At 37.9% G+C, this 111,906-nt stretch overlaps 4 protein-coding genes across 4 annotated transcripts in view; 2 read left to right on the top strand and 2 right to left on the bottom strand.

The window, feature by feature from the left end:
* Positions 1 to 14,828: 14,828 nt before the first annotated feature.
* comp (cartilage oligomeric matrix protein) lies at positions 14,829 to 38,270 on the top strand. The gene is made up of 19 exons (XM_073826261.1): positions 14,829 to 14,922; positions 17,170 to 17,243; positions 18,899 to 18,950; positions 19,048 to 19,196; positions 21,758 to 21,895; positions 21,985 to 22,059; positions 24,755 to 24,907; positions 28,017 to 28,121; positions 28,212 to 28,319; positions 28,576 to 28,735; positions 28,814 to 28,932; positions 29,038 to 29,090; positions 31,260 to 31,453; positions 31,666 to 31,844; positions 31,922 to 31,970; positions 32,056 to 32,252; positions 32,340 to 32,512; positions 32,620 to 32,759; positions 38,153 to 38,270. The coding sequence occupies exons 1-19, from the start codon at positions 14,847 to 14,849 to the stop codon at positions 38,206 to 38,208; spliced, it is 2,250 nt and encodes a 749-aa protein (XP_073682362.1). The 5' UTR covers positions 14,829 to 14,846; the 3' UTR covers positions 38,209 to 38,270.
* An 838-nt stretch (positions 38,271 to 39,108) lies between these two features.
* Positions 39,109 to 62,246, bottom strand: crtc1b (CREB regulated transcription coactivator 1b). The gene is made up of 12 exons (XM_073825753.1): positions 61,957 to 62,246; positions 59,550 to 59,666; positions 57,254 to 57,379; positions 57,102 to 57,163; positions 56,900 to 57,003; positions 53,344 to 53,449; positions 51,816 to 52,152; positions 47,441 to 47,653; positions 47,266 to 47,352; positions 45,574 to 45,660; positions 45,190 to 45,364; positions 39,109 to 42,206 (listed from the first exon to the last, which is right to left on the bottom strand). Exons 1-12 carry the CDS (start codon positions 62,080 to 62,082, stop codon positions 41,995 to 41,997), a joined length of 1,752 nt encoding a protein of 583 aa, XP_073681854.1. The 5' UTR covers positions 62,083 to 62,246; the 3' UTR covers positions 39,109 to 41,994.
* A 24,707-nt stretch (positions 62,247 to 86,953) lies between these two features.
* klhl26 (kelch-like family member 26) lies at positions 86,954 to 102,863 on the bottom strand. Its single transcript, XM_073825921.1, has 4 exons — positions 102,626 to 102,863; positions 102,376 to 102,495; positions 97,755 to 97,940; positions 86,954 to 91,004 (listed from the first exon to the last, which is right to left on the bottom strand). Exons 2-4 carry the CDS (start codon positions 102,423 to 102,425, stop codon positions 89,423 to 89,425), a joined length of 1,818 nt encoding a protein of 605 aa, XP_073682022.1. The 5' UTR covers positions 102,426 to 102,495; positions 102,626 to 102,863; the 3' UTR covers positions 86,954 to 89,422.
* Positions 102,864 to 102,973: 110 nt separating this feature from the next.
* ddx49 (DEAD (Asp-Glu-Ala-Asp) box polypeptide 49) overlaps positions 102,974 to 111,906 on the top strand; it is a 10,682-nt gene continuing 1,749 nt past the window's right edge. The window contains exons 1-12 of the mRNA XM_073826094.1: positions 102,974 to 103,213; positions 104,277 to 104,400; positions 104,499 to 104,584; positions 104,689 to 104,810; positions 104,889 to 105,076; positions 106,340 to 106,480; positions 109,038 to 109,113; positions 109,200 to 109,276; positions 109,360 to 109,457; positions 110,694 to 110,768; positions 110,934 to 111,022; positions 111,109 to 111,180. Of these exons, the coding sequence (XP_073682195.1) occupies positions 103,099 to 103,213; positions 104,277 to 104,400; positions 104,499 to 104,584; positions 104,689 to 104,810; positions 104,889 to 105,076; positions 106,340 to 106,480; positions 109,038 to 109,113; positions 109,200 to 109,276; positions 109,360 to 109,457; positions 110,694 to 110,768; positions 110,934 to 111,022; positions 111,109 to 111,180 (1,263 nt within the window). The 5' untranslated portion in view covers positions 102,974 to 103,098. The remainder of the gene's footprint in view (positions 103,214 to 104,276; positions 104,401 to 104,498; positions 104,585 to 104,688; positions 104,811 to 104,888; positions 105,077 to 106,339; positions 106,481 to 109,037; positions 109,114 to 109,199; positions 109,277 to 109,359; positions 109,458 to 110,693; positions 110,769 to 110,933; positions 111,023 to 111,108; positions 111,181 to 111,906) is intronic.

Genomic DNA, 111,906 nt, shown 5'->3' with positions numbered 1-111,906 from the left:
TCCTTATAATACATCACGTGCTCCGAGACGCAGAAGCGGTGTCTGATTCACGAACAAACTGATTCTTTTCAATGAACCTGTTAAATCGGTTCGCAAATCGCACCAAACGATTCATTCACGAATTGGACTGATCCGATTGCAGCTGTTCTCGAGTCGACAACTGACTGATTCAAATGAGTCGTTTAGAGCGAGTCTCCAGTCCCGTCAACTGAATTCACAATAAGAACCGGGAGATCTTGTGAGCGCGCGCGCGCGACTGATGCTGAGAAAAGTAAGTTATAATGTCTAATTTTAGGATTAATTATTGTAACTGTCAGTTGTTTGCGAACTAAATCTGCTGTAAAGGGTGATATATTTAAGCCCACTGAAATGATTGAATGCAGACACATAAACATCTATGCTTTAGGTCAAAAAACGAAACATTAAAATAACACAGATTAAATAAAATAACTCCTGCACGTTCATATTCCCCGCTGCTGAAACGTTAACAGTTTTATTAAAATAATACGCATTTAGCCCTATGTGACGTCTGTTTTATATTGTTTATTAACGGTATCAATTTTTATTGTTTGGATCAACCAGCCTAGCAGACAGATATGAATGTTTATTCATAACCATACTGAAAATAAGTAAATATTGTTAGCTGATGCTAACTGTCTAGCTAACAAGCTTGCTGGTACTAAATTGAGGTAATTTTCAGATATGAAGTCCAAATATTTATAATCAACCACCAAACAGATTACATCTGAGGGAAAAAGAAATTTCAGAACATGGTAACTACAGTAATTATCAAAGTCGGATGTGATGCCCTCTGGGGGCATTTGGCCAGGGGTGTTTTTACACCACAGACAATGTTTAAAGAAAGAAAAAAAAAAAAAAAAAAAAATAATAATATATATATATATATATATATATATATATATATATATATATATATATATATATATATATATATATATATATAATTCCTAACTTCAGGCTTTATTCTCATATCATGAGAATGAGAACTGTGACATTCTGCAAAACAACAAGCTTTTAAAAAAAAATTTCTTACTAGTGAAAATGAGATGGTCAAATCTGTTTTCTCTCAGGTACATGGCAATGTAACTTTCACAGTGAACATTACTACATCACTCTTGTCAACATACTTCATATCAACAACAAAAATATATCTTGACTCCATATAGGCTAGTGGTTATTTTGGGAAAATCCAAGGTATTTTGAACAGTAGGACTATAAAAAAATATATGCTAATATAATATTAAATTAAGTAGCCTATATAAAATTGCAAAATAAACCTATCAGTACTTTTTTACTTAAGTACATAAATGACCACTGCTGTTGAGAAGTCAACTTATGGTGTACAGGTATGTGCCAAAGAATTTGAATATCGAGGGAAAGTCCATTTATTTCAATAATTTGTTTCAAAAAGTGAAACTTGTATGTTATATTAGTTTACTACACACAAAGTGAAATAATTCAAGCCTTTGTTTCAATTTTAATGATTATGGATTAAAGATAAAACCAACTCGAGTATTTTACAAAATTAGAATATCATGACAAAGTTCAACATTGATTGTACTCTCTCTGTGTCCCAATCTAGTCAGCTAATTAACACAAAACACCTGCAAAGGTTTCCTCAGCCTTTAAATTGTCTCAGTCTGGCTTAGTAGGCTTCAGAATCAAGAGGAAGACTGCGGACTTGACGGTTGTGCAGAAGACCATCATTGACACCCTCCATAAGGAGGAAAAGTCTCAAAAGGCAATTGCAAAAGAAGCTGGATGATCACAGAGCGCAGTATGGAAGTATATTAACAGAGTGTTAAGAGGAAGGGAAAAATGTGGCCGGAAAAGGTGCACAAGTGACAGGGATGACCGTAGTCTCGAGAGCATTGTCAAGCAAGGGCGGTTCAGAAATCTGGGCGAGCTTCATAAGGAGTGGACTGTGTAGGGCTGCACGATTAAGCGCACGATGTTGTGAGGCGCGTTTAGTCAATGAAGCCGGTACTTTGATTAGTAGTAAATCTCCATCATATGCGTTTAGCACATGCGTTCAGTGTTTGGCAATTAGTACACAGAGGCGTAAATCACTGACAAGATTTGGCGTAGCTTGTCAGTGATTTACGTCTCTGTGTATTAATTGCCGCTCCAGCTGAACGCACGTGATGGAGATTTACTACTAATCAAAGTACCGGCTTCATTGACTAAGCGCGCCTCACAACATCGTGCGATTAATTGTGCAGCCTAGGACTGAGGCTGGTGTCATTCCATCAAGAACCACCACACACAGACGTCTGCGTGACAGCGGCTACAGCTGGAGAATTCCATGCGTCAAGCCACTCCTGAACCAAACACAACGTCAGAAGCGTCTGTACTGGGCTAAGGAGAAAAAGTACTGGTCTGTTGCCCAGTGGTCCCAAGTCCTGTTTTCAGATGAAACCAAATTTTGCATTTGATTTGGAAACCAAGGTCCCAGAGTCTGGAGGAAGACCGGAGAGGCACAAAAGTCAAGCTGCTTAAAGTCCAGTGTGAAGTTTCCACAGTCAGTGATGGTTTGGGGAGCATGTCATCTGCTGGTGTGGCTCCATTGTCTTTTATCATGTCCACTGTCAATGCAGCTGTCTACCAGGAAATAGAGAACTTCATGTTTCTGCAAAGCTTTTTGGAGATTATGATTTTATTTTCCAGCAGGATTTGGCACCTGCCCACAAAGCCAAAGCTACCAGTACCTGGTTTAATAGCCATGGAATAACTGTACTTGATTGGCCGGCAAACTCGCCTGACTTAAACCCCATTGACAATCTATGGGGTATTGTAAAAAAGAAGATGACTTGGGCTACCATAACACCTCAACTGTGTCAAAGGCTGATCGCCGCCTTGATGCTGGAATTAGTGCAAAAGGAGGCCCAACAAAGTACTGAGGACATAGTACAGTACATTAACACACTTTTTAGAAGGCTAACATGTGTTTAAGATCCTTTTTTTATTGGTCACATGAAATATTAAAATTTTGTGAAATACTGGATTTGTTTTTCATAATTTTTAATCCATAATCATCAAAATTTAAACAAATAAAGGCTTGAAATATTTCACTTTGTGTGTAGTGAACTAATATAACATACAAGTTTCACTATTTGAAAAAAAAAAAAAATATTGAAATAAATCTTTCCCTCGATATTCAAATTTTTTGGCACATACCTGTATTTCTGCTGTCAACTGGACTGGAGTGTGATCGTAGGGGAAGAAGAAAAAAATTCTACATTCCAGTCCTGTTGTTTTTAGATAGTTGAGTATTTCTCTCTGCACTCTTGACTGTTCTGAGGCATAACAGACATAAGCCCCGTTCACACTACAAGCGACATGCAGTGACAAAGCGACGTGATCCCATTAATTTCAATGGAGAGCTGGCGATTTCCGGTGACATGAGCGACAGAGGCCGTTGGCGACACAACAAAGTTCAGAATCCTCCTCTCAGCCGTAGATAAACATACGCGTGTCACGTCCACACACAAAAGGAGAGGGTGAAATATCATCTTTCATGATATTTATTGACAATGGTGCACAGTTCAAACATGTGAAGACAGGTGAGTATGGGTCTCGGTAGCCGAGTCTTCAAACACAACACAACAGGTGAGTTCAAGTTCATCAGTATCGTAGCAAAAGTCACTTCCCTTAAGGCGGTTAATGTGTTTCACAGGATAACACAGAAGCAGTCCACGAGGAGCACAGGAGAGACAACAGGAAGAGGTGAAGATCCACGGAGAGGTGTCCATGTAACTTTGATTCCAGCCGGTGAGTGAATGGCAGAGGTGAGTATATAAAGGGAGTGGTGATTGCTGGTGCAGGTGACGGTGATTAGACCTCTGGTGATGGTTCACGGGTGTGGTGCAGTGGGGATTGGCTGATTGATGATGGATCGTGGTGATTGGGACTGAGGGAACGTGCTGAGGGTGTGACAACGCGATGGAAAAAAGTTGGCTTTTTCTTATTCATTTTTGTATGAACGGATTTCATTTATATTTATATTTATTAGAGGTGGGCATAGATTAATTTTTTTAATCTAGATTAATCTAGATTAATTTTGGAATTAATCTAGATTAATCTAGATTAAAATGGCTAATTTGAATTCTGCTGAAGGCATTCAGAATATGTGTGCTAACCAAATAATGACTAAAAGTAATTCTTTGAGAACGGGTTTCTCAAGCCAGGTGGCGCATTAGACCAGGGGCCCATCTCCTGTTTCCAAAATGCATCACAAACTGCTTGACAATTGCATTTACAACACAATTAACTATACAAACTTGTGTAACCAACTATTCCCACACTGCATGTAGCCTACTTCTGAGTAAAAGGCTGCGCGACGTGCACATTGCAGATTAATACACAGATGCACAAGGGCATGGATATTAGTGGTGCAACGGATCACAAAACTCACGATTCGGATCACTTCATGGATTTGGATTCACAGATCGGATCATTTTTCGGATCAGCAAAAAACAAACAAAACAAAACAAAACAAAAAAGTTTTTTTTTTTTACTAATTACTGAATGCTTACTTTAAGTAGGCTACTTCTAGTCCACAGCAAACACTACTAGCTGAACTAATAAAGTCAGTAACAAAACAAGAACAATTACACAAATATCAAGTGTAAATGAATACAACATAAAGTTACTAATAAAATCAATAACCCTAGAATTCAGGTGCGGAAATTTAATAATTAATTGTAAAATAACTAGTGCTTCTCACTGCAGGTATTTATAGGATGCTATCTCTTTAAGGCATAATGCACCTACCGACTACTGGCACGCATCTCTTTCTCAGCTGTTTCGGTTCACTGAAGACATAAACGACTGTGTTTACCAGAACACCAAAACGGGTATTAAGACATGACTTTGTATGTGTGTTTCCATTTAAAAAGAAGTTAAAGAGGAATCAGTATGAATCGCGCCTCTCTCTCTCTCTCTCTCTCTCTCTGTGCGCGTGCTCTCTTCAGGTGTGTGCGTCGGCGTGCGTGTTCCCTTTTTAAATTGTTTGAATTGGTAAATTGGCAAGACAAAACATGTGCCAATTATAAACTTTTACTCTATGATGGTTAAATTTAACAATTAATCCGCGAATCACATGCGTGCCGAACCAGTTTGGTCCGTACGGATCACGGATCATCATACACTCAATTCGGCTAGGTAGACATCCGCGCTAAACTATCAAGGTGAAGGTCATCACACCTTACGTAGTTTAGACCCAGCTCCCAACCCAACTTTGAGAATAGATTAACGGCGATATTTTTTTTATCGCACGATAAGAGTCTCACGTTAACGCAGCACGTTAACGCCGATAACGGCCCACCTCTAATATTTATATTTAGTCTACCGCCTCCAAAATGATTAAATTTAACGGCAGGAAACACTAGTTACGTATGTAACTGTGGTTCTGTGAATTCCGGATGACCGCCAGAGGCGGTGCTTAGCACTAGTGGATAATCGCTGCGCCAGCTAGATAGGTCGAGAAGAAATACCAGCAAAGTCATGTAATGACGTAGACCGAGATGCAAGGAAATAAACCACCGCAGCTCGGCACCCAGCCTCGGAATGCTTTCTCGCGCATTCCGAATGACGAAAGACTCTGGCGGTCATCCGGAATTCACAGAACCACAGTTACATACGTAACTAGCGTTCTGTTTCATTCCTCCTGACCGCCAGAGGCGGTGCTTAGCACTAGTGGATGACACGTACCAACACAGTCATGAGGAATGCCACCCACCTGCATCAAAGATGCTCCAGAAGGACTGCAGAACTCACATCATGGGAAGCAGCCACGTTGACCTTGTAGAATCGTGCAAACGTACATGGAGAGGACCAGGTAGCAGCTGCACAGACCTCCGCCAAGGAAATTCCACGTAAAGTGGCCCAAGATGAAGAGACAGCCCTAGTAGAGTGACAAGTAACACCCGCTGGTAAAGGTTGGTTAGAATGGCTATACGCTAACTTTATCACCTCGACAATCCAGCGTGCTAGCCTTTGCTTAGACAAAGGAGCGCCTTTGCGTACCTCACCATAACAAACGAATAACTGATCTGTTCGTCTGAAAGAAGCAGAAGACTTCACATAGGCCCTCAAAGCCCGTACAGGACACAGCAGATGAGACCTCCCACCACCTGCATCGGAGGGAGAATGAGCAGATTGAAATGCAGCCAGATGAAAAGACTGGTTTACAAATTGAGGTGACAAGACCTTAGGAAGGAAGGCTGGATTAGGCCTAAGAATGACCCCAGAATCCTCTGGTAACCAGCGTAAGCATGACTGACTCACTGAAAGGGCATGAAGCTCACCAACACGTTTAGCAGAAGCAATGGCTAACAGAAAAGACACTTTCAAGGACAGAAACTTAATATCCACAACCTCCAATGGTTCAAACTGTGGTGTACAAAGAAACTCTAGAACAAGCGGCAAGTCCCAAACAGGGAAGGGAGTAGAACGAACAGGCTTTAAACGCCTTGCTCCCTTCAGAAAACTACATACAAGGTTGTGAGACCCCAAGGACGCACCATCGACCGGGGTATGATAAGTAGAGATGGCAGCAACATAAACTTTTATGGTAGAAGCCGCCTTGTTGTCATCCAAGAGATGCTGTAAAAAACTCAATACTTTTGGCACAGAACAATGAACTGGGTCAAGTCCTTGATCCCCACACCAAGATGAAAAAATCCTCCAACGAGCCGCATAAAGCTGTCGTGTTGAAGGAGCCCTAGCGTTACCAATAGTGTTCAAAACTGCTGGCTCACAATCAGTTAAGTGAGAAGCGGACCCACTGGCCAAACCCAAAGCTGAAGACGAGCAGGATCTGGGTGCCAAACACGGCCGTTCAGCTGAGAAAGGAGGTCGTGTCTGATGGGAAGCTGCCACGGTTCGCCCTGTAGCAGACTCAGAAGAAGAGGAAACCACGGCCTTGCTGGCCAACGAGGTGCCACTAAAAGCACCCTGTGATTGGACAGGAGTACTCTGTGTAGGGTCTCCCATAAAAGTGGAAAAGGAGGGAATGCGTACAATAGGCAGTTCGGCCATTCGTGAGCCAACGCATCCTGTCCCAACGGGCTGGATGCCTCCGTCCTCGCAAACCACCAACGGCAATGCGTGGTTAGCTCCGAGGCAAACAGATCGACCTCTGCCTTGCCGAACCGTTGCCAAATCAGCTGCACCACATCCGAGTGAAGCCTCCATTCGCCCGGAAGTAGCAGATCCCTGGACGGAGCATCCGCCACTTGATTGTCCGAGCCTGGAAGATAAACTGCTTTTAATGAAGCCAGTCGGCCTTGAGACCATTTGAGAATCTTGCGAGTTAGTTGTAAGGACGCAAGAGACCGGGTGCCGCCCTGGTGATTCAAATGAAAGACTGTGGACGTGTTGTCGGACCGGACAAGTACATGGCGGCCTAACAGATTGAGCAAAAAGTGTTGTAGCGCTAGATACACTGCCTTCAGCTCCAGAACATTGATATGTTCGAAAGCCTCCTTTGTTGACCAGTGGCCACCGATCCCCCTTTGGTTCCATGTTGCCCCCCATCCTGTTAGTGAAGCATCGGTTGTGATCACTTCCCGACGAGAAGGTACCACTCCTAGTGACACTCCAGCCCTCAGAAATGTCACCCGTCTCCAGGGTTTCAGTGCTCTGACACAAGCGGAAGAAACAACAATCATGCGACGGCGATGCCTTGTTGAGTCTAGCCTCAAGCTGTTGCTCCACCTCTGAAGAGGCCTGAGGTGAAGTAACCCTAAGGGAATCACGGATGTGGCGGCCGCTAACATCCCCATCAGTTGTAAAAGAACCCCATAAGGTATCCTTGCCCTCAGACGGAAACGAGTCAACAACTGAAGAATACTGACGGTCCGAGCGTGAGACAGTGTGGCAGACATTGTGACAGAATTGAGTGTTATTCCTATAAAGGTTATGGTCTGCTCTGGGACCAAATGACTTTTTTTCACGTTCACAGTAAGGCCTAGCTTCTGCATATGCTCCAGAACAATCCTGGTATCGCGTAGAGCATGCAATCTCGTTGGGGCGCAGAGTAGCCAATCGTCCAAGTAAGGCAGAATCCTCATGCCCTTGGACCAAAGAGGAGATAGAGCTGCACTCACACACCTCGTAAAAACACGAGGAGCAAGAGACAGACCGAATGGCAGGACTCGGAACTGATAGACTTGACCCAGAAAACTGAATCTTAGGAACTTCCTGTGGTGGGGAGCAATAGGAACATGGAAGTAAGCATCCCTCAAGTCCACACTTACAAACCAGTCTCCTTTCATCACAGACCGAAGAACGTCGACTGTGTGTAACATCCGAAAATGAAGACCCTTTAGGAACACATTGAGGCGTCGAAGATCCAGAATTGGTCGGAACCCGCCATCCTTTTTTGGAACAAGGAAGTACGTTGAGTAAAAACCGTCCCTCTGTCTGAGAGGGGGAACTTTCTCTATGGCTTCTTTCAACAACAGCGAACGAATTTCCATGGAAAGGGCCATTGAACTGGTTACATCTTTGACGACTGTCGGAAGAATTCCTGAAAACTTTGGAGGCCGGCGTCGGAACTGCAATGTGTATCCCCTGTTCAGAGTCGTCAGAACCCAGGGGTCGGATGTTGATGTTTCCCAGTAATGTAGATGTTGTGCAGTGAAACGACCGTCTGCCAGCCCCGAAACTTCAGGGTTTCTGGTTTCTGCCCTTTGAACCTGTGGGGGGACGATGACGTGGCCCCCCTTGATTGTGACGGGGAAAAGGACGACGTGACTGAGCCTCTTCGGTCAATCTGTGTCGCTGTGACGTCTGAAGTTGAGGACCACCATGATGACGCATCCGCTGCTCTAAGTTTGAGTAGCGTGGGTGAGCTGGCATCAATGGCGTCCTAAAAGAAGGAGCCCGTGGGACCTGGGTTAACTGACGGGTGGCCTCTGACAACTTCATTCTCTTTTCTAATAGTTCAGAAACATTGGAGCCAAAAAGATGTCCCGGCACAATTGGAAGTTCCCTCAGCGTCTTCTTACAATCTTCAGACAACCTTGCCTGAGCGAGCCATACCTGGCGTCGGGCCGTTAGAAGGGTCACATGACCTATAGTCAATAGGGCAGTCTGTAAGAACTGAGACACAGAGGGGTCAACATTCACTGACTCTAATGTGGTGTTACAGGCAAGCAGCAGCTGGCAAACAGTATTTTCTGCCCGAGTTATGTAAGCTACAGACTCGTATGCTCTTTTCAATAACGTGTCAGTACGATTACATTGGGCGCTTGGGCAGCGGACATTGCCTCGAAGCGCTTCATCTGGTGATACCACCAAAGCTGCCACCGGCTGTTCAATTTCAGGTGCCCGACCAACTCCAATAGAGTCAGCCTCAGCCATTGATGCAAGAGTGCGGGCTGTCTTTGACCTCCTCTTAGGCACATTGGAGCCTGTTAACGCATTGGAGAATTCAGTCACAAAGTCCTTGCATGGGGGCATAGCAAATGTATTATCAGCATTTTGCTTGAAGAACACATTAGTTTGAGCAGGCTGAACACAGTTATCAAGACCCAAACGAGCCACTGCCATCTGCAGAATCGAAAGAATGTCATCAGGAGAAGACTGGTCTGCACTAGATGAATGTACAGACCCACCGCTTGAACCACCAGCAGCAGAAAGGCCGGAAAGAACATCATGTGGGGGGGCAGACTGTATGGCAGGTTCCACCAATGCTTCATCAAGGAAATGTGAATTAGATGCGCTCATGGATAGAACGTCTAAATCGACAGTATCTGGTGGTTGGAAATCAAACTCGTTCATTGAAGCGTCCTCGATAGGCGCGGCTGACACCGGGGGTTGTAATGACTGAAGAAGACGTTTCAACTCTGTCATCTCTGAAGAGAGAGTAGCAACAGTCTTTGACAGCGAAGTTTCCGTCTGCGGTGAAGATTTCTTTTTAGTCGGCGGTGCACCAGCAGCCGCTGATGCGCAACGTTTTTGAGCACGCCGAGGCGCTGAATGCGACTGTGCAAGGCTAGCAGACGAGTTAGGATCTAGCTCTGCAAGACGAAGCTGTCTTTCTGATAGCGGCAGCATAGCACAATTCAAACACGGGTCAGTCAATGCTTCTTTCAGATGCTGAATCCCCAAGCACGATGCGCAACGATCGTGTCCGTCATCGGGAAGTAGTATGTTTGGGTACAGTTTGCAGCTCGGTGGAGAGCTGGCGATATGAGAGCTGTGAGCCATGACTCAGTCAAAAACAGGTCCTCGGTAGCACCGTAGGAACTCAAAACTGATCAAATACACGCACAGGAGATCAGGCCTTGATAATATCTTCGGATAGAACCGAAAGATTAAGTGAGAGGAATCAAACTTGAATATCAGAGCTGCCTTCGGATAGAACCGCGGGGGAAATGAAGCTTGTACGACAAATATGCGACAATTCAAATATATATAGGTCAGCGGGAAATCGCTACCTAAGTGCGGTCGAAACCAGCCACCGGATAGTACCGTGAAGCACAGGGTATCGCCGACACCACAATCAAATGTAAATGTATACTCACGTAAATGAAGAAGAAAGGATCCGAAATATCCAATAATATCCGATGATAGTGCAGAACGCGCTGTCAAGCTAAGGAGGGCGAGTCCTCGCAACTCAGGTAAGCTGCACAGAACAGTGCTAATCAACAACCTATCATAAGCGAGAAAGCGAAAGAGGCTGGGTGCCGAGCTGCGGTGGTTTATATCCTTGCATCTCGGTCTACGTCATTACATGACTTTGTTGGTATTTCTTCTCGACCTATCTAGCTGGCGCAGCGATTATCCACTAGTGCTAAGCACCGCCTCTGGCGGTCAGGAGGAATGAAACAGAACCACTGTAAATAATGGGTTCATTGATTATAAAGAAACTTTTGCGATTAACTTAAGTGACACGTTTTTAGTGATTATCAAGGAAGGGCTATTGTGCACTCCTAGGCTACATATAATATACCCCTGTACAAGAAGCAAAATTTCGGGAGTGATAAATCCCTCATAAATGAAGGGCTCGTTTTCGAATGGGAGAAAAATATAATTTCTCAGACATGCAGACTAATAGATTAACAGAAAAATATTAGAATTTTCGTGTCTTAATATTTTTTAAAAATGCAATTATTTATAAAAGTATAATGACTAAATCTTGCAATTCTTTTACTGTACATTGCTATTCTTGTTGTGGTAAAAAGTTAGTATTTTTGCAGCATTGCAACAGTTATTTTACATCGTTTTATAATAAAAACACATTATGACATTATTTATATATATATAATTTCACAATGCTGGTCAGACCATTCTGTTTTTGTTCCAAATGTTTAAATGATAAAATCCAATTTAAATAAGAAAAACTTTAGCATCTTTGTATCGTGATTAAAATGCAGTGTTTAGTTCTAATTTTCAATTTATTATTATTTTTTTATTAAAAATGTTTAGCTGGAAAAAATATTTATGACTGGTACATTTTCTCAAATCCCCCCAAATTTTTGTTTGTATCACGATTAATGTGGCAGATATGGCAAAAAGTTTTAGGCCCTGCTTGCATGTGTAGAAATCACGACAAAAGTATTGTAATTTCCCTACTGTAGAATAAGGTAAAATATCATACCTGTGAAATACTCATTTTCATTTATTTTACAGAATTGTTTTCCAATATTATTGTTGTAAGAATAATAATATATAATTATTATTATCATCATTATATTCTAATTTGTTTGGTTTCTAAATATACCAGTGTGAGATTAATTTAGACTGAGACTTTGTTTAGTTTGCACACTGAAACTGTTTTGGAGTTTTAATTGTGAACTCTCAAAGTGCACCACATAGATGAATTTAACAGTAAAATGCACAAAATTTTCTTCCCGGGGTACAGGACTTGTGTGAACTGTGTAAATGTTATTGTTATAAAGTGCCATTTAACAAAATGAATATAACGTAGTTTCTATTTTTCATTTTTTTAATGGTTTAGTTTAAATACTTTGAATATATTTGTGCACTGGAGTTTTTATTGAGGACATAACCTGATTTATGCTATGCTAGATTTGAGCTAGATGTGTTTAATATGTTCTTGGAGTATCTTCCTGTTAAAGCTAAGTTTTAAGGCAATAAGATTTCACGTGAAACATCTTTTAAAGTAATTAGTGATCTCTGTAAATGACGACGATGATTTGCGAGCACACATTTTTTTACTTGCCTTGGAACCTCCATCCTTTGGGCCGTTGCTGACCTTTCACTTCGACCCCAGAACAGAGGAGCTTATTCTGTACAAGAGGTTTTTAAATGCAAATATACATTTTAAATAGACACCCCTGCATGAAATAAAGCCATCGAATTCTCAGAACATCAAATGCATTTTCCTGTATAATGGAAAGATTCAAAAACAACATTTTCCCTTCTGAGGAAAATGTTTAGCTGTTTAGTTTTCTTTGTCGTGTCATTCCCGAGAAATGCTGAAAAGCACCAGACTGAAATTTCTGTGTTTGTTTTTCCAGAAGAGCCCAAGGTGCACCACATGTAGCTCTGGGCTCTGCACGCTGGAATTCAACCCGCGTCTGTGGATGCAATTATCTGCAAACAGGACTTACTACATGAAACACACCAACCCAAATCTATGATGTAAGAGTTCTGGACTGAACACTAATAGAATAGAATTAAGAATCTTTTTAAAATTGTTATTTCTTTGTAATTGGCCATAGTTATCTGTAACATTATCTTAATTAAATGTGATTTATTTAACAAAGCAAAATCTGTTTTGGCAACACTAAGGCTTTTTTTTAATAATAATAATAAAAAACTTGAATCATTTGATTACTAATACACTAGCAGTCAAAAGTGTGAGATGAATTCATGTTCTTGTGACTTTGCTTTAAATCTGTTTTGCAGACAAATATACATTATGCTCACATATGAATTTCTTTTTAATCTTTTTTTTTAATGAATGGGCCGAATAGTGAAGGACAAGCAGCCAAAACGTGTTCCGCATACATGGAAACTCTTCCAGTGTTGTTGAAAAAGCATCCCAAGATGCACCTTGTGGAGAGAATGACTGGACTGTGCAGAGCTGGAACCTACACAAAAAATTGGTACTTTGAAAAAGCTAAAATATAATATGCATTTCGATACATAATTACATTATTATTTTTTATGACTCTGGATTATTGTTGTTCTTGTCATTTTTATGTTCATTTTAGGATTTTAGCTGTATGTATTAATTAAGCAATTTTCACAGTAAGATCATGTTAACAAACGCCTTCTATCTGTACTTTTGAAACAGTGAGTATTTACTTACAGGGCTGGTACTTAGTAAATTTAGGAGGGCAGTCGAAATATTTGGAGCACTTTCTAATCAATAATCAAAAACTCTGATTAAAAAATTTGCCTTACCATTACAAGGTGATATTTGACTCCTAAAATTATTTACAGGGGAATTAGTTTTTACTTTTGTACTGGCATTTTTGGCAACTTTATTAAAAGTATGCCATCTATGTCAATTTAAAAGAAAAAGCTTTTTAATTTAATTAATTTAATTTATTTCAAGCTTTTTAAAAATTCTAATTAAAACAAGTTTTTGGAGCAAAATAGAGCAAAATCAGGCAATAGTGTTATAGTCAGACAATGAAAGTCACTTCTTGTTTATTTAGCTGTTGTATTAAATCAATATTTCATTTACAAACTCCCTTAAAAACCATTAAAACTCACTCATTTTAGTTCATTGTAATCTCACAAAGTTCCATTATAATCTCTCTGCACTGCACAATGAATCTCTTATTTACAGTCTCTCTACATTTTGTTTTATGAAAGGATTCGTGAGATATGCCCGTGATACATCACTATAAAATAATAGTAGTTCACTTTCATTTCAGGATTTCTCTCCATATAATGGACTTCTTTGGTGCCCCCGAGTTTGAAGCTTCAAGGGCTCTAAACTATCACAGCCGAGGAAAGAAGGGTCTTATCTAACAAAATGATCGGGTATTTTCAAAAAAGAAAAAAAAAATTACAATTTATATACCTTTTAACCTCAAATGCTCATTCTCTAGCTCTGTCTGTACAGATTAAAAAGTATATAAATTGTAAATGTTTTTTAGAAAATAACTGATCGTTCCGCTAGATAAGACCTTCTTCCTCGGCTGGGATCATTTAGAGCCTGTTGAAGCTTCATTTAAACTGCATTTTGGAAGTTCAAACTCGGGGGCACCATACAAGTCCATTATATGGAAAGAAATCCTGAAATGTTTTCCTCGAGAAACAAAATTTCTTTACGACTGAAGAAAGAAGGACATGAACATCTTGGATGACAAGGGGCTGAGTAGATTATCTGTAAAGTTTTGTTCTGAAAGTGAACAACTCCTTTAACTTTGCAAAAACATGTGGAAACCTTTAAAGCTCCCCTCAGCGCAAACACAAATATGCTGATCGGGTCAGCTCCTAAATATTTTTTCATAGTCGCACTGTAGCCCTAACTTGTTCGTGTCTCACTGTTGTTTTTTTGTTGTTGCTAATGCTGTTGATTGAGATTCATTCATAGTAGTGGGAACCCTGCTGTAAAACATTAAGCTGAACAGCTGAACTATGAGGTGTAAAAAGCATTAGTATTTTTCCTAAGACTCTCTTGATCATTAGTTTGTGTTATTTATTTATTTGTGTATGTGTGACTCAGATTCAATCCGTTTTTCCTGACTTTTACATGTGAACCTTGGAATGGAATGAAAGGTGTGATCTGTGAAGAAGCAGACTGTAGATGACGTCAGTGAAGTGGTATAAAAGCAGAAGAGACACAGGCACTCAGTCGTCGTCGTCCTCCCTCACTGCAGACACTCAGCATGCTGTGGACTTTCCTGTTCTGCTGCAGCTTTTATCTGCATGCCGCTCTGGTTTCTGCTCAAGGAATATCCAGAGGTGAGTTGATTTATGCAAATTTGTAACACATATATATTTAGGGTTTGCACACTTTTTGACCAATGAACTTCTATTACTTCTCCTGAGGTGACCACAAAATGCATATTGTCATGTCTTACACATATTTAGGACTTTAATATACATCTATAATATAAGACTTCTGTTGAAGTTTATTAACATGTTCAAACGAATAAAGTCTTTGTAGGGAAAGATCTAAAGTGCACTGCAAGATTGTTCCAGAGAGAATATTCATATTTATGTTTTTTTTACACTACCAGTCAAATGTTTTTGAACAGTATGTTTTTTTTAATGAAGTCTCTTCTGCTCACCAAGCCTGCATTTATTTGATCCATAGTACGGCAAAAACAATACAATTTTGAAATATGTTTACTATTTGAAATAACTGTTTTCTATTTTAATATATTTAAATGTATTAATCAAAGCTGAGTTTTCAACATTCTTCAGTCTTCAGTTTCACATGATCCTTCAGAAATCATTCTAATATGCTGATTTGCTTTTCAAGAAGCATTTTCTGTTTGTTTTATGATCAATCTTTAAAACAGTTGAGTGCATTTTTTTTTTCAGGATTCTTTGATGAATAGAAAGATTCAACGATCAGCATTTATCTAAAATGAAAGCTTTTGTAACATTATACACTATACCATTCAAAAGCGTGAAGTCAGTAAAAAAAAAATTGGGGGGGGGGGGATTATAGCAATTAATACTTTTATTTAGCAAAGATGCGTTAAATTGATCAAAAGTGATGATGAAGACGTATAATGTTACAAAAGATTTCTATATTAGATAAATGCTGTTCTTCTGAACTTTCTATTCATCAAAGAAACCTGAAAAAAGTCTACTCAGCTGTTTTCAACATAATAATAATAATAATAAAAAGATTTCTGAAGGATCATGTGACACTAAAGACTGGAGTAATGATGCTGATAATATATCACAGGAATAAATTACTGTTTAAAATAGAAAACAGTTATTTTAAATTGTAAAAATATTTCAAAATTGTACTAGTTTTGCATTACTTTGGATCAAAAAACGGCAGGCTTGGTGAGCAGAAGAGACTTCTTTAAAAACATGGTAGTGTATATATAATGTCCTGTTTGCCCCCCTCATAAATGAACAATGTTATTTTTATTCTAATCAGTTTTACAAAGCTCTTAGAAAGGTTTAAGCTTGATGAGAACCTGTCAAGTGGGCAGATTTAGGTATGTTTAAAAAACATTTAGTACTGCTGAAGAGAACATGTACATTCTATGCAGTTGCAGGATACAGACCAACATTTTAAGTGGCCCACCAGGCAAGATGAGTAACTGATAAGTTGAGCTTATGGAAACCTGGAATGCGTATGGAAACGCTGATGCCGCTAATGGAAAGAGCACACTTCCCTTCTGTTTGTCTGGACTGCCCTCTGGGGAGGGGAGCCTCTGACAGAAGCCCCTCCTAATAAGTTTGTAGCTTATAGGTCTTTTTTTTTAAATTTCAGTTTACCACAATCATCAGTGGAGACAAGCTAAACCCGACCCGTACTCTGAGCCTAACCCCAGCTCTAGAGCTGAGAAAGAAATACTCTCAGGTTGATTTGGTCATTCTAATGTTGCAGCTCCTGTGGCTCATAAAACCAGCTTCATAAATCACAACTGCAACAGTTTATCTGCTGTCATAACAACTTGTTCACCCAGGGGATTAATCAAAGTGAAATATGATATTTGGATTACATGTTATGGTCATGCCTTGACACAGAAAACAGGATCCAACATTAGCCCCTGCCAAAGCTATTTGCTATTCACAAACACACAGCATAAATAGTCGAAGGGAGTGAGCTCTTGGCGAATTACTTTAATACATTTCCTGACTGATATAATGTCAGATGCTGAAAAATCATCCACAGGCCCTGCAGGAAAAGTCATTATATTTTGAGCAGAGCTTTACAAGCATTAATCATGAAACTGTCCTGTTGTTCATATGTAGTTTGCAGTTCTTACAGTCTTAAAGGGAAAGTTCACTCAAGACTTAATATTCACTCTACAGTTACTCCGTCTGCAATGGAAAGATATTTAGCAGATTCTCTGAGGAGTTCCAATAATAACACGAATAATAAAAAGTAACTGTAAAAGCATCATAAAAGTACTCCGTGCTGAACTCCAAGCCATCAGATAGCTGTATTACGAGTTGAGTAAAGTGAACTCAGTATGTTGCTAAATCATCTTTCTAATTGTACATTGTTTACTACAGATGGAGAGATTATTAAACAGATTAAAGGCACAAACCAGGAGCTTGCTGAAATCAAAGAACTACTGAAACAACAGGTAAATCAGTCATTTCCAAACATTCAGTATTTTCTAAAATACTGACAAGGATGTCATTGCATATCCTTAGGTTAAATGACTTTGTATAAAACCTCTGCTATCCAATTATTATTATTATTATTATGAATAACATTCCTGCCCATTAAAGGATTATTTCATTTCCAGAGCAAATATTTACAGATAACTTACACCCCCTTGTCATCCAAGACGTTCATGCCTTTCTTTCTTCAGTCGTAAAGAAATAGTTTTTTGAGGAAAACATTTCATAAATTTTCTCTATTTAGCGCGTATTTCAACGGTGCCTGTGAGTTTGAACTTCCAAAATGCAGCTGCAAAGGACTCTGAACAATCCCAGATGAGAAATAGGGTCTTATCTAGCGAGAAAATCTGTCATTTTCTTAATTAATATTTGTATACTTTTTAATCAAAAATGCTCATTTTGTAGGGGTGTGACGAGACACTTATCTCACGAGACGAGACAAGACAAGACACAAGACTGGGTTCAGAGAACGAGACACGATTTTCAAACTTTTTTAAAGAAATCCTCAATGATGAAATATATAGGGAAAATTTTTATTTTATGTAACTAAAAAACACAAAATGCAAAAAAATGTAGGTGCATTTTGATATGAACTTGTACTTTATGAAATTAAACTTCTATTTTAATGAATTATATGCAGTAATAAACATGTAAATTAAAGCTGAAAAAACATTTCTTTTATAAATTGAGATCACAATTCTGAAAAAAAGGGATTAAAAATCTAAACAAAATTACCATTTACTAGTGCTAAGTCTATATTTGAACAAAATTTTAAAAAACGTTGGCGTCAGTGTCTCGATTAATAAAGACTTGTTTCACTATTGGAATCTCTTGAATATATAATTCAATGACAAATACTTTTTTTAAACGTGCAGTTGTCGCCACCTCCTGGCGGAAGAGGATAAGCATTACAATACATATGTGTTAAGATACTTCCGCTTTGATCGCTACTGTAGACAATAAGTGTTTATACCCAAACTATAAGCTTTTATCTCAACGTATGTTATTTAAATGTCTGTAACAAAGAAATAATGATGATTATGTGGTTAAAAAACTGTTTGTGTTGCTCTTTCTGAATCAGCACTTTGTCTAGCTCTAGTTTTACCTTGACCTTCTTTGCACACTCACTTTGTAAACACTGGGTTGTTACTTTTGTAGCAATGTTGAAGGAGAAAATGAGATGGAAGTTTTTCGACATACCTTAACTGTATTGAACCGGAGTGCACAGAGTACGCATATGCATCGCAGAGCTAGACAAGATAAGCATGTGGTTAAAAAGTGTATAAATACTAATTTATTTAAGAAAATGACTGATTGTTCTGCTAGATAAGACCCTTATTCCTCAGCTTAGAGCCCTTTGAAGCTGCATTTTGGAAGTTCAAACTCGCAGGGACCATTGAAGTCCACTATATGGGGAAAATTAAAATAATGAAATGTTTTTCTCAAAAAGCATAATTTCTTTACGACCGAAGAAAGAAAGACTTGAACATCTTAGATGACAAGGGAGTGAGTAAATTATTTGCACATTTTTGCTCTGGAAGTGAACCTTTAAGGACCTAAACCGCATTTTAGTTCTTATACATTCTTGCATAATAGTAAACTCTTTGTTTTACAGATACAGGAGATTGTTTTCCTGAAGAACACGGTTATGGAGTGTGAAGCCTGTGGTGAGGGATTCTAAGCTTATGATTGCATTAGATTCATAGCTGACAGTGTATCTGCTAAAAGTTCCATATTCTTTCTCTCATGTCTCTGTCTCTGTAGGCATGAGACCAGTGGATCCACAGCCTTCATGTGTTCCCAACCCCTGCCACCCTGGTGTGGAATGCATAATGACACCCAGCGGTGTGAAGTGTGGTCCGTGTCCAGACGGCATGACAGGAAATGGAACTGACTGCATAGATGTTGATGAGGTGAGTAGACTGACTGTCTGAGCTGAATCAGGGTGAATTCCAATGGGAACAAGGCAATAGTGTCTTTTTTAGAAGATGTTTGGAATGCACTTGGCAAAGTGGAAAAGCTGAAAGCTGGGGACACACTACACGACTAGCAGAAACATTCTAAGACTGACCTGAACACACTTAACAACTGTTTCCATCGACTGGAACCGATTTTAGTCTTAAAACCTAATGACTGAGTCACTCCACTACACAACGCACTTAAACTGCAGCGTCTACCTGCGCTCCCTCAACCGCACCAAAACACAACACTGCAGACAACAACAGTACTATTATTTGAAATCTGTTTTACCAATTGAAACATTAATGTTTTTTTTTAATCAGGCCCGGTTCTGTGTGGGTGCTAATCACCCTCAAACGAAATTGATAGCACCCTCAATAATGGTGTTCCTAATAAATGTCACGAATATGTTTTGATTATGCTTCTTTTTCTTTTTGGAATTATTAGACGCATTTCATAATATCTTTTCAAATGCCTAGGTCTGTTTAATTTCCTTAATTCTAACATTTCTAGCACTATTTTAAATGTTTATTCAAGCAATAATATATAAATTATCTCATGTATGCGAATTGGTTCCAAGTAAAGTGGTATTTTTTCTTCTTTCTGAATTTATATGAAAACTTTGTTTTGAAGTGTAAGCTATATTTGTTATGTTTGTATATTTATTATTGAGAAAATTAATTAACCTAGCCTATTAAGTTGATTTAATATTCTTGATAATACATTTTTAGAAGTTAAATGGTAAGGAAAAAAGGAATTAACCTGTCGTTTATATATATTTAGGGCTGTAGGCTAATCTTTTTCTTAACTTTTATTACACTGCAGATCGAAATAAAATAATTCTTGATCATCTTTAAAATGGGAGAATCACTGACATAATTTAGAGTACTTTGAAAACGAAACTATCTAAATCTGTATAGCAGTTATGAATTTGGTTATGAATTAAAAGAAAGACGAAATAAATCACAACAAGAACAATCTGTATTTTTCTTGTAATCAAGAACATTTATTTTGACAAAATGACCAAATTAATGCGAAATGATGTGTGACAGTGAACGCATCTCCACTGCATTGCTGCATATAATCGCTGGTGTCAGTCGCAAATATTAAACATGTTTAAAAAAATCTTTGTGAAAACGACTGGCAACGACTGTTTTTTGAATTCTAAGATTTAAATCTTTAGACACCACACACAATGCAATTTTTTGAACGGCTGCAAACAGCGACTAAGCCCGTCTGGAACAGACTGTGTCCAACTTGGCACGATCCTTGATCAAGACCAAATTCCATTTATAATTGGCATGAAAATCATGTAGTGTGTTCTCAGCTTAACATAATCAAAGACTTAGATATACTGTACCAAGACTGCACTCATATTACTACTAATGGGAGAAAGTGCAATGCGCAACTAGTGGAATAAGTCCTTCTTTTAAAGGAGATCTATCATGCCCCTTTTTACAAGATGCAATATAAGTCACAGGTGTCCACAGAATGTGTCTTAAGTTACAGCTCAAAATACCTCACAGATCATTTATTGTATCATTTTGAAAATGCCTATTTTGAGTAGAAGCAGAAACACCCTGTTTTAGTGCATGTCTCTTTAAATGCAAAAGAGCTGCGGCTCCCTGCCCCCTTTTTCAGAGCAGGGCTGTGCCTTTACAGCTCATACCTCAGATACTCTGCCAAAAACATCTGTTTGGTTTTGATTATTATGTCTATCGCATTGAAATCATGTCCTTTTAACCATATTAGTTTAAACTTCTGATACAATTTAGGCTGTCACTAAACTGAGTACTAAGTTCTCTTTCATGGCCTATTGCGCTTAAACTGTCAAATACACACAAGTTTATATTACAAACACAAGAGTTGCAAAAACAGTCGGTTTTGTCTGTGAAGGTAAACAGCCGGGAAAGAAATTGCATGTTTATAATAGATCTGTGTGTCAGCAGCATAATATACAGTAAATAAATCAATAAATCCACTGCTTTCTTGTCTCTTCTGCGGCTGGGACTCTGGGACACTAAACAGAGTTCTGTCCTCGTCTGTGCAACCAACGACAGAACAGTTAGCATGCTCAACTTTGCTGCCGTAATATGGCCGCTGCTTCCATTTTACAGCAGCAAACTTCCTTGACTATTACGCTGGAATGGGAGTGCAGTTCCTAATCTTATCGGCCTAGAAAATCACATCTTTACATTTTCCGCCGGTCTTAGTACACAGTATAACTACAGAAGAGTCAAGTTTTAAATAGGACAAATATCGAAACTCGTTGGTCATTTTTGAGCGCGATGCTATCGGTCTAATAGGATTCAATGATCTATGCTAAGCTATGCTAAAAGTGATATCGCCAGAACAGGAGAACGGCTGAATGGATTTCAAAACGGTAAAACTCAACTTATTAACTCGGGGGGAGTTGGAGAATGAGCCTATTTCTAAAAAAGTGGAGTGTTCCTTTAATTCATACTTCACCACTGACTAAGATTTTTGTTCTCTACTGTTTCTTTGTTGTGTACAGTGTGCTGCAATGCCATGTCACATGGGGGTGAGATGCATTAACACATCACCTGGTTTTCGCTGTGGCCCCTGTCCTGCTGGATACATGGGCCCCCAGGTGCAGGGTGTGGGACTCGCCTATGCATCTGCAAATAAACAGGTAGAATTTTTCTATGAGAATCTTTTAATTCAAATGCAGGCAATCAGTGGATAAAATGTTTGAAATGAAATGTACATTCCTACATGCAGGTGTGCACAGACATTAATGAATGTGAGAACTCAAATGGAGGCTGCGTGGAGAATTCCAACTGCATCAACACACCAGTGAGTGACGCATGATGTTCTGTTTGACCGGTCTTTTATGCTTCACAAAAATATTCTGTCCTGATACACGGTAAAAAAGGACTTCTGCCAGTAATTACCTCAAGGAGCTATTTCTCTACCTGATCTGACCCTAAAAATCACTTTCATAACTGAATGAGGTGAGATTGGTTTAGTCATATCAAAGAATATTTGACTTGAATAGAACTGTTTAGTTTAGATGTAAATCGGCACCCAATAGTTGATTGGCAGAACTATCGGTTATCGGCAAAAATCGATGACGATTGTTTTTTCTGGGTTGGGTCCATTGCTAGAGCGGCTGAGAAGGTCATCATCAGTGTTGGGGAAAGTTACTTTTAAAAGTAATGCATTACAATATTGAGTTGTAAAAAAAGTTAAAAAAGTAATGCAGTGTGAACTAACATGAATAAACAATGAACAACTGTATTTCCGTTAACTAATGTTAATAAAGATTAGTAAATACAGTAACAAATGCATTGCTCATGGTTAGGTCATGTTAGTTAATATATTAACTAATGTTTAACTAATGAACCTTATTTTAAAGTGTTACCCAAAAATCTACAAATTTCATGGAATTCAGTGCTATAGAGTAAATTCCGTTTTTATGAGTGGACTCCTGTTCATGTTTTCACCATAGATTGTAAAAAATAGCTTTTCACGGAGGAGAAATTGTAGATGCATGACCATGTAGAGACAGAAATTACATGCCGTTTTTAGTTTGTTTAACCCTTGTGTGACCTAATGGATGTTTTTGTCCATTTCAGTTTTGTGTACCTGTGTTAATGCCAACTGCATAAATTTTGGCTCAGGTGTTTATTTTTATTAAAATTATATTATTTCACCATCATTTCCTTCAAAAAAATCAATTTTACCCTCCGTACAAAAAATACTCACACTCAGGACCTTAAGGACACAAATATCAACATTAAAACCCATTGAAACCTGGGGCTATTTGACTATAAAATGATGCAATATTTGCTAATAGGCATTCATTCTATTTACACGGCTTCAAATTTGAAATTTTTTACTAAATTATGCCATTTTTTCAATTAATGTTGTTCTTCACTGACACGCCCAAAAATCTAATAAGCAAAGAAAAAAAATCTGCTCAGCATTTAGAATATGGAAATCACTATTTAAAAAAAAAAAACAAAACAAAACAAAAACACCTGTGGCATTATGCAAACAAACCAGCATTTAAAGGGTTACAATTCTGAAAATTAATGAATGTTTGATGATATCTATAAATAGATCAGGTGCTGGTTAACAAAATCGCCATCAATGAAAGTGAAAAAAAATATGAATAAATCATATTTTTATGACCGTTTTTGGACATGGACATTTTTGTCCATTTTGCACCTATGTGTTACTTTTTTTTGAACGCACAAGGGTTAATAAAAGAACAAGGTTCTATAGGAAAAGGAAACCTTAAATGGATTATATTGTGATCTGGTGCTATTTAGAAAATACAATTAAAATTAAATGAAATAAAATTAACTTTTAACCCCTAATATAATGGCAGGGAAAACACTGAATTACTAATTGATTATTTGTTGACTAGACTACAAATGTTCTAGAATAGAAGCAGTTAAACTGTGAAAGCAAACAATATTAGGCTACTATATGTATGTAATTTCAATATTGTGGCCTTTGTGTAGATATTTAAAGATGGCCATCTTTAGCTTTACAATATGAGTCCATTTGTAACATTAAGATTGATAAAAGCTGTAGAATAGAAGTATTATTCCTTGTTGGAGTGTGTTCATTTGTTTTAAAAAAGTTGCTTTTGTTAACAATAATGAACTCCGAAGCAAGTGTTATGATCAATGTAATTAATATTAATATTTTATTTATTCACAAAATATGGTTTAATAGGCTACTTTTTATTTAAATAGTAGAGCAGTGTTTATTTTCCATTCAGTAGCCATTTAAAAAAATACCGGTCGATTTAATCGGTATCGGCCAGTGTGGTCCAGCCAAGTTATTAGTATTAGTAAAATTCAATATTGGTCGACCTCTAACCACATGCATAAGAAGAATAAGTTTAGGTGATGTAATCGTTTTTACAGTGATGGGTCACAGACAAAAAACATCAATGATAAATGCAAAATAATCAAATTATCAAAATAATCATGCATTTATGATAGCAAAATCAAAAGGCTAACACAGCGCCAAACATAACATGCAGAAAAAACAATGCTCAGGTTGTACTAGTTGGTAAAGTGTTCCGAGAAAATACTCCCCACACACCATTACACCACCATCAGCAACCTGAACCATTGATACAAAGCAGGATAGATCCAGACTTTCATGTTGCCAAATTCTGACCCTACCATAAAAACAGAAATCGAGACTTATCAGACCTGGGAACTTTTTTCCAATCTTCTATTGTTCAATTTTGGCGAGCCCGTGCAAATTGTAGACTTCTTTTCCCATTCTGCTCGGTTTGAACTTCACATTTTACAATTTCACACTTCACAATTTACATCAAAATTAGGCAGATGCTACATGGAAAGGTTGCATTGCATGCTCTTATACTTAAAACTGTGAACATAGCTGTGCAAAAAATGACCCAGATTGCATGAAACACTGGTTACAGAATTGCAATTGTGCTGGGTTAAGACAACACAAAGGAAAAAGTTGGTTGAATCATGATTCTTTCCGTTCTCTATGGCAGGGCTCTTTTCGCTGTGGCCACTGCAAGTCTGGTTTTGTTGGGGATCAGGTGAAAGGTTGCAAACCTGAGCGGGCCTGTGGTAATGGTCAGCCCAATCCTTGCCATGCCAGCGCAGAATGCATTGTTCACCGTGATGGACAGATTGAATGTGCAGTAAGTCAATGATCATATTTCACACATAAAACACCTGGTCTACAGTGCCTTGCAAAAGTATTCATACCCCTTCATTTTTTTCATGTTTTGTTATATTGCAGCCTTGTGTTAAACTACTTTAAATTACTTTTTTTTCCACATCAATCTACATCTCATGCACCATAATGACAAAGCACAACACAGGTTTGTAACAACTTTGCACATTTATTAGAAATAAAAAATTGAAAAGATCACGTTGCATAAGTATTCATAACCTTTTCTGGGACACTCGAAATTTAGCTCAGGAGCATTCATATTGCTTCTAAATGTTACTACACTTCGAGTGGAGTTAAACTGTGGCAAATTCATTTGAATGAGTCTGATTTAGAAAGGCACACACCTCTCAGAAAAGGTCGAACAGCTGAAAATGCATATCAGAGCAAAAACCAAGTCCTGAGGTCAAGATAACTGCCTGTAGAGCTCAGTCACAGACTTGTGTTGAGGCAATGATCAAAGTTCAGAAAAAAATCTGCTACATTGAAGGTTGACAGAAGCATGTAGCCTACATTATCCATAATAGAAGACGATTGGAACAGCTAGGACTCTAGAAAATGTCTGCCAGGCCACATCCAAGCTGACAGAGCTTGAGAGGTGAAAAGGTGAGGCAAAGAATCAGGGCTCTAGACTAACTTTTTGCACTGGTTGCACTGGTGCGCCTAACTTTTTTTCTTAGGTGCACCAGCACAAAAGTTAGGTGCACCCAAATTTTCAACCGCATCACATTCAACACCGCAGTTTTACAAGTTCACTTTTTTTTTACTTTTATTTTTTTATTTTTTTTTAATCCCTGTCCATATAGGCAATATTGACTTGTAAATGATTAACTAACAATCTGGTCAATATAAAGTTCTTTATTTGAAGCATATTTTTTCCCCCAGTACTTTACCCTACTTTGTGTAATAACGAAAACATTTCAGTGAAAAAATAAGGACAAAACTCTCTATTTTAACATTTTGAACAATAGGGCTCTACAATTGTTTTTTTATTTTTTTTTATTTTTTTTTTATTCTTGTTTTAATTTTTCTCATAATCAAATGAAAGCATAAACATGTATTTATTTTTAATCAAATGAAAAATAAACCTTTTTAATTTTTGGCAAACATATATATGATTTATAAATAGGAATATATAAGCACCTACATTATACTGTACAAAAGTAATACAGGACTAATATTGTTCTGTCTCATGTTAAACTGTACTCTTATTTTGACAGGTTGCCTTGAAGTTTCTGTGTGTACAGTATGATATGATGCTTTCTCAAATGAAACGGTAAAAGTGACACAGTAGGTTTGGAGATTGAGTTTATCTGTTCATGTGAGATGCAAATGCCAAAAATTAGCGGGAGCGTCACGCCTGCTTCAGTAGCCTATACACGTGTAGTTAAAAAAAACATACACGTCTCCACCATTAATACATAGAGGCAAACGGAACATGCAGGATTCATTTTAAACGGTCTTTTTGCCTTTCAGTTTTCATAGACACTAGTCCATATTGCGATTTGAATTAAGTGACAGACCAACTTTTGATTTATCATTCCAGAAATCAACGTATTACGTGGCATTCCGCGCCATAGTAAATTCGGTTTTTATGAATGGAGTCCGCGATCCAGTCCGTGTTTTTGCGGAGGAGGCGTTGTAAACGCTTGACAATATCTGGACCATGGACAATCAGAGGGGGGGCGGGACCCGTCCTTTATCTCTGATTGGTTTAGACCACGCTATGGGTCTAATGTGTGTCTGTTGTTGAGCAACAGGGAGACTTTAAAGGAGAACTCCGGTGTGATATTGACCTAAAGTGTATTGAATCATGATACCGAGTGTAAACGTACCTTGCATATCTCATCTCGTCTTGTCCACTGCTGTCCGAAATCTGGGGTCAGTTATCCGATGCTCACAACAGCTTGTCAATGAGATCAATGGGGCATCGAAGCAGTCATGTAAATAAATCACTGTTTTACGCCATTTACGAGACACAAAGTAGCGCCACACTTCATCGGTAGACTTCCAAGGGCCCTGACATTTAAAACGCGACATTGAAAACTCATAAAAAGCACCGGTAGTTTATTTACGAGAAGATTTATACAGACAGTAACGGCAAGAAGTTTAGCGGCCGTCGCCATCTTGAATGTAGTCACGTTAAGTCGAGTGACGAGCACGAAGGAACGTATCAGGTTTTCAACCTATCAGGTTGTAGTTTCCTTCGTGCTCGACATTCGACTTAACGTGACTACATTCAAGATGGCGGCGATCGCTAAACTCCTTGAAGTTACTGTCTGTATAAATCTTCTCGTAAATAAACTACCGGTGCTTTTTATGAGTTTTCAATGTCGCGTTTTAAATGTCAGGGCCCTTGGAAGTCTACCAATGAAGTGTGGCGCTACTTTGTGCCTCGTAAATGGCGTAAAACAGTGATTTATTTACATGACTGCTTCGATGCCCCATTGATCTCATTGACAAGCTGTTGTGAGCATCGGCTAACTGACCCCAGATTTCGGACAGCAGTGGACAAGACGAGATGAGATATGCAAGGTACGTTTACACTCGGTATCATGATTCAATACACTTTAGGTCAATATCACACCGGAGTTCTCCTTTAAGAGTGACGGAGTTTCGTTTTTTTCCACCTCGAATGGCTGGTCGCACCGGTGCAACCTTTGATTTTTTTTAGTCGCACCATTGAGAAATTAGGTCGCACATGAGACCAAATTGGTCGCACTCTAGAGCCCTGAGAATGGCAGATAATTGCCAAATGCAGATGTGCAAAGCTTGTCACATCATACCCAAAAAGACTTGAGGCTGTAAAGGTGCTTCAACTATGTACTGAGTTAAGGGTATGAATACTTATGCAATGAACTTATTTCAGTGTTTTATTTTCAATACATTTGTAAAATTTGCAAATCTGGTTTTTGCTTTGTCATTATTATTGTGTATGGAGTGTAAATTGATGTGGGGAAAAACTAATTTAAAGCAGTTTAACATAATGCTGCAACAAAACAAAATGTGAAAAAAAATGAAGGGGTATGAATACTTTCGCAAGGCACTGTACAACTAACTGCTATAATCTAATTTAGTGTGGAGTTGGATGGGCTGGGAATGGATACTTATGTGGAACGGACACTGATATTGATGGCTTCCCTGATGAAAAGTTGGAATGCGTGGAAAGAAACTGTGCAAAGGTAAAAAAAGAAAAACGTATTGCACTAAGCATTAAGTAAAAACTTAATAAAGATAAAGAAGTGGTGAGATCTCAATAAAATGTTTTTTAGGACAATTGCCTCACCGTTCCAAACTCTGGCCAAGAGGATGCAGACAGGGATAACATCGGCGATGCATGTGATGATGATGCAGATGGAGACGGGATCCTAAACACAGAGGTCGGAGGTCAACACACCACCTTAATTAAGATATATGTAATCACAATGCTGTTGTAAAGTGCACATGAAACACTGCTCCTCTCTTGATGCTGCCTTAGAATTTGGCCAAAAGCTATTGTAGAAGGTTTCTGCCTATATTATGTTGGGATTATGGCCAATGCTGTCTGTAGGCAGTGAACGAAGATATGAGGTAATTGAGACTGTAATCTCCAGCTACCACTTCTCATGACTTCCTTACTGTTTACTTCTCGGACAGGATAACTGTGTGCTCGTCCCTAACGTCAATCAGAAGAACATCGATCAGGATGATTATGGAGATGCATGTGATAATTGCCGTCTGGTAAAAAACAATGACCAGAAGGACACAGATAGTGACGGTCAGGGTGATGAATGTGATGATGATATTGATGGAGATGGTAAGGTTTCATATTTTTTCCTTCATTAGGATAATATGAACATTTGCATTGGTTAAACTGAGAAGTGTTGCTTTCCAGGAATCAAAAATGCTAAAGATAATTGCAAAAAGGTGCCAAACCGTGACCAGAAAGATAGAGACGGTGATAATGTTGGTGATGCTTGTGACAGCTGTCCCTACATTCGCAACCCTGATCAGGTCTGATTAACACCCTACACTCTCTAAATCTGAAGGTGATGGAGGTGGAAATTGAGGTATTACAAGTCTCTTCATAACCCATTATTCTCCTCCTTTCTACCACAGATGGATGTGGATAATGACTTGATTGGTGATCCTTGTGATACCAACAAAGATAGGTATTAGATCATTCCAGTTGTTGATTCTCATGAATGTTGTTGATTCAGTTGTTGAATGTTTGATTTAAAGGGATAGTTCACCCAAAAATGAAAATTTGATGTTTATCTGCTTACCACCAGGGCATCCAAGGTGTAGGTGACTTTGTTTCCTCAGTAGAACAAAAAACGAAGATTTTTAACTCAAACCGCTGCAGTCTATTAGTGATTTAATGGCAGTGGATGGGCACCAAACCTTTGAAAGTAAAAAAAAAAACATGCACAGGCAAATCCAAATTACACCCTGCGGCTCGTGACGATACATTAATGTCCTAAGACACGAAACAATCGTTTTTTTGCGAGAAATTGAAAAGTATTTATATCATTTTTTTACCTTTGATATACAGCAATGTCCAACTCAGCTCAGCATCCGGCGCGTTACCCGTGTACACACTCTGGCATAGTAGGGGAAATTGGTGAAAAGTCAACAGACCCGGATGAGTTTGCACAAGTAAACGTAATCTTTTGCAACAATCAGAATAAGCGCAAGTGATAACCGTTTTGAATAGCCGCTATACCCACAATCTCTGTGCACTGTGTAAACAATGAGTGTCGTATACTAGAGATGCGCGGATGGGCTCAATCGTCACCCGAATCCGCAGCTTCAAATAAATGATCCGCCCGCCACCCACCCGCACCTATATTTTTCTCTGATTTAGATAACCGCACCCGACCCGCACCCGATCGTCATATTACACTTATTGTAATTCTTAGTTTTGCATGATGATATGATAAATTGATGGTTCATGTTAACAGCAGATTGATTCAGCTGATCTGCAAATCGCTGCACACTTATACGTTTATCACTCATGATTTTAAGCCAAATCCATGCAGAAAAGAATAACGTTAACTGACATCTGGATGCGACTCTCTGCAATCTCTGACGAAATCGGTCGGGTTTTCTCTCTATTAGAGCCGCTCTGAACTTAGTATTTGAACGCATGCTTGGACTGAAGTTTACAGGGGTTCACCAGTTTAAGAAAGGTCTGAGCATAAAAATCTGCTTCTTTTCATTTTGAAGGTATTGTTTTCATTATAATCTACTGATTCAAATAAGTAATCGATAATAATTATAGCCTACCACTGCGCGCCTAGCCTGACATGCTTTCGCGTAAGAATGAACAGGCAGCATGGACGCATCAGGCAAAATCGTCAAATATATTTCAAAAGAAGCCGGCGCCACGGTCCTGACCACATCACTGTCTTTACTGGGTGTTTTTAGGGAATATTTCAATTTATTAACATGCGATTGAATTAGCTATTCATGTGTTGGACTGTCATGATTTTGGCTAATGCAGGACACTTCTGAATGATGCGCATCAGAGACGTGGGTAAACGCAAAGCGACCAATGCACTACACCGCTGCATTACCGTGCTCAATAGCATTAGCACAGGCATAACTCCCTTCAAACTTTATATGGAATGTCAACGTTTCTGTCACCAAAAACTTAGAACAGGCAAAACACACACACGCACACAAATGAAATCGTCTCTGCCTGATGAAAAACATATTTAAAACACGTTCAAGTTTTAGAAAATGTAGTTAATATTTGCATCATTATTGATTTATCTCATCCACCCGCGACCCACCCGCAAATAATCAGAATGCATTTTTTTATTACCCGACCCACCCGACCCGCGGATTATCCGCAGCGCCCGCGGATATAACCGCCATCCGCGCATCACTATCGTATACACTCGACAGATTGTTTTCGGCGTTTGCATATACTACGCCAGAGCGTGCACACATGCAATGATCCGGATGCTGACACACGCTCGAAACAGTTGTTGGACATGGCTGTATATCAAAGGTAAAAAATTACAAATACCGTTTAGTTTCTCACGAAAACCGACCGTTTCGTGTCTTAGGACATTAATGTATCGTCACGAGCCGCAGGGTGCAATTTGGATTTGTCTGTGCATGTTTTTTTATTTACTTTCAAAGGTTTGGTGCCCATCCACTGCCATTAAATTACTAACATACTGCAGCGGTTTGAGTTAAAAATCTTCGTTTTTGTTCTACTGAGGAAACAAAGTCACCTACACCTTGGATGCCCTGGGGGTAAGCAGATAAACATCAAATTTTCATTTTTGGGTTAACTATCCCTTTAATGCCTTGGTCTCTATCATCAGTGATGGAGATGGGCATCAGGACTCTCGAGACAACTGTCCTGCAGTTATCAACAGCTCCCAGCTAGACACGGACAAGGATGGCATTGGAGATGAATGTGATGATGATGATGACAACGATGGCATTCCCGATCTGCTTCCACCTGGTCCGGACAATTGCCGTCTGGTTCCAAACCCACTGCAGGAGGACTCAGATGGTCAGGCTTTAATGTTTGGAAATCTCACTTTACATCTAACTGTTGATAGGAATGTCATAATTCTGAATAAAATAACATTGATCGACCAGCTTGACCAACAAGCTGGTCTTTTGGTCTGGAAATATATCTTCAGTCACCGTCTGATCTTGTTGACTTGTGATAAATGTCAAATCACAGTCATCTGCATCATATTCTTTACTTTTGATTTGCAGGTGATGGGATTGGCAACGTTTGTGAGAATGACTTTGACAATGACACATATAGTGACATCATTGATGTTTGTCCTGAGAACGCTGAGGTCACACTCACCGACTTCAGAACCTATCAGACTGTGGTTCTGGATCCAGAAGGAGATGCACAGATTGATCCAAACTGGGTGGTGCTCAATCAGGTCTGTCTGCCTCTGAGTGCAATCATCCATGAGGAACAAAATGTTCTTTACCAAGGAATGCTTATCTTTATCAACAGGGAAGAGAGATTGTTCAGACCATGAACAGTGATCCTGGACTGGCTGTAGGTAAAAGACTATGACAAGAAAAACAAAAAGTAGATGTGATCTTGAAAGCTTGTTCCAAGCTTGTTCTCTTCTGTTACTTTAACAGGCTACACGGCATTCAATGGTGTGGACTTTGAAGGGACGTTTCATGTGAATACCGAGACGGATGATGACTACGCAGGCTTTATCTTCGGCTATCAGGACAGCTCGAGCTTCTATGTGGTGATGTGGAAGCAAGTGGAGCAGATTTACTGGCAAGCCAATCCTTTCCGAGCTGTAGCTGAGCCTGGTATCCAACTGAAGGTGTGATCTGGTTTCTTCACTTATAGAATAACAACTTATTTAATTTCTAATATATAATATAGTATTTGTTCTGTATTTTGTTGGTAGGCAGTGAAATCAGACACGGGGCCTGGAGAAAACCTGCGGAATTCACTCTGGCACACAGGTGACTCGACAAACCAGGTGAAACTCTTGTGGAAAGATTCCAGAAATGTTGGCTGGAAAGACAAGACCTCCTACCGCTGGTTCCTGCAGCATAGACCTCAAGAAGGCTACATCAGGTATAATCAGATTTGACAATTATTTATCTGCAAATCATCCTGATATTTGTGTTTGTAATGTTGTCTTATGCATGTTTAGATAAATACTGTGCATACCTTGCATACAGGGTTCGCTTCTATGAAGGTCAGCAGATGGTAGCAGACACAGGAATTATCATCGACACAACCATGAGAGGAGGAAGACTGGGAGTTTTCTGCTTCTCCCAGGAGAACATCATCTGGGCCAATCTGCGCTACAGATGCAACGGTCAGTTCCTTTGATGAAATACTTTTTGCATGCATTAGAAATTGAAACAAGTGTATACCTATTCAAAGAGCTTAGTGTCAGGCCTACAAATTTCCACATAGTTTGAATTCCCAACACTGACAAAGTTCTACACATCAGCTGCTTGCATGTTCATTTATTTATTTTGGCTCCTTTGAAAAGACACTATGTGGACAAAGTATTGGGAGACATAGCCTACCTTTTACAGTGCCTTGCAAAAGTATTCATACTATTATTTTTTTCACATTTTGTTTTGTTGCAGCCTTATGTTAAACTGCTTTAAATTACTTTTTTCCCACATCAATCTACATCTCATACACCGTAATGACAATGCACAAAACAGGTTTGTAACAACTTGATGTGACTTGGCAATGATCTAGGGAAGAGTTCAGAAGAAAATCTGCTGCATTGAAGGTTCACAGAAGCATTATCCATAATGGAAGACGATTGGAACAACTAGGACTCTAGAAAATGTCTGCCAGCCCCCATCCAAGCTGACAGAGCTTGAGAGGTGAAAAGGTGAGGCAAAGAATGGCAGATAATTGCCAAATGCAGATGTGCAAAGCTTGTCACATCAGACCCAAAAAGACTTGAGGCTGTAAAGGTGCTTCAACTATGCACTGAGTTAAGGGTATGAATACTTATGCAATGTACTCATTTCAGTGTTTTATTTTTAATACATTTGTATAATTTGCAAATCTGGTTTTTGCTTTGTCATTATTATGGTGTATGGAGTGTAAATTGATGTGGGGAAAAACTAATTTAAAGCAGTTTAACATAATGCTGCAACAAAACAAAATGTGAAAAAATGAAGGGGTATGAATACTTTTGCAAGGCACTGTAATTATTGAATTCAGGAATTTCAATCAGACTCATTGCCAGAGATGTATAAAATCCAGCACCTAGCTATGCAAACTACGTTTATAAACATTTGTGAAAAATGGGTCATTCTGAAGAGCTCAGTGTATGCCACCTTTGTGATAAGTCAGTTTGTGAAATTTCACCCTTGCTAGATATTCCACGGTCAACTGTAAGTGGTATTATTGGAAAGTAGTGTAGTAGTTTAGGAACAGCAGCAACTCAGCCATGAAGCAAAGACCATGTAAAGTCACAGAGCAGGGTCAACAACTGCAGAGGCACATGTTGCATAAAACTCTGGAACTGTCGAAGTCTGTTCTGTGGAGTGACAAACTATGATTCTCCGTTCAGCAGTCTGATAGGCAAATCTGAGTTCAGGAGAACGTTACGTGCCTGACTGCACTGTGCCAGCTATAAAGTTTGGTGGAGAGGGATAACTTGGTGGCTGCTTTTCAGAAGTTGGGCTAGGCTCCTTGCATCCAGTAAAGGGAAATCTTAATTCTTTAGCATGCCAAGACATTTTGGACAATGCTATAACTTCTATTCCAGCATTACTATTCCCCAGTGCAACCCTATCGAACACCTTCGGGATGAAGTCGAACAGAACCAGGACATCTTGTCCAGCATCCGTGCCTGACTTCACAAATGCTCCACTGGATCAATGTGCAAAAAATCCCACAAAAACACTCCAAAATCTTGTGGAAAGCTGTCCCAGAAGAGTAAAAGTTGTCGTCACTGCAAAGGGGGGGGGGGGGGGGAGACCAGCTATTAATGTATTTATGTCTATGTGTTTAGTATGGAAAACCCTGTTGGTGTAATTGTCAGGTGTCCCAATAGTTCACACTCAGCGCTGTGTAGGGATGACACTATGAAAAACGCCTAATGGGGCAACTAAGCACACTGCATTTGCAGTTGGGGACTTGATGGCAGGCCTGATACCTGTGAGCTCTTTGGTTAAATCTCACTGAGAATTGCAAAAAGGAGAACGTTTTCCTACTGGACACCTCTATATGCCAGTTAGGTTTGTTTGGGGAAGTGGTCAGCTCAGTAGTTGCTAAATCCCGGACTTCTAAGATGCAAATTTGTCACCCTTGAGCATGCCTACGGCTTACGAAGCTTCCACTCCTGTCTTTAGAAGGAGTGAAGAGCCGAGACAGCCCCAACTCGCATGGTTTGGGGAACTCGTGGCCTAAAGCCCTATGTTTCTCCTTGAGATGCAAATGTATTATACCTGCCGCCATGTGCGTTTTGGGATACAAAGTTAGGTTACCAGCAACATCTTCCACTATTGAAGATCGGAGACACTTCAGGCTATCTTCCCCTCTCTTCTCCCTCAAGCTGCTATGCCCCTATGCCAGACCCTCAGGGGCCAGTCTTCATTGCCAGAGGACACCTCTGGCCTTCCTCCGAAACTTTGGACATCTTACCACCTGGCATCGTGGAAGGCTTTCATCAGGTGTGTCTCACTGAGGTGTGTCTCACCCTAGAGGTATCTGTCCAACCGCATGAAGTGACATCGCTCCTCCTAAAGGGAGCAATAGAGGAGGTTCCCCTTTCAGACTTAAATTGTGGCTTTTCAGCAGCTACTTCCTCATTCTAAAGAAGTACGGGGGTCATGCTCCATTTTGCACATGCATCAGCTGAATTTTTCCCTAGACAAAGGGAAATTTAAGTTGCTGTTGTTAAAACTGTCCTTGTGCAGATCTGATCAGGGGACTGGTTTGTTGCCGTGGACCTGAAGGATGCCTATTTCCACATCCAGGTCATTCCACAGCAGAAGGGGTTTTTTAGGTTCGCCTTTGGGGGAAATGGCGTACCAATATTGGGTTCTTCCGCTTGGTCTAGCTTTGGCTTCAAGGACTTTCTTCAAGTGCATGGATGCAGCTCTGGTCCCCTTGAGGCTCCGGTGCATCCCAACAACGTTCCTAGAGGCACCCCAACACCCACATTTTGCATCTCTCCTTTGTCTGACACACCCATTTCAGGTTTTGGAGCAGAGGTCTCAAACTCAATTCCTGGAGGTCCGCAGCTCTGCAGAGTTTAGTTCCAACCAGCTCCAACTCACACCTGCTTGGAGTTTCTAGTAATCCTAAAGACCTTGATTATGTGGATCAGGTGTGTTTGATTAGGGTTGGAGCGAAAATGTGCAGAGCTGTGGCCCTCCAGGAATTGAGTTTGAGACCACTGTCTTGGAGTCTCTACTAATGAGCTGATTATCTAATTCAGGTGTGTTTGATTAAGGAGACATGAAAAACATGCAGTGTTGGGGGGCCTTCAGGAACGTGGTTGGGAATCACTGACTTAGATGACTGGCTCATTTTGGCTCATTCCAGAGAGTAGGTGTGTTGTCACAAGGGTGTCCTTCTCCACCTCTGGTCTTTTGGCATCAAGCTGAACAACACCATCTCAGCAAACCATTTTCTTGGGTGTTCAGCTCGATTCTCTCTCAACAATTCTCTCCTGCTAGAGTTTCCTGTTTCCGTGCATGCTTGGCCTGCTTCAAACTCAGCCATCATGTTGCATACTTCTGGGTCTCATGGCAGCTGCCTCATCCTGTGCTGCCTTTGCTTTACATGAGGCTGTTTCTGTGGTGAATGAAACTCAGGAGTGATCTTTCTTGGCTAGCTTTCCATCGGCTGGGAGTATCTTTGTGTTCTCTGGAGGTGGAAAAAGCCTTTCTTTTTGTTACAAGGGGTCAGGATGGACTAAAGTCATCACAACGGGGACATTTGTGTTTTTATCAAGTTTTATAACCTGGATTTGTATACAGCCCCTGGTTCCCAGGTTCTTTTCACCTTGGTTGTGATTGGGTCTGGTCTGGTTTTTTTTGAAAAAATTAAAATGATAAACAATGAACAGTTCTTTGGCCAAATTTCAATCTATTTATTTTTTAACTATACTAGTACAGTGGCATGCAAAAGTTTTGGACCCCTTGCAGAATCTGTGAAAATGTGAATAATTTTAACAAAATAAGAGATAATTCAAAATGCATGTTGTTATTTTTTTATTTAATACTGTCCTTAGTAAGATATTTTACATAAACGATTGCTGAAATTATTAAAACAAGCCCCTTCAAAAGTTTGGGAACCCTTGTTCTTAATGCTGTTTGTGTATAATCTATGATCAGTTTTTTGTTTGTGAGTCTCTTGTTTGTTCTGAACAGTTAAACTGAGCACTGTTCTTCAGAAAAATCCTGCAGGTCCTGCAGATTTTTCAGTTTTCCAGCTTCTGTTGCATATTTAAACCTATTCCAGCAGTGACTGTATGATTTTGAAATCCATCTTTTCACACTGAGGATGATTGAGGGACTCAAACTCAACTATTAAAAAGGTTCAAACATTCACTGATGCTCCAGAACAGGGGTTTTCAAACCTGTCCTGGAGCCTCCCCTGCCCTGCACATTTTGCTTGTCTCTCTCATCTAATACACCTGATTCAAATCATCAGCTCATTAGTAGAGACTGCAAGACCTGAATTGGGTGTGCCTAATAAGGGAGACATACAAAATGTGCAGGGCAGGGGAGGCTCCAGGACAGGTTTGAAAACCCCTGCTCCAGAAGGAAACATGATGCATTAAGAGTTGGGGGGTGAAAACTTTTAAAAAGGGTCCAAATTTTTCTTATTTTGTTGAAATACTAACAGTTGTCTGAATAATTTTTGGTTGATTGTAATCCATTACATTCCGTTCTATCAAAGTTATCTGACATTAACAAGCTGAATTTGTTTCAGACACAGTTTAAGTTCTTATCATATTTTAATACCATTTTCTAAACTATAGCGAATAAGCTGTGATAATGTGAGAAGAGGTGTCTGGTTTTACTGTGTCTATTTGATCTATGAAGTTAACCAACTAACATTATATATATATTCTTTTAGTTTCTGTACTCAATATTTTACAAATATCAGTATCGAAATCGGCAAGTACCAAAAATAAAAGTATCGGTATCAGGCAAATACTAAAAACAGTAGCATCGGTGGAAAGGGTTCAAATATGCAAAAGGTTCTTGAAAACTTAAGAATCTGGTTATTTTAATAATGTCATCTATTTTTTTTTTATTCTGTGGACTACATGTAAGCATCGTTTATGTAAAATATCTTACTCAGGACAGTACTAAATATAAAATAACATGCATTTTGTATGATCTCTCTTACTTTGTTTAAATTATTCACATTTTCACAGAATCTGCAAGGGGATCCCAAACTTTTGCATGCCACTGTACATATTCCAAGGCATTGTAGCATGCTTCATTATTAATTTCTGTCATAAATTTGGAATAATTTCACAATCCTTCTTCTTTGGGTGGCCTTTCGTTTCATTCCAGATTTATTTTCTTGGAATTTCATAAAGATTTGAAATACAGATTTTAGATCATAGTTTAGCGCAGAATCACCTCATCTGGGCCTGCTCATCCAAGTTATCCAAGTTAAATATGTTACGAGCTTAGAAAATTCACAGTCACGTCTGAGGAGAGAATTAATAAACCAGCTGTATTGTATTTCTTCTTTTTTTGTTTTCAGATACAATCCCTGAGGACTTTGAGACATTCAGAACCCAGCAAATCCAGCTTTTTTAAACCCAAACTCAACATCGTCACTCAAGTTCTTTTTTACAAGATCAATGAATGTGAGTTTTATATTTCTGTCTTGTGTGTCATATTTTTCTACGTTGTGAACATTATTCAACAAGCTCGACTTGGAAATTGATGACACCGCATTAGCACTGAGGTCACAAACGCCAAAATTTAAATATATATATATATATGTATTTTAAAAACACGTACAGAAATACAGGTTACAAAATATAAATGATATAACAAGAAGGCTCTGATATATGCAGCTGAGACATCATGCACATCCATATTTAGCATATTTTTCTGAGAAAGGAAGAGGACCAGCAAAACGACAAAGACGAAAATCAGTTCCTTCTACAATCAGTTACCACAAATAGGAGACAAAGATGACCACACCAGCACAGCGACTATAGAACTGGGCGTCTGGATAGATCCAACCCAATAAAAGCTCTAGACAACCACAAATTATATGTCCTAATATACCGTTAACGCCAATAAAGAGCGTTACAAAATGAGAGATCACAAAGATTTAATGCGCATTCTGTAACCTAACACGCTGACGAGCGCTTTGTCTTTTAATACTTATTAAGCCTGCCTTAAGTGAGATGACAGGAAAGAACTCAAAGGAGATGGCACTTAGTTTATGCTAATGCTATGAAAGGGGAAGGGTTGTTACACTGCTCAGCTCTATCCTATGGGTCTCTAGGGAAATACATCCCATCTAGTCAGCTACGTCCTTATTAGTCTTAATGGTACGGACATGGTAATCATGGTATCTAACTGCTCAGCAGTTCTATTAAGGCTTAAAGGGGAATTTACTCTAAAGGGGGTTTGCTCTCACACAAATAATCAGGACACAAATAAACGATTCCAACGTAGACGTAAGTGCTAAAACCGCCCCAGTTTGGCTGCATGCTGCATGTGCATCAGCAACAGATTATTTGACCAATAAACACATGCAGTCTGCCCACATCTCCTAATGTTTCACGTGTTAAAGCAACAAACAGACTGAGCCCTTTTTTTTCGGTTTGCATTGGGAAGTCCCATATATACACTTCCAGAATTGTTCTCCCTCTGAATTATCAGTGCAGTACAGAAAACGGTTCACAAAGAACACCTTCACGACAAACTGGGGGCGGGGGAATGCATGTACAGGGTCGAACAGTCGGCATTCTCAGAAGTTAAAACAGTCCAAGTTTGGCGAGCAAAGCCGCAGCTGAAGTTTTCCAGGAGCGACAGCCAGAAGATTTCGAAGAAATGCACATACATCAGTATGAAAGCTGCCGTATCTCAGAGATTTCTGACAGGATTTCAAACGGAAACTCAAGATGCAATTGCCCAAAGACCCAACTCAAGAGATCAAACATGCTACAATCGTGATGAACGGGAAAATGCTACCGTGACCAAAAACAGAACAAAAAAAAAAAACAGCAACAGAACAGAACAAAAAAACTCAATAGTGCTTTGGTCAAGCATCGTCAAGCAGGTCATTTGGTCGTAACACAGCCCCATAAATACATTCTGTTTCTAAACATGATCACAGACGTGGTAAAATGACACCACTAGCATTAACTAATACATGCACTGTGTCTCGGGGGTCTATATTGTTTTATGTGCAGTGAATCAATCGTTTTACTGGAATCAGCCAAGCTAATGAAGACCTCATACCAAAAAGCTAACGTTTTTTTTTTCTTCTCTCATTTTGACATGCAGTCGTCATATTCCAGTGATAAGCTTTATGTACACTATTTTCAGCAGAGAAACACGCTCATGGTAAATGTATGAAAACAACAGGAGAAATATTCTGAATGGCACAGTTTGAAGAAGAAAAACTGAAGCGAGTATTGCAGTTTTTGTTACGGCTGTTAAACTACAGCGAGTCGGAGGCAAATCTCTAGTTCATATTCCACCAGAATTCTTCCAGATTGTTGGTTGATTAATGCTTGTAGTTTGCATAGGAATCTCAGATTGAATTATTGGATTTGCACAGTTTTAAGAGTTGTCAAGGTTACTAAAACTTTAGCAGGAAACATCTCGTTTAATTACCAAAAACTTTACCTTGCTATTCATCCCCAGTATTATAAATATGTTGTTTATTCGACTGACTAATAAGATACAGTGGGGTCCAAAAGTCTGAAAATTACAATGCAGAACTTTAAATTAAAACTATACAGACATCTATGGAAGCTTGTTTTGGCCACGACCTAAAAATAACAATTTTGATCACAATTGTATTCCTTGTATGAAATTGCATCTTTTTTTTAAATAAAAATAAAGACTTGTGAGATGTAATCAAAAGTCAAATTTACCTTTATTTTGTATCCCATGGCAAGCTTCCATAATTAATTGTTTTTTTTAAATCTCAGAATTTTTTGGTATTTCTCATCTCATTTGTTTCAATGACCTTATGTACACAAACGTTACATCAAATTCCTTTTTCATTTCAGAATTTTCATATCAAAGTAGTGTTTTTTGGACCCCACTGTGTATAGAGATAATAACTGACTGAATTGTAATTGAGTGATTCCTTAATTCCTTCCTGTAGCACTCAGGAAAAAAAAAAAAAAAAATCACCTCACTTAGTCAAGGTGCGACAGGGCTTGAACGTATGCATGGCAATGACAAACAAACTTTCGTAAACAGCACAGAATAAGGAGCATTACTCTCCCCAAGCCAAATGACTGACATCAGCTTCACAACAGAACCTTGAGTTACGTTTGGCAGTACAAGTACAAACTATACAGCATTCAATACTAAACAAGATGGCATCGTTAAAACAAGAATATCGCGAGGAAAACACTTCGGAGACGATTAGAAAAACACATCAACAGTTAAAAACAGCATTTTGTTCATATAAGGCAAAATCAGGTCCTCTCACAGTGAAGTGTTCAGCAGGTTTCTGCAGCAGCTCGAGGGTCACGTGTTTACTGACCACCGTTGAAGCGTACATTACAGCCATGACAGATCTTCAGTTTGAATAAATAACATATGCGAAACGTACAGGAAGTCACACGACAGTCCACAAAAACACCAAAATATGGGTTACATTTCTATCGAGAGACTGCTGTCCTTCTTCTGCAAGAAAAATCACTGGCAAATATTAAAAAACTAGATGATACCAAAACACCAATCTTGAGATGTTTGGATGATACAAAATGCTAGCAAAACCAAATGGAAGCCATTTTGTAAAAGCAAACGTTATGCCTTCCCGTGTACAATGAGCAACGCTCCCTTAAACCCTTGATACGCAATCTGGGGGAGTAGTGCTCCTTACATAAATATGATTAAATAATATCTTTTTATATCAGTAATTAAAAAAATAATTATAATAAATACATTCTAAATAAATATGTCGATTTCACACAGAATTACACAGATGGATATTTCTTCGTAGACATATGGCGTAATTATGTAAACATTACAAAATAGATGAAATTTGGCAACTCTGTTAATGCGGCAAAAATAATCTATGGTGTGAAAAGCAAGGAATGAACACAAAAAACAGACATTGGCGACTAACCAAGACAACAAATCATGAATCCATGAAGAGAGTGGATGGTGGATGGTATTGCGCATTGGAAACTATCCAGTGTGGATACAGCACTTCCACTTCCACCTCCACCACCCCCCCACACCCTCGCCGCCACCACCACCACCATCCCCTGGCCGTGAGCGGTTTGGCAGCCTGCTGTTACGTGGGTGGTTGGGGGGACGTGGACGGCCGCTGACCAGATGGTGAACAGAGAGGCCATGCAGCGGAATGTCTCGCTTCGAATTGCATTCACGGGTTCACAGTCGATCCATGCGGAACGTGTCCTCGGTGGCCGGGTCGGCGAGAACCATGTCCGGGTCGTTGAGCATGTGCAGTCCGTCCAGTGTCAAGGGGTCGATCTTCAACTCGTCCAATGGGAATTGAGAGTCTGCGTCAAAGCTGACGTCACCAACGCTGGCCAACGAGCTGGTGAGTTCTTTGGAGAGGCTGGGCGGAGATTCTCCCGTCACTAATGTGAGACAAATCAAATTGTCAGCTGAAAATGGCTAGTCCTGCTGTTTCTAATTTGTCATGTCTGAAAAGATGGACAGCATAAACCTGTTAAAGAAGTCACCACTCATCACTCTGTTGCCCTCAAAACTTGCCCAAACTTGGTTCTGAAGGGCCGGTGTCCTGAAGAGTTTAGCTCTGACTTGCCTCAACACACCTTCTGAGAAGTTTCTAGTATGCCTAGTAAGAGCTTGATTAGCTGGATCAGGTTTAGGGTTGCCAGGTTTTCACAACAAAACCCACCCAAACTGCTACTCAAAACTCACTTGGTAACACTGATCAGGTTTGTCTAATTTGGGGTGGAGCTAAACTCAGCAGGACACTGGGCCTCTAGGACAGAGTTGGAAACCCCTGGTATAGACCTTATGTAGCTCCGCCCCTTTTCAGCATCTTGCTCATTGTCTTGTCTTCTGGATTCTAATTCCACAGCGTGAAGGTAAGGTCATAAGTATTTATAAATGCACCTCTCACTTTAAAATCTTCCTGGTCTACTGGAATGTTTGACATCTGCTTTGAACATTACAGTCCCAATAATAATTTTCGATAATTTTTTAACTCTACAATAAGTAAATACGCTTCACCAGCTAATCACTTTTCAGCAGCAATGCGGTTGGATTGGTTAGTCTTCATAGAAGTTGATTTTACTATTTTAGATATGTACTCAGTTTCGTATCGAAACAATCTGTCCTTTGCTTCCAAGAAGGTTATGGGGAAACTCCTGTTTACTCTGAATACTGATTTGTTCATGTTCATGTAGCTGCACAAACAAACAGCGCTTTGGCCCACCAAAACAGGTGGAGCTGACTTCTATATACAGTAAGGGAAAAATTATTTGATCCCCTGCTGATTTTGTGCAACCCACTGACAAAGAAATGATCAGTCTATCAATTTAATGGTAGGTTTATTTTAACAATGCGAGATGGAATAACAACAAAAAAAAATCTGAAAAATGCATTTCAAAAAAGTTATAAATAGATTTGCATTTTAATGAGTGAAATAAGTATTTGTATCCCCTTTAATCAGCAAGACTTCTGGCTCCCAGGTGTCTTTTATACACGTCACATCCTTTAAGAGAGTGCTCCTAATCTCAGCTTGTTTTCTGTATAAAAGACACATGTCTACAGAAGAAAATCAATCAATCAGATTACAAACTCTCCACCATGGCCAAGACAAAAGATCTGTCCAGGAATGTCAGGGACAAGACTGTAGAACTACACAAGGCTGGAATGGGCTACAAAACCGTTGCCAAGCAGCTTGGTGAGAAGGTGACAACAGTTAGTGCGATTATTCGCAAATAGAAGAAACACAAAATAACTGCCAGTCTCCCTCAGTCTGGGGCTCGATGCAAGATCTCACCTTGTGGAGTTTCAATGTTTATGAGAACGGTGAGAAATCAGCCCAGATCTACATAGGAATTTCTTGTCAATGAACAATTGAAATACTAAAATCCTGCAGCACCTGCAAGGTCCCCCTGCTCAAGAAAGCACATGTACAGGCCTGTCTGAAGTTTGCCAATAAACATTTAAACGATTCAGAGGAGAACTGGGTGAAAGTGCTGTGGTCAGATGAGACCAAAATCTAGCTCTTTGGCATCAACTTGACTCGCTGTATTTGGAGGAGGAGGATTGCTGCCTATGACCCCAAGAACACCATCCCCACCGTCAAACATGGAGGTGGAAACATTATGCTCTGGGGGTGTTTTTCTGCTAAGGGGACAGAACAACACCAACGCATCAAAGGGACGATGGATGGGGCCATGTACCGTCAAATCTTGGGTGAGAACCTCCTTCCCTCAACCAGGGCATTGAAAATAGTTATTCCAGCATGACAATGATCCAAAATACACGGCTCAAGAAGAAGCACATTAAGGTCCTGGAGTGGCCTAGCCAGTTTCCAGACCTTAATCCCATAGAAAATCTGTGGAGGAGCTCAAGGTTTGAGTTGCCAAACGTCAGCCTCAAAACCTTAACGACTTGGAGATGAGTGTGCCACTTTACGAGGCCCTCCCTTTGAGACTCTCCGGTCATTCAAATTATGGCCACTGTCACTTAAGCCAGTGTTTCATGCCTTGAATTTGGGCCTAATGACTATAGAGTCGTCCTCAAACCAAGATACTTCTATGTGTCTAAAGTGCTCTCCACTCCATTCAGAGCACAAATCATCCCCTTTCTAGCTCTTCCTTACCCAGATGATGAGCAGTGTCCCAATTTACTCTGCCCTGTCTCTTAGAGCATATGTAAAGTGTGCTATTCACTTCTGACATTCAGAGCAGCACTTTGTATGCTTTGGAGGCTTCTCTAAAGGTCTGCCAGTTATGAAGCAGAGACTATCCCGCTGGATCGTTGACGGTATAGCCCTGGCTTACACCTCTGTGCACTTACAGTGTCCTATTGGAGTGAAGGCTCACTCCACCAGAGGAATGATCTCTTCATGGGCTTGGTCCAGTGGAGTGTCTATTAGTGATATCTTGCATACGGATGCACGTGAGTTCTTGATTCTGATGAAATGATGCTTGAACCGACTTATATAGCAGTCGGCTCCGCCCGTTTTGGCGGGCTGAAATTCTCGTCCAAAATTTTTGTATGTAAAAAAATAAATATGACCACACTGCCTCAAAAAATTTCATCCGTCATAAATTCAAATCAGTTTTGATTTTCTGTGTGTTCGCAGAAAATGTATTCCCATATTCTCAGATATAACACTTGTTCCTTTATCTCAGGGAACCAAGGTTACGTTAGTAACTGGATTGTTTTCTTTTGATTGGAATAATTCATAAGAATGATTTTTGTGTGGGGGCGCTATGGGACCTGGATAATGGATAGACCCCAAAAAAGGGAACCACAGCTATAAAAACCCTCAATGCATTTATAACGTACCTCTGTGACATCTCTTGGAAAGACATTTGCATAAAGAAGTTAATGTTCAGTTGAAAGACACAATACCTGTGAGAATGATGTTGGGGATGTTGCCATGGCTACTGTAACTGAGCTGCTGCGAGTCCTGCTGACTGCTGTGGCTCCCGGTTAAACCCATCATGGCTGCCTGTGTGTAGTTCAGCGTTGAACAGTGACTAGAACCGCCTGGATTCTCCATCATATTCATGTTGAACTGCTCCAGCTACACAAGCATTAGGAAGTTATAAACTCATTTCAAAAATTCAATTCATAACTCTGCATATTATACATACATACACTGCATTGCTGAACATGATTATTTGTATGATTAGTGAGAACTTAAGTCAGCCTTGATTTTCTAACGGTAACTTGTAAAATATTTTTTTAATAAAACTGTATTTTTATCTTATAAAACATTTTTGGTAAATGTACCTGGCTGGATAGGGCATTGGTCTGTCTAGATGGAAGTTGCTGATCATAGAATGAATCTCCAAAGATGCTTCCAACCACCTGAATATGCTGTGAAGACACACATTATGAGCACAATTAAAAAATATATCTGGAAATTAGCCAAGTGTAACACATGATTTTTTCAATGCTTTTGAAATCCCTTATGTAGGACAGCATTTTAGTGACATGTAAAAAGATTCCGAGAATAATGTTGAAATGCTACGAGAACAAAGTCTAAATGTTTCGAGAATTTAAATCGTAGAAATTAAAGTTACAATATTTTGAGAGTATAGCCTATATTGCGTATGCAAAGGCCCCGATTGAGAGCACTGGGAGAAGTTGCCAGGCCACCGGAATTTATTTGAATATTGTTGCGTTCGAGTGGATCTAACTGGGATGAGGAAGAGTCCACTTTAAGGGCTTGCGGAAACAACTTAATATCAAGAATATGATATTTATTAACAGACTGTTACAAACATTTTGACTTTATTTTTAAAATATTTCAACTTTATTCTTGAAATATTTTGACTTCATTCCTGTACTATTTTGACTTTATTCTCATAATATTTAGACTTTATTCACAAAATATTTCAACTTTATTCTTGAAATATTTCACTTTATTCTCATACTATTTCGACTTTATTCTCACAATATTTTGATTATTCTCAAAACATTTAGACTTTATTTACAAATCACATTTTTTTTACTTTATTCCCGTAATCTCGATTTTATTCTTAGAATATTTTGACTTTATTCTCGAAACATTTAGGCTTTATTCTCAAAATATTTCGACTTTATTCTCATAATATTTAGACTTTATTTTCAAAACATTTAGACTCTATTCTCAAAATATTTAAACCTTTTTCTCGTAATTTCTGCTTTAATCATGAAATTTTTCGACTTTATTCTCATACAATTTCAACTTTATTATAAAAATCTTTTGACTTTATTCTCAAAATATTTTGACTTTATTTTCAAAACAATTCAGACTTTATTCTCATACTATTTAAATTTTATTCTCATAATATTTTGACTTGATTTTCAAAACATTTAAATGTTATTCTCAAAATATTTAAACTTTATTCTCGTAATTTCTGCTTTGTTTTCCAAACATTTAGACTTTATTCTCAAAATATTTTGAATTTATTCTCGTAATTTTGCCTTTATTCACTGAATATTTCGACTTTATTCTCACAATATTTTGACATTCTCAAAACATTTAGACATTATTCATAAAATATTTTGACTTTATTCCTGTAGTTTCGACTTTCTTCTCAAAATAATTTGACTTTATTCTCATACTATTTCAAATTTATTTTCATAACATTTCAACTTTATTCTCAAATTATTTAGAATTAATCCTCTTTTATATTCATGCTCTCCAAGACTGCATTTATTTAATAAAAAATACAGTAAACACAGTAATATTGTGAAATATTATTACAATTTAAAATAACCGTTTTCTATTTGAATTTTTTTTTTAATTTTAGTTATTCCTAAAACGCAAATCTGAATTTTCAGCATCATTACTCCAGTCTTCACTGTCACATGATCCTTCAGAAATCATTCTAATATGCGGATTTGTCGCTCAAGAAACATTTCTCATTTTAAACATCGAAAACAGCTGCACTGCTTAATATTTAAACATTTAGGCTAAGTAAATGTTATGCTTACTTGTGGTGAACCGCCAGGTGAGAAGCCCTGATTGGACACTGGAGATGTTGGTGACTGATTGGCTGAGGAGCCGGTCTGACTGCGGTACTGCTGGGAGGAAAATCATATTCAACATCATATTCAATTTCTTGCAAATCTGAAATGCCCATCTCAACTAAAAATAAGAAAAACATACAGAGTTGGCAGTTCCACTCGTGGCTGTCTGTGATTGGCTGGCAAGAGAGGGCTGGGTGGTGTTGGGGGTGGAGCTTACGGTGAGAGGCGGGAGGCGTATGAGGCGAATGTTCTGAGGGAGGGTGTGCGGCTGTTTCTGCAGGTCGTTCAGTAAACTCAGCAGTGAGTATTGAGACAACTGCTGCTCCAGTGAGAGGCTGTCCATTGTGATCTGCTATGACACAACAAACATAACACAGCATTAGAATGAGACAATGATTTAAGATGACCCTTAAAGGGGTCATATGATGCGGTTTCATTTTTTCTTTAGAGTGTTACAAGCTGTTTGTGCACAGATAAGATCTGTAAAGTCGCAAAGCTTAAAGTCTTAAAACTAAAGAGATATTTATTATAAAAGTAAAGACTCAGCCACACCCCCCTAAAATGGCTTGTTCAAACATGCTCCCACTGGTCCGCGTCGCAGGGCGAGTAGATTTGCATAACAATGCCCGTATGTATATGGAAAGAACTTTTACCGGCTGTAATAGTTTTGCAGCCGCCATGTTGTGAAGATGCAGAAAGCGAAAGTACTTTAGGACAGTCTGCGCTTCTGACTGACGGCCTGTAAGTATGTTTTCATATTTAAAGAACTCAGTATTGACTATTCAAACGCAAGCAGTGTTGAGTAGTGCTTGTTGTTTCTCGTTCTATGATCGCAAATGCAGACATGGTGTTTTGTTTACGCAGCGTGACGCAATGCAACACTAAGGCTCAATCCCAATTCTACCCCTTACCCCTACACTTAGCCCTACCCCTCCGTTTGGCGCGTTCACGTGAAGGGGTAGGGGTGTCTCATTTCTCTTTTGGTTGGAGGGGTAGGGGTAAGGGGAAGGGCCAGAAAGCCCTCCAAACGAAGATTTTTCAGGACCTCACTTCAAACGAAGGGCTAAGAGAAATTTCCAACATGGCTGCTCACTCGAGCAAGCATCGAGCAAGTAATTTTTGCCTTTAATAAGGATTTTGATGACAATGTTTCATTATATGTATATTACCTTCAATCTTGTGTTTGTGTTTATGGTGTTGTTTTGTAAATAAACGTTTGCAAAAAAATCGCTAAAGTTTGCTAGCAGATAGCACTGATTGCACGATATTACAAAATATATTTTTATGTCATATACACTTGACTGCATGTTAGAAACATGAAACACCAGTGGCACGGCAATTTGCAATGGTGGTGTAGTGGAGGGTGTACGCAGGTATACGGTGTATACACACTTCCACTTTTTAAATCCCCTCTGATGCGCATTATTCAGTAGTGTCCTGCATTCGCCAAAATCATGGCAGTCCACCACATCCAGTCATGTGAATAAATGTAAATATTCGCTCAAAACACCCAATAAAGGCAGTGATGATGCAGTCAGGACCGTGGAGCCGGCTTGCTTTGAAATGTATTTGATGATTGCGCCTAATGCACCTGCGCCCGCTCACCGCACCAGTAATTTAAATCAGTACATAATAATAAAAACGATACCTTACAAATAAAAAGAAGCTGATTTTTACGATCAGAAATTTCTTAAACCAGTGAACCCCTGTAAACATTTTAGTCCAAGGATCCAGAAAACGAACGCGTTCAAATAGAAAGTTCAAAACGAAATTCACAAATGAAGCATATATACTTCTCCCGGCACCACTACACTGATTAGCAATTTGCCGCGCATGTGATAATGCGTTGTTTGTTTTTCTTACGGCCACATGTGAATGAACGGTGCATACACCGTACATTTGTACTTTTTGCAACATGACAACATTTTGACATCTTGGAATGAGTGATAAACATCTGCGCATGTCCTCTGACGTAACATTAGGAACTAGTGACAACGTATGATGACATATCAGTGTTGTAGTGGTGTCCCATTTCTTAGGGGAAATATTTTAGCCCTTCCCCTTTACACTTTTTTTCAAGGGACAAGGGGAAGGGGCGAGGGGTAGGCGAAGGGGTAGAAAATAGAATTGGGATTGGGCCTAAGTGTAAAAAGACAGTATGAGTCATTATATTCAGTAATTATGTCCCCACTGGATGCAACAAATGCCTTGTTTATAATGGGTTTTATTGTTTCTGTCTTGTCACGCCGTGAAACGGCATCACGATATGAGGGGCGTAACAACTCTTTCTCATTCCTGAGGTATTCGGCCAATCACAATGCACTGTATAGCTGGCCAATCAGAGAACACCTTGGTTTCCATCAGCGATGAGTTTATTAAAAATCTAAGTATTTCAGAAAGGCGGGGCAGAGAGGAGCAACAGTAATGTACAGTATGTGGAAAATAATATGGAGTGTCTATTTACAACAAGATAAAAAGTTTGTTAGCAAACTTTAAGTTGGCTTGAGAAAGCCTAGCCAGTAAGTTTTAAGTAGTTTTAAAAGCTTTTAGTTTAAAGAAAGTTTAAAGGTTTTCAGTTTGAAATAGTTTTAGTTTGATAAAGTTTGAAGAAAGATAGGCTAGATAGATATAAATAGTTTAGCAATGACTATGATTTTAGCATGACTAGCAAGTCCCTAGCATGATTATAACATGACTAGCAAGTCGTTAGCATGATTCTAGCAGGACTAGCAAGTCACTAGCATGATTATAGCATGACTAGCAAGTCGCTAGCATGATTTTAACAAGACTAGCAAGTCGCTAGCATGATTTTAGCATGACTAGCAATTTGCTAGCATGATTTTAGAATGACTAGCAAGTCGCTAGCATGATTATAACATGACTAGCAAGTCGTTAGCATGATTTTTAGCATTACTAGCAAGTCGCTAGCATGATTTTAGCATTACTAGCAAGTCGCTAACATGATTTTACCATGACTAGCAAGTCGCAAGCATGATTTTAGCACGACTAGCAAGTCGCTAGCATGATTTTAGCATTATTATAGCATGACTAGCAAGTCGCTATCATTATTTTAACATGACTAGCAAGTTGCTTGCATTATTCTAGCATGACTAGCAAATCCCTAGCATGATTTTAGCATTACTAGCAAGTCGCTAGCATTGGTTTTAGCAAGACTAGCAAGTCGTTACCATGATTGTAGTATGACTAGCAAGTCGCTAGCATGATTTTAGCACGACTAGCAAGTCGCTAGCATGATTTTAGCGTGACTAGCAAGTCGCTAGCATTATTTTAGCATTATTTTAGCATGACTAGCAAGTCGCTAGCATATTTTAGCAAAACTAGCAAGTGGCTAGCATTATTGTAGTATGACTAGCAAGTCACTATCATGATTTTAGCATGACTAGCAAGTCGCTAGCATGATTTTAACATTACTAGCAAGTCGCTAGCATGTTTTTAGCACGACTAGCAAGTCGCTAGCATGATTTTAGCATGACTAGCAAGTCGCTATCATTATTTTAGCATGACTAGCAAGTCGCTAGCATGGTTCTACCATTACTAGCAAGTCGCTAGCATGATTTTAAGAAAACCGTTACTCAAACCAGTCTGAAAAGAAATAGCAATCTAAGTCAGACCAGTATGAAGATCTGACCCGAGTTTGGAGTATGTAGCTTGAACGGTAGGTGTCTAAATATTTTCCGCTCAGAAAAATAAGAAGAAGAAGAAGAAGAAGAAGAAGAAGAAGAAGAATAAGTTTAAATAGGATTTCAGTAAGTTGGCTTTCCCAAGCCAACTTAATAAGTGCAAAAAGCATGCCTTGTTGGCAGAGGCTATTTACACTAACTCCACCCACCACTGTGTGATTTGGATAGTCAACACTACAAAAGATGGCTGTCAATTGTCAGCTCCAGCGGCGCAGAGGATAAATTGCACGTTTTACTCTTTTAGACGCAACCGATCCCGGTTCGAATCCCTCGTGGCAAACTTTTTTCTCCCTTTTCAAATCTCATGTCATATTGGAAAGGCATTTATTTACAAAAAAAAATGAAGGACGTAATTAAAAAGTTGAAAATAAAGTATCGGTTAGGGTAAGGGTAGGTGTAAGGAGGGCTTACAGTCCCAATAAGTCAGTACCGTTTAATAATATGAATTAAAACTATAATTTACACTAAGTGCTATTTGCAATAAGTATTATAAATATCAGAAAATCCTGCTATTTCAACTTAGTGTAAATAGAACCCTTTGTTATTTGCACTTAATGCAAATAGCATCTATCGTTAAGAAAATATGTTATTTTCGCTTAGTGTAAATAGCCTCTATCACTATTTACACTTAGTGCAAATAGCCACTGCCAAAGTAATATGTTTTCTGAACCTCAAACTGCATAAACACATTGCATTACAACAAATATACAAAATAATGCTCTTTTTAGCAACATCATATGACCCCTTTAAATCACACTTATTATGAATTCAAAGACAGGCTGTGCTGTTTCGAGAGCCTGGAGGGTGGCTTACCTGTGTGATGGGGATCTGGGGTGTGACTGAAGGCGGTAGCGTGGGGGTGGGCGGCTGTGGGCTGATATTGGGTGAGGGGGCGGGGCCAGTGTGCTGGGCGGGAGAGGAGGGAGGGACGTGACTGGCAGCGCTGATGCCCAGGTGTGTCAGATTGGTGGTCAGGTTGCTGGTACTGCTGGAGCTGGATGTAGGAAAGGTAATGGGGTCATCTGGATCCAGCGGGGTGGGGAGAGGAGGAGGAAACTGGATGTTTGTCAGATCAGGTAAGGAGCCGCCGGTGCTGTGAGCAGCTGGCATCAAAGAGCTATTCATTTCTTGATCAGGAGATGGAAATATGCTGGAAAAATCAAAGAGAATATGCAGTGAGGTATGTTATATGATGCAACGCTTCTAAGAGAGATGCATATAAATGTGACCCTGGACCACACAACCAGTCATAAGGGTCATTTTCCATTGATGTGTGGTTTGTTAGAATGCAACAAAATATTTGGCCGAGATACAACTCTTTGAAAATCTGGAATCTGAGGTTGCAAAAATTCTAAATACTGAGAAAACTGCCTTAAAGTTGTCCAAATAAAGTTCTTAGCAATGCATATTACTAAGCAAAAATTAGGTTTTGCTATATTCACTGTAGGAAATTTACCAAATATCTTCATGGAACATGATCTTTACTTAATATCCTAATGATTTTTGGCATAAAAGAAAAATCAATAATTTTGACCCATACAATGCCATTTTGGCTATTGCTACAAACGTACCCATGGTTGTGTGGTCCGGGGTCACAAATGAGTAAATATCACAAAGAAATATATATTTTGCTAAAAAGAAAATGGTATGCATTTTAAATTTACCATTCAAAAGGTAAGGGTTATCTAGATGTCTGAAATTAAGATTTATTACAATAAAAACACAATCCATTCCACCCCAGGTATCATTAAATTGAAATACAATAATTAGAATAATTTGTTTTAGAAGAGTACACATTTTCTTCATTTCTTATCATTTAAATCAGCTTGTCAATTTTGAATTTAAATATTATATGCTAATAAACTTTAAGGTAGTATTAAATCTATATACTTTTAAAACTATCATTATTTATTGTTTTATTTTATATTCAGGAAATAAGAATTTGGAAGAAAAATGCACTAAACTGTCATTAAATTAATCTCACAATGCAAAAAAAAATAAAAAAAAAATAGACAAGCTTATTTCTCTTGAAGCAAAACATAATTTCTATGTTCTATATTTTGACTTAATGCCAGCCATAAACATTTTGGTAGCACTTAATAATAAGGTCCTATTAGTTAACTTTGGTTAATGCTTTAACTAGCAATGAGCAATGCATTTGTTAGACTATTTTTTTGATTGTTGAATCATTTTATTTTTCATTCAGACCATTTTTACCTCAGTTTGGCACACTGGTGAGTGTTCATTTAGAATCTTGTATCTAAATATGCAGCCACACCCTAATTTTCTCTATTTATGCTGTGTATGATTGTCCAGTACACAGGAAAAATGACAAACTCACTTAATCCCAGGAACGTCACATGACTCTGTATGCAGAGATGCTTTGGGGTCGTCTTTCTCCATCTCTGATTCAGTGTCCTCTGTATCTGGAGGGGTGAGCAACAGCACTGCAGAAAGAGAGTGAGAGACAGATGAACTCCTACCAGTTCATCGTGAAAGAGGAAAAACATCTTACAAGTACATGTGGGTCAATGGCAAATAAAGTGTCAACAATATAAAGAATATCGAATTAAAACAAATGCCTTTTTTTACTTTCATACCATTTTCTGGAAAGATTACACATATTCACAATCTACATTAATTAAAACTAATAAAAACATTTTTGAACAGTAATATTTTTATTTTTTCTTCTGCTCACCAAGCCTGCATTTATTTGATCCAAAGTACAGCAAAAATCCGAAATATTTTTACTATTTAAAATAACAGTTTTCTATTTGATTATAATTTAAAATGTAATTTATTCCTGTGATTTCAAAGCTGAATTTCTAGCATCATTACTCCAGTCACATGATGCTTCAGAAATCAATCAAGAAACATTTATTACTATTATGTTGAAAACAGAGCAGAATTTTAAATAAAAGCTTTTTATTTCAGATAAAAACTGTTTTACTGTTTTAAATATTGATAATAATAATAATAATAAATGTTTCTTGAGCAGCAAATCAGAATATTAGAATGATTTCTGAAGGATCATGTGACACTGGAGACTGGAAAAATGATGCTGAAAATTCAGCTTTGATCACAGGAATAAATTACATTTTAAAATATATCAAATTGAAAGCAGTCATTTTAAATAGTAAAAATATTTTAAAATATTACTACTTTTGCCATATTTTGGATCAAATAAATGCAGGCTTGGTGAGCAGAAGAGATTTCTTTAAAAACATTAAAAATCTTACTGTCCAAAAACCTTTGACTGGTAGTGTAGGTCAAGTAAGGGTAAACGTGAGTCTAAATAATCTTAATTATTATGTACAAAAACATAATTTTTAAATCATTTTTTCAAGGTAAAAAGCTTTTTTTTTATTAATTCATAGAGTAAATGCCATTATGTTTTCAGGAGTCACACAATATGACATTTTAGAAACCTGAAGTAACCTGGCCTTGTCATAAAAAAGTCTAATTATCTAATATTTTATTGACCTTGACACTATGAGGATCTGCAGGGTTCCTCTCTATGATTCATGTTAGTCTCTATGATTAATGTTGGTTTGATGATTAATAACTGAGCGGACGGCCAAGGGAAGCTTTTGTTATTTCATATCGTTCCCTTCTTGAGCTATTAAAAGTGCGAAGCTGTTGCTTTTTGAGTTTCGATTGAGCCATTTTGCATGCGGGCGATACATTTGCGGCTGACTGAGCCTAGGACGCGTCCTTAGCTGTTATCAGTAAAGCATTGTTTGGTTGTCTATTTAGACCTGTCTCTCTCCTTCCATTCATAGCAAAAACACTGGAACGGGCTGTTTTCAACCAGCTATCCTTATTCCTCTCACAGAACAATCTACTGGATTCTAACCAATCAGGGTTCAGAAGCGGCCATTCAACTGAGACTGCACTACTGTCTGTCACTGAAGCCTTGCGGACGGCAAAAGCTGATTCCAAATCATCAGTACTCATCTTGCTGGACCTATCTGCAGCTTTTGACACTGTGAATCACCAGATCCTCTTGTCCACCCTCTCATCGCTGGGCATCACAGGGACTTCACTTCGCTGGTTCAAATCCTACCTCTCTGGTAGGTCTTTCAGAGTGGCCTGGGGAGGGGAGGTATCCAAAACTCATCAACTGGTCACTGGGGTTCCTCAGGGATCAGTTCTTGGACCTCTCCTCTTCTCCATATACACTACATCTCTGGGCCCCATCATACAGGCACATGGCTTCTCCTACCATTGCTATGCTGATGACACACAACTCTATCTTGCATTCAAACCAGATGACCCATCGGTAGCTGCACGGATCTCAGGTTGCCTGGCGGATATCTCTGCATGGATGAAGGAACACCATCTACAGCTCAATCTAGCAAAGACGGAACTCCTTATCTTTCCTGCCACTGTATCTTTACAACATGACTTCTCCATCCTGTTAGGTTCATCAACAATTACCCCATCGACTTCAGCCAGAAATCTGGGTGTAATCTTTGACGACCACATAGCTAAGGACTGCTCGATCTTGCAGGTTTGCATTGCACAACATCAGAAAGATCAGGCCCTTCCTAACAGAGCATGCTGCACAACTCCTCGTCCAGGCCCTGGTCATTTCCAGGCTGGACTACTGCAATGCTCTTTTAGCTGGTCTTCCAGCATGTACAATCAAACCTCTACAAATGATTCAGAATGCAGCAGCACGACTGGTCTTCAATGAGCCCAAGAAGGCCCATGTCACACCTCTCTTCATATCCCTGCACTGGCTACCGGTTACAGCACGCATCAAATTCAAGACACTGATGCTGGCATATAGGACAGCCACCGGATCATCACCTGCCTACCTCCATTCACTACTACACATCTACACTCCTTCCAGAAGTCTGAGATCCTCTAGTGAAAGACGCCTCATTGTACCACCACAGAGAGGTATTAAATCACTGTCCAGAACATTCTCGTTCAACGTTCCTGCCTGGTGGAATGATCTTCCCACCCCTATCCGGAATGCAGACTCCTTAACAGCTTTCAAGCGACTGCTGAAAACCCATCTTTTTCGACACTATGTGACTCAATAAAAATAAATAAATAAATAAAAATAAATTTCTCCTCTCTTCTTGATCCTCCCTTTCTAGCCTGTTTTTCCTCTCTTTCTTGATCTGCTCCTTCTAGCCTGCACTCTTCTAACAACGCCTGATATATGGTATTTTTGAGCACTTCCTATGTTGATCTGCCTCCTTAGGATGAATCACTTGTTGTATTCCCACTTGTAAGTCGCTTTGGATAAAAGCGTCGGCTAAATGAATAAATGAATAAATGTAATAAAAAGTTCATCCCCTGTTGTCCTCAACATAAAAATCCACCGATTTGTTTAGAACTCTTTTGACTGTTTCACTTGTTTGATCTGTGCATATTTCTCTCCTGATTCAGATGATTATGGATATTTTAGCTGGAAGCAACAGTTTTAAGTTAAAAACATTATTATGATGGATTTTTTTGCTACAAACATGCAGTTTTTCACTTCTCAAGGATTTAATTTATGAGCTGGAGTGGTGTGTATTACTTGTGGATTATTGTGATGTTTTAAACAGCTGTTTGGACTCTCATTCTGACGGCACCCATTCACTGCAGAGGATCCATTGGTGAGCAAGTGATGCAATGCTAAATTTCTTCAAATCTGTTCTAATGAAGAAACAAACTCATCCACATTTTAGGAAATTTTAATTTTTGGATGCACTATTCGTGTAAAATATATATTGTTTTTGATAAATATTCCAAAAATACTTAATAACTTCTTTAAAATTGTAATTAAATGTAATAATTCTCCTATTATTAATGTTTTTGACTACATGTACTACAAAAAATATCCAAATGAATTAACAGCGATAGCTGATAAAAAGAAAAAGCACCCAAATTCTTACATGTTTTGACTCCTTTTGTCTGCAGTTCCTGAGATCCACCAACAAAAGTGTCCTGTGGAGCTGGATTCACAGCGCTCTGGTGTAGAGCTGAGTCAGAGTTGGTTCTGCAGCAGACCAGCAAAGGTGGGAACATGTAAAAACAGCCTGATTTATGACCTTTGAGCATGTTTTGTTCATGAGGTTATGAGAAAAGCTGCTTTACCTCCTCCAACTCGTGTCGGGAGGTGGTGACAGATACACCGAGCCGTAGGGGCAGCTGTCAATGTAATTAGGGTTAAGGACAATGTCTCACACGCATAAAAATATTCGTCATTTCTTTAAATCTTAGCTGGGTCTAATAAAGCTGAAGGATATCTGACGTCCATGCTTGTCCACAGAGAGAGGTCGACGGTGAGGAGAAGCGATGCGATTCCTGTCGCGATACACGCGGTCCACCAGGCCATGGTGTCGGGACGTCCGACTGGTGTCTAACACTGTCGTCTGTAAAAGAATCTGATTTGTTTAGGTGATCTTCAAATGTATTTTCACTAGTAAAAGCATCAGAACTTTTGCTGAAGTGTTGGGCAAATAAAAGCACAAAACAGGCTCCACGCAGAAGATGGACTAGCAGTATGAAAGCTTAGAGCGATGAGAACCATCTCGTACATAATTATGCTAATAAATGAAGTGCAATGATAAAGAAGGAAATGACACTTGTGCAAATGCATGTTCCCATCGGCTTTGTTACATTTCAACTTTTATTCATTAAAAGGTTTTATGGAAATGGACAATAATAGGCATGTTTAGTTAAAGGGATAGTTGACCCAAAAATGAAAATGTGATGTTGATCTGCTTACCCCCAGGGCATCCAAGATGTAGGGGACTTTGTTTCTTCAGTAGAACACAAACTAAGATTTTTAACTCAAACAGTTGCAGTCTGTCAGTCATATAATGGACGTCGATGGGACCCACAGCTTTGAGAGTCAAAAAAACATACATGAACAAAACCAAATTAAACCCTGAGGCTCGTGACAATACACTGAGGTCCTAAGATACGAAACAGTCGGCCTGTGCAAGAAACTGAACAGTATTACCTCCAATCCACCGCAATGTCCAACTGTCCTGAGCGCGTTCAACAACAGTACTATGCTCTGACATAGTAGACGAGTACACAGAAGCGATCTATTGCAAGTATACATCACTCTTTGTTTACACAGAGTGATTGTTGGTACGACGGCTACTCAAAATGGAAATTACTTGTGCTTATCCTGATTGTTGCAACTGACGCTTGTTGCAACGCGCTCAGGACAGTTGGACATTGCGGTGGATCAGAGGTAAATAATGATATAAATACTGTTCAGACTTGCACAGACTGATTATTTTTTGTCTTTAGACCTCAATGTATCGTCACGAGCTGCAGGGTTTAATTTGCTTTTGTCTGTGTATGTTTTTTTGACTCTCAAAGCTGTGGGTCCCATTGACTGCCATTATATGACTGACAGACTGCAACTGTTTGAGTTAAAAGTCTTCGTTTGTGTTCTACTGAAGAAACAAAGTCACCTATATCTTGGATGCCCTGGGGGTAAGTAGATCAACATCACATTTTCATTTTTCCCTTTAATACGCTCAATACAGAATTTCTCTTAAATGTCTGGTATTTTTTACACAGTTGAAAAGGTGCTGCATAAGGGTGCGGTCAAATAGAAAACAGACTGTTTTTTGCCTGTGTGATCAACTTAAACATGAGGGAAATCTGCACTGGGAACTTTTTCACCCTCACGTTAAAACTCTCAAACGCATGGATTCCTATTGAAATGAAAGTGATAATTGATCAAAAAATTACAAAATACCGTATGATTTACACTCCCTCAAGCCAGATTTGGTGTGTCTGACTTTCTTCTTTCAGACAATCAGTTATATTAAAAAATGTCTTGGCACTTCCAAGCTTTATAATGGCAGTGAATGGGTGCTGAGATTTTGAAGTCCAAAAAAGTGCATCTATCTATCATAAAAAGTACTCCACATGGCTCTGGGAGGTTAATAAAGGCCTTCTGAAGCGAACCGATGTGTTTCTGTAAAACTTTATAAACCGTAATCTCTAGCTCGACATTTTTCTTTACAAATCCTCGTTTTGTACTAACTTGTGTCACTCTCTCGTGAACATGCAACAGTTAGCGGAAGCTAGAGATTACAGTTCATAAAGTTTTAAATAAGGATATTTTTTCATTCACAAACACATAAACCTTTATTAAAACCCAAGAGCTGTGTGAAACACTTTTTATGATGGATGGACGCTCTTTATTGGAGTTCAAAATCTCAACAGCCATTCGCTGCCATTATAAAGCTTGGAAGAGCCAGGAAATTTTTTAATATAACTCAAATTGTTTTCGTCTAAAAAAAAAAAAAAGTTATAAACACCTAGCATGGCTTGAGGGGTAATTTTTTTTAATTTTTCTGGGTGAACTATCCCTTTGCACACATAATTTCGCAGATCAACGGTAAATGTGACCGCACTTTAAGAGGAATGACCCATCTAATGCGCTATGAGCGTTATCCAGTTAGGATGTTTATGAAACCTTGATTAGATCATCTGAAGGGAAATTCATTCATAAAGTGACAGCATAGTGTGTACGACAGAATTTGCAAACTTATGAAGTTTCTAAGGTCTCACCTGAAAAGGGAGGTCAGTGTTGCTATTTCCAATCTGATTGACATTGGGCAGTGACCCTCCATAGCACTGAGCTCGATTCTGGCCTAGTTGCAAATACTGGGTCTTCTGTAACTGCAGCTGTGCAAAATAACAGTGCGTGAAAAAAGCAGCAGTGAATGACGTAATGAATGCATGAATGAAACCTAAACCACATAGGTGGAGTAAAAACACTTTATCAAGTGAAGAATGAGAAAAGCAGAGCAGTGAGAGTTAATAAAAAGTAACTGAACATGGGTATCAACTTATACGACGCACAAATGTATATCATGAGTTCAACACCAGGGGACAGACTAATAGCCTGGATTTACCATGTGCTAAGGAAGTGAAAACAGAGACCGGAGCAGACTGCTCAAATATTTTTTTTTAATGAATATCAAGTCATTTCTGTTTAGAACTTTGAAATCAAGACCGAAAATTCAGTTAATTTAACATACGTTGACCAATTTGTTTATTGGCGCAGATTTGAGAAAAGTAAAATAGCGCATTTTACATTTTCATTTAATTTAAATAAAATAAAAATAATCTAAATAAAAATTTAAAAGTAGCATACAAAAAATATCAAAACCATTGTTTTGGTCAAATACAATTAAAGAATTGTTTAAAATAATAAGTGACTACCTGCCCAGAAAAGATATTTTGTAAATTTCCTACTGTCAATTCTAAATGCTTTTAAAAGACATTTCTCATGCTCATCAAGGCTGCATTTATTTGATCAAAAATACAGAAAACGGTAAAACTGTCAAGTTTTATTTCAGTTTAAAATAACTCCTTTTTTTATATTTTAAAATGTAATTTATTTCTGTGATACAAAGCTGAATTTTCAACATCATTACTCCAGTCTTCAGTGTCACATCATCCTTCAGAAATCATGCTAAAATGCTGATTTATTATTATTTTTGAAAACAGTTAACACTTAATATTTAGTTGGAACCTGTGATTTATTTTTTTAGGATTCTTTAAGAAATAAAAAGTTGAAAAGAACGGTGTTTATTTAAAATAGAAATCTTTTGTAATAATATATAAACTACCATCTAAAAAATTTGGGGTCATCTTTTTTTTAAAGAAATTATTTACTTTTATTCACCAAGGATGTGTTAAATTAATAAAAAGTGATAGCAAAGACTTATATTATTAGAAAAGATTTATGCTGTTCTTTATAACTTGTTATTCGTCAAGAATCCGGAAAAAATAACCACAGGTTCCAAAAATGCAGCACAACTGTTTCCAACATTGATAAAAACAGTAATAAATCAGCATATTAAAATGATTTTTGAAGAATCACGTGACACTGAAAACTGAAGTAATAGATGATAGAAAATCAGCTTTGCATCACAGGAATAAATTATATTTTAAAATATATTAATATAGAACACCATTATTTTAAACTGTAATAATATTTAACAATATTAAAATTTTCTCAGTACTTTTGATCAAGTAAATGCAGCCTTAATGAGTGTATATCAAAACGTATTTTTAATGGCAATATGAATTGCTAAGTACTGGACAACTTAAGCTAAACAATAATGTTGCCTATAAAGAATTAAGTAAATAAGAGAATGATTATATATAGAGTATATTTTCCAAGTAAATACCACAAATATTTTTTGTTCAGTGTGTTGCTGCCTGTTTCTTTGTAATTGTTTGTGAAACATACAACGAATTTCCAAATGAAAACTGTTTCTATGCAATGAAAGAACTAGCTAAAATAAAATAAGTAATACATATCATTTTATTGTTTTTTTAATGGTTTATTTTTGAATTAGTTAACAATAATAACCCTAACTCTATCTTCATTATGATTTATGTATCCCAGTGTAGGGATACAAAAAGATAATAACACTGGAATCCTAATTTGATAGAATTCATCAAAAACTAGAAAACCACTACTATAGAATATGTCTAATTAGATTTCTAATTTAAAATCTATAGTTACCAAGATGCCTAGTTTGTGACAATTTGCCCCGGTCTCCTCTATATGACTTTTCGTCATTAAATAAGTAGCTACCGTGGCCTGAAACACAGCGGCAACGAGAATTAAAAGACCGAAAAGCAAACACAATCCAATAAAGGCCAAAACAGGTCCTTGTGCAGATGTTCATGACATCTGCCCAGCATCTCTATCTCTCTCTCTCTCTCTCTCTCTCTCTCCAGCAGCATCTCCTCAACATCTCTGAGCTCATGTATCCGATCGGCCTCCCGTCACGCTCAACCACCGGGACATCATTATCGTCCTTCACCGATTTGTCACGGATCTCGGGCGACAAAAGAGCTCTTAAATCATACACAGGCTGTATTCTACATAGCAGCGGAGCTCGGCGGCGCGTTTCGCCGCGACACACGTAACGTTACCCGTATCTGACACACGTACCCGTGCAGCTCGCGTGATGCTTAGGTCTTTCATGACCTCCTCAAACGCCGCGGTCTCCTCCGCCTGCTTCTGGTTGTGCAGGGCGATTTTCTCGCTGAATTTTCGCGGATTGTTTGAGGTCGCCATCTTCCGTTCTTCTCCAAAACACAGAGCGTTGCGTGAGACGCGTTGTGCGCTGCTGCGGCGGCGTCATCATCACGGGAAGAGTTGTGGGCATTGGAGTCCAGTGACGGTCGAACCGGAGGAGCGCCTGATTGATAAAACAAACAAACACACCCACCTTCATTAGAGGGATGAAAGGTCTTCATGTGTCATGTTTGAATAAAAGACAGATTGTATTTGTGCTTTAAAGGTGCCATAGAATGCACTGAAACAATATTTTAAATTGTTCTCTGATATCTACATAAAAGGTAGGCTATATGAATCCGTGTATCATTCGTCCACGGTCCCTTTTCAATTTTGTATTTTTGATCCAAAACGAAATTTTAAAATATGAAAAACAAGACAATTTTCATTTTTCGTTTCTGATTCAAAATCAAATAACAAAAACAAACAAACAAAAAAAAAAACAATCAGATTTTCATTTTTAGATTTTCATTTATCAATTGACCGTATGCACGGAGCGTTCTTTAGAACTTCCGCATAAAGATAAGCCAGCTCGTAAACTTCCGTTGAAGCTCATTTTATATGTGCTATATATTAGGTGGACACTCTTGAGACTGATCTAGTGCCTCGTTCTTATCAGAAACTGAGAAAAATTATAATTGCAACATTATAAACAATGTTAGCGGCATGAACATTCAGTTTCATATTATTTAACAACATATAATTTAAATGCGGAGCCTGGTAATCTCATACTTACCGTATCTGCATAGTTGTACATTTAAATGCTGACAGCTAAACACTATCATAACGTGTTTAGGCTAATGTTAGCTAGCTATCATATTTCTCTTTCAAGGACATCTTAATCGTATTCTTGATAATCACTATTGCCTTCGTAGTCATGAACACATTTTTAAAATCTTGCATTATTTCAAAGCCTTAATTATTTTCTATCTCTACAGCTGTGAAATAAAATGTACTTCAAGGACTCACTTTTCATTCATAAAAAGGGCATCGGAAAAAATGACTTCACGGAAAACAACGTCTATTTTTGGCTAAAATAATATGGAATTACCCCATATAACCAATAGATGGCAGCATAGGATTATTTATTATGCAGCTGTCTCTCCCTATATTTTTCAAGACGTCTTGCTTTCGATTTATTATTAAATACTAGTATAATAAATTGTAGTACTTTTACCTTTTACTTTTATAGTATAGCAAGTGCAGAAAGTCATTAAGCTCACACACAAACAGCCTATAAGGGTGAATTATGTAAATACTAATATATAGTTCACTACAAATACGTTAAATATTTATGGTATAATAATTGAAAAATGCACTAACGTTAATTATGAATTGATAGGAATTTGAAATATTTTATTAAATTGAATAACATCTTTTAAGTTTTATCTTGAACTGTAAAATCTATCAAATAGCCTATATTTAACCAACACAAACTTTTTACTGCTGTAGTTTTGTTATCTGAATTTAGTCTGAATCATTTAAGCTCTTTTTTGACATCAGTTTGTCAGCTGTTTGGTCCGGTTATTACTGTCAATCATAGCAATGACTCGCGCATATTTAACCGCGATTTACTCGCGAATTTTTTTAAACTGGCATTTGTCATTCTTGAAACGTGTACATGGACGTTTGGTCCTATTAGACAAACAACACTTTTCTTCGATTGTGAATCGATTATGTAGAGAAAACGAACAAAGTACGCTCACATTACGGCAGAGTACGGGATGCACTTTTTTCCAGGGGTTTCAGTACAGCGTAATCGATATTGCGTCACCAGGCAGGCGTGGCCTATTTGAGAATTTGCATAGGTCACCGATCATGCGCAGTTAGGGAAAAGCAATTTGCTTCAAATACCTCCACTATTGCAGGGCTTTCGTGCACTTCATATTCATACAGTATCATGAAATACCTGTCCACGTTCGCAGGGGTTTCGTGCACTTCATAATTATATGCATACAGTGTCTTGAAATACCTGTCCACGATCGCAGGGGTTTCGTGCACTTCATAATTATATGCATACAGTGTCTTGAAATACCTGTCCACGAACGCAGGGTTTTCGTGCACTTCATAATTATATGCATACAGTGTCTTGAAATATCTGTCCAAGATCGCAGGGGTTTCGTGCACTTCATAATTATATTCATATACAATATCTTGAAATACCTGTCCAAGATCGCAGGGGTTTCGTGCACTTCATAATTATATTCATATACAATATCTTGAAATACCTGTCCAAGATCGCAGGGGTTTCGTGCACTTCATAATTATATTCATATACAATATCTTGAAATACCTGTCCACGAACGCAGGGTTTTCGTGCACTTCATAATTATATGCATACAGTGTCTTGAAATATCTGTCCAAGATCGCAGGGGTTTCGTGCACTTCATAATTATATGCATACAGTGTCTTGAAATACCTGTCCACGAACGCAGGGTTTTCGTGCACTTCATAATTATATGCATACAGTGTCTTGAAATATCTGTCCAAGATCGCAGGGGTTTCGTGCACTTCATAATTATATGCATACAGTGTCTTGAAATTCCTGTCCACGAACGCAGGGTTTTCGTGCACTTCATAATTATATGCATACAGTGTCTTGAAATACCTGTCCACGTTCGCAGGGGTTTTGTGCACTTCATAATTATATTCATACAGTGTCTTGAAATACCTGTCCTCGATCACTGCGGTAAAGCCAGCCGCGGTTCAGAAAAACACGGTCAAGCCAGCCGCGATTGACTTTAAAAGTGCGCGCATATTACAGTCATTACGGTAGTTTCAGAAACAGCCCAGAGAGAACGCGCTTGCAGAGCGCTTTTCATTTAGACGCCCAGGACTGAGAAATAATACTACAAAATACTCGTGAATGTTTACTTACTTATTTATTTGCATTTCTGCTTTAATATCCGTGTTATTTATTGGTGTCTTTGATGGTTCTTTTCTGATATGGGACAGTATTAGACTTTAGAGGGGTATATTGACCCCATTTCTAATAAGTAGAAAAAAACAATGATCAGTTCTTATTCAGGACGTCCCATACTATATGCACACCTCATATGAAACCATTTTACAGTACCATTTTTGAGATATGGGTCATTATTACACGTTAGAGGGGTTTATTGACCCCATTTCTAATAAGTAGAAAAAAACAATGATCAGTTCTTATTCAGAACCAGTGTTGGGTAAGTTACTTTAAAAAAGTAATTAATTACTAATTACTAATTACTTCATCAATGTTGTATTTAAAATACTTATCTAATTACTGTGTCTAAAAAGTAACTTAAATACTCAATAAGTAATTTAACTAAATACTTCTTAAAATCCCTATAAACCTTGAGTGGACAAAAAATAGAAATTAAACTCTTTAAATAATAGATAATTAAATAAAACATGAGTCAAACATTAAATAGTTTAGCATTTTAGCTTTTTTTAATAATCTATATTACATTCTATGAAAACATTCTATCATAATAAACTTTTTTGTAAGAAATGTAACCTTCTTTCGGTAAGAAACACAATTCCAGAATAACAAAAAATATATATTATTCTTAAGAAACTTAAGAAAAGTTAAACATGACATGTATCAACCTGTAAACGTGAAACTTAATTTAAAACAATGAGTTCAATAAATGTTTTACTTTATTTAAACAAATCTAAAATGTTATTTAGAATTTCAAGGAGCTTTTATAATACTATCCAATATTTTAATATTTAAAACATTTTAATGACCATTTTTGTAATCATGTCATGTGTTTCCACAAAGTGAACTGTAACCTTGCTCATTCAGACACTTTTCTGCGCTACCGAAGTAAAATCAAGTTTTGCCTGTTTAGCAGGAGTTGCCGCAGTTTTATCCGTCGAATATGAAGGATCACACAGAAGTGTTCGTCTATGCTGCCGTGTCAGGTGCTTGAGTACTCGTGCTATTGACAGCGCAGCGGCCGATAGTTTTTTCTCCCCAGGACATAGCTTACATATTACTGTAATGTTCTTGTCTGCTTGTTTCAGAAAACTGAAGTAATGGGCATATTTCCATTTCGCAAAACAGCCACTCGCTTCAGCCGAGTCCAACATCCCCTTTAAGAATACCATAGGAGTATGCAGCAAACTTGCGCGAAATCACGTGCACCTGCACTTCAACGATTTTAAAGCGGCAGAGTTTACTTTCACATTTAGAAGATTAATTAATCAAATTAAATAATGATATTCAGCGAGTTTAATTATTTTACAGTGTAACGCAAGTACATTAAACGTAACTGTAATTAAAATACTTAAAAATGAACAGTAATCAGTTACTCTACTTTTTCAGTGGAAAAGTATTTTAATTACAGTAACGCGTTACTTAGTAACGCGTTACACCCAACACTGTTCAGAACGTCCCATATTATATGCACACCTCATATGAAACCATTTTACTGTAGCATTTTTGAGATATGGGTCATTATTACACTTTAGAGGGGTGTATTGACCCCATTTCTAATAAGTAGAAATAAACAATGATCAGTTCTTATTCAAGACGTCCCATATTATATGCACACCTCATATGAAACCATTTTACTGTAGCATTTTTGAGATATGGGTCATTATAACACTTTAGAGGGGTTTATTGACCCCATTTCTAATAAGTAGAAAAAAACAATGATCAGTTCTTATTCAAGACGTCCCATATTATATGCACACCTCATATGAAACCATTTTACTGTAGCATTTTTGAGATATGGGTCATTATAACACTTTAGAGGGGTTTATTGACCCCATTTCTAATAAGTAGAAAAAAACAATGATCAGTTCTTATTCAGGACGTCCCATAATATATGCACACCTCATATGAAACCATTTTACTGTAGCATTTTTGAGATATGGGTCATTATAACACTTTAGAGGGGTTTATTGACCCCATTTCTAATAAGTAGAAAAAAACAATGATCAGTTCTTATTCAAGACGTCCCATAATATATGCACACCTCATATGAAACCATTTTACTGTAGCATTTTTGAGATATGGGTCATTATAACACTTTAGAGGGGTTTATTGACCCCATTTCTAATAAGTAGAAAAAAACAATGATCAGTTCTTATTCAGGACATCCCATACTATATGCACACCTCATATGAAACCATTTTACTGTAGCATTTTTGAGATATGGGTCATTATAACACTTTAGAGGGGTTTATTGACCCCATTTCTAATAAGTAGAAAAAAACAATGATCAGTTCTTATTCAGGACATCCCATACTATATGCACACCTCATATGAAACCATTTTACTGTAGCATTTTTGAGATATGGGTCATTATTACACTTTAGAGGGGTATAAAAAACCAATTTCTAATAAGTAGAAAAAAACAATGATCAGTTCTTATTCAGGACATCCCATACTATATGCACACCTCATATGAAACAATTTTACTGTAGCATTTTTGAGATATGGCCCATTATTACACTTTAGAGGGGTTTATTGACCCCATTTCTAATAAGTAGAAAAAAACAATGATCAGTTCTCATTCAGGATGTCCCATACTATATGCACACCTCATATGAAACCATTTTACTGTAGCATTTTTGAGATATGGGACATTATTACACTTTAGAGGGGTATAAAAAACCCATTTCTAATAAGTAGAAAAAAACAATGATCAGTTCTTATTCAGGACGTCCCATACTATATGCACACCTTATATGAAACCATTTTACTGTAGCATTTTTGAGATATGGGTCATTATAACACTTTAGAGGGGTTTATTGACCCCATTTCTAATAAGTAGAAAAAAACAATGATCAGTTCTTATTCAGGACGTCCCATATTATATGCACACCTCATATGAAACCATTTTACTGTAGCATTTTTGAGATATGGGTCATTATTACACTTTAGAGGGGTGTATTGACCCCATTTCTAATAAGTAGAAAAAAACAATGATCAGTTCTTATTCAGGACGTCCCATACTATACAAACCAAATATGAAAGTATTTTACTGCAGCGTGTTTGAGATACGGGACATTATTACACTTTAGAGGGGTAAAAAGTCTATGGGGAACGACCACGCTCTGATATACCTGTAAACTGTTCAATAGAAGGGCTTGACATCATAGGCTGGTGACGAAAGCAGTCAGGAAGCAATAAAAGCATGTGCGAGAGAAAAACAGCGTTATTTTCGGAGACTGACACGAGCGCTAGCAGGGATGCAGGAAGTATTGTTCGAGATGCATAGTCTCCATCCAAAAACGATATGGGGAACGAGATGCACATGTCTCCAGAATTCCAAATCCCTGCCTAGGATTAGCTAGGACAAGAGAATAAAGGCATCTCGCTGCGTTGCAGATGTCCTGAATTGGGACACCCGAAAGAGCAGTTTTGTAAACAGCCATAGCGCAAGTAGAGTGAGCCTTGACCCCCAAAGGTAAGGGGAGACCAGAGGACTCATAAACAGCATCTATAATCCGTCTGCTCAGAGTTTGTTTGGAAGCCGGCAAACTCTCTCTTGGGTTTACCGTAACATACTAGCCACTGGTCCGACCTACGCCCAAGGGCAGCTCTGTGGACATAGGTGTCCAGTGCTCGGACTGGGCACATTAAGATTCTGCTGGTCTGGATCTGTAAAGGGAGGAGGACAGAATGCCTGAAGCATGACGGGCTGTGGTGTAGAGGTAGAGACTTTGGGTACATATCCTGCTCTAGGGTTAAGAAAAAATTAGGCCATACTAGGCGCAATGTCAAGATAGGAAGGGGCCACGGAAAGGGCCTGCAGGTCCCCCACTCTCTTTAGGTAAGACAAAGACCCCGTGGAAAGGTGGTGGTGGATCGCCTAATTGGATCTAATTTTATTTCTCTACAGTATGCAGAACCCACACAGACACGGTTGGCAGTAGTTTCCAAGCTGCTAAATAGTCTACTAAAGCCGGGCATACACTGTACGATTTTTGCCCCTTTTTGCCACGATTTTTCACTCGTGCGAGAATTTCTTGGATCGGGCCGATTTTCAGCTGACTCGTGCGTCTTACATCGTGTAGTATACACAGGGTAACGAGAAGCGATTACCCTCTCACGATCGACAATCGTATGGTCGGATGAAAATCAAACTGGTTTGAAATTCTGGTCGGCCCTCGTGAGTGTATCGCACCGTTGAAGCAATGCTACAAGCGTCTACGACCTGATTACCCCAAAACTCTGGCACTGCGCCTGTGCAAACACGAAAGTGAAAGTGAAGGAAGTAGTGATGGGAAGTTCGGATCATTTTACCGACTCGGACCTTTGAGTCTCGTTCAGCAAAATGAACGAATCTTTTTTCGAGTAATTTCGTTCATTTTAACAATAAATATAATTCAAATGTTAGCCTTTAACCTCCCTAACACATCTACTGCTGACACAAACGTTAATCACACTTCAAACAAAACAAAACAAAACAAAACAAAACTATAATGCTATAAGAAACAGAAAATATTAAATCATTGTTTGCCTGGGTCTTTAGTCTAGAGCCCTGCATTTGAGTCCGAGCCCGTCGGGGCCCGAATTTTTTTTTTTTTGCCCCTAGGGCCGGGCTTCGGGCCAATTTTCACGTCATAACTTGCACATATATCGGGCGTGATTTCATGATTTCATGCGTGCGTCCCCGGAAGCGCCAGTGATTTCTCGCGCATAGCAGAGTATGAGCGGAGCGCGGAGTGGAGCGGTGTGATTTTGAATGGAGGAAGGAGTGGATTTTTTTAAAAGTCGGAGCGTCATGGTTTTCACTCTCTTCAAGAGCGCTCCACCACCGCTGTTTAGCTTGATAGAGATGGATCACTCAAATCAGAAATAATGTGATCTGTAGGTAAAATAACTGACGAAAACGTATTATTTTCATTACAAACTTTGCACTGGATAAAGCAACAATACTCTTTTAATGCTGACAATTATTAGCTGTGGCCGGAACAAATATTGCACACTATGTTTGAAACTCTCCTGTTATTTTATTTTATTATATTTTATGAACAGGACTGTTACATTTCAAACATACTTAATTTGTTTTTTTTGTTTTTTTGTTTGTTTTTTTTTTGACGCGGAGCGGTGTTTCTGACATCAGTGAGAGAGGAGTGGAGCTGGATTATTAAATGCAAGGAGTGCGGGGGAAATTGTTGCCGCTCCACTGTGCTCACATACCGCAGAGAGATTTTCAGCCACGTGGTAAAGTTGTGTTTAAGTTTTCTATATTATTATTTATTCTTTATATATTTGTTCAATATTCGTTTACTTTACCACTGCGACTTTGTATGTTCCGGTTTTGCGCAGCAGAACTGCCTGCCCTGTTTGAAATGCCTTTGTTCTGAGATGGTGATAATAAACTTTAAATCTAACATTTTGCTATATTGATGTTTGTTTTATATCTGTGAATTGCATTGTAGACTAGTCAAGTGTTGATTTGATATATGGTTAAATTGAGTAAACACACTGTGGACCACATACCGCTTGGATATCGATGTCACTTAAAAAACTAACTTACATTTAAAAAACAAACAAACAAACAAACAAAAAACTCCAAACTTTTCTCTAAATTGTTCTGATAAAAAAACCGAAACGAAAAAACATAAACTTTCTATTAAATACGAAATCTGGTCTATTTTAATGGCTGTAACAGTATAAGCTATTTGGCGGAAAAAAAGACGGGCTTCGGGTCGGACTCGGGCCAAAATTTTTGATAAGCTGTCGGAGACGGGCCGGGCTACAGCCTGTGCGTCTCGGACCAGGGCCGGGCTAGGGCTTAGATTTAAGTCTATGTCTACTTTAGTCTATGGTTCGCTCACCTCGCCTAACGACTCTAAAAACAGGTGAACTAATTCCAGTAATAGGATGTTGCGCATGCGCGACTGAACGAATCACTCCCCGAGACGACTCGTTTGTCCCGAGTCACATTAAAGATTCGTTCAAAATGAGCGAATCGTTCAAGAACGACCCATCACTAGAAGGAAGCAACATGTTCTGTTATTTCAAAAGTTCAATAAAAAAAATAATAATAAAAAAAGAACATTCTTCAGATACAAATAACATCATAAAAAAAAAAGATAAAAAAAAGTCCATGCGCTTACACGAACTCACGGAAAGGCACGAGATCGAGCGCTTTTCGCTCTGGTGACCCTCATCATTCCTTGTCAGCATCCTACTACCGTGTTTTTGTTGTTCTTCTTCTTCTGTTTCAAGTCCGACGTGCGATATTGGACGCACAGTGTGAGCGGTAAGATCGCATAAGAGCATCGGGTCGTACAGTGTGAGAACATAAATCGTGAGCTGCGAACTTTTACACCCTGCGATTCTGTCGTGCAGTTTGAGCTAGAGCCAAGAGCAACGATTGATAATATCGCACAGTGTATCCCAGGCTTAACAAAACTACAGCAGTAGCAAGTTTGTGTTGGTTAAATATAGGCTATTAAATAGCTTTAATAAATATTTTATATAATATATAATATAATTTTATATTTAAATAATTTTAAGATAAAACTTAAAAGATGTAGTTATTAAATTTTATAAAATATTTCAAATTCATATTGATTCATATTGAGTGCATTATTTAATTATCATACCATCAATATTTAATGTATTTGTAGTGAACTATTAGTATTTAAATAATTCATCTTTATTGGCTGTTTGTGTGTAAGCTTAATGACTTTCTGCACTTGCTATACTGTATATATATATATATATATATATATATATATATATATATATATATATAGGCCTATATATACAGTATATAAAAGTACTACAATTTATTATACTTGTAATTTTATAATAAATCGAAAAGCAAGACGTCTTGAAAAATATATAGGGATTTTGAAAGTCAGCTTCACAATAAATAATCCTCTGCTGCCATCTATTGGTTAAATGGGTAATTCTATGAATAGACGTTGTTTTCCGTGAAGTCATTTTTTTCCGATGCCGTTTTTATGAATGAAAAGTGAGTCCCTGAAGTACATTTGATTTCACAGCTGTAGAGTTAGAAAATGAAAAAGGCTTTAAAATATTGCAAGATTTTAAAAATGTGTTCATGACTATGATGGGAAGTTAGTGATTATCAAGAATACAATTAAGATGTCCTTGAAGAGAAGTATCGCTAGCTAGTTAACGTTAGCTTAAACACGTTATGATAGTGTTTAGCTGTCAGCATTTAAATGTACAACTATGCAGATACAGAGAGTACGGATTGCCAGGCTCCGCATTTAAATGATATGTTGTTAAATAATATGAATCTGAATGTTCATGCCGCTAACATTGTTTATAATGTTGCAATTATAATTTTTCTCAGTTTATGATATGAACGAGGTAGTAGATGACTCTCAATAGTGTCCACCTAATATGTAGCACATAGAAAATGAACTTCAGCGGAAGTTTATGAGCTGGCTTATCTTTATGCGGAAGTTCTAAAGAACGCTCCGTGCATAAGGTCAATTGAAAATGGAAAGGACGAATGATACACGGATTTATATGTGTGTACGGTGGCCGATGTTATGTTTTAAAGCCCAAACGAAGGCGCAGACAACCATTTAGAGCGGAGCCGTGTTTACTGTTACATGCTGCTCAATGCATTCCTGTTACATTTCTCACTTGCGCCAACTAGCGCTCAACATACAAACAAAGTACCTTAATACACTGTATAAATGTTCATGCTCAATACATTACATTTCCTCCCCCATAGACTTTAACCCCTTAACAGTGCAACCATTGCACAACAATGTGAATAAGGCTATGACTCACGTAGCGACTTGAACATGCATGAGTTGGAACTTCACATGCTACTACTAAAAATTCCCTTTTAGCCCAACTAATCAGTCCATAACTACAGATCTAATCTGTTTGGTGTTTTCCTCTGGCGAAGTGGATACCTCCTTTCAGGACTTGAGACTATCCCGGTATCTACTGGAACATGAGGCTTGGTAACACTGGCATTACCATCATCACACACATTAGGAGCAAAATCATCAGCTATGATACTGTCCATAGTAGCTGTCCTGTATATTAGATGGCAGCAAATGGTCCACATGTACCTTCACACTACGTTCTCCGACTTGAACTTGGTATGTGAGGGGTCCCAGTTTGAACAAAACCACTCCTGGAGTCCAGGCACATTTTGGGTATCGACTGTTCCGCACGATCACTTTCTGGCCAACCTCAAATGATCTGAGTTTCCTAGAAGGGGTGTCATGCGCTCTTTTTTGCTGCTCTTGGTGTTTGACAACCACCGCAGATGTGTCTGGCTTTAGCAGTGTGAGACGAATTCGTGGCTGTCTTTTCAAGAACAGTTCAGCAGGTGTACGCTCTGTTACTGTATGGGGAGAGTTACGGTAGGTTAACAGGAAACGGGCTAGGCGCATATGAGGTGCTACTAACTGCGCTCTTAACCTTTCCCATGCCTTTTTGAAGATTTGTACCACTCGCTCGGCTTGACCATTTGTGGCTGGATGATATGGAGGAGACAGCACATGACGCACTCCGTTTTTTCGTAGGAACTCTTCAAACTCCCTGGAAGTGAAAGGTGGGCCGTTGTCAGACACCAACTCTTTTGGGAAACCATATGAAGCCCAGAGATGACGCAAGATGTTTATAGTCTTCTCTGCATTGGTCAAGTGAGTGGGGAAAATTTCCACCCATTTTGAGTGGGCATCCACAATCAGTAGGAAGTGCTGTTTGTCAATCTCGGCATAATCTATATGAATGCGTTCCCAGGGTGTTGTTGCCCAGGACCAGGGATAAAGGGGAGCACTAGGGGGTTGGTTTCGCCCCAGCTCACATGGCGTGCACTTACTCACTAAGTTCTGGATGTCTTGGTCGAGCCCTGGCTACCAGAGATATCCTCTTGCCAATGCTTTCATTCTTACTATGCCGGGGTGACCCTCATGCAGCTCCGACAACAGTCTTTCCCTATACTTTGGAGGAATAGTTACTCTCGAACCCCAAAGGATACAGCCTTGGTCTGTAGAGAGCTGGTCTTTTCTGACATAGAAGGGTTTCAGGTGTTCATCTGTGATATGACTGGGCCAACCAGACAAAGTTAGGTCCAACACTTTTGAAAGCAAGGGATTTCTCCTTGTTTCAGTGGCAATGTCTTTTGCACAGACTGGCAATTCGTCTAGGTGTGAAACCTGAAACACTGTCTCCTCTTCCCCCCCTGTAGAGGTTGAGTCACAAGGTAATCTGGACAACGCATCTGCGTTAGCATGATCAGAAGAACGTCTGTACTCGATGTCATAATCATAGGCCAACAAAGTCAATGCCCAACGTTGCATGCGAAGTGCGGCAAGTGTAGGAATGGCAGATTTGGGACCTAAGATAGCAAGCAAAGGTTTATGATCCGTTAGGAGATGAAACTTGCGTCCATACAGATACTTGTGAAACTTTTTCACTCCAAAGACTATGCTGAGGGCCTCTTTTTCGATCTGCGCATAGTTTTTCTCACTTGCTGTGAGAGTCCTCGATGCGAACGCAATTGGGTGTTCCTCCCCTGTAGGTAACACATGTGAGATAACTGCTCCTACACCATAGGGAGAAGCATCGCACGCAAGTCTAAGTGGTTTTTTTGGATCATAGTGGGCTAACCACTTACTGGACAACAGTTGCTGTTTACAGGCATCAAAAGCCTGGGCACACTGTGGAGACCATTGCCATTTTACATTTGCCTGTAACAATCTATGAAGTGGGTGCAACAACGTGGAAAGATTTGGCACAAACTTTCCGTAGTAGTTCAGAAGACCCAGAAAAGATCTTAGTTCAGAGACATTAGTAGGGGCAGGAGCCTTCACAATCGCTTCCACTTTGTCTTCTGTCGGATGCAGCCCTTTCTCATCAATCTTGAATCCCAAGTATTCCACAGAATTACAAAGGAATTCACATTTTGATTTCTTTACTTTCACTCCATGTTGCTTAAGTCGTGACAGCACTTTGTCCAGTACTATCAGATGTTCCTCCGAAGATGCAGCAGACACCAAAATATCATCCATAAAACACACTACATTTTGAAGGCCCTGAAGGATCTGGTCCATTGTGTGTTGGAAAATTGCAGATGCTGTGGAAATTCCATAAGCAAGGCGATGGTACTGAAACAGTCCTTTGTGTGTGTTTATGGTAAGGTACTGCTTGGATTCAGCATCCAACTCCAGCTGTTGATAAGCAAAAGACAGATCAATCTTACTAAAAACTTTTCCCCCTGCCAAGGTGGCGAAAAGATCATCCACATTCGGTAGCGGATATTCCTCTGAGAGGATGCATTTGTTGACTGTGACTTTATAATCGCCACACAACCTGACTGTCTTGTCCTTCTTGGGCACAACTACTATGGGCGCCGCCCAATCACTCCTTCCAACCTGAGAGATAATGCTGTTCCTCTCCAAGCGATCAAGCTCCTTTTCCACTGCACCCTGTGTCGCTGATGTGTCGTCTGACACATACTGGGCTTTTGCTGAACGCTGAGTCCTCTGACTCTTGCATGCACGCTGTAAATGTCCGATTTTTCCACAATTGTGACATTTGTCATTACGGTAACGGCATTCTGTGGGATAGTGGTTGCTTCCCCCACAACGGTAACAGCTTCTTTTATACGTGTGAGAAGGTTGCTGCTGGGCCCCTTTTTTGGCATTGCATTGAAAACTTCCACGTCCTTTGCATTTCTCTTTGGCTCCATAAGCATTCTGCACTTTATGCACACTTGTGTCTTTTATGGTTGACTGAGCACCCAGCTCCTTAGTGTCCTTGTGTGCTAATTCTAATGCGAGTGCAATATCACAGGCCTTCTTGAAAGTAAGATCCTTTTCTGACAGTAACCTTCTGTGATAAACTTCACCTGCAAGCCCACAGACAAATTTGTCCCGTAGTGCATCATCCAGAAATGTTCCAAATTCGCATGAACTTGCCAGACGTTTCAAAGCCAGAATGTAGTCAGATATAGTTTCTCCGGGACTTTGGTTGCGTTGGTAAAATCTGAAGCGCTCTGCAATCAGAATGGGCTTAGGCTTAAAATGATCAGAAAGGGTCTGAGTCATTTGCTGGTATGTTAAGTCAATTATTTTATCTGACTGATTTGTCGTTGTGTTTTCTGACTTGTCGTTTTGTTTTCTTGTTTGTGGTTGTGGTTTTCGACTTGCTATTTTGTTTCCGAAGTTGTTATTGTGTTTTATGGTTTGCCGTTTTGTTTTTAGATTTGATATTGCGTTTTCTAATTTGTAATTTTGATTCTGGATTTGTTATTTGGTTTTCAGATTTGTTTTTTGTGTTGCGATTTGTTGTTGTGTTTTGCACTTCTCGGCCACCGTATATATATGGCATAGGAAAGGGCAAAAAATCTCCAGAAACGGTTTTACAGGTCCATTTACAACCCTAGGATTTGTCCCTAGAATGAAATGCTCTGTCATTGCCTTATTTGGAAGCTTCATGAATATTAATGAGTTCTGCTCTGATTGGCTGTTTCACAGAGCTGCTCATCTCTATAGCTGGCACATGGATAAAAATATATATTTAATTAGGAGCTCTAGCCACTTTCAATATGTGGTTTGTTGAATCTGCCGTTTTGAATCGCCGACATTTTAGTCTCATTACTGTGATGGTATGTGATCTGTGTAAAGTTATGCTGCAGCAACATAAGGACTTACCACACAAGTTTAGCTGCTTGTTAGTGATGCTCAGGATCTGTAAATCATTCGCCATCATCAGTGAGTCATCTCTCTGTTTATGTGGTGAAATCTTTTGTACTGCAATGTAGCAGGCTAGCGCTAGCATTAAGCTAACCGTGTCCCTTCACTGGCTTGCCTTATTTTACTGATGTACTGATGTTACTGATGATTGGGCGATATAAATGTTGGGGGCGTAACTATTAACGATCGGGACTATTGCGTAATAGTCGTAGTTATGTTGGAATTGGCCTAGTTTTCTGTGGTCTTTTGCAAACATTAGATTTATATAAGGAGGAAGAAACAATGGTGTTTGAGACTCATGGTATGTCATGTCCATGTACTGAACTGTTATTATTCAACTATGCCAATGTAAACAGTTTTCAATTCTATGGCACCTTTAAGAACTATTACGATAAGAGGCGCTTACGATGAGGCAACTCATGTAAAATAAAGATATATATAATAATGTTTATAACAGGCATCCCACAAATTATTTGTTTTTTCAGTATTTTGAATTTGAATCGTGGTAAATTTGACTTATTTTGTTTTCTGGGAAATATGATATTTAGGCAAAATATGAAAAATTTGCACATCCTCATTCTGTTCAAAAGTTTTCACCCCTCGGCTCTTAAAGGAGTAGTTCACTTTCAGAACAAAAATGTACAGATAATGTACTCAACCCCTTGTCATCCAAGATGTTCATGTCTTTCTTTCTTCAGTCGTAAAGAAATTGTGGTTTTTGAGGAAAACATTTCAGGATTTCTCTCCATATAATGGACTTCTATGGTGCCCCGGAGTTTGAACTTCCAAAATGCAGCTTCAAAGGGCTCTAAATGATCACAGATGAGGAATAAGGGTCTTATCTAGTGAAACGATTGGTCATTTTCTAAAAACATTTACAACTTTTATACTTGGATGACAAGGGGGTGAGAACATTATCCGTACATTTTTGTTCTGAAAGTGAACTACTCCTTTAATGGATCGTTTTCCTTCTGAAGCATCTCTAGCTGCGTTTCGATTACCCTTTAAATTGCGCAAATTGAAATTGCGGATTGAAAATACGCCTAATGGAAACACGTCATTTGAACAAAAACTCCCATACATGGCAAAAAAATTTTTATGCTCAAATGAGGTGGTTTTTCAGGCAATTCGAAAAAGGAATCTTTTGCAAAACAGCAATGAAAATGTTTTTTTTTCCGCCTTTACTGGTTACATTCGATTAAATATAGCCAAAACCCCACAAAAATCCATTTCCATGACTTAATCACAAAGGAAAAAATTATGTTTCAGTCGCATAACATCGGTTAACGGAAACGTCTTAATTTCGCAATACTTGTTAATTGACATTAGCTGCGTTTCTATTACCCTTTAAATTGCACAAATTGAAATTGCGAATTGAAAATACGCCTAATGGAAACGCGTCAATTGCGCAAAAACTCCCATATATCGCTAAAAAGTTTTTATGCTCGCATGAGGTGGATTTTCAGGCAATTCAAAAAAGGAATATTTCGCAAAACAGCAATTTACAGGTCACATTCGATTAAATACAGCCAAAATCCCACAAAAATGCGTTGCCAAGACTTATCGCGAGAGGAAAAAATTATGTTTCAGTCGCGTAACATCGGTTAATGGAAAAGTCTTAATTTCGCAATACATTTTAATTGACATTAGCTGCATTTCCATTACCCTTTAAATTGCACAAATTGAAATTGCGAGTTGAAACGCGTCAATTGCGCAAAAAATTCCCGCAAAAAGTTTTTACGGCCGCATGAGTTTTTCAGGCAATTCGAAAAAGGAATATTTCGCAAAACAGCAATTTACAGGTCACATTCGATTAAATACAGCCAAAATCCCACAAAAATGCGTTGACAAGACTTATCGCGAGAGGAAAAAATTATGTTTCAGTCGCATAACATCGGTTAATGGAAAAGTCTTAATTTCGCAATACATTTTAATTGACATTAGCTGCGTTTCCATTACCCTTTAAATTGCACAAATTGAAATTGCACAAATTGAAAGTGCACAAATTGAAATTGCGAGTTGAAACGCGTCAATTGCGCAAAAAATTCCCGCAAAAAGTTTTTACGCTCGCATGAGTTTTTCAGGCAATTCGAAAAAGGAATATTTCGCAAAATGGCAATGGAAACAGTTTTTCGCATTTACAGGTCACATTCCATTAAATACAGCCAAAATCCAACAAAAATCGGTTGCCATGACTTATCGCGAGAAGAAAAAATTACGTTTTACATGTCTATTGTTGGAAAGGGTTCAAATACACAAAAATGCTGAAAAACCAACACATTTGTGGGACCTGAATGATTTTTCTGAAGAACAGCAGGCAGTTTATCTGTTCAGGACTCATGAACAACTATCACTAAACAAAATACACAGCTGTGGATCATTCAAGTAACAACACAGTATTGAGAATCAAGTGTATGTAAACTTTTGAATGGGGTCATTTTTTTTATAAATTCACCTATTATTTTCACTTGTGGACAATGTCTTTTGCACAGACTGGCAATTCGTCTAGGTGTGAAACCTGAAACACTGTCTCCTCTTCCCCCCCTGTAGAGGTTGAGTCACAAGGTAATCTGGACAACGCATCTGCGTTAGCATGATCAGAAGAACGTCTGTACTCGATGTCATAATCATAGGCCAACAAAGTCAATGCCCAACGTTGCATGCGAAGTGCGGCAAGTGTAGGAATGGCAGATTTGGGACCTAAGATAGCAAGCAAAGGTTTATGATCCGTTAGGAGATGAAACTTGCGTCCATACAGATACTTGTGAAACTTTTTCACTCCAAAGACTATGCTGAGGGCCTCTTTTTCGATCTGCGCATAGTTTTTCTCACTTGCTGTGAGAGTCCTCGATGCGAACGCAATTGGGTGTTCCTCCCCTGTAGGTAACACATGTGAGATAACTGCTCCTACACCATAGGGAGAAGCATCGCACGCAAGTCTAAGTGTTTTTTTTGGATCATAGTGGGCTAACCACTTACTGGACAACAGTTGCTGTTTACAGGCATCAAAAGCCTGGGCATACTGTGGAGACCATTGCCATTTTACATTTGCCTGTAACAATCTATGAAGTGGGTGCAACAACGTGGAAAGATTTGGCACAAACTTTCCGTAGTAGTTCAGAAGACCCAGAAAAGATCTTAGTTCAGAGACATTAGTAGGGGCAGGAGCCTTCACAATCGCTTCCACTTTGTCTTCTGTCGGATGCAGCCCTTTCTCATCAATCTTGAATCCCAAGTATTCCACAGAATTACAAAGGAATTCACATTTTGATTTCTTTACTTTCACTCCATGTTGCTTAAGTCGTGACAGCACTTTGTCCAGTACTATCAGATGTTCCTCCGAAGATGCAGCAGACACCAAAATATCATCCATAAAACACACTACATTTTGAAGGCCCTGAAGGATCTGGTCCATTGTGTGTTGGAAAATTGCAGGTGCTGTGGAAATTCCATAAGCAAGGCGATGGTACTGAAACAGTCCTTTGTGTGTGTTTATGGTAAGGTACTGCTTGGATTCAGCATCCAACTCCAGCTGTTGATAAGCAAAAGACAGATCAATCTTACTAAAAACTTTTCCCCCTGCCAAGGTGGCGAAAAGATCATCCACATTCGGTAGCGGATATTCCTCTGAGAGGATGCATTTGTTGACTGTGACTTTATAATTGCCACACAACCTGACTGTCTTGTCCTTCTTGGGCACAACTACTATGGGCGCCGCCCAATCACTCCTTCCAACCTGAGAGATAATGCTGTTCCTCTCCAAGCGATCAAGCTCCTTTTCCACTGCACCCTGTGTCGCTGATGTGTCGTCTGACACATACTGGGCTTTTGCTGAACGCTGAGTCCTCTGACTCTTGCATGCACGCTGTAAATGTCCGATTTTTCCACAATTGTGACATTTGTCATTACGGTAACGGCATTCTGTGGGATAGTGGCTGCTTCCCCCACAACGGTAACAGCTACTTTTATACGTGTGAGAAGGTTGCTGCTGGGCCCCTTTTTTGGCATTGCATTGAAAACTTCCACGTCCTTTGCATTTCTCTTTGGCTCCATAAGCATTCTGCACTTTATGCACACTTGTCACTTGTGTCTTTTATGGTTGACTGAGCACCCAGCTCCTTAGTGTCCTTGTGTGCTAATTCTAATGCGAGTGCAATATCACAGGCCTTCTTGAAAGTAAGATCCTTTTCTGACAGTAACCTTCTGTGATAAACTTCACCTGCAAGCCCACAGACAAATTTGTCCCGTAGTGCATCATCCAGAAATGTTCCAAATTCGCATGAACTTGCCAGACGTTTCAAAGCCAGAATGTAGTCAGATATAGTTTCTCCGGGACTTTGGTTGCGTTGGTAAAATCTGAAGCGCTCTGCAATCAGAATGGGCTTAGGCTTAAAATGATCAGAAAGGGTCTGAGTCATTTGCTGGTATGTTAAGTCAATTATTTTATCTGACTGATTTGTCGTTGTGTTTTCTGACTTGTCGTTTTGTTTTCTTGTTTGTGGTTGTGGTTTTCGACTTGCTATTTTGTTTCCGAAGTTGTTATTGTGTTTTATGGTTTGCCGTTTTGTTTTTAGATTTGATATTGTGTTTTCTAATTTGTAATTTTGATTCTGGATTTGTTATTTGGTTTTCAGATTTGTTTTTTGTGTTGCGATTTGTTGTTGTGTTTTGCACTTCTCGGCCACCGTATATATATGGCATAGGAAAGGGCAAAAAATCTCCAGAAACGGTTTTACAGGTCCATTTACAACCCTAGGATTTGTCCCTAGAATGAAATGCTCTGTCATTGCCTTATTTGGAAGCTTCATGAATATTAATGAGTTCTGCTCTGATTGGCTGTTTCACAGAGCTGCTCATCTCTATAGCTGGCACATGGATAAAAATATATATTTAATTAGGAGCTCTAGCCACTTTCAATATGTGGTTTGTTGAATCTGCCGTTTTGAATCGCCGACATTTTAGTCTCATTACTGTGATGGTATGTGATCTGTGTAAAGTTATGCTGCAGCAACATAAGGACTTACCACACAAGTTTAGCTGCTTGTTAGTGATGCTCAGGATCTGTAAATCATTCGCCATCATCAGTGAGTCATCTCTCTGTTTATGTGGTGAAATCTTTTGTACTGCAATGTAGCAGGCTAGCGCTAGCATTAAGCTAACCGTGTCCCTTCACTGGCTTGCCTTATTTTACTGATGTACTGATGTTACTGATGATTGGGCGATATAAATGTTGGGGGCGTAACTATTAACGATCGGGACTATTGCGTAATAGTCGTAGTTATGTTGGAATTGGCCTAGTTTTCTGTGGTCTTTTGCAAACATTAGATTTATATAAGGAGGAAGAAACAATGGTGTTTGAGACTCATGGTATGTCATGTCCATGTACTGAACTGTTATTATTCAACTATGCCAATGTAAACAGTTTTCAATTCTATGGCACCTTTAAGAACTATTACGATAAGAGGCGCTTACGATGAGGCAACTCATGTAAAATAAAGATATATATAATAATGTTTATAACAGGCATCCCACAAATTATTTGTTTTTTCAGTATTTTGAATTTGAATCATGGTAAATTTGACTTATTTTGTTTTCTGGGAAATATGATATTTAGGCAAAATATGAAAAATTTGCACATCCTCATTCTGTTCAAAAGTTTTCACCCCTCGGCTCTTAAAGGAGTAGTTCACTTTCAGAACAAAAATGTACAGATAATGTACTCAACCCCTTGTCATCCAAGATGTTCATGTCTTTCTTTCTTCAGTCGTAAAGAAATTGTGGTTTTTGAGGAAAACATTTCAGGATTTCTCTCCATATAATGGACTTCTATGGTGCCCCGGAGTTTGAACTTCCAAAATGCAGCTTCAAAGGGCTCTAAATGATCACAGATGAGGAATAAGGGTCTTATCTAGTGAAACGATTGGTCATTTTCTAAAAACATTTACAACTTTTATACTTGGATGACAAGGGGGTGAGAACATTATCCGTACATTTTTGTTCTGAAAGTGAACTACTCCTTTAATGGATCGTTTTCCTTCTGAAGCATCTCTAGCTGCGTTTCGATTACCCTTTAAATTGCGCAAATTGAAATTGCGGATTGAAAATACGCCTAATGGAAACACGTCATTTGAACAAAAACTCCCATACATGGCAAAAAAATTTTTATGCTCAAATGAGGTGGTTTTTCAGGCAATTCGAAAAAGGAATCTTTTGCAAAACAGCAATGAAAATGTTTTTTTTTCCGCCTTTACTGGTTACATTCGATTAAATATAGCCAAAACCCCACAAAAATCCATTTCCATGACTTAATCACAAAGGAAAAAATTATGTTTCAGTCGCATAACATCAGTTAACGGAAACGTCTTAATTTCGCAATACTTGTTAATTGACATTAGCTGCGTTTCTATTAGCCTTTAAATTGCACAAATTGAAATTGCGAATTGAAAATACGCCTAATGGAAACGCGTCAATTGCGCAAAAACTCCCATATATCGCTAAAAAGTTTTTATGCTCGCATGAGGTGGATTTTCAGGCAATTCAAAAAAGGAATATTTTGCAAAACAGCAATTTACAGGTCACATTCGATTAAATACAGCCAAAATCCCACAAAAATGCGTTGCCAAGACTTATCGCGAGAGGAAAAAATTATGTTTCAGTCGCGTAACATCGGTTAATGGAAAAGTCTTAATTTCGCAATACATTTTAATTGACATTAGCTGCATTTCCATTACCCTTTAAATTGCACAAATTGAAATTGCGAGTTGAAACGCGTCAATTGCGCAAAAAATTCCCGCAAAAAGTTTTTACGGCCGCATGAGTTTTTCAGGCAATTCGAAAAAGGAATATTTCGCAAAACAGCAATTTACAGGTCACATTCGATTAAATACAGCCAAAATCCCACAAAAATGCGTTGACAAGACTTATCGCGAGAGGAAAAAATTATGTTTCAGTCGCATAACATCGGTTAATGGAAAAGTCTTAATTTCGCAATACATTTTAATTGACATTAGCTGCGTTTCCATTACCCTTTAAATTGCACAAATTGAAATTGCACAAATTGAAAGTGCACAAATTGAAATTGCGAGTTGAAACGCGTCAATTGCGCAAAAAATTCCCGCAAAAAGTTTTTACGCTCGCACGAGTTTTTCAGGCAATTCGAAAAAGGAATATTTCGCAAAATGGCAATGGAAACAGTTTTTCGCATTTACAGGTCACATTCAATTAAATACAGCCAAAATCCAACAAAAATCGGTTGCCATGACTTATCGCGAGAAGAAAAAATTACGCTTTACATGTCTATTGTTGGAAAGGGTTCAAATACACAAAAATGCTGAAAAACCAACACATTTGTGGGACCTGAATGATTTTTCTGAAGAACAGCAGGCAGTTTATCTGTTCAGGACTCATGAACAACTATCACTAAACAAAATACACAGCTGTGGATCATTCAAGTAACAACACAGTATTGAGAATCAAGTGTATGTAACTTTTGAATGGGGTCATTTTTTATAAATTCACCTATTATTTTCTCTTGTGGACTATATGTAGACATCTTTTTAGTGAAATATCTTTTTCAGGTCAGTACTAAATAAAAAAAAATAACATGCATTTTGTATGATCCCTCTTATTTTGGTAACATTTTGAAGATTCTGAAGGGGTATGTAAACTTTTGACTTCAATTGTAACACTACAAAAAAGGTAGATTTTTGTCTTGTTCGTCCACCGCAAAAGATTCTTAAATCAAGATGCATTTAATTGAGAAGCACAATTTTATAAAAAGTCTTTATATTATATTATAATGATATTCAATTATATTCTGAAATGTATGAATAGAAAATAAAAAATATCTGCCAATTGGCTCAGTAAAAAAACAATCATGTGTCAGTTTATATATTACAGATGGTTGTTTCAAATGCTAGGTAAATATTGCAAAACAAAGCTTGTTTTGTTTCTAAATCACAAGTTCTGTTGGTCTATAAAGTTCACAGCAAAAAAATAGTCCATCATAGTAAGATACACTCTTGCTGCAAGGAAAACTGAATTTTTGCACTAGTACATCAATGAAAAAAAAAGAGAAAATATTTGTGTGTATTTTTATTTAGACCACAGACAAAACACAGCAGATGGATAAAACAAGAACACAAATGTAATTTCACACATGGAAGACAAATGTGTAAAAGTATACCAGCAAAAAGTGCTACCAATACAAATACATTCAGTGTTTTTATTAACTACACCACACTTAAAAATGTTACGCGTAACTTTATACATCAAAATTAGAATGGGATTTGTCAAAAAAATAATAATTATGATGAAACCACATGCTATAAATTTCAAACATTCATAAATGCACTTATACAACTTTCTCGAAATGAAAAACTGACATCAGTGAATAGAAGAACAGTAAAAGCTTGAGCTGAAATTCCACACTTAAGGAAATGGTTGCGTTTACACAGAACCAAACAGCACTTTAAGTGCTCTTAACAGTTGATTAAGGCTGATCTGTGACAGAAGTATAAGATTAAAGGCCATTTGTTCATTTGTTTCCATCTTACATTAGTATGTAAATGAGTCCTGAGCTAAAGATGACAGTCATTTACTGCTGTAATCATAGTAAGTTACCTATCCTGTCTATACACATACACAAAATGTAACGGTGTTGTTGGAAAAAAACAAAAAACTTATGTTTCTAACACCTTAAAAGGAATCTAAGAAACATTGACACGTGTAATAATAAACAATTGAACAAATCACACTATTAATGCACAAAAACACCTTAGGTAGTTTCTAGTATGCAGTGTTTTTTACACATTCATATTCTGAAAAAAACATGCCAACACAATATCATTACAAAAGGTTTGTGCCATAGTTTCACGTACATGATCCAGTCTCCAATATACTGTATAATACTGTATATACTGTGTACATTACATGTTCAGAGAGAAAGAAAAATCACCTTTTAACTGATCAGTAATTTAATTACTGAATCACCACGTTGAATATTAAAGTGCATAATGAAATGTGCTTGCTCAGTTAGTGAAAAAAATATATCAAAACTTCCAAACTGTAGGTAGGTTAAAAACATTGTTAAATATAACGGAATATACAATGGCTATAGCAATGAGATTAAAAAAAAAATCATAATGAGGTATCAATTTTTTGTTTTTATGTCCCCTGAATGTTGAAAAGGACAAAACTGAGTCATGAGAACTTTACCTCCATTGCTTTCTGAAATAACTCGCCAATTTCTAATACAAAACCATTTGAAAATGAGTGTTTTGATAACGGAGAACTAACATCAGGTCACAAATATTGTTAATACAGAAACACAAAATATATTGAAATTATTACACCTGCCACTGAATCTTGCTAGTGGTGTATGCTGTTTTTTCAAATTATCACAAAACAAACATGGATTTGCCGAAAAGTGCAACATATAAGTCAGTTCAACTGTTTTATATTAATCAATAAGAGCCAGAGTTCTTTACTTCTTAAAGGATAACTATTGCCAAAATGCAACCTGGGCTGTTTTTTTTCTGTAAACGAGACAAACTAATATCTAAAAGCATAATTACGAGAAACGAGCCGTTTTTGAGATTGACCGTGATTTAGTTTTGTGGTCAGTGGCCGGTGAATGGGAGTACTAGGGGCATAACTTTGAGCACATCAAAATCGATATTTTTACAACACTAAGAAGGCTCGACACACCATGACACTTTGCTCGAAGTATCGCCTGGGTCTCTACACATGAACTCCAGCATTGAGAACATTGTTTGTGTACACAGAGTTTACTAAAAAGAAAGGTTTTGAACAACTCACTTTCACTGTTTGAGTTTCCGCTAGCGGCCGTCTTGCCAGTCAAGCGGTGTCGATCTCCGAGTGCGAGGATGGATAGTTCCTAAAACATATTTCCATATAAATGCACGGCTAATTTGTTGCTTTGTCGCAAGTGAAAAACAATATTAACCTTCTAGTTGTAAAAAGAGCCTCATATAAGCCTAATATTTCGTTCTATGGAGTCCATTCATTCGCATTCGTAGATCGACACTTCCGCGAGCGGAAACTCAAACAGTGTAAGTGAGTTGTTCAAAACCTTTCTTTTTAGTAAACTCTGTGTACACAAACAATGTTCTCAATGCTGGAGTTCATGTGTAGAGACCCAGGCGATACTTCGAGCAAAGTGTTATGGTGTGTCGAGCCTTCTTAGTGTTATAAAAATATCGATTTTGATGCGCTCAAAGTTATGCCCCTAGTACTCCCATTCACCGGCCACTGACCACAAAACTAAATCACGGTCAATCTCAAAAACGGCTTGTTTCTCGTAATTATGCTTTTAGATATAAGTTTGTCTCGTTTACAGTACAAAAAAAACAGACCAGGTTGCATTTTGGCAATAGTTATCCTTTAATTATTTCATGTTTTCAACATGCTAATTAGAAAACAGTTTCAATGTTTTAAAGCTAGACCCTTTTCAGAAAGGGGAGAATGTTGTCCAAATTGTACCAAACTCAAAATGTGAAGTTCTGCCAGCACTTTCCCAGAGAAAAACATTTTCTTAATAGTTTAGATTTCAACCAATTCATCATAATTCGACAGAAATTTGGAATTTTGAAGTTTTGTTTTGTGAATAGTGCTGTCAAATGATTAAATCGCTTTCAAAACATAAGTTTTTGTTTACATAATATGTGTGTGTACTGTGTATATTTATTATGCATATATTAATACAAACATATATATTGTATATGTATATAGTACATGTATTTACATATCAATTTTATAAGTATATACTGTATGTGTGTGTATTTATAAATACATATTAAATATACACAGTATACAAACATACAGTTGAAGTCAAAAGTTTATGCGCACTGCGGAAAATGTTAATTTTACCAAAATAAGAGGGATCATACAAAATGCATATTTTTTATTTTATTACCAACCTGAATAAGATATTTCACATTAAAAACATTTACATATGGTTCACAAGGGACAATAATAGTTGAATTTATAAAATTGCACTTGATTCTTATTACCGTGTTGTTAACTGAATGATCCACAGCTGTGTTTTTTTGTTTAGTGCTTGTTGTTCATGAGTGTATTGTTTGTCCTGAACAGTTAAAATCCCTGCTGTTCTTCAGAGAAGTCTTTCAGGTCCCACAGATTTGTTGGTTTTGAATAACAGCGGGCAGTTTTTCTGTTCAGGACAAACAAGGGACTCACAAACAACTATCACTAAACAAAAAAAAAAAAAAAAAAACAGCTGTGGATCATTCACGTAACACTATTAAGAATCAAGTGTATGTACACTTTTAAACAGGGTCATTTTTATAAATTCAACTATTATTTTCTATGTGGACTATATGCAAACATCTTTTACGTGAAATATCTTATTCAGGTCAGTAGTAAATAAAAAAGAAATAGCAAAATAAAATAATTAACATTTAGCAGATTCTGCAAGGTGTATGTAAACTTTTGACTTCAGCTGTATATTATGTGAACAAAAACTTTTATTTTGGATACGATTAATTGAATTAAGTGTTTGAAAGCACTACTTGTAAACAGTTCTTGCGAACAGACCATAAATCCTTCATGAAGTCATAATGACGTCACCCCATGTTTGCAGGCTCATTCAAGTCTGTCATCAATGCAAATCCCACAGGCACTAGTACGAAACCCTCATTAGTATGAAACGGGGGAGTCTACAAGAAGGGCCAAAGACAAAGTCTTGAGAATTATGTAGAAAGATTCTACATAAACATTCTCAAAAACCTAAGCCTAAAACAGCGAACACAAGACAACATGTGCTTAGCAATGAGTGATTGTTTGTGGAAGCTATTCCTGCTAAATGGAGATCTCTTTCCCACTCATTTGTCTCCGTTTTACAAACTTGCACAATACTTGTGGAAGTTTAGGATGTATTGTGAATGTATAGTAAGATATTCACAAAGATGATGAGATGACATTGACCCAACGTGAATGTTGGTCCACTCAAATCTGTTGTCAATGCAAATCCCACAGGGACTTGTACGAAACTCTCAAAACAGGGCTATCTATCCAAAGGGCCAAAGAAGTTACTGCTTGAGAAGTGCGTGCTTCACATTCTCAAAAACCTCAAGAAATTGTGTGCTTCCTTATCATTCACTTGCCTTCAATCAAGCTTCAAACAAGCTTTTCAACCATAGAAAGCCATTGATACCATTCTGGTGCATTCCTAAACTTAAGCTTAAAACAGCAAATGTACTATGCGCTTAGCACTGAGTGTTCGTTTGTGGAAGCTATTCCTGCTAAATGGAGATCTCTTTCCCACTCATATGTCTCCGTTTTATAAACTTGCACAATACTTGTGGAAGTTTAGGATGTATTGTGAATGTATAGTAAGATATTCACAAAGATGACGAGATGACATTGACCCAACGTGAATGTTGGTCCACTCAAATCTGTTGTCAATGCAAATCCCACAGGGACTTGTACGAAACTCTCAAAACAGGGCAATCTACCCAAAGGGCCAAAGAAGTTACTGCTTGAGATTTGTGTGCAAAGCTGCTTCACATTCTCAAAAACCTCAAGAAATTGTGTGCTTTCTTATCGTTCACTCTCCTTCAATCAAGCTTTTCAATGCTAGAAAGCCATTGATGCCATTCTGGTGGATACTTAAACTGAAGCTTAAAACAGCAAATGTAAAATATGCTTAGCGCTGGGTGGTTGTTTGGGGAAGTATGATAGGTGTACAAGCTATTCCTGCAAACGATTCTGGAAAATGAAGATCTCTTTCCCACTCATCGGTCTCTGTGTTATAAACTTGGACGATACTTGTGACGTTATTGAGGTGCCAGTTATATCCTCCAACTATATAGATCTTTTTATCCAGCAGGCAGCAGCCAGCCTCCGACTGACCGGCACGCATCGGACTGACCGTTGTCCATTGGTCGGTCTCTTGCATGTAGTATTCTACAGCCAAAACATCAAAGCAGCGGTCAACATGGTCCATTCTGCCACCGAGAGCATAAATACGGTTGTTAACGCTAATCATAGCATGCAAGACTCTCGGCTCGTTCATGGGACACTTGAAGTCCCATTGATCCGAGGCTGGATCGTAGCAATGGAGAGTTTTCTTATCCTCCACAGACACTCCGTAACCTCCAGAGACGTAGAGTTTGTCCCCACACGTAGCTCCGGCGTGACCCCAGATCCTCCTCTTAAGGGAATCCACATAAGTCCATTCATTTTTCCTTGGACAATAGCACTCAACAGAGGACAAGCTGCCAGATCTGTTGCGTCCTCCAGTAGCGTAAAGTTGTCCATGCAGTACATTGAGCTGAAACTGTATCCGGCTTTCCTGCATGGGTTGGATTCGAAGCCATTGGTTCAGATGGGGGTCGTAGCGGAAGCAGACGTCAACTGCGCCTTCTCCGCTGCGATACTGTAAATGCTGGCCACCGACGACGTACACGAAATTGTCAAGAACTGAGACACATGCATGGCTGCATCCCATCTCCATTTCGGTCAACTCTTTGAACTGTCGCACCGTGATGTCAGGTAGATAGTAAACTTTGCTACTCACGGTCCGATCGTTGTCGGTGTAGGGCGTTCCGCCGAACGTAATTAGCGAGGTGACGTCGGAGCGAATGGTTGTTCGCGCTGACTGCATTTCGTGCTGTCGGAATGGAAGGATTTGATAATTAAAGGCCTCTAGGAGAAAATGCCGACATTGGACGTCCTCCACCATGATGTTGACGGTTTGGACGCTGTCCACGAGTTCAGACGACCGCATTAGCGGAAATCGAATGTGGCAGAGCACTTCGCTTGCAGAAGCTCGTCTTGACGCGTCATGCTGCAGCCAGCGGATTGCTGCGTGGAACAAGTCGATCTCACTACAGTTTTTCAACTTGTTGCTCTGAAGGAAGAACACCAGTCGTTCCTTTGGAATGTGAAGGAAATCGTCCTCCTGAGCGATTTGCAGGAAGTGACGGAACGTGAACGCGTCGACCGACTGTTTAAGGGACGACAGGCTGAAAGTGGTGGCCATCTGGCCGATGTTAAGACAAGTCTCAACACTCATGGCTGACTTCAGGAACTCCTCACAAAGCTCTACCACAGGCACCATCTGCAGGAAGACGGCTGCACCGAGAACGTCCTGAATGCAGTCCAAGTCCAGAGTTACTTCAGAACTGTAGGCGAAATCAATGATGTGCTTCAGTCCTCTGGCTGAGAGACCTTTTAGCTCGATGGTGTTCTGGTTTGACTCCTTCATTCCTCCAGTAAACATGGCTCTGTATGGAGCAAGAAGAAAAGATTATACACCTTTGTTCAAGTACAGTTGAGGTTGAAGTTTACATACACCTTGGAGAATCTGCAAAATGGTAATTATATTTTTATGCTGGTATACTTTTACACTAGGGCTGGGCGATATGGCCTAAAAATAAAATCCCCGATTTTTTCACAAAAAAATCCGATTTACGATTTAAATCGTTTTTTCCCCCCTACTACTTTTAGCATGTAAAGAAACCCCAGCTTTTCCACAATATATATGGGCACCATATATTTTGCAATACACATTGCAACTGCATCAGTGATCGCTTTCCACCAGGCCCCATTCTTATCATACCAGACACAGTAAATGTTTGGAAGACAAATAAATATGAGATGGGAGGAAAATATATATTTCCATGCTTTTCTCTTCCACTTATATCGTATACAAAAATATACAATTTTGAACACAGAAATATTAAATGATTTAAATAACTGAAACGATCTGCCAGCAGGTGGTGGTAAGACACTGATTTAATTACTGAATCATATCATTCATTTGATTCGTTCGAACGGATGGTTCATTCAGGAATAAAGCAAGTGACTCTTTATGAATGGGAAATTGAATCATTTCACTAGATTCGTTTAAAAACGCACGTTCATTCATAAACGACACACCGTTTGAATGGAGATGCGCAGCGGCTCAACTGTGACTTGTTTTAGACTACTTTTTAATGACGAAATAGAGCAAAATCAGGCAATAATGTTATAGTCAGACAATGTAAGTCACTTAATAATAACTTCTTGTTTATTTAACTGTTGTAATAAATCAATATCTCGTTTACAAACTCCCTTAAAAATGATTAAAAACTGTCACTCACCTTAGTTCGCAATCTCACAAAGCTCTATTATAATAAACGAAGCTACTGCCCATTCAGTCTCTTATTTACACTCTCTACACTTGAGATACATAAGTCAACGTGCAAAACACATAGAAACCTTTGAAGCTCCACTCAGCGCAAATACAAATATGCTGGTCATGTCAGTCGCACATGGTGCTCCTAAATATTTTTTCGCACGTAGTATTTTTTTTTTTTTGCCCTTGAACGGCGGGTCGCACCATTGAGAAATTAGGTCGCACTCTAGAGCCCTGATATGCAAATAATTCGCCATTGTCTTCAATCATCTCTCTACTCTGTTTATGTGGTAAGTGAAACTGTATGTACTGTAATGTAACAGGCTAACTTGCTAGCAAGTAGCTAATCATGTCCCCTTAGTGACTCGTGTTATTTTACCAGAACGCATTATTTGTTTTCCCTTCTGAATACACACACACACACACACACACACACACACACACACACACATATACATATATATACATATATATATATATATATATATATATATATATATATATATATACACACACACACACATACACACACACACACACACACACACACACATATACATATACACACATATATATATATATATGTGACCCTGGACCACAAAACCAGTCTTAAGTCGCTGGGGTACATTTGTAGCAATAGCCAAAAATACATTGTATGGGTCAAAATGATTGATTTTTCTTTTATGACAAAAATCATTAGGAAATTAAGTAAAGATCATGTTCCATGAAGATTTTTTGTAAAATTCCTACTATAAATATATAAAAATGTCATTTTTGATTAGTAATATGCATTGTTAAGAACTTAATTTGAAGAACTTTAAAGGTGATTTTCTCAGCATTTTGATTTTTTTGCACCCTCAGATTCCAGATTTTCAAATAGATGTATCTCGGCCAAATATTGTCCTATCCCAACAAACCATACATCAATAGAAAGCTTATTTATTGAGCTTTCATATGATGTATACATCTCAGTATACACCTTATGACTGGTTTTTGTGGTCCAGGGTGTTTGCATCCCTGATATATATATATATATATATATATCAGGGATGCAAACAGAGGTATGGTCAAAAAGGAGTGAGATTATCGAAGCCCGTGCCCCCGCAGCAAATATCATATATTTTCGTTTATAGTCGTTTCCCCCTTCATTTCGATCCCTTTACTTAACATTCTACATGTAAATGATACTGTAAATGCTCAACATATGACTGTGATTTTTACTGGAATGCAGTTTAAAGGTTGAATTTAACATATATTTTATTATGTTTCGTCTAATTAATAGACTAGCCTATTTAAACACTAGTGTTTCACTGAGGTTTCAATGAATCGTTGTAGTTTCATTTGTAAATGAAAACAGCTTATTTATCATCACACATGGGCATAAATACTAATAAATATATAATATATAAATAAATAATAACAACAACAATATGGAAAAAACTATCAGTTAATAGAACGATGGATAAATGTCTTGTAGGCCTATTTTATTTGATGTACTGTGACAATAAAATTATTTACAAATGAAACTACGTGAATAATTCACTCGTCATTGAACTACTATATATTTATAGGCTAGTCTATTAATTAGAAGAAACAAAATAAAATATATGTTAAATTCAATCTTTAAACTGCATTCCAGTAAAAATCACAGTCATATAGCATAATCAAAGCTTTATTGTCGATCATTTACATTCAAACTTTTAAGTAAGGAGATCGAAATGAAAGGAAAAATAACGAATATAAACGAATGATACAAATATTACAGAAAAAAGAGGGTCAGTTAATGAACTTACAAGACTGTGGGATGCATAAAATGTTTATTGTGGGCTTATTTTATTTAATGTTCTTTATGTAATATTTATTATTAACTTATTTTGAATGCTGTCTCCATCGCGCACAGACTAGCGTAGACAGCTTCGCATATTTTTAATTTAATTATTTAATATTGTATTAATTTCTATAATAACTAATAACCCATAAACCCAGGACATGAACCCTCTTTTTAGGTTGTAATGACACTTTTCTATGGTTATTGGAATGGTTAAAGGTTATATTTAAAATTTTCATACAACATTAAGTTATTAACTTGACTGACTTCTGAAACAGAGGAGGTAACCAATGGCGTTTGAGATTACAATTAAACCAGCAAGTCCCGCCCCACTTCTGGTGTTTGTCAGCGCCGCGCTGCCCATTGGGTGGCGCTAGCAAACACGTCTTCCCTGCGCTGTCGAGTCGGCCGCGCAGATGACATGTCAGCACGGCGCGAGCACTTTAATACCGCGCTGTTTCGTCCCACTTTTGGGTTGTTTGGCTTCCCATAAAAATAGCCTCTGCGCCAAAACGGTCGCGGCACTGACGCTTCTGCTATGCTCCTGCTACGCGCCGCCTCTGCGTGTGGTGTGAATGCTCTAATCTGTTAACATGGGCGCCGAAAAAATACGCGCTTACGTCCTGCTTACGCGTGCAGTGTAAAACCGGCTTTATCGCGCTGATGTGACCGAGCCCGACCCGAACCCGAGCATCCTTTCTAAATATCTGTCCGAACCCGGCTCGGGTCGGGTATCCATCATCCTCTATAAGAGCAGCTGGCAGCAGATAGTGCGCAGCCAATTGGCTGACGTGCGCAGCTTTCTGACTCACTGTTTTCTTTTCATATAAGTTTCCTAACGGCGTTTACCTATTTAGTCATTTTAATACAGAATTTCCTATGATGAAATTATAATCTGACACTCCAATGTACCCCCCCCCCCCAAAAAAAAAAACTCATCGGATCTGCACGATTCACACATGTCCCCCACACAGCCGTGAAAAAGGCGGCATCCGCCAAAAGGCGCGCCGTTTGCATCCCTGATATATATATAATATTTTTATTAAAAAAAAAAAAAAAATCGCGATATCTCGATTTAATAAAAAATTAAATCGTCTTAAAACGTAAATTCGAATTAAAAAAGAAAGAATCGCCCAGCCCTATTTTACACATTTGTCTTCCATGTGTGAAATTACATTGGTGTTCTTGTTTTATCCATCTGCTGTGTTTTTTTCTGTTACAGTGTGGTATAAATACAAATAAACAAATATTTTCTCATTTTTTTCATTGATGTACTAGTGCAAAAATTCAGCTTTCCTTGCAGCAAGAGTGTATCTTACTATGATGGACTATTTTTTTGCTGTGAACTTCATAGACCAACAGAAATTGTGATTTAGAAACAAAAAAAGCTTTGTTTTGCGATATTTACCTAGCATTTGAAACAACCATCTGTAATATATAAACTGACACATGATTATTTTTTCTGAGCCCATAGGCAGATATTTTTTATTTTCTATTCATACATTTCAGGAAAAAAAAACAAGACTTCTTATATAATTGTGCTTCTCAAGTAAATGCATTTTGATTTAAGAATCTTTTGCAGTGGACAAACAGGACAAAAATCTACCTTTTTGCAGTGTTACAATTGAAGTCAAAAGTTCACATACACCTTTCAGAATCTTCAAAATGTTACCAAAATAAGAGGGATCATACAAAATGCATGTTATTTTTTATTTAGTACTGACCTGAAAAAGATATTTCACATAAATGATGGTTTACATATAGTCCACAAGAGAAAATAATAGTTGAATTTATAAAAATGACCCCGTTCAAAAGTTTACATACACTTGATTCTTAATACTAGTTTTTAGTTTAGAGCTTTTTTAAATTTGTTACATAGACGTATTGCTTCAGGCACAAAGGTAAATTTGTTGTCTCCTATTATGTGCCATCCTCAACATTTGCTATTCATAAAAAGATGCAAGACTTTGCAAGGAAACACGCATAATTTGAGCACATATTAACAATACCTTGCAAAATATTTTTGTTCTTTAAAGACAATGATGAAAACCAACAAATAAAGGAAAAAGACAAGATGCTTTCAACAAACGAATTATAGAAAGTTCTGAGAATGACTCTCTGTACATTAAAAGAGTTAAGCTTCCTCAGCACAAACAATCTTTGATGTGCCATTTTGATGATTGCATCTGTATTTTGATCAAACTTCAGCCTATTATCGATAATCGTTCCTAAATACTTGTATTCCTCAACTACGTCAAACTGGGTGTCATTAATGACCACCCTTTGAAGTGCAAGTGTTTTTTTTATACTAAAATTGATCATCTGTGTTGTTACCTAAATGATCCAACACTGTGTTTTTTGTTTAGTGATAGTTCATGAGTCCTGCACAGTTAAACTGTCCGCTGTTCTTCAGAAGAATCCTTCAGGTCCCACAATTTCTGTGGTTTCTCAGCATTTTTGTGTATTTGAACCCTTTCCAACAATGACTGTATGATTTTGAGACAACTGAGGGACTCATATGTAACTATTACAGAAGGTTCAAACTCTCACTGCTTCTAATCTAATATTTAGGCAAAATAAAAAAAATGCACAAATCTTCATTATGTTCAAAGGTTTTCACCCCCAGATCTTAGGGGCCGTTTATACAAAAACGGTTTCAGCTAAAAACTGGAAACTTTTTATGCATCTTGCCTCTTCATTTACACGGCAATGGTGTTTAGGGGACTAAAAATGTATACGCATTTTTTTAAAATGCCACCGGGAATACGGGATACACCCAATACAGGAATCTTTGAAAACGGTGAGGTGTGTAATACGTGTTAGGCATGTAGACATGCGCAGTATGTGTCGATTTTAAAGGCAAGTGTGAACAAACAGCATGTCAACTACTGGCCTGGCATACGTAGTAGAGTTTTTGGCAGATAAGTAAACATACAGATGTGTAAATGCAAATCGTTTTAAAAATGTTGCGTATACGTGAAACTTTTTAAAAACGCGAAGGAAAAACTTATCAGTTTTTCACTACATTCCTTCTGAAGCATCAGTGAGCGTTTGAACCTTGAAATAGTTGCATATGAGTCCCTCAGTTGTCCTCAGTGTGAAACGGTGGATCTCAAAATCATACAGTCACTGTTGGAAAGGGTTCAAATACACAAAAATGCTGAACAACCAAAGAATTTGTAGGACCTGAAGGATTTTTCTGAAGAACAGCGGGCAGTTTAACTGTTGAGGACAAACAAGGGACTCATAAACAACTATCACTAAACAAAAACACAGCTGTGGATCATTCAGGTAACAACACAGTATTAGGAATCAAGGGGATGTAGACTTTTGAACAGGGTCATTTTTATAAATTCAACTATTATTTTCTCTTGTGGACTATATGGAAATGGATTTTATGTGAAATATCTTATTCAGGTCAGTACTAAAAAAATAACATGTATTTTGTATGATATCTCTTATTTTGATAAAATAACTTTTTGAAGATTCTGCAAGGTGTATGTAAAATTTTGACTTGAAATGTATGTGCCGAAGAAAGAACACAATCTTCGGAACACAAATTAAGATATTTTTGATTAAATCTGAGAGCTTTCTGACCCTGCATAGACAGCAATGCAACGCTTAATGCCCAGAAAGGTAGTAAGGACATTGTTAAGCATCACGTCACATGCGTGTGGTGCTGCTGATGCAGGAGCCGGCATTCTGACAGTGTGCGTCTTCCTTTACTTGTAAACAAGGCGCATCCGGATTCTATGTCAGAATTCGTCGTGGTACTCTTGTAAACGCACGTCGGAGACTGACATGGAACAGAAGAAATTGTTGAATAAAGTTGTTATTTTTATGAAACTTCATAAAATTCCGGTTTCAGTTGCATTGCTGTCTATGCAGGGTCAGAAAGCTCTTAGAGTTTCTTAAAAATATCTTAATTTGTGTTCCAAAGATGGACAAAGATCTTATGGGTTTGCAACCACATGAAGGTGAGTAATTAATGACAGAATTTTCACGATCATAAACAGTGTAACGTCTCACCTGAAGTAGTCACTGCAGGAGGCCAAAACGGCTTTGTGAACCTCAAATCGCTCGTTGTCAATGGCCAAAACCACATCCAGCAACTGACCCTGATCGCGCAACGCAGACAGTCCCCTCAGGAGAGTGTTGCTGTGGCTGGGGGCCGAGAAAGTACAACGGAGGGTGCTATTCTTGTTGTTAGCCATGCTGGAAGAAAGAGAGAATCAGTTTACGAGGAATCGTATCTCTCACCACTCCCTGATCATTGTCTCTGGCTATACAGTCAATAGAAATTCACAAGTAGCCTGATGTGTCTGCTGTATCCTGATGCTCCAGCAATAGGTCTCGGTTGCTAAACTGGCACATCAACATGATCCCTGTAATGGCACCTACTTTTCAATTATTCAACAGAATGGATAAAGAGCTTATTTGGACACAGAACCCATAAGCCTCACCAATACCAAGCAACAAGTGACCCAAACAATTACCTCAAATGGTTCTTATGATGACAGAGCATATGTTAAACAAAAGTTAAACAAAAGCAAGTTAAATACCTGCGTTTTCATTTATCTATCTATACATACTTCAATGTTTGAGGTCCTAGATATAGCTAAATGTACAGATATAATGGTACTTTTATAGCCAAATCAATTATTATCTGCCGTAATTTAGATGATTTATCCAACCTTGTAACAAAAAGTAGCCATGTACTTTTCAGAAAAGTGACTTTTTGCAAACAAATATACATTATAAATCTAAATACTAGCATGCCACAAATTATTACAGATATTCGTTTCATTTTTGGGATACAGCTTTAATGAAAAATGTTATAACGTTGTCAAATTTAAATTTTTGTTCTCATGGGATAATTAGTTTCATTAACTTTGAGGTTGTTAAAAATCTTGTACTCTTAAATAGGCCTTACATTTTTAAACAGGAATCACCATACAGCCTAATGTGATGATTAAACTTTAAAATCTTTTTAACGAAGCAGCTGGCAATAGTAAAGCATACACATTTCAAAATAAGAGTCCCAGTGTATTTCACAATCAGTGTAATGTCACAATATATCATTCATTCTCATTGTGATTCATTGCACATGTACTAAAAGGTAAGTGTCAAGCCTTGCACTGACATGTTAAAATGCTTTTTGTGCCCTGAAGTCTACCAGACACCAGAAGGAATGTGAGGGTAAAAAGGTTCTTATTATAAACATTTTTTTAAAGGTGCACTTAGTACATTTCTGTGTACATTTAGCTGGCTCTTATACTAACAGTGGCATTTCACAGTACGGCGGCTCTAACTGCATCAGTGTTGCATTGCTTTAACAGGGACTGCTTTTTCATTATTTATGGTTATTATTATATTTACATCACACTCTGCTTCAACTGTCTGGTGGATCACAGATCGCACACACATGTAGGGCTGCAACGATTCCTCAAATCAATTCGAGTACTCCATAAAAAAAAATTATTTAATGCAATTTGCCCGCATCAAGTATCGGAAGTGGTGCATTGATGAAAATCCATGAAACGCATTATTAGACCATTTTTCAAGGCTGCATGATATATTAAACCGATTTAAAAATCATGATAAACCATAATGCCATCGTGAATTCATAAACACTACAACTGAATTTAAATAAATATATGCGATGCAGGTTTAATATATATGCGCTTTAATTATTTACATGCGTGTGGGTTATGTAAGTAAGTGTGTGCCGTTCACAGTAAATGCTGCTCCACACAAACAGTTATCATTTACATGTGTAGAGCATCTCTTGCATATTGCTTTGAGTTTGGGTTTATTGTAACGTTCATCTGGGAATGCAATGGGCACCATTTTATCAGATTTGTAAGGCAAGTCATTTATAAACCTATGCAAACACAGGAGAATACATCAATATCTTTCGCAATATGTTAACTGTTTATCATGATATCAAGATAAAAGTCAAACCCTCGCTCTGAGTTTACACGTTTTAATATCCACTAGGGCTGTCACTAACGATTATTTTGGTAATCGAATAATCTGTCAATTATTCTGATGATTGATCTAGTGATTGGATAATTATAATTTTTTTTGCAGTAATAAAAATAGATCTATGTGAACAACAGCCTTTAAAATGATCTAAAATACATATATAATAGCAATGAGTTGGTAATAATTAGTTCAAATAAAGTATCAAAAGCAAGTAATCATATGGTTTTATTGAACAAAGCTGTTAAAATACTTAGTGCATTATAAACAATAGAACTAAATGTACATTACGCATTATAACAAATGCCTGCAGAGGGCGCCAATCCGTGTATGTATTAATATTGACTTAACATTTAATTTAAATGTTCACTTAATCTTTAATATTTGGCCATTTCTTTATGGTAGAAAAGCTAAAGCCACTGTAATTTCTTGAATATGTGGACATCAAAATGTGTAAACTCAAGAGTGAGGGTTTAAACTTTTATTTTGAAATCTTGATGAACAGTTTGCATATTGAGAAAGATAATGATGTATTGAGGCAAATGCCAGTAAACCGCCTACAGCAAACTTTAGTAAAGCAAGTTGCATGATTTATTTAAATACTTTCCTCCCATGAATTTTGTGTCTAAAAGGATGCCTCCTACAAATATATATGCAATAAGTTGAGCCCACACTTTTTGTCTCTTTAGTAAATTCTGGCAGCAGTTTTTAGCACCAAAAGGAAATTTGCGCTGTTAATAAAGCGGGCCATTTAACGAATAATCATCTTAAAGGTTAGTTGAACGAAAAAACTAAAATTCTATCATTAAGGACTCACCCTCATGTTGTTCCAAACCCATAAAACCTTCGTTCATCTTCGAAACACGAATGAAGATATATTTTTGATGAAATCCAAGAAATTTCTGGCCCTGCATAGACAGCAACACAACTGACACGTTAAACGCTCAGAAAGGTAGTAAGGACATAGTTAAAATAGTCCATGTGACATCAGTGCTTCAACTGTAATGTTATGAAGCTATGAGAATAATTTGCGTGTGCAAAGAAAACAAAAATAATGACTTAATTCACAATTTTGCGTCACGCATACATTGTGGTACTCTTGTAACACGTGTCGAAGACTGACACGAAAGAAAAGTAATTTTACGTCGTTTTTTTATGCACAAAAAGTATTCTCACAGCTTTACAACATTATGGTTGAACCACTGATGTCGCATGGACTATTTTAACAATGTCCTTACTACCTTTCTGGGCGTTTAACGTGTCAGTTGCGTTGCTGTCTACGCAGGGTCAGAAAGCTCTCGGATTTCATCAAAAATATCTTAATTTGTGTTCTGAAGATGAACGAAGGTCTTACGGATTTGGAACAAAGTGAGGGTGAGTAATTAAAGGAGTAGTTCACTTTCAGAACAAAAATTTACAGATAATGTACTCACCCTCTTGTCATCCAAGATGTTCGTCTTCCTTTCTTCAGTCGTAAGGAAATTATGTTTTTTTGAGTAAAACATTTCAGGATTTCTCTCCACATAATGGACTTTTATGGTGCCCCCGAGTTTGAACTTTCAAAATGCAGCTTCAAAAAGCTCTAAACGATCACAGCTGAGGAAAGAAGGGTCTTATCTAGCAAAATGATGGGTTATTTTATTTTTTGAAAAAAAAAAAAAAAAAAAAAATTACAATTTATATAATTCTTAACCTCAAATTCTCCTCTTGTCTAGCTCGGCAAGACGAGCATTTGAGATTAAAAAGTACATAAGCTGTAAATGTTTTTTGAAAATAACCGATCGTTTCGCTAGATAAGCCCCTTCTTCCTTGGTTGGGATCATTTAGAGCCCTTTGAAGCTGCATTTAAACTGCATTTTGGAAGTTCAAACTCGGGGCACCATACAAGTCCATTATATGGAGAGAAATCCTGAAATGGTTTCCTCAAGAAACACAATTTCCTTACGACTGAAGAAAGAAAGACATGAACATCTTGGATGACAAGGGGGTGAGTACATTATCTGTAAATTCTTGTTCTGAAAGCGAACTACTCCTTTAATGACAGAATTTTTATTTTTGAGTGAACTATTCCTTTAAATGCTGCATGTACATTTTTGACATCACAACATTATGATGTACAGTATGAATAATGGATGCTACATTAACTAAACAGTGCTTTTTATTATTTAGAATTTTTTCATATTACACCTATTTTATTAATTAGTTTTAATCATTGTTTTCTCAAATACGCGTGTTAGAAGGCAATCTAAATGTAAATACTGGGGGGGGGGGGGAGAATGTATGCACTACATATAACTACATATAAAACATTAACGATATCAATAAATGAAAAAAACAAAAACAAAAAAACAATATGGTACAGAAAAAACGATATTTTGCTACACAGCTGGTTATGCCAACATGGTAGTTTTCTTCTATATATGCAATAGAAAAACACAATTTTCTAATGTTAGGGTCATTCAAATGTATTTTCTTCATGTATAGAACTTTACTAAATCATCGCTGAGTGCACCTTTAACAAATACTGTGCAAAAAGAAAGACTCCAGAATGCATTTCTTTCTTTTTATCCTAATATTAGCACTTAACCCTGTTGCATTTTGGGACTCTCCCTATGCATGCATCAAACGCATCGCCTGCAACATCTGATGCTACATGCGTGCCTACCTGCTTTGAGCTCGATTCGCACAGAACTCCACACCGTCTGACTCCGCCATGCTTAGCGAGGATGAGGATGAGGAAGGTCATCATGTGTAGAAGCCCAAATTACCGCTAACCATGCTCAATCTTAATAAGATATGAAATACAAGACACGGCAATGACAAAACACAAACAACCCATTTCATACTCACAGTTTCAAGTGCACAGACTGCTACGAGACATTGAAAGCATTAGAAAGGAAAGTAATGATTTCTACCCCATTAATATTGTACGGCCTGTTCTCGAGGACAGTCCAGGTGCTGCTGTCTGCTGACAGAGTTCAGTTTACCTGCGCGCGCCTCTCAACCTCTGCGCGACCCCGCGGTTGCTGCTGCGCGCTCACGAGCACGGGCTCCTTCGCATTACGTCTGCCCCAAAATAACACAACTAAGCAAAATAATTCACTTGTAATACTCTAAAGATGTTTTTATGGAGGAATGAGGTAGGCTGACGCGTTATCCACAGTATCATACATAACCTCTGTCTCTAATTTCGCCGTTCTTGACCGTAAGGGGCGTGGTCTTTCCCTTTCCCCCACGTCATCACATGACGCACAATTAAGGCGGCCATCACAGATTGACACGAGGAATTGTGTTATCGACTTTTAAAAGGCATTTAACGGCGCTCGAAGGAGCAATAAATCATTACTTTGTGCTTTGGATGTTTTGTTTTTAAATAACCTGGTGGAAAATGGCCACTTTTGAGTCTCTCGGCCTGTGTGAGTGGTTGATCAAGCAATGTAAGCAGGTGGGAATCAGCCGACCGACCCCAGTTCAGGAGAAATGCATTCCTGCCATATTAGATGGTAAATATCTACATTTGCTTTACATGTTAACAATAAAATGAAAGAGCACATAAACAGGCTCGTTTAAACGTTTACGTGAGTACATGTATTTTACTCAGTGCATACCATGGCATAATGAAACAAACTGAATGCCTTTAAAACGTATAAAACAGTTATTGTTGATTTAATATTATTAATTATAATTATTTATGCTTTTCGCTTCTTTAAGTCAACAAGACGCTATTGTATATGTTTTTTGAACAAGTTCATCTCATCAAGCTTAAGCCTGCATGTATTTGATCCAAAATACAGCAGAAGCAGTAATATTGTGAAATGTTTTTACTATTTAAAATAACTGCTTTCTATCGGAAAAATTTTAAAATGTAATTTATTCCTGTGATCCAAACAAATCCAAACATCTAAATGATGTCTTCAGTGTCACACGATCCTTCAGAAATCATTCTAATATTCTGATTTGCTGTTCAAAAAAACATTTTTATTATTATTATCAATCATATATTTTGCAGGATTCTTTGATTAATCGAAACTAGATCCAAAGATCAGCATTTATCTGAAATAAAAAGCTTTTGTGACCCACTATACCATTCAAAAGCTTGGAGTCAGTGTCATTTTTTGTCACTTTTAAATAATAATTTTATTTAGCAAGGATGCTTTAAGTGATGATAAAGACACTTATAATGTTACATAAGATTTCTATTTCATATAAATGCTGTTCTTCTGAACTCTCTGTTCATCAAAGAAACCTGAAAAAAATTCTACTCCGCTGTTTTTAACATAATAATCGTACTAAATGTTTTTTGAGCAGCAAATCAGAATATTTGAGTAATTTCACCCTGAAGACTGATTTTGAAATCACAGGAATAAATTTTATTTTAAAATATAATCAGATGGAAAGCAGTTATTTTGAATAGCAAAAATAGTTCAAATTGTTACTGTTTTTGCTGTGCTTAAAATCAAATAAATGCAGGCTTCGTGAGCGGTAGAGACTTCTTTAAAACTTTAAAAACTGAAAAGTTACTAATGAAGTGTTAACAACATATTTTTTCCTCTCTTTTTCACACAGGTCGGGATTGCTTGGGCTGTGCCAAAACTGGAAGTGGTAAAACAGCAGCATTTGTTCTCCCAGTGCTGCAGAAGTTGTCTGAGGACCCTTATGGCGTTTTCTGCTTAGTGTTAACACCCACAAGGTTTACTTTTTAACTTTGTTACAGATTATACATCCACATTTGCATCTTCATTTGCATATAGATATTTCAAGGGATGTTTTTGTCCGTTTTCTGTCCAGAGAGCTTGCTTACCAGATCGCAGAACAGTTCAGAGCATTAGGAAAGCCACTAGGCTTAAAGGACTGTATCATTGTGGGAGGAATGAGTAAGATGACATTAAAAGCTTTATTTGGTCAATTACAGGCAAACTTCAATTTGTAAAATGCATATTTATAAGAAGACATTTTGTCTTTTTTTTTTTTCCATTAGACATGGTCACTCAGGGCTTGGAGTTGTCAAAAAAGCCACATGTTGTTGTGGCCACACCGGGACGGCTTGCTGATCATATCCAGAGCTCTGACACGGTTAAACTGAACAGACTTCAGTTTCTTGTAAGATTCTGCCATTTGCCTTTTTGAATGTTTGTTGTAAAGTAATTTTCGTGAAGACTGTCATGTGCTTCTTGGCAGATCCTGGATGAAGCGGACCGTCTTTTAGAGCAGGGCTGCACAGATTTCACTAAAGATCTGGAGGTCATTCTCGGTGCTGTGCCCGCTAAACGCCAGACTCTGCTGTTCAGCGCCACACTCACGGACACACTGCAGCAGCTGCAGAGCATCGCCGTGAACAGACCCTTCTTCTTCGAGCAAAAATCAGAGTGAGAATTTCCCTTCCTTGACAGGAATTGTGATGTCTAGGCCAGAAATTCAGCTCTCATATATAAAACTAATATATAACAGTTAAAGTAGTTCACTTCCAGAACAAAAATGTACAGATAATGTACTCACCGGGTTGTTATCCAAGATGTTCATGTCTTTCTTTCTTCAGTCGTAAAGAAATTGTTTTTTGAAGAAAACATTTCAGGATTTTTCTCCTTATAGTGGACATCTATGGTGCCCTGAGTTTGAACTTCCAAAAAGCAGTTTAAATGCACCCTGTTGCGGTTCTAGTTGATCCCAGTCGAGGAAGATGGGTCTTATCTAGTGAAAACTGTCGGTTATTTCTTTATTTATTTTTATAAATTACAATGTATTAACCTTAAATGCTCATCTTATCTTGCTCTGCCTGAATTCTGTTTTATCCGGTTCAAGACAGTTAGGGTATGTCGAAAAACTCCCATCTCATTTTCTCTCTCAATAATTTCAAACTCATCCTACATCGCTGCTGAAGTACCGACCCAGTGTTTGCAAAGTGAACATGCAAAGAAGATAAAACACCCTAAACAAAAATGGTAAAACGGCGATGTAGGATGATTTTGAAGTTGAGGGAGAAATTGAGATGGGAGTTTTTCAACATACCCTAACTGTCTTGAACCCAAACAAAACAGTTCAGGGAGAACAAGACAAGACGAGCGTTTGAGGTTAAAATTCTATAAATGGTAATTAAAAAAGACCCTTTTTCCTTAGCTGGGATCGTGATTTACTCAACCCCATGTCATCCAAGATGTTCATGTCTGTCTTCAATCGGAAAGGAAAACATTCCAGGACTTTTCTCCTTATAGTGGACTTCAATGGGGATCACCAGATTGAAGATCCAAATTGCACAATTGAAGTCCACTATATGGTGAAAAATCCTGGAGTGCTTTCCTTAAAAACCTTAATTTCTTTTCGGCTGAAATGGGGATGAGTAAATTATCAGGAAATTTTTATTCTGGAAGTGAACTAATCCTCATTTATAATATGACAGATATTCAACTAAATGTGCACATTTATTCAAAGTCTCTGAATAATAGAGAGTTAAAAAGCAACAGCATTTATTAGAAATAAAAATATATTGTCTATACTGTCACTTTTGAATTGAATGCATCCTTGTTAGATAGTGTTATTAAAAAAAAATTCAAAAAAAAAAAAAAGACACTTAAAGCTTGTTTCAACAAAGGCCTAATATTATTTTGTCACATTGCTCTCTTCCTTCCTGTCAGAGTGCGGACGGTCGAAGAACTGGATCAGAGATTCATCCTCACTCCTGAGAAAGTCAAAGATGCTTACCTGGTGTACCTCATCCAAAAGTTCCAGGATGAACATGATGATTGGTCGATCATAGTATTCACTAGCACGTGCAAGTAAGTTTTTAGTTTCAGAATTAAAACATTACAGAGTTTCAATTTTAGTTAAGACAAATCCTTATAAGACTTAATTTGATGTAACAAAGTGGTTATATCTAAGTGTGTGAGTTTTTTACTTATTAAATTGGTCTTCCCAATAACAAAATTATACTGTTCCATCAGACTGATTTTAGAGTTACATTAACCCTCATTGTGCATTCAAAATCTTGCTTTATGAAACAGTCATACTTCATTTTTTAAAACCTTAACTTAAAGGAGTGTACTCACCCCATTGTCATCCAACATGTTTATGTCTTTCTTTCTTCAGTCGTAAAGAAATTGTTTTTTGAGGAAAACATTTCAGGATTTCTCTCCATATAATTGACTTCAATGGTGCCCTAAGTTTGAACTTCCAAAATGCAGTCTAAATGCAGCTTCAAAGGGCTTTAAACAATCCCAAATTTTTTTTTTTTTTTTTTTTTACAATTTAAATACTTTTTTTTTTTTTAGGGTATGTTGAAAAACACTAATCTCATTATCTCTGCCAACTTCAAAATCGTCCTACATCGCTGCAGAAGTACTGACCCAGTGTTTAGGAAAGGAAGGAAGGAAAGGAGGTGACGTGAGGCCATGTATGGTGACCCATACTAGGATTTTGTGCTCTGCATTTAAAGGGATGGTTCGGAGTAGAATTGACTTCATTGCTATGCACTCCGAAGCCCATGTAAATGCCCCATCCGAAGTTTTTTTTTACCTTAGTCAAACATTTATGGAGATATTAGAGTTTTTCGAATTGCTTGTTACAGGAGTGAATGGTACATGTGATGTATCTCGTAAATTGCACCACTAAACGTGCAAGTAATCTTACCAAACTTGTACAGTAGTGTAAATAGGTTATGTACTCACAAAACGCTGCATCAGCACATTTGTAAGTCCACCATGAGTGTTTTAAAAACACGTTTTAGCCGATCCCTACTAGTCTCAAAAACTACAAATGGCGACACGTCGACGTCACTTCCCTGGTTTGAAAAAAGCACGTAAAAGTCCTCCTACAAGTTGACATGCACACAGATGTAGTAGGACTTTTACGTGCTTTTTTCAAACCAGGAAAAATACATCGACTTGTAGTTTTTGAGACTAGTAGTTCTCGGGTAAAACGTGTTTTTAAAACACTCATGGTGGACTTACAAATGTTCTGATGCAGCGTTTTGTGAGTACATAACCTATTTACACTACTGTACAAGTTTGGTAAGATTACTTGCACGTTTAGTGGTGCAATTTACGAGATAGAAGTCAATTCTACTCCGAACCATCCCTTTAACCCATCCAAGTGCACACAGACAGTAGTGAACACACGCCGTGAGCAGCCATTGCTGCGGCGCCCGGGAAATGTAGGGCGATTTTGAAGTTGGAGTTTTCCAACATACCCTAACTGTCATGAACCGGAGTTCATGCAGAGCTAGACAAGATGAGCGTTTGAGATTAAAAAGTATATACATTTTTTTTATTTATTTTTTAAATAATTCACTAAATAAGACCCTTCCTCAGTTGGGATCGTTTGTAGCCCTTTGAAGCTCAATTTAAACTGCATTTTGGAAGTTCAAACTCGGGGGCACCATAAAAGTCAACTTTATGGAGAGAAATCCTGAAAAGTTTTCCTTAAAAACTATTTCTTTATGACTGAAGAAAGCAGGACATGAAAATCTTGGATGACAAGGGGGTGAGTACATTTATCTGTAAATTTTTGTTCTGGAAGTGAACTTCTCCCTTGACTTAAAGGGATAAACATCAAATTTTCATTTTTGGGTGAACTATCCCTTTAATATTTTTATTTTGTCTTACTAGTAGCTTCTCATAATTAGATGCAAAAAAGTAAACAATTTAAAGAAATTTTATTTGAATATATCACTGTATCATGAATTGTATACTTTTTAAAATGTATTTAATTACCAGTATTAACCCCATTAGAATGAATAGAATTTTAAAAAAATTCCGTTGACAAAATACATTTATTTTACTTGCATAAAAGCTTGCTTTTAGATGAAAAAGTAATTTAATTTGTCATGCTGTGATGGTTTGTCAGTAGGCGCACATATTCACGTTTAACACCAAAATTGTGTAAGGGCTAAATATATTTGACATTTTATTTACACTAACTTCATAGATAACAAAACGTTAATGTTTTTTTTTTTTTTAATTAAAATATGTAATAAAAAAATTGAGACTTAGTGGTACTCCATACATACCTGGGTTCAAAATGACCTCAACATGAAATGTAGTATATTTTTTTTCAATAGTTATACATCTCTTACAAAATAATTGTAAAAATAGTATATGCATTTTGAGGGCTTTAAAAAAACTTGGAAAAATTTGTTCCATTACCAAAGACTATGCAGTTCTTAATTTGATTTTTTTTATATCTAAATTATTTTTGGGTCAAAATGGACCCTGAGTGCATTATGAGAGTTAAAGGATGAAACTGAATCCTAACCAAAACTTGGAGGTGTGTGAATATATAAAAAAATCTGTTACAGATATTGTTAACGTCATTGTTTTATATTTATTCATGTTCCAGGGACTGCCAGATACTCACAATGATGCTGCGTGAATTCAATTTCCCAACCATCTCCCTGCACTCAATGATGAAGCAGGTAAGTGACATGTTACATAGTTAAAATTGATTTTCACTCCGTGCCTAATGTCTGTACTAATGGTTTTTACGTTCTTCCACTTTCAGAAACAGCGTTTTGCCAACCTTGCAAAGTTCAAGTCTAACGTCTTTAAGATTCTCATAGCCACGGATGTTGCTGCAAGGTACAGAGCGAACAGTTCTCAACACATCTCACAATTGCTGGTCATCTCTTTGACGTTTTCTAATCTTCTGTTCTTATCTGAAGGGGTTTGGATATTCCTACAGTTCAAGTTGTAATTAATCACAACACTCCAGGTTTGCCAAAAATCTACATTCACAGAGTGGGACGAACTGCTCGAGCTGGTGAGTTTAGAGCTCTGAAGCTTTCGTTAGTCTATTGATTTTTACTTTTTTTTTTTTTGCATGTTTGTCACACTTTAATGTTTCTGATCATCAAACTAATTTAAATATTAATCAAAGATAACACAAGTAAACACAACATGCAGTTTTTAAATGAAGGGTTTTTTTTATGAAGGGAAAACAAAATCCAAATTCGTTTGATGATCTGAAACATTAAAGTGTGACACATGCAAAAAAAAAAAAAAAAAAAAAAAAAAATCAGGAGGGGGCCAACACTTTTTCACACCACTGTACACTATTTTGCCAAAAGTATTGGGACACCTCGTTCTAATAAACAAACAGGTTTGACTGCTGTTGTAATTTCCATGGGTACAAATCCTAATGTTTAAGAATATAATGATATTCTAGGGAATTGTGTGCTTCTAATTTTATAGCAACAGTTTGGATGGAACCCTTTTCTATTCTAACATGACAATCCCTTTGTGTATAAGGCAAGGTTAAAAAAGAAATGATTTCTTGGAAGAACTTGACTGGTCTGCAGAAAGTCCTAATCTCAGCTGAACATCTCTGGTATGACTTTAAATGCAGACCTTGAGACAAAAACTCATCACCAAACACTAATGACTTGTACATAAGAGTACAGTCATTTTAGACACTTCCAAAATGGTTGCAACAGAGATGGAAATACAATTTATAAATACATGAATTATGCTTTCATCTTTGTTGCCACAGTTTTGGAAGTGCCTTTTTCTGTTCTAAAGAAGAGGTGTCCCAATACTTTTGTCCATATAGTGTATGTACAAGTCATTGGTGTTTGGTGATGAGTTTTTGGCTCAAGGTCTGCATTTAAAGTCACACCAGAGGTGTTCAGCTGAGATTAGGAGTTTGCTTTCTGCAAGTTCTTCCACACTGACTGAATCAATCATTTCTATTTAAGACCTTGCCTTATACACAGAGGCACTGTCATGTTAGAATTGAAGAGGGTCCTGTCCAAACTCTTGCTATAAAATTAGAAGCACACAATCCCCTAGAATATCATTATATGCTTAAACATTAAGATTTGTACTCATGGAAATTACTAAAGTAGTCAAACCTGTTCATTAGAAGAGGGTGTCCCAATACTTTTGGCAATATATTGTATGTTGAATAATTATGCAGCCCTATTTTTACTTCAAATGTTACTAAGTAGGCTTTAGAACGGCTCCATCTGTTTTCTTATGTCCTTTTTGTTTCATCCAGGTCGAAATGGTGTAGCAATCACACTAGTCACACAGTATGACATCCATCTCATCAATGCTGTTGAGGAACAGAACAGTACGTTTACAACTCGGTTTGCTTTCTGCTTAAAAAGGAGCTCTTTAAATCTAAATATATGCTGTATTGTGATAAAAGCACCGTAAGTGCTCAGAAATACTGAAATTTGTATGGAATTTCTTGCAATAAGTGTATATTTACTTGATTACTGTTTTGTGTGTTCAGAGGCGAAACTAAAAGAGTTTCCTGTTGAAGAAAAAGAGGTGTTGAAGATCCTCACGCAAGTCAATGTAACAAGACGACGATGTGAAATTGTGAGAAACCACAACTATTTCAATGGTCATATAGATTTTATTTATAACATGCTGGCAAAATCTTACAGTGGTTAATTCTGTTACAGAAACTGGAAACCACTGATTTTGATGAGAAAAAGAAGATAAACAAAAGGAAGCAAATGATTCTGGAGGGAAAAGTGAGTTGTTTTATTCTGTGTGTGTGTGTGTGTGTGTGTGTGTGTGTGTGTATATTTATTTATTTATTAGTGGTGGGCATAGATTAATTTTTTTAATCTAGATTAATCTCACTGTAATCTTGGAATTAATCTAGATTAAAATGTCTAATTTGAATTCTGCCGAAGGCATTCAGAATATGTGTGCTACCCAAATAATGACTAAAAGTAAAAAATAAGTCTTTGAGAACGGGTTTCTCAAGCCAGGTTCAAAGACTCGTTCTCGCCCCCTACAGTGCAATTCGGCTAGGTACACATCGGCGCTAAAATATCAAGGTGAAAGTCATCATAGCTTGCGTAGTATAATACATACATACATAGACAGACACACACACACACACACACACACACACACACACACACACACAAATTTTGAATGTATGCAAATTGTATAATATCTAAGGTACACATTTCTAGTAATTGTGCAGGTAATTCTCATATTGTATTTTCAGAAAGGTTTGAAATATTGTCTCTCCCCAAATTTGTCACTACTGAAACAGTAATATATAATTTAGTAGGAAGCGCTATGTTTACCTATTAAGATTCCGTGCCTTTGTAAATAGTTTTGTGCTGTTTTATTACATTTTTAGAGGTAAATCAATAACAATTACAATTTTAACAATATTTCAAGTGTGATTTATGAGATTTGTTTTATTTTAAATCCAAATTTTCTTTTTAAAAGGCATAAAG

Source organism: Garra rufa, chromosome 20, assembly GCF_049309525.1.
Source record: "Garra rufa chromosome 20, GarRuf1.0, whole genome shotgun sequence".
NCBI classification, from domain to species: domain Eukaryota; kingdom Metazoa; phylum Chordata; class Actinopteri; order Cypriniformes; family Cyprinidae; genus Garra; species Garra rufa.
This window is presented reverse-complemented; position numbering and strand designations above follow the sequence as displayed.

What these genes read in the sequence shown, in the direction of transcription:
- comp (XM_073826261.1), top strand. Translation starts at nt 14,847, where the DNA reads ATGCTGTGGACTTTCCTGTTCTGCTGCAGCTTTTATCTGCATGCCGCT. An exon ending in ATGGACAGATTGAATGTGCA is followed by an intron (nt 24,908 to 28,016) that starts GTAAGTCAATGA and finishes AATCTAATTTAG; the next exon opens with TGTGGAGTTGGATGGGCTGG. An exon ending in ACATTCGCAACCCTGATCAG is followed by an intron (nt 28,933 to 29,037) that starts GTCTGATTAACA and finishes TTTCTACCACAG; the next exon opens with ATGGATGTGGATAATGACTT.
- klhl26 (XM_073825921.1), bottom strand. Translation starts at nt 102,425, where the DNA reads ATGGCGGAGTCAGACGGTGTGGAGTTCTGTGCGAATCGAGCTCAAAGC. An exon ending in GCGAATCGAGCTCAAAGCAG is followed by an intron (nt 97,941 to 102,375) that starts GTAGGCACGCAT and finishes TCTTTCTTCCAG; the next exon opens with CATGGCTAACAACAAGAATA. An exon ending in TCCTGCAGTGACTACTTCAG is followed by an intron (nt 91,005 to 97,754) that starts GTGAGACGTTAC and finishes TGCTCCATACAG; the next exon opens with AGCCATGTTTACTGGAGGAA.
- crtc1b (XM_073825753.1), bottom strand. Translation starts at nt 62,082, where the DNA reads ATGGCGACCTCAAACAATCCGCGAAAATTCAGCGAGAAAATCGCCCTG. An exon ending in CCCGACACGAGTTGGAGGAG is followed by an intron (nt 57,004 to 57,101) that starts GTAAAGCAGCTT and finishes GGTCTGCTGCAG; the next exon opens with AACCAACTCTGACTCAGCTC. An exon ending in CCCAGATCCCCATCACACAG is followed by an intron (nt 47,654 to 51,815) that starts GTAAGCCACCCT and finishes GTTGTGTCATAG; the next exon opens with CAGATCACAATGGACAGCCT.